Source organism: Carassius auratus, unplaced genomic scaffold (assembly GCF_003368295.1).
Source record: "Carassius auratus strain Wakin unplaced genomic scaffold, ASM336829v1 scaf_tig00215261, whole genome shotgun sequence".
NCBI lineage: Eukaryota > Metazoa > Chordata > Actinopteri > Cypriniformes > Cyprinidae > Carassius > Carassius auratus.
The window spans coordinates 282,453-426,631 of record NW_020528011.1 but is presented as its reverse complement, the minus strand read 5'-3'; the positions used below and the strand labels follow the sequence as shown (position 1 = coordinate 426,631).

Below are 144,179 nucleotides of genomic sequence, written 5' to 3'. Positions count from 1 at the left end.
GAAAGTCCTATCCTAGCCCAAGAATTTCCAATCCGTGCTCAGATTAAGTGAAGTGACATTCAGTGACATTCAGCCAAGTATGGTGACCCATACTCAGAATTTGTGCTCTGCATTTAACCCATCCGAAATGCACACACACAGAGCAGTGAACACACACACACACACACACACACACACACACCCACACTGTGAGCACACACCCGGAGCAGTGGGCAGCCATTTATGCTGCGGCGCCCGGGGAGCAGTTGGGGGTTCGATGCCTTGCTCAAGGACACCTAAGTCGTGGTATTGAAGGTGGAGAGAGAGCCGTTCATGCACTACCCCCACCCACAATTCCGTCCGTCCCGAGACTAGAACTCACAACCCTTCGATTGGAAGTCCAACCCTCTAACCATTAGGCCACGACTCCCCCACGATTAGGCCACGATTTTGTAAACCGTACCCTCGGTTTTTGAATCTTTACCCACGAATTCATAATCTGCACGCACACTTTCGCAATCCGTTCCCATGGATTTGTAAACTGTAGCCGACTCACGGATTCATGCAGCAAGCTCCTACGTGTTAACATACAGTTTTAATGAATATTATTATATGGAATGGTTCTACAGCAAAGTGTCTTAAGTGATTCTCTGTATGTTTTTCTCATACAGGTGAAACATTGTTGAAAACATGCACCTGTCTCTACTGTGGAGTCACCGGCTTTCAGTCAGCTCCTTAGCATGAGAACATAGATTTCATTTTTTAACTCCTTCCAATATATATATATATATATATGTGTGTGTGTGTGTGTGTGTATTTATGCATGTATGTTTCTCGAAACTGATTCTGAATAATTCAGATTGCTTTAATTTATTTATTTCAAAATGTTTTGTGTTATGTTGTCCATTGTTGATAGTTTTCATACTTAAGCTGTGAAAGGAACATTTTTAAGGGCTCAACACAACGTCTTTTATGATGCAGAAGCCACTTTAGTTTTTGATTCTGAATGTATTATTCAGATGTTTTGTAATTTATTTCAGAAATCCTTGTGATATACAATATTCAGTTAGTGTTGGTCTGACTTCATCAAAATAGTGTTTAAAAATGACTTTCTGTTTTACTTTGTGTTTGTATAGACCATAACGCATAAAAATGAAGTTCTTTAAAAGAAAGTTCTTTTAAAAAAGTAACTAAAAAGTAACTTTTAACAGTAATGCACTACTTTTTGGTGTAAGTAATCAACAAAGTAATTGAGTTAGTTTTTGAATGAAGTAACTAGTAACTATTTGTTAGTAACTAGCACAACACTGGTCCTCACAGACTCTTCTGTCTTCATCTCTCCTCGTGATCTCCTGATCCTCTGCATGTGTGTGTCTTACACATATTATTAACCTTTTATCTTACCTTTTGGCCATATAAATTGTTACACATAATGCAATATTGTAACAAATAATGCAAAATAAATAACATTTTAACTAAAGTTAATTAATTAAAATTGAATTAAAATAATTACATTTAATATGAAATGATATTATTATTTAAAATAATTATTTTATTTTATTCTTTTGACTTTATATAATAATTACATCATAATGTTAAAAATAGAATTATATAACTGGAATATATACAAAATATATAATACATCTACGCAGTAAAATGCTTTGTACTAATATCAGCTTTATTTTTTTCCCTGATATTTTTGCTTTATTGTCATATAATGCGAAAGTAGACTTTAAATAATTTTGATTTTGGAGTGATTTTGTGAGATTCTTGTCTCGGATTTTTGTCTGCTGAAAAAAAAGCTTAAATCAAACGATGATGAAGACAAGCACTTTGAAACATTTAGTCTCGTGACCTTTCATGACCCTCAACACCCATCCAGATGCAGGAGATAAACAAGAACAGATTTATGCAAATACAAGCGATAGAAAATATTATTTCTCATTTTTAAGCAATTATTTAACATACAATATATATCTATGCAGTGAAACTCTATGCACTAAAATATATATTGTTTTTGATAGTTTTTCAAATGTAAACAAAACAATTGTTATATTTAATTCGATTTAATTATTTAATTTAAATATTATTTTTACTACAATAATGTACTTAGTACCTATATTTAATAATAACACAATAAAGTTAAAAATAGAATTTTATTACTATAATATACAATAAATCCTTGCAGGGAAATTCTATCTACTATATCATTTTGTATGATAGTTTTCCTTATTTATCATTAAAAATATATAAAAATTGTGAGTGAAATATGATCTAGATCTAGTGAGATTCATCCACATAAAATAATACAGTAATTACATAATAATGTTAAAAGTAAAATGTTATCACTAGAATATAGAATATATAAAACCTTAATATCAAATATATATATATATATAGTCAGATATTTCTGTTATTATCATAAAAAGTGATGCAAGTAATGCATCTATTTTTACTCTTATTTTATTTTTTGGAGTGAAATATGATCTATTGTGAGCCATTTCAGGCATTACTCTGTCTTCTGTATGCTAATATCAAATTAAAATAACATGCATATTTATAAAGCATCTCTTTTTTATATATAATAATAAACATCTTGCAGATTATTCAAGGCTCTTGCAAACATATACGTTCACTGTGAGCTGATTACTATGTAGAAATAGTACACTGTCCATATTTCAGGTGTCTAGAGTTATTCTAGAAAAACCTGTGGTTAGTGATTTGATTAGTCAAATTGTCCCTGTTGTGAAATGTAGGTTAAAGAGTCTGTTTCTATATGATTCAGACCTGCATTCGCAGACGTGTTTAATACAATAATGACTCTATAATCAACAGTAAAGGGTTTAAACGCTTTCAGAGCAGAAAATAAGCCAAATAAGATAAGACATAACAAAAATGCATGAAAATCTATTTATTTCACTCTGCCAGTTTAAATGCATAAAGTCTGTTTTTTTTCTCAAAAAGTAATAATTATCAAATATATCTGGCACCATCCTCAGAGATTAATATTGAGTGTTGAAGAATAATTTCATTTGTTCAATAAAAAAGTTTTAAAAAGTGTGTGTGTGTTGCACTGATTAAGAGATTTTATCCGCTAATTGTTTTTATTTTAAATTTATATTTAAAAGATATATACTGTATATATATATATATATATTTGATATAAAAATCTAGAATTCCAAATGCTTTTAAAAAAAAAACAAGAATAATGTTAAGCAGAAAAGATGGAGAATTGTTTTTGAACCTTTGAAATTTATCAGAAAGGATATTGTTTTAGCCTTAAATATATATATATATTTATATATATTTTACTTGTGGGACTCCGGAGGCAGCTGACAGGTACCGGCAGGCCAAGCGGACTGCAGCCCGGGTAGTCGTGGAGGCAAAAACTCGGGCCTGGGAGGAGTTCGGTGAGGCCATGGAGAAAGACTATCGGTTGGCCTCGAAGAGATTCTGGCAAACTGTTCGACGCCTCAGGAGGGGGAAGCAGTGCCCTACCAACACTGTTTACAGTAGAGATGGGCACCTGTTGACCTCAACTGGGGATATCGTCGGACGGTGGAAGGAATACTTCGAGGATCTCCTCAATCCCACCGACTTGTCTTCCGTTGAGGAAGCAGTGGCTGGGGACTCGGAGGAGCACTCGTCCATCACCCGGGCTGAAGTCATCGAGGTAGTTAAAAAGCTCCTCGGTGGCAAGGCACCGGGGGTGGATGAGATCCGCCCCGAGTACCTCAAGTCTCTGGATGTTGTGGGGCTGTCTTGGCTGACACGCCTCTGCAACATCGCATGGCGGTTGGGGACAGTACCTCTGGACTGGCAGACCGGGGTGGTGGTCCCTCTTTTCAAGAAGGGGGACCGGAGAGTGTGTTCCAACTATAGGGGGATCACACTTCTCAGCCTCCCTGGGAAAGTCTATGCCAAGGTACTGGAGAGGAGAATTCGGCCGATAGTGGAACCTCGGATTCAGGAGGAACAGTGTGGTTTTCGTCCCGGTCGTGGAACACTGGACCAGCTCTATACCCTTTCCAGGGTGCTGGAGGGTTCATGGGAGTTTGCCCAACCAGTCCACATGTGTTTTGTGGACTTGGAGAAGGCATTCGACCGTGTTCCTCGCAGCATCCTGTGGAGGGTGCTCCGGGAGTATGGGGTCGGCGGCTCCCTACTTAGGGCTGTTCGGTCGCTGTACGACCGGAGCAAGAGCTTGGTTCGCATTGCCGGCAGTAAGTCAAACCTGTTCCCGGTGCATGTTGGACTCCGGCAGGGCTGCCCTTTGTCACCGGTTCTGTTCATAATTTTTATGGACAGAATTTCTAGGCGCAGCCAAGGGCCGGAGAGTGTCCGGTTTGGGGACCATACGATTTCGTCGCTGCTTTTTGCGGATGATGTTGTCGTGTTGGCCTCCTCAGACCAGGACCTTCAGCGTGCACTGGGACGGTTTGCAGCCGAGTGTGAATCGGCTGGGATGAGAATCAGCACCTCCAAGTCCGAGGCCATGGTTCTCAGTCGGAAAAGGGTGGATTGCCCACTTCAGGTTGGTGGAGAGTTCCTGCCTCAAGTGGAGGAGTTCAGGTATCTTGGGGTCTTGTTCACGAGTGAGGGAAGGATGGAACGTGAGATTGACAGACGGATCGGTGCAGCTTCTGCAGTAATGCGGTCGCTGTACCGGTCTGTCGTGGTGAAGAAGGAGCTGAGCTGTAAGGCAAAGCTCTCGATTTACCGGTCAATCTACGTTCCTACTCTCACCTATGGTCATGAGCTGTGGGTCATGACCGAAAGGACAAGATCCCGGATACAGGCGGCCGAAATGAGCTTTCTCCGTAGGGTGGCTGGGCGCTCCCTTAGAGATAGGGTGAGAAGCTCGGTCACTCGGGAGGAGCTCAGAGTAGAGCCGTTGCTCCTCCACATCGAGAGGAGCCAGCTGAGGTGGCTCGGGCATCTATTTCGGATGCCTCCTGGACGCCTTCCCAGGGAGGTGTTCCAGGCACGTCTCACCGGGAGGAGGCCCCGGGGAAGACCTAGGACACGCTGGAGGGACTATGTCTCCCAGCTGGCCTGGGAACACCTCAGGGTCCACCCGGAAGAGCTGGAAGAAGTGGCTAGGGAGAGGGAAGTCTGGGCGTCTTTGCTTAGACTGTTGCCCCCGCGACCCGGCCCCGGATAAGCGGCAGATGATGGATGGATGGATGAATGGATGGATGGATATATATTTTAGGCTAAAACAATAATTTATAAAATATATTTTTATTATATTTTATTTTTATATGTTCTGTTTTAAGTTTAAATTAAAAGTTGTAATATTTTTTAGGTGTTATTTTTGTCATTTTCAACAGTTAAATTTTTTTTATCTATATAGTTTTTAGTTTAGTTAATTTAGCTTAATTTATTTAACTATTTCAAGTAATGAAAATGTTTTTGTATGGTTTTAGTTTTAGTTAATGATAATATATTTAAAAAAAAAATTGTAAAAAATATATAATAATTACACACTGATAGTAACCTGATAAATAACCTGGATACATATTTATACAAATTCACAATACGCCTGAGATATATATGTGCCACCTCTACTCAATCTTTTAATGACAGATTAAGCAGACCCATTTTTACAAAAATATATACTCTTTATATATACAGTTGAGGTTAAAAGTTTACATCCCCTCTTCAGAATCTGCAAAATGTTCATTATTTTACAAAAATAAGAAAGATCATACAAAACAAATGTTATTCTTTATTCAGTACTGACCTGTATAATATATTTTACTTAGGGTTAGTGCACAGAAAAATCCTTCAGCTATCACAAATTCTTTGGTTTTTCAGCATTTCTTTGTATTTGAACCCTTTCCAGCTATGATTGTATGATTAGGAGATCTATCGTTTCACTCTGAGTACAACTAGGGATGCACGATATTGGATTTTGGCCGATATTCGATATGCCGATATTTTCAAATAATTTTGGCCGATGCCGATACCGATATATATACAAATTTTTCGCCTGATATATTTAAACTTTAATTTTACTGAAGAGAAATCCATGTATCTCTTCTGTACTGATTCTACCATAAATGTATTATTTTACAAATGTAGACAGACATTCACATCTGAAAAACAGGTCAATTATTTCACTTGGACAATATCGGTTTGGCTCATCGGTAGAAATGTTCATATCAGCCGATACCGATGATGGACATTTTAAGCTTTTATCGGCCGATACCGATGTTGTGCCGATATTATCATGCATCCCTAAGTACAACTGATGGACTCATATACAACTATTACAGAAGGTTCAAACGCTCACTGATGCTACAGAAGATAAAACCATGCATTAAAAGTATCAGGGTAAATTTAACTTAGTTTGTCTTCTGGGAAGCATGCAGTGATCTTATATATCGTTTGAAGGGAAGCACAAAATAAAAAAAAAAAAAGAAAATATTTAGGCAAAATAAGAAAAATGTAAAGATCTCCATTTTGTTCAAAAGTTTTCACGCCCTGGTTCTTAATGCATGGTTTCTCCTTCCGGATCATCAGAGAGTGTTTGAACCTCATGAAACAGTTGTATGTGAATCCCTCAGTTGTCCTCACAGTTAAAATATGCATCTTAAAATCATACAGTCATTTTTGGAAAGAGTTCAAATACACGAAAATGCTGGAAAACCAAATAATCAAAGGGAGCTGAAGGGTTTTTCTGAAGAACAGCAGACAGTTTATCTGTTCAGGATAGACAAGGGACTCATAAACAACCATCACAAAATAAAAAACCACAGCTGAGGATCATTCAGCTAACAACACTGTTAAGAAGCACGGGGGCCTTTTGAACGGGGCCATTATTATAAACCCAACTATTTATTTCTATTTTGAATTGTGTGTAAACAGTGTTTTATGGGAAACCTCTTAATCAGGTCAGTACTAAATAAACAATAACATGCATTTTGCATGATCCCTCTTATTCTGGTAACATAATCAACATTTCGCATATTCACACATTTTTGACCTCAACTTTCCATTGATTTTAGAATGCATCAAATAAACTAACTTGTAAACGTGAAGCCTGTTTCCATTGCACGAGAGCATGAGGCTCTTACCTGTGGATCTGTGTTTGATTTCCCTTCAGTTCAGCTCGTTCACATCATCTCTCAGCAGACCCTGATCAGCACAGAAACACAGAATATGAGCGAGGACATGATGGTGTGGAGATGGTGAAGAAACTCTTCCTGCGGCACGTCGTGACATGAGAGTATTCATGACCTACATCTCAACATGCCAGGATGGATCAGAAGCCAGCGCCCACAAGCAACAAAAGCACGAAGGCTTGTTTATCCATGAAAACCTGACTTTAGGGGTGTGCAGATATTCATGCAACTATTGCATACCATTTATTAAGCCAAAATGCGTGTCAATACTCCACATTAAATGGGTCAGGTTAAACATTATTGACTCAGTGTTATTTACCAAGTCATATCCTTTAGGACAAAGTTCAGAAGTAAAATATGAACTTTTTGCTGAGTTGTGTCTGAACAGCCAAGCTCCAGATTTTTGAATGTTTTCCGTGTATAACATGTTCTTGGTAATGCAGTCTTATTTCCCAGTTTTTGACACTTAACGATGTGCACGCTTTGAGATATAATGTCTCTGATGGAGACCCCTGATAAACTCAAGCACACAAACACATGCAGATGTTGTATGTGTCACATTATCTGCAGAAACGCCCTGCATCTAATTCATCTGCAGATTCATTTACACTCACCAAACTGGTTAAGGGTTTCATGACCAGGGTTTGTAACTGTAAGCCATCCAAACAACACACCGAACACAAGAACAAGAAAACACGGTTATTTTCTATTAAAACAGAAAACATCAACCCAACAGTGGGATCTCTGTGATGTTCTTTTATTGTATTTCTTATAATTTCCCATTAAACGGGTATGGTATTTTGTAATAAGATGACGTGTTATTTTAGTATAAATTAGGGATTATTATAGTTTTTATTCAGATATTTAATGCATTTTAATTTTTTATATTTTGTTTGTAATTTTATGTAAAGTTTTAATATTTATTATTGCATGCTTTTTTTATTGTATTATTATGTTTTAATGTTTTATATTTTTTTTCAAATTTTATTTCAGTTTTAGTTATTTTAGGATTTTTTTTTTATATTATTATTTTTTTTTTTATATATATATATATTTTTTATTAACTATAATATTCTTGTTGCTGTCACTTGACTAGTTGAATTTACAACATTTGCAAAATCTTTCAGGCGTAATATTTATAAATTTACCTAATTTTGAGAAATAAAAAAGTGAATGGAATAAAGAAAGAAAAAACGAGAAATGAGAAAACTCTTTATTCTTTGATTTTTAGATGCAATTGCAGAATGTAAAATTACAAATTTGAACTACTAGAAAACACCTTGATATGAGATGCATGCTTCCAGAGAGATGATAATCTATGTCTGTGCATAAATTACATCCAATTTAAGTTAAAGAAAGCTTTAGAAATCACCTTAAACATTTCTCCTCTTCATCAAGTTCATGGAAAATCCATGTCCAGGAATGTCACGATCTGTTTAGACAAGCAGAAGATCAGCCTTTACACGACTCCTGCACTGCTATGCATTAGTTCAGTGCAGCCTGGTCAACACACTGGATGTTTTACTGTTGAGTTTTCCCTTCTAATTTTTATCATTCTTCATTATTTTCATTATGGCAATTAATTTCTTGTCTTACATAAACAAAATAGAGTTGAACAATCTTAATTTAACTCACTAAATTATAATCAGGACAGCAAAAGCTACTCCTGGTAAATAGAATGAACTAAAAATAAAATGTAAAATGTATTTATCATTATTGTTATTTTAAATAATATAAACGTTAGCAGAAAGTACAAATAAAAAAGTCTAATTTTATTTTAATTTAAGCACTACAATAAGTAAATATAAAACTGAAATAATACAAATAATAATAATTCATAATAGTAATAGTAATAATAATAACACAACAAAATTGCTAAAACTTTAACAATATTTTTCTTTATAAAATAAAGCTGAAAAATAGAATAAAAATATGTTTTTAAAAAGACTAATGAAAGTTATTAAAAACAACAAAATTACAAAAAGATGATCAAAATTTGACTATAAAATAACTAAAAATGGAATAAAAAATGACTAAAATTCTATATTTTAAAGAATAATAAATGTTATAAACACAACAAAATTACATTACAAAATAACGAAAAATCTGTATTTAAAAAAAAAATAATGAAAGTTATAGAAACATAACAAGAAGACCAAATCTTGAACAAAATGTTACTTCATGTATTAAAAAAAATTAAAAACAGAAACTGACAAAGACATTAAAAAAATGACAAAACCGCAACACCAACAACAAAATAACTATAACTTTAAATGAAAACAGAAAGTACGAAAATGAAAACAAATTCAAAATATAACGGTATATCAATGAAACTAAAAGAGCACTGTAGAAATGCAACTAAAACATCACTGTTTTTCTCCATTACGGTATTGTGAATTGTGAGCTTTACTGGCATGAAAATCTAGTCAGGACAACTCTTGACGGTCTTAAACATGTTTCATGTCCTTTAAGTCCTTTAAAGTCATCTATAGCATGATCTTTTGTGGTGAAACATGACCCAGACGAGTTTCATGTCTGACCCTGGCAGCAGAACGAGAAACTGAAGCACTTTTACACTCGGGCCCCAGAGAACCGGAAAGATGAGGACAAAGGCGCTCACCTCTGTCTAAAACCACATGTTCTCCAAGAGCTCGCCTCCACAATTCTTCACCTTTCCTCTCTTTAGTCCCCAAAACAAACACCAGCACCCTTCAGAACCAGAAGCTTCTCTTAGAAAAGCAAGAGTGAGACGATAAAGACAGAAAGAGAGGATTTCGGTCCTACCTGAGGATCGCAGCAGCGCTCATGAAGGTCTCTCTCACACACACACACACACACACACACACACACACACTCGAACATGTAGATCTGCGTGCTGCTGCATGTTCTGAAGGTTTGGGAGCGTCTCTATCCACGCTGACTCACTCACATTACAGACTTCTAGTGTGCTGCAGGGCGTTAAAGTGGCCAGAGATAAATACTTCCATAAACCAGATCTCCATCAGACGCCTGCTGTGCTGGGGGTCCTTCACCTGATTTGGTGTTTCTGGCCAAAAATGGCATGTAAATCTCTCTTTATGTGACATTATCACTAAATCTTGGATATGAAAACATTATTTAATGCTATGACATTGGAAGCCTAGTTTCTTAAATCACACATGGTATGTATAACAACTAACCCATTTCTTTTTTTTTTTTCATTTTGTCAAAATAGTTTTTTTCAGTTATCACAAATTTTGCATTTCTTGTTGGAACTGGTTAATCGTAGTCTTCATTGAATTAAGCCCATGCACCTCAGTTTGTGAGTGAACAGATCATTATTTATGGATAATTTTGACAGTATTCACTCAAAAACTGATATAAATGAAGACCCATGATTAGACAGTTCCAAAAAAATAAAAACAAAAAATGACCAGCCTTTTAGAAATTACTTGTAAGTCTCCCATTATGTGATATTATCACCAAATCTTGGATTCAGTGTTTTTGAAAAATGAAAATATTAGTTAATTCTATGAAATTGGAATCTTTACTCACACATGGAATAACAACTAACCCAAAAAATTTAGTAATTTTTATTTTTTTTATTTCATGCAATCTTCTTGTCCAGTTGTTTTCTTTCAATTGTTGCATTTTTTTTAGAACTGGATTTTTTTTAGAACGCACCTCAGTTTTTGAGTAAACAAAGCATTATTTATGAACAATTTTGACGATATGTTATTAGACTTAATGATATCAATAAGAACTTCAATATCAAACATTCAAGATTAATAAATATTTTATTTTTTGTTTGTTTCCTTCACCTTGTTATGCTTTGTGGTGTTCCGGGTCAAAAATGACCCGCCTACAAAAACTTGTTTGTAAATCTCGTTATATAATATTGTTCCCATATTTTGGATTAAATCTTTTTGTCAACTTGTATTTTTTCATTTAGCACTGATTTTGTTTTTCTTTGGGGAACTGGTTAATCATAGGCTTCACTGAACTGAGCCGATGCACCTCAGATTATGAGTGAAAAAAAATCATTTTGAACGTTTTGGCAATATTCACTCCAGTCTTTGAAAAAATGCTTGTAAATCTCTTATTATATTATGACCAAATGTTCCATTTAATCTTTTTGAAAAATGCAAGAGCTATTTTCTTTTTACATTAGATTAAATTGTACTGACTGTGCTAATGCATACAACAACTTCTAGCCAAAGAAAACAGTTCATTTTTCTACTTATTTGGGATTTCATATAATGTGGGGTTCATATAAGAGATGATGTACAGTCACATGGTTGTTCGAATGGACAAGTAGCTAACAATCAGTTAAAGATATTATACAAATATTTACACAACTAACAAAGTTTTCCAGAGAAGCGTATGATAAGAACAGAATATTAACTGTAAATGAGTCTTGCATGTACAAAATTACAGTTAATGATTTAAAACAGCGTGTGAAAAGAACCCTGACATGAAACCATAGTCAGAAAAAATATATTATTTAATACAAAAGTGTATTGAAACTATTTGTTCCCGACTGTCATATTTGATCCATCATGCTTTTATGACTTAGATAATCTAATTAGTGAAAATACACAGAAAATTACAGCTATTTTTTTTTTTTTGGTGATTTTATTTTGCATTTTTATTTATTTATTTATTTTGCATTTTTTTATCAAGCATTTTGATGCTTGTAATGTAATTCAATGAGAGCTTTATATCCGTAGAGAAGATACTTCCATCAAACAATTTAAATATCACTCGTCATCTCCAAAAATGTGTCTTAAGATGAGATTTAAATGATCCAAACATATAATGCAATGCAATCCGATGATGATGGAGAGATAAACGTGAAACCAAACATGAGATCAAAGCACTTTCCAACATCGGTATCCAAACTAAACGGCTGTTGCCAATTTATAAACTTAGATTTTTACTGTTTAAACCTCAATAAATGGACGGACAGGAGAGTGTTGGGTTTATTTCACGGACTCCAGACCCCTGAAACAACTTCCAGAACAACAAAAGAGGAAGAAGAACAGCAGCGTGGAACATTTGTGGAGCGCTGAAGAATGTGTGCCACGCCTCAGACGTGTGGAAGATCTGCAGAGACACGCTCCAGACCAACACATATGAGTCAGACGTCTCCTACAACTCTTCTTCTTTTGTTTTGAGAAACATTCATGTTTAGAATATTTTGACCCGGGTTTGAATGAAGTCCAGTTGGGTACTTTTAGTAAAAGATTTATATTAGTGTCAAAAGCTTTTGTAAAGTACATTTCCATACTCACACACTTCAGCCACTCAATCCTGTTCATGAACAATAGAATATTTCAATTGATGAAAGATTGCTGCACGAAAACAGTGATCTTTTCAATTATTATTATTTATTTTCTTTATCTGAAACTGGAAAATGAAATCGTTTTCTTCAAAACTGTCCAGGTTAGTCATTACGTTTCTTTTGTTAGAAGTAAATATGTAGGCTAGATTTCACAAATTTGGGCTGTTTTTTTTTTTTTGTTTTTTTTTTTGAGAAATCGTAAAATCAAAGAAATGTAATTAAATTGCATTAAATCCAATGAGGTAACACTGGCTGTTTTCATATTATTCTAAGTTTTGTATTTGCATTATTATTTATTTTTGGTGTAACTCGTGTATAGTTCGAAATTTCAAAGAATTTCAGAAATGTTCTATTAATATAAAAGCTTAGGTTTTATATAACGGGTTAATATTCAAAGCTTGAACATAAAAAAAGAATTCACATTCGCCCAATAATAATAATAATAATAATAAAAATAATAATAACGAGAGGCTGCTGATTAGATACAACATGGTTTTCACTGACAAATATTTGAAAGTTATGACTGTTTTGTAAAATAACAATGTTTAGGTGCAAATGGTTTCATGCATAGGTTAGAAAAAATAGTTTCAGATTCTGAATGCGATATGAAGGTTAACAAAACACTGATGAAATGTCTTCCCAATAAGTCTATTTTTATAGAATTAAAGCAAATCAAACTGTATTCACTCGTGGAGCACATCCCACATTATCACTGGTTTGAGAGCAGCGGGGTGGATTTTATTCCATGCAAACATCATCTCAAAAACTGTGTGTGATCAATCACATGACATTACAGCTCAGGTGACACAGTACAAACACACACTGCAGAAACACTACAGAGTCTACAGAGTCTGAGAGCTGCTCGTCACAATCTTTGGTGCAGTTTTTTGTTGGTGCTGTTTAAGATTATTTTAAACTCACTTTATTGTAAATGCATTAAAAACGTAACACTTTATAGTAAGTTTCCTTTTGTTAACTACAAAAGCTAACAATGAAATTTACTAATCCATTATTAAAATAAATAATTGAGCCTGGATATAATATTTAAAAGACATGCACTAACAATGAACGGTTGTATTTTATAGCACATGATCCTCACTGCTATTTTTAGATTAAATTCATGTAAATTAACAAGCTGTTGTTGTGAAGTGCAATCATGAAAAGAGAGTGTGAATTAATTTAATAATTATTAATTATTAATAATATAACTAAATGTCATTTATGTAATGCCTTCACCATATCTGGTAATAAAACTTTTAACACAGAATCAGTTGAAGTCTTCATTCAGCAAAAGCAATCTACTTTTATCTTTGAAATGAAAATATACAAATTACTGTATGTTTTGATATAGCCATTTGTTATTAAACTACAAAACATTTTAATTGTTATAAGTTTGTAGAAAATAAGAAAAACATTGTTAAAGTACTGCAAGGTTGTGGATTTCAAAACTTGACCAGTAGAATTTGAGTCAAAATGATTTTCAAGAGCACCACAACGCAGTATATGATTAAAGACAAAAATAAAGTGTATAAATACATTTTTACATTTATTTTAATTATATAGTGCATTTTATCTACAAAATAGATATTAAAATGTTAAAATATTTTTGGGCAAATAAATAAAAAACAGAGATTAAGAATGTTTATATTCAAGTTCATGTGTGCATTTAAAACTTTCAGCTTTTACTTTTGTTATTAAAAACATTTTTTGAATGATTGAGCAACCTTTTTGAAAATCTTGTATGTTTCAGTGACAACGTACTAATATTTTCACGCGAAACAGGAAACTCATGAATATTCACGTATGCTCTGCCCAGCGTCACCGAAAATCTCAGAAACCGAATATTTCACAACACCGGTGACTCCACAGTAGAGACAGGTGCATGTTTTCAACAATGTTTCACCTGTATGAGAAAAACATACAGAGAATCACTTAAGACACTTTGCTGTAGACCCATTCCATATAATAATATTCATTAAAACTGTATGTTAACACGTAGGAGCTTGCTGCATGAATCAGTGAGTAGGCTACAGTTTACAAATCCATGGGAACGGATTGCAAAAGTGTGCGCGCAGATTATGAATTCGTGGGTACAGATTCAAAAACCGAGGGTACGGATTACAAAATCTGAGCACGGATTGGAAATTCTTGGGCTAGGATAGGACTTTCGAACCAGAAAGACACAACTTACATTTGACTAAAAGGTTTTTGTCTTTATGCTCAACTAAAGTGAAATAATGAGCATATTTCCACTTTGAGAAACTCGTGTTGCTCTCGCCTTGACTCGCCATGACTGCCGCACACACTTGAATACAGGGAGACACGCCCACAGTGCGTCTTCGTGTTTACAGTGGTTGGCATCCACCAATCCTACAATGCGTCGCTGCTGCAAACAGGTTAGGCTGCACTTCAGTCAAAATTAATTAACTTTTAAAAAAGTAACGGACAATGCACCATATGGTAACGGAGTTAATTTATTTAAAAAAGTAATGCGTTACAGTATTAGTTACTGTCAGTGTTATTAATAACAGGGTTCTTTACTGTTCTATAATGACAAGAAGGAACCCTTTTGGCACAAATGTTCTTTAGGCTATTATTCATTCATATATTACATTATTCTGCAACATGTTGTATTTGTAATTAAATTATTGTTTGTAGTAACTTAATATCACATTTTAATCATGCTGATTTTTGGAGAAAAACTGAAATGGCACTCTTCGTGTGATATTGATTAACTACATAAAATAATATAAATATATACATTTTCTAACCCCCATATCTTGAATTTTGTGATCATTCACATGCATTCATAAATGCATTTGAATACAGCGAATAATGCAGTGAAAGAACGCACTCAAACTGTGCACGCGCCACACGCACTAGTATGACTTCATCATGTAACTTTACATTAGCCTAGATGCCTGCACTTTTTAGGCAAGATTTGTTTAGTTTTTGAATATACTTGATACTGTTAAAAAGCACATCATTAAAACAAAAAATACGAGTTCACATATCACACCAAAACACACGTGGAAAACATAATTAGAACTAGCTACTAAATTAGTTTAAAATGCCTATCCATATACATCTATGATTCGCCAACCCCAAACTGATTCAAATGATTCGCGATCCCGCTCCGAACTCCCATACTGACTCAAATGATTCGCGATCCCCGAACCGACTCAAATGATTCGCGGACCCGCTACGAAGTCTCGAACGGATTCAAATGATTCGCGATCCCGCTACGAACTCCCAAACTGACTCAAATGATTCGCGATCCCCGAACCGACTCAAATGATTCGCGGACCCGCTACGAACTCTCGAACGGATTCAAATGATTCGCGATCCCGCTCCGAACTCCCATACTGACTCAAATGATTCGCGATCCCCGAACCGACTCAAATGATTCGCGGACCCGCTACGAAGTCTCGAACGGATTCAAATGATTCGCGATCCCGCTACGAACTCCCAAACTGACTCAAATGATTCGCGATCCCCGAACCGACTCAAATGATTCGCGGACCCGCTACGAACTCTCGAACGCATTCAAATGATTCGCGATCCCGCTCCGAACTCCCATTCTGACTCAAATGATTCGCGATCCCCGAACCGACTCAAATGATTCGCGGACCCGCTACGAACTCTCGAACGGATTCAAATGATTCGCGATCCCGCTCCGAACTCCCAAACTGACACCAAATAACACGCCAGCGCTACTATTGGCTTAGTTCTCCACTGGTTTTCTCTGAGGTGGTGGGATCACATCAGATTGTGATTAATCTTGCAGATCATGACTTATATCTACTCTTCCTCTCCCTGAAGTTTGGTAATATAAAGATTCCTCCTTTGAACTCCCACCTCTTCTGTGGGTTTTATTGTTACTGTTGTATTTTATAGCACATGATCGTCACTGCTATTTTTAGATTTAATTCATGTTAATTAACAAGATGTTGTTGTGAAGTGCAATCATGAAAAGAGAGTGTGAATTAATTTAATAATAAATAATTACTAATAATTACTGCTTTAAGGGTGATTCTTGCAATTAATTGTCAAATAGCTGAATGTGTTGAATTAGGATGATTAGTATTTAGATTTTCAGGTTTCCAGAGCAACATTAAATAAATAATGGGGATTCAAAGAGGTCAAATAATTTATAATAATTAAATAAAAATAAGTGGAATAACAACTTAGATTCCATGACACCATCTAGTGGAAGGTTTTATTATGTTTATTTGAATTAAGTTTAAGTTATTTTGTAAATAATATTTGACTATTTTCTTAATAGAAGGAAATGTATTTTAAATTATGTTTACTATTTTACTTATGCATTAAGCAGCTTTTTTTAATCAAAAACTGTTGTTATTGTATAGTGTCACACTTTATTACACGCAACATCCTCTCATTAGTCATTAATAACTATCATCTATTAGATGACTATAACTTTAATGAGATTAAATTGAGATTTGCTTCATTTCTATTATTAATAAAAAAAAACACCCAAGATTATGTTGCGAAAATTGTTTATTAAATGTGTATAAAAAGCAATGTAAAACATTAATTTTATATCCAACCATTCATATGCACTGCTGCTGTTATTATTTTACACATGACAATATCTTCATAAGCTGTTCCTCACAATACTGATGAGCTCAGACAAAACCAGCTCTGAAGACTTTAGTCCTGGATTCAAAATCATGTGGAAGAAGTATTTCTATAAAGACTCGACGGGAACGCTGGAAAAACAAGACCATCACTAGATCAAATACTTCACCTGCATACATGATAAACTCACAACAATGACACATCTCACCCCCAAAATCACCTGATATTTTGAGATGCAAAAGATATATTTATAATATCTATTACTGTTGTTTTCATTTTAAAACTATTCATAATATAATATATTCATTCATATATCACATTATTCTGCAACATTTTGTATTTATAATTAAATTATTGTTTGTAACTTAATATCACATTTTAATCATGCTGATTTTTGGAGAAAAACTGAAATGACACTCTTCGTGTGATATTGATTAACTACATAAAATGATATAAATATATACATTTTCTAACCCCCATATCTTGAATTCTGTGATCATTCACATGCATTCATAAATGCATTTGAATACACTGAATAATGCAGTGAAAGAACGCACTCAAACTGCACACGCGCCACACGCACTAGTATGACTTCATCATGTAACTTTACATTAGCCTAGATGCCTGCACTTTTTAGGCACGATTTGTTTAGTTTTTTAATATACTTGATACTGTTAAAAGGCACATCATTAAAACAAAAAATACGACTTCACATATCACACCTAAACACGGGCTGAAAACATAATTAGAACTAGCTACTAAATTAGTTTAAAATGCCTATCCTTATACATCTATGATTCGCGAACCCCAAACTGATTCAAATGATCCGCGGACCCGCTATGAACTCCCGAACGGATTCAAATGATTCGCGATCCCGCTCCGAACTCCCATACTGACTCAAATGATTCGCGATCCCCGAACCGACTCAAATGATTCGCGGACCCGCTACGAACTCTCGAACGGATTCAAATGATTCGCGATCCCGCTCCGAACTCCCGAAATCTTAAAAGTAGACACTGCATTTAATGTGCATTATGTAAGGGAAGAAACGGGGGATGCATGCACAAAGTAAAACAGAAAGTCATTTTTATTTCTGAAATAAATAACAAAACATCTGAATAATACATTCAGAATCAAAAACTAAAGTGGCTTCTGCATCATAAAAGACGTTGTGTTGAGCCCTTAAAAATGTTCCTTTCACAGCTTAAGTATGAAAACTATCAACAATGGACAACATAACAAAAAACATTTTGAAATAAATAAATGAAAGTAATCTGAATTATTCAGAATCAATTTCGAGAAACATACATATACATATGTATGTATATATAAATGCAGTTAAAAAATGAAATCTATGTTCTCATGCTAAGGAGCTGACTGAAAGCCGGCGACTCCACAGTAGAGACAGGTGCATGTTTTCAACAATGTTTCACCTGTATGAGAAAAACATACAGAGAATCACTAAAGACACTTTGCTGTTGACCCATTCCACATAATAATATTCATTAAAACTGTATGTTAACACGTAGGAGCTTGCTGCATGAATCCGTGAGTAGGCTACAGTTTACAAATCCATGGGAACGGATTGCGAAAGTGTGCGCGCAGATTATGAATTCGTGGGTAAAGATTCAAAAACCGAGGGTACGGATTACAAAATCTGAGCGCACGGATTGGAAATTCTTGGGCTAGGATAGGACTTTCGAACCAGAAAGACACAACTTACATTTGACTGAAAGCTTTTTGTCTTTATGCTCAACTAAAGTGAAATAATGAGCATATTTCCACTTTGAGAAACTCGTGTTGCTCTCGCCTTGACTCGCCATGACTGCCGCACACACTTGAATAAACGGAGACACGCCCACAGTGCGTCTTCGTGTTTACAGTGGTTGGCATCCACCAATCCTACAATGCGTCGCTGCTGCAAACAGGTTAGGCTGCACTTCAGTCAAAATTAATTAACTTTTAAAAAAGTAACGGACAATGCACCATATGGTAACGGAGTTAATTTATTTAAAAAAGTAATGCGTTACAGTATTAGTTACTGTCAAAGGTAATCGCGTTACTAATAACAGAGTTCTTTACTGTTCTATAATGACAAGAAGGAACCCTTTTGGCACAAATGTTCTTTAGGCTATTATTAATTCATATATTACATTATTCTGCAACATTTTGTATTTGTAATTAAATTATTGTTTGTAACTTAATATCACATTTTAATCATGCTGATTTTTGAAGAAAAACTGAAATGGCACTCTTCGTGTGATGTTGATTAACTACATAAAATGATATAAATATATACATTTTCTAACCACCATATCTTGAATTTTGTGATCATTCACATGCATTCATAAATGCATTTGAATACACTGAATAATGCAGTGAAAGAACGCACTCAAACTGTGCACGCGCCACACGCACTAGTATGACTTCATCATGTAACTTTACATTAGCCTAGATGCCTGCACTTTTTAGGCACGATTTGTTTAGTTTTTGAATATACTTGATACTGTTAAAAGACACATAATTAAAACAAAAAATACGAGTTCACATATCACACCTAAACACGGGCTGAAAACATAATTAGAACTAGCCACTAAATTAGTTTAAAATGCCTATCCATATACATCTATGATTCGCGAACCCCAAACTGATTCAAATGATTCGCGATCCCGCTCCGAACAAATAACACGCCAGCGCTACTATTGGCTTAGTTCTCCACTGGTTTTCTCTGAGGTGGTGGGATCACATCAGATTGTGATTAATCTTGCAGATCATGACTTATATCTACTCTTCCTCTCCCTGCAGTTTGGTAATATAAAGATTCCTCCTTTGAACTCCCACCTCTTCTGTGGGTTTTATTGTTACTGTTGTATTTTATAGCACATGATCCTCACTGCTATTTTTAGATTTAATTCATGTTAATTAACAAGCTGTTGTTGTGAAGTGCAATCATGAAAAGAGAGTGTGAATTAATTTAATAATAAATAATAAATAATTATTAATAATTACTGCTTTAAGGGTGATTCTTGCAATTAATTGTCAAATAGCTGAATGTGTTGAATTAGGATGATTAGTATTTAGATTTTCAGGTTTCCAGAGCAACATTAAATAAATAATGGGGATTCAAAGAGGTCAAATAATTTATAATAATTAAATAAAAATAAGAGGAATAACAACTTAGATTCCATGACACCATCTAGTGGAAGGTTTTATTATGTTTATTTGAATTAAGTTTAAGTTATTTTGTAAATAATATTTGACTATTTTCTTAATAGAATGAAATGTATTTTAAATCATGTTTACTATTTTAATTATGCATTAAGCAGCTTTTTTATCAAAAACTGTTGTTATTGTGTAGTGTCACACTTTATTACACGCAACATCCTCTCATTAGTCATTAATAACTATCATCTATTAGATGACTGTAACTTTAATGAGATTAAATTGAGATTTTCTTCATTTCTATTATTAATTAAAAAAACACCCAAGATTATGTTGCGAAAATTGTTTATTAAATGTGTATAAAAAGCAATGTAAAACATTAATTTTATATCCAACCATTCATATGCACTGCTGCTGTTATTATTTTACACATGACAATATCTTCATAAGCTGTTCCTCACAATACTGATGAGCTCAGACAAAACCAGCTCTGAAGACTTTAGTCCTGGATTCAAAATCATGTGGAAGAAGTCTTTCCAGAAAGACTCGACGGGAACGCTGGAAAAACAAGACCATCACTAGATCAAACACTTCACCTGCATACATGATAAACTTACAACAATGACACATCACACCCCCAAAATCACCTGATATTTTGAGATGCAAAAGATATATTTATAATATCTATTACTGTTGTTTTTATTTTAAAACTATTCATAATATATTCATTCATATATCACATTATTCTGCAACATTTTGTATTTGGAATTAAACTATTGTTTGTAACTAAATATCACATTTTAATCATGCTGATTTTTGGAGAAAAACTGAAACGACACTCTTCGTGTGATATTGATTAACTACATAAAATGATATAAATATATAAATTTCCTAACCCCCATATCTTGAATTTTGTGATCATTCACATGCATTCATAAATGCATTTGAATACACCGAATAATGCAGTGAAAGAACGCACTCAAACTGCGCACGCGCCACACGCACTAGTATGACTTCATCATGTAACTTTACATTAGCCTAGATGCCTGCACTTTTTAGGCAAGATTTGTTTAGTTTATGAATATACTTGATACTGTTAAAAGGCACATCATTAAAACAAAAAATACGAGTTCACATATCACACCTAAACACGGGCTGAAAACATAATTAGAACTAGCTACTAAATTATTTTAAAATGCCTATCCTTATACATCTATGATTCGCGAACCCCAAACTGATTCAAATGATCCGCGGACCCGCTACGAACTCTCGAACGGATTCAAATGATTCGCGATCCCGCTCCGAACTCCCATACTGACTCAAATGATTCGCGATCCCCGAACCGACTCAAATGATTCGCGGACCCGCTACGAAGTCTCGAACGGATTCAAATGATTCGCGATCCCGCTACGAACTCCCAAACTGACTCAAATGATTCGCGATCCCCGAACCGACTCAAATGATTCGCGGACCCGCTACGAACTCTCGAACGCATTCAAATGATTCGCGATCCCGCTCCGAACTCCCAAACTGACACCAAATAACACGCCAGCGCTACTATTGGCTTAGTTCTCCACTGGTCTTCTCTGAGGTGGTGGGATCACATCAGATTGTGATTAATCTTGCAGATCATGACTTATATCTACTCTTCCTCTCCCTGAAGTTTGGTAATATAAAGATTCCTCCTTTGAACTCCCACCTCTTCTGTGGGTTTTATTGCTACTGTTGTATTTTATAGCACATGATCCTCACTGCTATTTTTAGATTTAATTCATGTTAAAGATGTTGAAATTAGAACTAGCTACTAAATTAGTTTAAAATGCCTATCCTTATACATCTATGATTCGCGAACCCCAAACTGATTCAAATGATCCGTGGACCCGCAACGAACTCCCATACTGACTCAAATGATTCGCGATCCCCAAACTGACTCAAATGATTCGCGGACCCGCTACGAACTCTGGAACGTATTCAAATGATTCGCGATCCCGCTCCGAACTCCCGAAACCTTAAAAGTAGACACTGCATTTAATGTGCATTATGTAAGGGAAGAAACGGGGGATGCATGCACAAAGTAAAACAGAAAGTCATTTTTATTTCTGAAGTGACTGAAGTGCAGGTTAGGCTGCACTTCAGTCAAAATTAATTAACTTTTAAAAAAGTAACGGACAATGCACCATATGGTAACGGAGTTAATTTATTTAAAAAAGTAATGCGTTACAGTATTAGTTACTGTCAAAGGTAATCGCGTTACTAATAACAGGGTTCTTTACTGTTCTATAATGACAAGAAGGAACCCTTTTGGCACAAATGTTCTTTAGGCTATTATTAATTCATATATTACATTATTCTGCAACATTTTGTATTTGTAATTAAATTATTGTTTGTAACTTAATATCACATTTTAATCATGCTGATTTTTGAAGAAAAACTGAAATGGCACTCTTCGTGTGATATTGATTAACTACATAAAATGATATAAATATATACATTTTCTAACCACCATATCTTGAATTTTGTGATCATTCACATGCATTCATAAATGCATTTGAATACACTGAATAATGCAGTGAAAGAACGCACTCAAACTGCACACGCGCCACACGCACTAGTATGACTTCATCATGTAACTTTACATTAGCCTAGATGCCTGCACTTTTTAGGCACGATTTGTTTAGTTTTTGAATATACTTGATACTGTTAAAAGACACATAATTAAAACAAAAAATACGAGTTCACATATCACACCTAAACACGGGCTGAAAACATAATTAGAACTAGCTACTAAATTAGTTTAAAATGCCTATCCTTATACAGCGATGATTCGCGAACCCCAAACTGATTCAAATGATCCGTGGACCCGCTACGAAGTCTCAAACGGATTCAAATGATTCGCGATCCCGCTCCGAACTCCCATACTGACTCAAATGATTCGCGGACCCGCTACGAACTCTCGAACGGATTCAAATGATTCGCGATCCCGCTCCGAACTCCCATTCTGACTCAAATGATTCGCGATCCCCGAACCGACTCAAATGATTCGCGGACCCGCTACGAACTCTCGAACGGATTCAAATGATTCGCGATCCTGCTCCGAACTCCCGAAATCTTAAAAGTAGACACTGCATTTAATGTGCATTATGTAAGGGAAGAAACGGGGGATGCATGCACAAAGTAAAACAGAAAGTCATTTTTATTTCTGAAATAAATAACAAAACATCTGAATAATACATTCAGAATCAAAAACTAAAGTGGCTTCTGCATCATAAAAGACGTTGTGTTGAGCCCTTAAAAATGTTCCTTTCACAGCTTAAGTAAAACTATCAACCAATGGACAACATAACAAAAAACATTTTGAAATAAATAAATGAAAGCAATCTGAATTATTCAGAATCAATTTCGAGAAACATACATATACATATGTATGTATATATAAATGCAGTTAAAAAATGAAATCTATGTTCTCATGCTAAGGAGCTGACTGAAAGCCGGCGACTCCACAGTAGAGACAGGTGCATGTTTTCAACAATGTTTCACCTGTATGAGAAAAACATACAGAGAATCACTTAAGACACTTTGCTGTAGAACCATTCCATATAATAATATTCATTAAAACTGTATGTTAACACGTAGGATCTTGCTGCATGAATCAGTGAGTAGGCTACAGTTTACAAATCCATGGGAACGGATTGCGAAAGTGTGCGCGCAGATTATGAATTCGTGGGTAAAGATTCAAAAACCGAGGGTACGGATTACAAAATCTGAGCGCACGGATTGGAAATTCTTGGGCTAGGATAGGACTTTCGAACCAGAAAGACACAGCTTACGTGTGACTAAAAGGTTTTTGTCTTTATGCTCAACTAAAGTGAAATAATGAGCATATTTCCACTTTGAGAAACTCGTGTTGCTCTCGCCTTGACTCGCCATGACTGCCGCACACACTTGAATAAACGGAGACACGCCCACAGTGCGTCTTCGTGTTTACAGTGGTTGGCATCCACCAATCCTACAATGCGTCGCTGCTGCAAACAGGTAAGGCTGCACTTCAGTCAAAATTAATTCACTTTTAAAAAAGTAACGGACAATGCACCATATGGTAACGGAGTTAATTTATTTAAAAAAGTAATGCTGTAATTGAGGTTTCAAATTGTTAAACTGATTCAGGTGGATTCGAACCCCTGCAGACAGTCGGTCAGAACTGTTTAAATATCTTCTAACTTGAAGAAATCACCCCAGACTTTGAATCTCATTAAGCAGTTTACTGATGGTAAAGTTGTGGTTCTGGAACAGAATATAAAATAAATATACATGAATAATTATTAAAATAACATTTACAAACAATTACACAATAGCAATCCTTTTAAATATAAAATTGAATCACAAATTAAAGCAGTGGAAAATGCCTGTGCATTTAACTAGAGCAGTCGTTCTATGACAGCCCACAAGGTGGCGCTATTACTGCACTAGACGTGACTGAGGCACACATTTAGTGTATTGTAAACGGCAAGACATTAGTCTCGAAATAACTCGATAAAACATTAACATATCTCACAGTAAATACTTGACATTACTTGCATCAGATATAATGAACATGAAAGCAAGCTTAATGGTGACAAATCAACTATATATATATTGTTATAAACACATATACACATGGCGCAGTAGCGCTAGATGAATCTCACTCGCGGGATCAAACAATCGGCTGATTTAAATAAAGAACAATAAGATACACTTACTTTATATGCACGCACAACTATATTGCATCAGTAAGTTTGAGAAATTGCAGACGAATGAGAGATTAAATGGATTGCTCTTGGAAAGAGTTCGCGTTCTGCATGTCTGCTCAGCGCACCTGCTCAACTTCCTCATCGCACGTGATACACATGATGGTGACGTTGCATATGTCCATTGGTCACAGGAAGAAGCCTTTTGAACAGCCGCCCCCGAATTCAATGATTGAATTTGTACATCTCGACAAAGGAACTTATTCATCATGTGGATCACTCTTCATCAGATAGGGCTGGTAGCTTGACGAGGCGAGCAACAGGTCGAGTATACATTCTTTTCTCAACTTGCACAGTGGCTGACCTGACTCTGTCATCTGCTCCTGGGTGCACTTCTGTGATTTTCCCCACTGGCCACAACGCTCGAGGGAGCTGAGAGTCTACAATCATCACTATATCACCAATTTGTAGATTTCTCTTTTCTGACTTCCATTTCTGTCGAACTTGGAGACTGGGCAGATAGTATTTAATAAAATGCCTCCAGAAATGGTCGGCCAACAGTTGGCTGTGTCTCCAGCGGCGTCGACTTAGCACTCCAGAGTCTTGGTACACCACTTGGGGCAAGGAGGCATCTCTGCGTCCAATAATGAAGCAGTTGGGGGTGATTGGGTCAATGTCAGAGATGTCAGATGATGTGTAGCCGAGAGGTTTTGAGTTGAGGATCCCCTCAATTTCAGTTAACACTGTTCTCAAAACTTCTTCTGTGACAGTCTGCGCACCCAAGGTCACTTTCAGAGCAGCTTTAATTGAACGTATCTCCCTTTCCCAGCATCCACCAAAGTGGGGAGCTCCTGGTGGATTGAAGACAAACTTGATTTGCTGGGAAGCAAGGTGGACTTGTAGCTCCTCATGCAAAGCAGCAAAGGACTCATTCAGCTCTCTTTCTCCACCTTTGAAGTTAGTGCCTTGATCACTTAACAACTCGTTAGGCTTCCCACGTCGAGCGATGAAGCGTCTCAGGGCCATTAAGAAGGAGTCTGAATCTATGCTCATCAACAGATCTATATGCACAGCCCTGGTTGTAAGGCACTTAAATAATATGCCCCACCTCTTCTCATTTCGGCGTCCAATCTTAATTATGTAGGGTCCGAAACAGTCCATGCCAGTTGAGAAGAAGGCAGGCTTAAAGAGCTGTTGTCTTACAAGTGGTAAATCAGCCATTCGAGGAACTTCTGGCTGTCCCTTCCATTTTCGACACTCTCCACATTGATGTTGGTGTCGGCGTACCGCTTCGCGGCCTCGCAATACCCAGTAAGTCCTCCTTAACTCTGCGAACACTCGTTCTGGCCCAGGGTGGTGCAGCTTCTTATCATAATCCTTGATAATGAGTTTGGTCACAGGATGTTGAGGAGCAAGGACGATGGGATGAACAGAATCCAATTCTGCCTCACTGCAGCGTCTTAGGCGTCCTCCTACACGTATAAGACCACTGGTGGGGTCAAACTCAGGAGAGAGAGAAGCCAACCTGCTCGTACCAGATACTGGTTTCCCAGACTTCAGTTGGACCATCTCGGTAGGGAAGGACTCGGTCTGCATTTGACGAAGCACTGTTTGTTCTACTTCTCTCAGTTTGTCAGCGCATGTAATGCTTGCCGCCCCGTGAAGCTGCTGACTGCATGCCTTTATGAACTCCGCCAGTGTGTCATACTGCTGTGGATTTGGCAAAGGTACAACTGTAGTCGATCCACAAAATACAGACTGCCTTAACTCACTACTCTGTTCTTCAACAGGCGAGAAAGGTAGCTTGGGCCAATTTGCTGGTGGCAGTTTGAGAAATGAAGGACCTTGATTCCACTGGCTTCCTTTTACTAGGTCACACAGGCGTTTACCTCTTGTGATGCTGTCCGCAGGATTATCTTCGGATCGTATGTAACGCCAAGTTGCAGATGCTGTGAGTTCTTGTATTTCCGCCACCCGAGTTCCCACGAACACCTTGTAACGACAAGAACTTGACAACAGCCAGGTAAGTACTGTCATAGAATCTGACCAGAGTGTTACGGAACCAATGGGGATAGTGAGTTCTGTGATAAGGACATTGGAGAGCTGGGCACCACTCAGAGCTGCGCATAGTTCGAGGCGAGGTATAGACTGCTGCTTTCGGGGGGCAACCCTTGATCTGGCTGCTAGAAATGCAACTTCAACTTGGCCTTCGGCATTTTCTGTCCGCAAATAGGCCACGGATCCATAGGCCTGCTCCGATGCATCACAGAATATGTGTATATCACGTCTGCTAGTTGGCAGATCCAAGTCTGGACTGGAATAGCATCTTGGTAGTGAGATCTTTTTCAGATCTCTCAGTTCTTTCTCCCATGAACTCCATAAGCGGAGCAGATCTTCAGGCAGTTCTGGGTCATCCCAGTCACGCTTTTTATCCCATAGGCGCTGCACCAGCATCTTCGCTCGAGTGGTGTATGGAATAATATAGCCGAGGGGATCGTATTGGCTGGCCAGGACTCGATATATGCTGCGCATTGTTACTTTAGTACTGTTCACTATCCTGTGCTTGTAATGCAAAGTGTCTGACTGACAATGCCAGAGCAGTCCAAGGGTAGATTCATGAGTATCTTGCAGTCCCTGACTAAGCCAGAGCTCACAGCTGTTCGATCTTGTATCGGAGGGAAGGTGAGAAACCACTGCCGGGCAATTACTGGCCCACTGTCGCAATTCAAAGCCTCCTTCATTTAGTAAGGCATAGAGTCGATCGACAAGATCTTTGGCGGCATCTTTGGAGGGGAGGCTGTGGAGACAATTGTCAACATAGAACGACTTTTCAATGACTTCTCTCACCTCTTCTCCTGGTTGAGTGTGGTCCAGCACATGCTTTTGCAGGGCGAACGTGGCACAACAGGGACTACAAGTAGTCCCAAAGGGAAGCACTTGCCACTGGTACACATCTGGTGCTTGTTCTAAGGTCATGTCTCTCCACAGGAACCGTAGTAAAGGTTTGTCATCAGGGAGCAGCCTCACCTGATGAAACATCCCCCGGATATCACTGCTTAAGGCTGTGGAATGCTCACGAAAACGTAGTAGCACTGCTAACAGGCTGGGACTTAAGGTGGGACCTGGAAGAAGCAGCTTGTTCAAATTCTGGCCCTCATATTGAAATGAGCAGTTGTAAACAACTCTATTCTTGCCGTTGTGAGTGACCATATGGTGAGGGATGTACCATGATTCGTGTGATCTCTCAGCCTCGCATGGTTGCAGTTTCTCTACATAGCTAGCATTCTTGAGTCTCTCAATCTCAGTTTTATAAGCACAGGCCTGATCAGGGTTTTTCATCAACTTCCGCTCAATGCTTCTTAACTGCGGCACAACAGCTTCCTTTGGCATGTGCAGAGTGGGCATGTGTTGTATGCGAAGGAGCGGGGTAGCATAACGCATGACACCATCCACATTAACTCTCACTGTTTTCTCTTGCAAGAGTCTGATGGCCTCTTGATCAAGTTTTGACCTCGTCACTACTTTCTCACTGCGGTACGGAATTACATCCATCTGCCATAGCTTTTCCACTTGGGCAAACAGATCAGCATTGGGGGAGATGGCAGTAAAGAGGCATTGGTGAGTGTTGAGTCTTTGTCTGATCTCGTGTGTAGGGCCTTGTAGAGTCCAGCCTAGCCTAGTTCGAACTGCAGCAGGTCCACCTGGAGGGCCTAGGTGAACAGGCTCAATTGGGGTGACAAGGTGTGGACAATCGGAGCCAATTAGTAGTACAGGCTGTACTCGATCTATTTGTTGCAAAGGCAGTCCAACTAAGTGTTTGTACTTCTTCTGGAGGGATGTAACATTGTGAGTTTGCTCAGCTAGACCAAGCCTTTCGGCCGTAAAGGCACCTTGAATGTGGAATTTCTTGTGTCGGTTAGTGACAGGAGATACAGTAAATGAGACTGCCGCCCCGTGAAGAACCTGTTGGTCCTGTCTCACCGTCCGCAGTATTAGGTCTTCAGGCTGCCCTTTCAAATTTAACTGCTGTGCTGCTGTGTGGAGCAGTATGGTCCTCTCCGACCCATCGTCTAACACGGCATATGCCTCAATAGATTTGTCCCCATTGGTAATGATAACTTTGCTCACCTTTAAGAGAACCTTGCGGCTGTAAACTGGGCGATCCACATACAAGACATCTTTGGTGGTGTTAACCAGACAGGAGTTTTCTTTAGTGTCCATTTCAGATTCGTTAGCAACAATCCGTTCATTTACATCATGCAGGATAAGGAGGTGTTTCCTATGGCATGTCTTACAGGGGGATTTCAGGTTGCATTTTGAAGCGTGATGACTCCGTCCACAGCACCAGCATCGATTGTTTTTACGGATCCAAGATTCCTTCTGTTCCTTTGTGAGCTCCTTGAAATTGTCACACCCATTCAAGAAATGATTGTTATTGTCACAGTAAGGACAATATGCATGCAGTCTTCCTTTGAATCTGGCAGATTTAATCTTCACATCTGGAGTCGGTAATTGGAATTCACCCCCAGTCATGGATTTCTCCGTGCCCAGCAAAATGGAGGTTGGTTTCCTTGAAGCTCTTGGGTCACGGCGGTCCTGCCTTTTCTTAATGATGGGTTCTGGTGGAAGACCTGTAATCCTGGAGCCATCATCTTGTACTTGGAGCTCGTACTCCAACCAGTTAGAAAAATCAAGGAGAGTTGGTATGGCTACCCTCAATGGGTGGATGTATCTTTTGAAGCTAGTTCTCAGCTCATGAGGTAGTTTACTTTGAAGTCGTGACACATGTGAACCACAGTCCAACTCAACCGTTCCTTCTGCTCCCAGTTGTTCCAGCATGCTCACTAGAGAACGCACACGAAGGGCAAACAGCTTAAAAGCTTTCACGTCTCCTGTTCTAATGTTTGAGCCATCCATTACTTCAGCAATGTTCTGCAGGACCAGTTTGTGTGGTTGTCCATACATCTTAATGAGAGCTTGCATAGTGTCTGTATAAGGGTGTGTTGAATTGCAATAGGAATCTGCCACTAGTAGTGCCTCCTCTAATTGTAAATGATCTGTAAGTATCTGATACTTGAAGCGTTCGGTGGCGTCGGCAGGGAGGAGGTTCTCTAATGCCATGCGCAATCTTGAAAACTCTCTTGGATCTGGTGTTGTGAATGAGGGTATAGAAGGCTTAGGTCCTCTGTATGTTCTCTCCTGGAAGCATGGTGCTGCAGATTTGGGAATGTCCTCAGAGCGTCGTGCAGGATAGGACTCTTTGACATCCAAGGACGAATAATAGGGGTCTCTTAAGACCTTCTTATCAGCCTGGATAGGTTCAGCATATGGATAAGCCTGAGCATGAGGAGGAGTATTCACTCTCTGAGCAGGGGTACGATACCTTGGCATAGCTTCAGGCTGATTATCAGGTATGGATGAAATGTCACAGTCCCTCACCTGATCTGTTAGCTGCCTGATCTGGGCAGAGGGGTTCTCGTGGAAGTCTCTGCTTTTTGTGATGGGTACTGGCTGGCTATGACATGTTTCTGGCTCATGGAATTGAGGAGGTGGTATGGGAGACATTAATTTGTGTGGGTTGGCCACAGTAGTGGCTAACTGCTGTATTTCTCGTTTCATGAAGGCATTCTCTGCTTTAAGACCTTGCAATGCACTTAAAATCTCTGGCAGTTGTTGAATGCAGCTGCGAAGATCATCATTCTCCTTCTGCAGGTCCTCCCAGGCAGACTGTCGAGCCTGAGGATGCAGTCCTTCCTTCTCTCTCTGCAAGTCTCCTCTTATATCTTGCCATTCATCCAGTAGCACCAGATCACTGAGGGGTGGACGCTGACTTATAGGTGTAGAGACACCGGACTCACACTCTGAAGACAGCGGGGGATCGACAGCCTTAGCTTCATCATCGCTGGAACATGCAGATTGCTGGGATCTCCTCTCAGATCCAGGCCTTTGTACTTGGAAGTCTGCTAGATATGCAGGTGGCTTTACATGTCGTCTGGGGCGGACCACTGGAGGCCCTGTCTGGGATGTCATTCTCTGCAGTAATTCGAGCTCCGGCTCGAAGGACCACTTGTAATTGAGGTTTCAAATTGTTAAACTGATTCAGGTGGATTCGAACCCCTGCAGACAGTCGGTCAGAACTGTTTAAATATCTTCTAACTTGAAGAAATCACCCCAGACTTTGAATCTCATTAAGCAGTTTACTGATGGTAAAGTTGTGGTTCTGGAACAGAATATAAAATAAATATACATGAATAATTATTAAAATAACATTTACAAACAATTACACAATAGCAATCCTTTTAAATATAAAATTGAATCACAAATTAAAGCAGTGGAAAATGCCTGTGCATTTAACTAGAGCAGTCGTTCTATGACAGCCCACAAGGTGGCGCTATTACTGCACTAGACGTGACTGAGGCACACATTTAGTGTATTGTAAACGGCAAGACATTAGTCTCGAAATAACTCGATAAAACATTAACATATCTCACAGTAAATACTTGACATTACTTGCATCAGATATAATGAACATGAAAGCAAGCTTAATGGTGACAAATCAACTATATATATATTGTTATAAACACATATACACATGGCGCAGTAGCGCTAGATGAATCTCACTCGCGGGATCAAACAATCGGCTGATTTAAATAAAGAACAATAAGATACACTTACTTTATATGCACGCACAACTATATTGCATCAGTAAGTTTGAGAAATTGCAGACGAATGAGAGATTAAATGGATTGCTCTTGGAAAGAGTTCGCGTTCTGCATGTCTGCTCAGCGCACCTGCTCAACTTCCTCATCGCACGTGATACACATGATGGTGACGTTGCATATGTCCATTGGTCACAGGAAGAAGCCTTTTGAACAAATGCGTTACAGTAATAGTTACTGTCAAAGGTAATCGCGTTACTATTAACAGGGTTCTTTACTGTTCTATAATGACAAGAAGGAACCCTTTTGGCACAAATGTTCTTTAGGCTATTATTCATTCATATATTACATTATTCTGCAACATTTTGTATTTGTAATTAAATTATTGTTTGTAACTTAATATCACATTTTAATCATGCTGATTTTTGAAGAAAAACTGAAATGGCACTCTTCGTGTGATATTGATTAACTACATAAAATGATATAAATATATACATTTTCTAACCACCATATCTTGAATTTTGTGATCATTCACATGCATTCATAAATGCATTTGAATACACTGAATAATGCAGTGAAAGAACGCACTCAAACTGTGCACGCGCCACACGCACTAGTATGACTTCATCATGTAACTTTACATTAGCCTAGATGCATGCACTTTTTAGGCACGATTTGTTTAGTTTTTGAATATACTTGATACTGTTAAAAGACACATCATTAAAACAAAAAATACGAGTTCACATATCACACCTAAACACGGGCTGAAAACATAATTAGAACTAGCTACTAAATTAGTTTAAAATGCCTATCCATATACATCTATGATTCGCGAACCCCAAACTGATTCAAATGATCCGCGGACCCGCTACGAACTCCCAAACTGACACCAAATAATACGCCAGCGCTACTATTGGCTTAGTTCTCCACTGGTTTTCTCTGAGGTGGTGGGATCACATCAGATTGTGATTAATCTTGCAGATCATGACTTATATCTACTCTTCCTCTCCCTGCAGTTTGGTAATATAAAGATTCCTCCTTTGAACTCCCACCTCTTCTGTGGGTTTTATTGTTACTGTTGTATTTTATAGCACATGATCCTCACTGCTATTTTTAGATTTAATTCATGTTAATTAACAAGATGTTGTTGTGAAGTGCAATCATGAAAAGAGAGTGTGAATTAATTTAATAATAAATAATAAATAATTATTAATAATTACTGCTTTAAGGGTGATTCTTGCAATTAATTTTCAAATAGCTGAATGTGTTGAATTAGGATGATTAGTATTTAGATTTTCAGGTTTCCAGAGCAACATTAAATAAATAATGGGGATTCAAAGAGGTCAAATAATTTATAATAATTAAATAAAAATAAGTGGAATAACAACTTAGATTCCATGACACCATCTAGTGGAAGGTTTTATTATGTTTATTTGAATTAAGTTTAAGTTATTTTGTAAATAATATTTGACTATTTTCTTAATAGAATGAAATGTATTTTAAATCATGTTTACTATTTTAATTATGCATTAAGCAGCTATTTTATCAAAAACTGTTGTTATTGTGTAGTGTCACACTTTATTACACGCAACATCCTCTCATTAGTCATTAATAACTATCATCTATTAGATGACTGTAACTTTAATGAGATTAAATTGAGATTTTCTTCATTTCTATTATTAATTAAAAAAACACCCAAGATTATGTTGCGAAAATTGTTTATTAAATGTGTATAAAAAGCAATGTAAAACATTAATTTTATATCCAACCATTCATATGCACTGCTGCTGTTATTTTTTTACACATGACAATATCTTCATAAGCTGTTCCTCACAATACTGATGAGCTCAGACAAAACCAGCTCTGAAGACTTTAGTCCTGGATTCAAAATCATGTGGAAGAAGTCTTTCCAGAAAGACTCGATGGGAACGCTGGAAAAACAAGACCATCACTAGATCAAACACTTCACCTGCATACATGATAAACTCACAACAACGACACATCTCACTCCCAAAATCATCTGATATTTTGAGAAGCAAAAGATATATTTATAATATCTATTACTGTTGTTTTTATTTTAAAACTATTCATAATATATTCATTCATATATCACATTATTCTGCAACATTTTGTATTTGTAATTAAACTATTGTTTGTAACTAAATATCACATTTTAATCATGCTGATTTTTGGAGAAAAACTGAAACGACACTCTTCGTGTGATATTGATTAACTACATAAAATGATATAAATATATACATTTTCTAACCCCCATATCTTGAATTTTGTGATCATTCACATGCATTCATAAATGCATTTGAATACACCGAATAATGCAGTGAAAGAACGCACTCAAACTGCGCACGCGCCACACGCACTAGTATGACTTCATCATGTAACTTTACATTAGCCTAGATGCCTGCACTTTTTAGGCAAGATTTGTTTAGTTTATGAATATACTTGATACTGTTAAAAGGCACATCATTAAAACAAAAAATACGAGTTCACATATCACACCTAAACACGGGCTGAAAACATAATTAGAACTAGCTACTAAATTATTTTAAAATGCCTATCCTTATACATCTATGATTCGCGAACCCCAAACTGATTCAAATGATTCGCGGACCCGCTACGAACTCTCGAACGGATTCAAATGATTCGCGATCCCGCTCCGAACTCCCATACTGACTCAAATGATTCGCGATCCCCGAACCGACTCAAATGATTCGCGGACCCGCTACGAAGTCTCGAACGGATTCAAATGATTCGCGATCCCGCTACGAACTCCCATTCTGACTCAAATGATTCGCGATCCCCGAACCGACTCAAATGATTCGCGGACCCGCTACGAAGTCTCGAACGGATTCAAATGATTCGCGATCCCGCTACGAACTCCTATTCTGACTCAAATGATTCGCGATCCCCGAACCGACTCAAATGATTCGCGGACCCGCTACGAACTCTCGAACGGATTCAAATGATTCGCGATCCCGCTCCGAACTCCCATTCTGACTCAAATGATTCGCGATCCCCGAACCGACTCAAATGATTCGCGGACCCGCTACGAACTCTCGAACGGATTCAAATGATTCGCGATCCCGCTCCGAACTCCCAAAATCTTAAAAGTAGACACTGCATTTAATGTGCATTATGTAAGGGAAGAAACAGGGGATGCATGCACAAAGTAAAACAGAAAGTCATTTTTATTTCTGAAATAAATAACAAAACATCTGAATAATACATTCAGAATCAAAAACTAAAGTGGCTTCTGCATCATAAAAGACGTTGTGTTGAGCCCTTAAAAATGTTCCTTTCACAGCTTAAGTATGAAAACTATCAACAATGGACAACATAACACAAAACATTTTGAAATAAATAAATGAAAGCAATCTGAATTATTCATAATCAATTTCGAGAAACATACATATACATATGTATGTATATATAAATGCAGTTAAAAAATGAAATCTATGTTCTCATGCTAAGGAGCTGACTGAAAGCCGGCGACTCCACAGTAGAGACAGGTGCATGTTTTTAACAATGTTTCACCTGTATGAGAAAAACATACAGAGAATCACTTAAGACACTTTGCTGTAGAACCATTCCATATAATAATATTCATTAAAACGGTATGTTAACACGTAGGAGCTTGCTGCATGAATCAGTGAGTAGGCTACAGTTTACAAATCCATGGGAACGGATTGCGAAAGTGTGTGCGCAGATTATGAATTCGTGGGTAAAGATTCAAAAACCGAGGGTACGGTTTACAAAATCTGAGCACGGATTGGAAATTCTTGGGCTAGGATAGGACTTTCGAACCAGAAAGACACAGCTTACGTGTGACTAAAAGGTTTTTGTCTTTATGCTCAACTAAAGTGAAATAATGAGCATATTTCCATTTTGAGAAACTCGTGTTTCTCTCGCCTTGACTCGCCATGACTGCCGCACACACTTGAATACAGGGAGACACGCCCACAGTGCGTCTTCGTGTTTACAGTGGTTGGCATCCACCAATCCTACAATGCGTCGCTGCTGCAAACAGGTTAGGCTGCACTTCAGTCAAAATTAATTAACTTTTAAAAAAGTAACGGACAATGCACCATATGGTAACGGAGTTAATTTATTTAAAAAAGTAATGCGTTACAGTATTAGTTACTGTCAAAGGTAATCGCGTTACTAATAACAGGGTTCTTTACTGTTCTATAATGACAAGAAGGAACCTTTTGGCACAAATGTTCTTTAGGCTATTATTCATTCATATATTACATTATTCTGCAACATTTTGTATTTGTAATTAAATTATTGTTTGTAACTTAATATCACATTTTAATCATGCTGATTTTTGAAGAAAAACTGAAATGGCACTCTTGGTGTGATATTGATTAACTACATAAAATGATATAAATATATACATTTTCTAACCACCATATCTTGAATTTTGTGATCATTCACATGCATTCATAAATGCATTTGAATACACTGAATAATGCAGTGAAAGAACGCACTCAAACTGTGCACGCGCCACACGCACTAGTATGACTTCATCATGTAACTTTACATTAGCCTAGATGCCTGCACTTTTTAGGCACGATTTGTTTAGTTTTTGAATATACTTGATACTGTTAAAAGACACATCATTAAAACAAAAAATACGAGTTCACATATCACACCTAAACACGGGCTGAAAACATAATTAGAACTAGCTACTGAATTAGTTTAAAATGCCTATCCTTATACATCTATGATTCGCGAACCCCAAACTGATTCAAATGATCCGCGGACCCGCTACGAACTCTCGAACGGATTCAAATGATTCGCGATCCCGCTCCGAACTCCCATACTGACTCAAATGATTCGCGATCCCCGAACCGACTCAAATGATTCGCGGACCCGCTACGAAGTCTCGAACGGATTCAAATGATTCGCGATCCCGCTACGAACTCCCAAACTGACTCAAATGATTCGCGATCCCCGAACCGACTCAAATGATTCGCGGACCCGCTACGAACTCTCGAACGGATTCAAATGATTCGCGATCCCGCTCCGAACTCCCATACTGACTCAAATGATTCGCGATCCCCGAACCGACTCAAATGATTCGCGGACCCGCTACGAACTCTCGAACGGATTCAAATGATTCGCGATCCCGCTCCGAACTCCCAAACTGACACCAAATAACACGCCAGCGCTACTATTGGCTTAGTTCTCCACTGGTTTTCTCTGAGGTGGTGGGATCACATCAGATTGTGATTAATCTTGCAGATCATGACTTATATCTACTCTTCCTCTCCCTGAAGTTTGGTAATATAAAGATTCCTCCTTTGAACTCCCACCTCTTCTGTGGGTTTTATTGTTACTGTTGTATTTTATAGCACATGATCCTCACTGCTATTTTTAGATTTAATTCATGTTAATTAACAAGATGTTGTTGTGAAGTGCAATCATGAAAAGAGAGTGTGAATTAATTTAATAATAAATAATAAATAATTACTAATAATTACTGCTTTAAGGGTGATTCTTGCAATTAATTGTCAAATAGCTGAATGTGTTGAATTAGGATGATTAGTATTTAGATTTTCAGGTTTCCAGAGCAACATTAAATAAATAATGGGGATTCAAAGAGGTCAAATAATTTATAATAATTAAATAAAAATAAGTGGAATAACAACTTAGATTCCATGACACCATCTAGTGGAAGGTTTTATTATGTTTATTTGAATTAAGTTTAAGTTATTTTGTAAATAATATTTGACTATTTTCTTAATAGAATGAAAAGTATTTTAAATCATGTTTACTATTTAAATTATGCATTAAGCAGCTTTTTTATCAAAAACTGTTGTTATTGTATAGTGTCACACTTTATTACACGCAACATCCTCTCATTAGTCATTAATAACTATCATCTATTAGATGACTGTAACTTTAATGAGATTAAATTGAGATTTTCTTCATTTCTATTATTAATTAAAAAAACACCCAAGAATATGTTGCGAAAATTGTTTATTAAATGTGTATAAAAAGCAATGTAAAACATTAATTTTATATCCAACCATTCATATGCACTGCTGCTGTTATTATTTTACACATGACAATATCTTCATAAGCTGTTCCTCACAATACTGATGAGCTCAGACAAAACCAGCTCTGAAGACTTTAGTCCTGGATTCAAAATCATGTGGAAGAAGTCTTTCCATAAAGACTCGACGGGAGCGCTGGAAAAACAAGACCATCACTAGATCAAACACTTCACCTGCATACATGATAAACTTACAACAATGACACATCACACCCCCAAAATCACCTGATATTTTGAGATGCAAAAGATATATTTATAATATCTATTACTGTTGTTTTTATTTTAAAACTATTCATAATATATTCATTCATATATCACATTATTCTGCAACATTTTGTATTTGTAATTAAACTATTGTTTGTAACTTAATATCACATTTTAATCATGCTGATTTTTGGAGAAAAACTGAAATGACACTCTTCGTGTGATATTGATTAACTACATAAAATGATATAAATATATACATTTTCTAACCCCCATATCTTGAATTCTGTGATCATTCACATGCATTCATGAATGCATTTGAATACACCGAATAATGCAGTGAAAGAACGCACTCAAACTGCACACGCGCCACACGCACTAGTATGACTTCATCATGTAACTTTACATTAGCCTAGATGTCTGCACTTTTTAGGCAAGATTTGTTTAGTTTATGAATATACTTGATACTGTTAAAAGGCACATCATTAAAACAAAAAATACGAGTTCACATATCACACCTAAACACATGCTGAAAACATAATTAGAACTAGCTACTAAATTATTTTAAAATGCCTATCCTTATACATCTATGATTCGCGAACCCCAAACTGATTCAAATGATCCGCGGACCCGCTACGAACTCTCGAACGGATTCAAATGATTCGCGATCCCGCTCCGAACTCCCATTCTGACTCAAATGATTCGCGATCCCCGAACCGACTCAAATGATTCGCGGACCCGCTACGAACTCTCGAACGGATTCAAATGATTCGCGATCCTGCTCCGAACTCCCGAAATCTTAAAAGTAGACACTGCATTTAATGTGCATTATGTAAGGGAAGAAACGGGGGATGCATGCACAAAGTAAAACAGAAAGTCATTTTTATTTCTGAAATAAATAACAAAACATCTGAATAATACATTCAGAATCAAAAACTAAAGTGGCTTCTGCATCATAAAAGACGTTGTGTTGAGCCCTTAAAAATGTTCCTTTCACAGCTTAAGTAAAACTATCAACCAATGGACAACATAACAAAAAACATTTTGAAATAAATAAATGAAAGCAATCTGAATTATTCAGAATCAATTTCGAGAAACATACATATACATATGTATGTATATATAAATGCAGTTAAAAAATGAAATCTATGTTCTCATGCTAAGGAGCTGACTGAAAGCCGGCGACTCCACAGTAGAGACAGGTGCATGTTTTCAACAATGTTTCACCTGTATGAGAAAAACATACAGAGAATCACTTAAGACACTTTGCTGTAGAACCATTCCATATAATAATATTCATTAAAACTGTATGTTAACACGTAGGAGCTTGCTGCATGAATCAGTGAGTAGGCTACAGTTTACAAATCCATGGGAACGGATTGCGAAAGTGTGCGCGCAGATTATGAATTCGTGGGTAAAGATTCAAAAACCGAGTGTACGGATTACAAAATCTGAGCGCACGGATTGTAAATTCTTGGGCTAGGATAGGACTTTCGAACCAGAAAGACACAGCTTACGTGTGACTAAAAGGTTTTTGTCTTTATGCTCAACTAAAGTGAAATAATGAGCATATTTCCACTTTGAGAAACTCGTGTTGCTCTCGCCTTGACTCGCCATGACTGCCGCACACACTTGAATAAACGGAGACACGCCCACAGTGCGTCTTCGTGTTTACAGTGGTTGGCATCCACCAATCCTACAATGCGTCGCTGCTGCAAACAGGTTAGGCTGCACTTCAGTCAAAATTAATTCACTTTTAAAAAAGTAACGGACAATGCACCATATGGTAACGGAGTTAATTTATTTAAAAAAGTAATGCGTTACAGTAATAGTTACTGTCAAAGGTAATCGCGTTACTATTAACAGGGTTCTTTACTGTTCTATAATGACAAGAAGGAACCCTTTTGGCACAAATGTTCTTTAGGCTATTATTCATTCATATATTACATTATTCTGCAACATTTTGTATTTGTAATTAAATTATTGTTTGTAACTTAATATCACATTTTAATCATGCTGATTTTTGAAGAAAAACTGAAATGGCACTCTTCGTGTGATATTGATTAACTACATAAAATGATATAAATATATACATTTTCTAACCCCCATATCTTGATAAATGCATTTGAATACACTGAATAATGCAGTGAAAGAACGCACTCAAACTGCGCACGCGCCACACGCACTAGTATGACTTCATCATGTAACTTTACATTAGCCTAGATGCATGCACTTTTTAGGCACGATTTGTTTAGTTTTTGAATATACTTGATACTGTTAAAAGACACATCATTAAAACAAAAAATACGAGTTCACATATCACACCTAAACACGGGCTGAAAACATAATTAGAACTAGCTACTAAATTAGTTTAAAATGCCTATACTTATACATCTATGATTCGCGAACCCAAAACTGATTCAAATGATCCGCGGACCCGCTACGAACTCTCGAACGGATTCAAATGATTCGCGATCCCGCTCCGAACTCCCATACTGACTCAAATGATTCGCGATCCCCGAACCGACTCAAATGATTCGCGGACCCGCTACGAAGTCTCGAACGGATTCAAATGATTCGCGATCCCGCTACGAACTCCCAAACTGACTCAAATGATTCGCGATCCCCGAACCGACTCAAATGATTCGCGGACCCGCTACGAACTCTCGAACGGATTCAAATGATTCGCGATCCCGCTCCGAACTCCCATTCTGACTCAAATGATTCGCAGTCCCCGAACCGACTCAAATGATTCGCGGACCCGCTACGAACTCTCGAACGGATTCAAATGATTCGCGATCCCGCTCCGAACTCCCAAACTGACACCAAATAACACGCCAGCGCTACTATTGGCTTAGTTCTCCACTGGTTTTCTCTGAGGTGGTGGGATCACATCAGATTGTGATTAATCTTGCAGATCATGACTTATATCTACTCTTCCTCTCCCTGAAGTTTGGTAATATAAAGATTCCTCCTTTGAACTCCCACCTCTTCTGTGGGTTTTATTGTTACTGTTGTATTTTATAGCACATGATCCTCACTGCTATTTTTAGATTTAATTCATGTTAATTAACAAGATGTTGTTGTGAAGTGCAATCATGAAAAGAGAGTGTGAATTAATTTAATAATAAATAATAAATAATTACTAATAATTACTGCTTTAAGGGTGATTCTTGCAATTAATTGTCAAATAGCTGAATGTGTTGAATTAGGATGATTAGTATTTAGATTTTCAGGTTTCCAGAGCAACATTAAATAAATAATGGGGATTCAAAGAGGTCAAATAATTTATAATAATTAAATAAAAATAAGTGGAATAACAACTTAGATTCCATGACACCATCTAGTGGAAGGTTTTATTATGTTTATTTGAATTAAGTTTAAGTTATTTTGTAAATAATATTTGACTATTTTCTTAATAGAATGAAATGTATTTTAAATCATGTTTACTATTTTAATTATGCATTAAGCAGCTTTTTTATCAAAAACTGTTGTTATTGTGTAGTGTCACACTTTATTACACGCAACATCCTCTCATTAGTCATTAATAACTATCATCTATTAGATGACTGTAACTTTAATGAGATTAAATTGAGATTTTCTTCATTTCTATTATTAATTAAAAAAACACCCAAGATTATGTTGCGAAAATTGTTTATTAAATGTGTATAAAAAGCAATGTAAAACATTAATTTTATATCCAACCATTCATATGCACTGCTGCTGTTATTATTTTACACATGACAATATCTTCATAAGCTGTTCCTCACAATACTGATGAGCTCAGACAAAACCAGCTCTGAAGACTTTAGTCCTGGATTCAAAATCATGTGGAAGAAGTCTTTCCAGAAAGACTCGATGGGAACGCTGGAAAAACAAGACCATCACTAGATCAAACACTTCACCTGCATACATGATAAACTCACAACAACGACACATCTCACTCCCAAAATCATCTGATATTTTGAGAAGCAAAAGATATATTTATAATATCTATTACTGTTGTTTTTATTTTAAAACTATTCATAATATATTCATTCATATATCACATTATTCTGCAACATTTTGTATTTGTAATTAAACTATTGTTTGTAACTAAATATCACATTTTAATCATGCTGATTTTTGGAGAAAAACTGAAACGACACTCTTCGTGTGATATTGATTAACTACATAAAATGATATAAATATATACATTTTCTAACCCCCATATCTTGAATTTTGTGATCATTCACATGCATTCATAAATGCATTTGAATACACCGAATAATGCAGTGAAAGAACGCACTCAAACTGCGCACGCGCCACACGCACTAGTATGACTTCATCATGTAACTTTACATTAGCCTAGATGCCTGCACTTTTTAGGCAAGATTTGTTTAGTTTATGAATATACTTGATACTGTTAAAAGGCACATCATTAAAACAAAAAATACGAGTTCACATATCACACCTAAACACGGGCTGAAAACATAATTAGAACTAGCTACTAAATTATTTTAAAATGCCTATCCTTATACATCTATGATTCGCGAACCCCAAACTGATTCAAATGATTCGCGGACCCGCTACGAACTCTCGAACGGATTCAAATGATTCGCGATCCCGCTCCGAACTCCCATACTGACTCAAATGATTCGCGATCCCCGAACCGACTCAAATGATTCGCGGACCCGCTACGAAGTCTCGAACGGATTCAAATGATTCGCGATCCCGCTACGAACTCCCATTCTGACTCAAATGATTCGCGATCCCCGAACCGACTCAAATGATTCGCGGACCCGCTACGAAGTCTCGAACGGATTCAAATGATTCGCGATCCCGCTACGAACTCCTATTCTGACTCAAATGATTCGCGATCCCCGAACCGACTCAAATGATTCGCGGACCCGCTACGAACTCTCGAACGGATTCAAATGATTCGCGATCCCGCTCCGAACTCCCATTCTGACTCAAATGATTCGCGATCCCCGAACCGACTCAAATGATTCGCGGACCCGCTACGAACTCTCGAACGGATTCAAATGATTCGCGATCCCGCTCCGAACTCCCGAAATCTTAAAAGTAGACACTGCATTTAATGTGCATTATGTAAGGGAAGAAACGGGGGATGCATGCACAAAGTAAAACAGAAAGTCATTTTTATTTCTGAAATAAATAACAAAACATCTGAATAATACATTCAGAATCAAAAACTAAAGTGGCTTCTGCATCATAAAAGACGTTGTGTTGAGCCCTTAAAAATGTTCCTTTTACAGCTTAAGTATGAAAACTATCAACAATGGACAACATAACACAAAACATTTTGAAATAAATAAATGAAAGCAATCTGAATTATTCATAATCAATTTCGAGAAACATACATATACATATGTATGTATATATAAATGCAGTTAAAAAATGAAATCTATGTTCTCATGCTAAGGAGCTGACTGAAAGCCGGCGACTCCACAGTAGAGACAGGTGCATGTTTTTAACAATGTTTCACCTGTATGAGAAAAACATACAGAGAATCACTTAAGGCACTTTGCTGTAGAACCATTCCATATAATAATATTCATTAAAACGGTATGTTAACACGTAGGAGCTTGCTGCATGAATCAGTGAGTAGGCTACAGTTTACAAATCCATGGGAACGGATTGCGAAAGTGTGCGCGCAGATTATGAATTCGTGGGTAAAGATTCAAAAACCGAGGGTACGGTTTACAAAATCTGAGCACGGATTGGAAATTCTTGGGCTAGGATAGGACTTTCGAACCAGAAAGACACAGCTTACGTGTGACTAAAAGGTTTTTGTCTTTATGCTCAACTAAAGTGAAATAATGAGCATATTTCCATTTTGAGAAACTCGTGTTTCTCTCGCCTTGACTCGCCATGACTGCCGCACACACTTGAATACACGGAGACACGCCCACAGTGCGTCTTCGTGTTTACAATGGTTGGCATCCACCAATCCTACAATGCGTCGCTGCTGCAAACAGGTTAGGCTGCACTTCAGTCAAAATTAATTAACTTTTAAAAAAGTAACGGACAATGCACCATATGGTAACGGAGTTAATTTATTTAAAAAAGTAATGCGTTACAGTATTAGTTACTGTCAAAGGTAATCGCGTTACTAATAACAGGGTTCTTTACTGTTCTATAATGACAAGAAGGAACCTTTTGGCACAAATGTTCTTTAGGCTATTATTCATTCATATATTACATTATTCTGCAACATTTTGTATTTGTAATTAAATTATTGTTTGTAACTTAATATCACATTTTAATCATGCTGATTTTTGAAGAAAAACTGAAATGGCACTCTTCGTGTGATATTGATTAACTACATAAAATGATATAAATATATACATTTTCTAACCACCATATCTTGAATTTTGTGATCATTCACATGCATTCATAAATGCATTTGAATACACTGAATAATGCAGTGAAAGAACGCACTCAAACTGTGCACGCGCCACACGCACTAGTATGACTTCATCATGTAACTTTACATTAGCCTAGATGCCTGCACTTTTTAGGCACGATTTGTTTAGTTTTTGAATATACTTGATACTGTTAAAAGACACATCATTAAAACAAAAAATACGAGTTCACATATCACACCTAAACACGGGCTGAAAACATAATTAGAACTAGCTACTGAATTAGTTTAAAATGCCTATCCTTATACATCTATGATTCGCGAACCCCAAACTGATTCAAATGATCCGCGGACCCGCTACGAACTCTCGAACGGATTCAAATGATTCGCGATCCCGCTCCGAACTCCCATACTGACTCAAATGATTCGCGATCCCCGAACCGACTCAAATGATTCGCGGACCCGCTACGAAGTCTCGAACGGATTCAAATGATTCGCGATCCCGCTACGAACTCCCAAACTGACTCAAATGATTCGCGATCCCCGAACCGACTCAAATGATTCGCGGACCCGCTACGAACTCTCGAACGCATTCAAATGATTCGCGATCCCGCTCCGAACTCCCATTCTGACTCAAATGATTCGCGATCCCCGAACCGACTCAAATGATTCGCGGACCCGCTACGAACTCTCGAACGGATTCAAATGATTCGCGATCCCGCTCCGAACTCCCAAACTGACACCAAATAACACGCCAGCGCTACTATTGGCTTAGTTCTCCACTGGTTTTCTCTGAGGTGGTGGGATCACATCAGATTGTGATTAATCTTGCAGATCATGACTTATATCTACTCTTCCTCTCCCTGAAGTTTGGTAATATAAAGATTCCTCCTTTGAACTCCCACCTCTTCTGTGGGTTTTATTGTTACTGTTGTATTTTATAGCACATGATCCTCACTGCTATTTTTAGATTTAATTCATGTTAATTAACAAGATGTTGTTGTGAAGTGCAATCATGAAAAGAGAGTGTGAATTAATTTAATAATAAATAATAAATAATTACTAATAATTACTGCTTTAAGGGTGATTCTTGCAATTAATTGTCAAATAGCTGAATGTGTTGAATTAGGATGATTAGTATTTAGATTTTCAGGTTTCCAGAGCAACATTAAATAAATAATGGGGATTCAAAGAGGTCAAATAATTTATAATAATTAAATAAAAATAAGTGGAATAACAACTTAGATTCCATGACACCATCTAGTGGAAGGTTTTATTATGTTTATTTGAATTAAGTTTAAGTTATTTTGTAAATAATATTTGACTATTTTCTTAATAGAATGAAAAGTATTTTAAATCATGTTTACTATTTAAATTATGCATTAAGCAGCTTTTTTATCAAAAACTGTTGTTATTGTATAGTGTCACACTTTATTACACGCAACATCCTCTCATTAGTCATTAATAACTATCATCTATTAGATGACTGTAACTTTAATGAGATTAAATTGAGATTTTCTTCATTTCTATTATTAATTAAAAAAACACCCAAGATTATGTTGCGAAAATTGTTTATTAAATGTGTATAAAAAGCAATGTAAAACATTAATTTTATATCCAACCATTCATATGCACTGCTGCTGTTATTATTTTACACATGACAATATCTTCATAAGCTGTTCCTCACAATACTGATGAGCTCAGACAAAACCAGCTCTGAAGACTTTAGTCCTGGATTCAAAATCATGTGGAAGAAGTCTTTCCATAAAGACTCGACGGGAGCGCTGGAAAAACAAGACCATCACTAGATCAAACACTTCACCTGCATACATGATAAACTTACAACAATGACACATCACACCCCCAAAATCACCTGATATTTTGAGATGCAAAAGATATATTTATAATATCTATTACTGTTGTTTTTATTTTAAAACTATTCATAATATATTCATTCATATATCACATTATTCTGCAACATTTTGTATTTGTAATTAAACTATTGTTTGTAACTTAATATCACATTTTAATCATGCTGATTTTTGGAGAAAAACTGAAATGACACTCTTCGTGTGATATTGATTAACTACATAAAATGATATAAATATATACATTTTCTAACCCCCATATCTTGAATTCTGTGATCATTCACATGCATTCATGAATGCATTTGAATACACCGAATAATGCAGTGAAAGAACGCACTCAAACTGCACACGCGCCACACGCACTAGTATGACTTCATCATGTAACTTTACATTAGCCTAGATGTCTGCACTTTTTAGGCAAGATTTGTTTAGTTTATGAATATACTTGATACTGTTAAAAGGCACATCATTAAAACAAAAAATACGAGTTCACATATCACACCTAAACACGGGCTGAAAACATAATTAGAACTAGCTACTAAATTATTTTAAAATGCCTATCCTTATACATCTATGATTCGCGAACCCCAAACTGATTCAAATGATCCGCGGACCCGCTACGAACTCTCGAACGGATTCAAATGATTCGCGATCCCGCTCCGAACTCCCATACTGACTCAAATGATTCGCGATCCCCGAACCGACTCAAATGATTCGCGGACCCGCTACGAACTCTCGAACGGATTCAAATGATTCGCGATCCCGCTCCGAACTCCCATTCTGACTCAAATGATTCGCGATCCCCGAACCGACTCAAATGATTCGCGGACCCGCTACGAACTCTCGAACGGATTCAAATGATTCGCGATCCTGCTCCGAACTCCCGAAATCTTAAAAGTAGACACTGCATTTAATGTGCATTATGTAAGGGAAGAAACGGGGGATGCATGCACAAAGTAAAACAGAAAGTCATTTTTATTTCTGAAATAAATAACAAAACATCTGAATAATACATTCAGAATCAAAAACTAAAGTGGCTTCTGCATCATAAAAGACGTTGTGTTGAGCCCTTAAAAATGTTCCTTTCACAGCTTAAGTAAAACTATCAACCAATGGACAACATAACAAAAAACATTTTGAAATAAATAAATGAAAGCAATCTGAATTATTCAGAATCAATTTCGAGAAACATACATATACATATGTATGTATATATAAATGCAGTTAAAAAATGAAATCTATGTTCTCATGCTAAGGAGCTGACTGAAAGCCGGCGACTCCACAGTAGAGACAGGTGCATGTTTTCAACAATGTTTCACCTGTATGAGAAAAACATACAGAGAATCACTTAAGACACTTTGCTGTAGAACCATTCCATATAATAATATTCATTAAAACTGTATGTTAACACGTAGGAGCTTGCTGCATGAATCAGTGAGTAAGCTACAGTTTACAAATCCATGGGAACGGATTGCGAAAGTGTGCGCGCAGATTATGAATTAGTGGGTAAAGATTCAAAAACCGAGTGTACGGATTACAAAATCTGAGCGCACGGATTGTAAATTCTTGGGCTAGGATAGGACTTTCGAACCAGAAAGACACAGCTTACGTGTGACTAAAAGGTTTTTGTCTTTATGCTCAACTAAAGTGAAATAATGAGCATATTTCCACTTTGAGAAACTCGTGTTGCTCTCGCCTTGACTCGCCATGACTGCCGCACACACTTGAATAAACGGAGACACACCCACAGTGCGTCTTCGTGTTTACAGTGGTTGGCATCCACCAATCCTACAATGCGTCGCTGCTGCAAACAGGTTAGGCTGCACTTCAGTCAAAATTAATTCACTTTTAAAAAAGTAACGGACAATGCACCATATGGTAACGGAGTTAATTTATTTAAAAAAGTAATGCGTTACAGTAATAGTTACTGTCAAAGGTAATCGCGTTACTATTAACAGGGTTCTTTACTGTTCTATAATGACAAGAAGGAACCCTTTTGGCACAAATGTTCTTTAGGCTATTATTCATTCATATATTACATTATTCTGCAACATTTTGTATTTGTAATTAAATTATTGTTTGTAACTTAATATCACATTTTAATCATGCTGATTTTTGAAGAAAACTGAAATGGCACTCTTCGTGTGATATTGATTAACTACATAAAATGATATAAATATATACATTTTCTAACCCCCATATCTTGATAAATGCATTTGAATACACTGAATAATGCAGTGAAAGAACGCACTCAAACTGCGCACGCGCCACACGCACTAGTATGACTTCATCATGTAACTTTACATTAGCCAAGATGCCTGCACTTTTTAGGCACGATTTGTTTAGTTTTTGAATATACTTGATACTGTTAAAAGACACATCATTAAAACAAAAAATACGAGTTCACATATCACACCTAAACACGGGCTGAAAACATAATTAGAACTAGCTACTAAATTAGTTTAAAATGCCTATCCTTATACATCTATGATTCGCGAACCCAAAACTGATTCAAATGATCCGCGGACCCGCTACGAACTCTCGAACGGATTCAAATGATTCGCGATCCCGCTCCGAACTCCCATACTGACTCAAATGATTCGCGATCCCCGAACCGACTCAAATGATTCGCGGACCCGCTACGAAGTCTCGAACGGATTCAAATGATTCGCGATCCCGCTACGAACTCCCAAACTGACTCAAATGATTCGCGATCCCCGAACCGACTCAAATGATTCGCGGACCCGCTACGAACTCTCGAACGGATTCAAATGATTCGCGATCCCGCTCCGAACTCCCATTCTGACTCAAATGATTCGCAGTCCCCGAACCGACTCAAATGATTCGCGGACCCGCTACGAACTCTCGAACGGATTCAAATGATTCGCGATCCCGCTCCGAACTCCCAAACTGACACCAAATAACACGCCAGCGCTACTATTGGCTTAGTTCTCCACTGGTTTTCTCTGAGGTGGTGGGATCACATCAGATTGTGATTAATCTTGCAGATCATGACTTATATCTACTCTTCCTCTCCCTGAAGTTTGGTAATATAAAGATTCCTCCTTTGAACTCCCACCTCTTCTGTGGGTTTTATTGTTACTGTTGTATTTTATAGCACATGATCCTCACTGCTATTTTTAGATTTAATTCATGTTAATTAACAAGATGTTGTTGTGAAGTGCAATCATGAAAAGAGAGTGTGAATTAATTTAATAATAAATAATAAATAATTACTAATAATTACTGCTTTAAGGGTGATTCTTGCAATTAATTGTCAAATAGCTGAATGTGTTGAATTAGGATGATTAGTATTTAGATTTTCAGGTTTCCAGAGCAACATTAAATAAATAATGGGGATTCAAAGAGGTCAAATAATTTATAATAATTAAATAAAAATAAGTGGAATAACAACTTAGATTCCATGACACCATCTAGTGGAAGGTTTTATTATGTTTATTTGAATTAAGTTTCAGTTATTTTGTAAATAATATTTGACTATTTTCTTAATAGAATGAAATGTATTTTAAATCATGTTTACTATTTAAATTATGCATTGAGCAGCTTTTTTTATCAAAAACTGTTGTTATTGTATAGTGTCACACTTTATTACACGCAACATCCTCTCATTAGTCATTATTAACTATCATCTATTAGATGACTGTAACTTTAATGAGATTAAATTGAAATTTTCTTCATTTCTATTATTAATTAAAAAAACACCCAAGATTATGTTGCGAAAATTGTTTATTAAATGTGTATAAAAAGCAATGTAAAACATTAATTTTATATCCAACCATTCATATGCACTGCTGCTGTTATTATTTTACACATGACAATATCTCCATAAGCTGTTCCTCACAATACTGATGAGCTCAGACAAAACCAGCTCTGAAGACTTTAGTCCTGGATTCAAAATCATGTGGAAGAAGTCTTTCTATAAAGACTCGACGGGAACGCTGGAAAAACAAGACCATCACTAGATCAAATACTTCACCTGCATACATGATAAACTCACAACAATGACACATCACACCCCCAAAATCACCTGATATTTTGAGATGCAAAAGATATATTTATAATATCTATTACTGTTGTTTTTATTTTAAAACTTTTCATAATATATTCATTCATATATCACATTATTCTGCAACATTTTGTATTTGTAATTAAATTATTGTTTGTAACTTAATATCACATTTTAATCATGCTGATTTTTGGAGAAAAACTGAAATGACACTCTTCGTGTGATATTGATTAACTACATAAAATGATATAAATATATACATTTTCTAACCCCCATATCTTGAATTCTGTGATCATTCACATGCATTCATAAATGCATTTGAATACACTGAATAATGCAGTGAAAGAACGCACTCAAACTGCCCACGCGCCACACGCACTAGTATGACTTCATCATGTAACTTTACATTAGCCTAGAGGCGTGCACTTTTTAGGCAAGATTTGTTTAGTTTTTGAATATACTTGATACTGTTAAAAGGCACATCATTAAAACAAAAAATAGGAGTTCATATATCACACCTAAACACGGGCTGAAAACATAATTAGAACTAGCTACTAAATTCGTTTAAAATGCCTATCCTTATACAGCGATGATTCGCGAACCCCAAACTGATTCAAATGATCCGTGGACCCGCTACAAACTCTCGAACGGATTCAAATGATTCGCGATCCCTCTCCGAACTCCCATACTGACTCAAATGATTCGCGATCCCCGAACCGACTCAAATGATTCGCGGACCCGCTACGAAGTCTCGAACGGATTCAAATGATTCGCGATCCCGCTACGAACTCCCATTCTGACTCAAATGATTCGCGATCCCCGAACCGACTCAAATGATTCGCGGACCCGCTACGAACTCTCAAACGTATTCAAATGATTCGCGATCCCGCTCCGAACTCCCATTCTGACTCAAATGATTCGCGATCCCCGAACCGACTCAAATGATTTGCGGACCCGCTACGAACTCTCGAACGGATTCAAATGATTCACGATCCCGCTCCGAACTCCCATTCTGACTCAAATGATTCGCGATCCCCGAACCGACTCAAATGATTCGCGGACCCGCTACGAACTCTCGAACGGATTCAAATGATTCGCGATCCCGCTCCGAACTCCCATTCTGACTCAAATGATTTGCGATCCCCGAACCGACTCAAATGATTCGCGGACCCGCTACGAACTCTCGAACGGATTCAAATGATTCGCGATCCCGCTCCGAACTCCCGAAACCTTAAAAGTAGACACTGCATTTAATGTGCATTATGTAAGGGAAGAAACGGGGGATGCATGCACAAAGTAAAACAGAAAGTCATTTTTATTTCTGAAATAAATAACAAAACATCTGAATAATACATTCAGAATCAAAAACTAAAGTGGCTTCTGCATCATAAAAGACGTTGTGTTGAGCCCTTAAAAATGTTCCTTTCACAGCTTAAGTATGAAAACTATCAACAATGGACAACATAACACAAAAATTTTTGAAATAAATAAATGAAAGCAATCTGAATTATTCAGAATCAATTTCCAGAAACATACATATACATATGTATGTATATATAAATGCAGTTAAAAAATGAAATCTATGTTCTCATGCTAAGGAGCTGACTGAAAGCCGGCGACTCCACAGTAGAGACAGGTGCATGTTTTCAACAATGTTTCACCTGTATGAGAAAAACATACAGAGAATCACTTAAGACACTTTGCTGTAGACCCATTCCATATAATAATATTCATTAAAACGGTATGTTAACACGTAGGAGCTTGCTGCATGAATCAGTGAGTAGGCTACAGTTTACAAATCCATGGGAACGGATTGCGAAAGTGTGCGCGCAGATTATGAATTCGTGGGTAAAGATTCAAAAACCGAGGGTACGGTTTACCAAATCTGAGCGCACGGATTGGAAATTCTTGGGCTAGGATAGGACTTTCGAACCAGAAAGACACAGCTTACGTGTGACTAAAAGGTTTTTGTCTTTATGCTCAACTAAAGTGAAATAATGAGCATATTTCCACTTTGAGAAACTCGTGTTGCTCTCGCCTTGACTCGCCATGACTGCCGCACACACTTGAATAAACGGAGACACGCCCACAGTGCGTCTTCGTGTTTACAGTGGTTGGCATCCACCAATCCTACAATGCGTCGCTGCTGCAAACAGGTTAGGCTGCACTTCAGTCAAAATTAATTCACTTTTAAAAAAGTAACGGACAATGCACCATATGGTAACGGAGTTAATTTATTTAAAAAAGTAATGCGTTACAGTAATAGTTACTGTCAAAGGTAATCGCGTTACTATTAACAGGGTTCTTTACTGTTCTATAATGACAAGAAGGAACCCTTTTGGCACAAATGTTCTTTAGGCTATTATTCATTCATATATTACATTATTCTGCAACATTTTGTATTTGTAATTAAATTATTGTTTGTAACTTAATATCACATTTTAATCATGCTGATTTTTGAAGAAAAACTGAAATGGCACTCTTCGTGTGATATTGATTAACTACATAAAATGATATAAATATATACATTTTCTAACGCCCATATCTTGATAAATGCATTTGAATACACTGAATAATGCAGTGAAAGAACGCACTCAAACTGCGCACGCGCCACACGCACTAGTATGACTTCATCATGTAACTTTACATTAGCCTAGATGCCTGCACTTTTTAGGCACGATTTGTTTAGTTTTTGAATATACTTGATACTGTTAAAAGACACATCATTAAAACAAAAAATACGAGTTCACATATCACACCTAAACACGGGCTGAAAACATAATTAGAACTAGCTACTAAATTAGTTTAAAATGCCTATCCTTATACATCTATGATTCGCGAACCCAAAACTGATTCAAATGATCCGCGGACCCGCTACGAACTCTCCAACGGATTCAAATGATTCGCGATCCCGCTCCGAACTCCCATACTGACTCAAATGATTCGCGATCCCCGAACCGACTCAAATGATTCGCGGACCCGCTACGAAGTCTCGAACGGATTCAAATGATTCGCGATCCCGCTACGAACTCCCATTCTGACTCAAATGATTCGCGATCCCCGAACCGACTCAAATGATTCGCGGACCCGCTACGAACTCTCGAACGGATTCAAATGATTCGCGATCCCGCTCCGAACTCCCAAACTGACACCAAATAACACGCCAGCGCTACTATTGGCTTAGTTCTCCACTGGTTTTCTCTGAGGTGGTGGGATCACATCAGATTGTGATTAATCTTGCAGATCATGACTTATATCTACTCTTCCTCTCCCTGAAGTTTGGTAATATAAAGATTCCTCCTTTGAACTCCCACCTCTTCTGTGGGTTTTATTGTTACTGTTGTATTTTATAGCACATGATCCTCACTGCTATTTTTAGATTTAATTCATGTTAATTAACAAGATGTTGTTGTGAAGTGCAATCATGAAAAGAGAGTGTGAATTAATTTAATAATAAATAATAAATAATTACTAATAATTACTGCTTTAAGGGTGATTCTTGCAATTAATTGTCAAATAGCTGAATGTGTTGAATTAGGATGATTAGTATTTAGATTTTCAGGTTTCCAGAGCAACATTAAATAAATAATGGGGATTCAAAGAGGTCAAATAATTTATAATAATTAAATAAAAATAAGTGGAATAACAACTTAGATTCCATGACACCATCTAGTGGAAGGTTTTATTATGTTTATTTGAATTAAGTTTCAGTTATTTTGTAAATAATATTTGACTATTTTCTTAATAGAATGAAATGTATTTTAAATCATGTTTACTATTTAAATTATGCATTGAGCAGCTTTTTTTATCAAAAACTGTTGTTATTGTATAGTGTCACACTTTATTACACGCAACATCCTCTCATTAGTCATTAATAACTATCATCTATTAGATGACTGTAACTTTAATGAGATTAAATTGAAATTTTCTTCATTTCTATTATTAATTAAAAAAACACCCAAGATTATGTTGCGAAAATTGTTTATTAAATGTGTATAAAAAGCAATGTAAAACATTAATTTTATATCCAACCATTCATATGCACTGCTGCTGTTATTATTTTACACATGACAATATCTCCATAAGCTGTTCCTCACAATACTGATGAGCTCAGACAAAACCAGCTCTGAAGACTTTAGTCCTGGATTCAAAATCATGTGGAAGAAGTCTTTCTATAAAGACTCGACGGGAACGCTGGAAAAACAAGACCATCACTAGATCAAATACTTCACCTGCATACATGATAAACTCACAACAATGACACATCACACCCCCAAAATCACCTGATATTTTGAGATGCAAAAGATATATTTATAATATCTATTACTGTTGTTTTTATTTTAAAACTTTTCATAATATATTCATTCATATATCACATTATTCTGCAACATTTTGTATTTGTAATTAAATTATTGTTTGTAACTTAATATCACATTTTAATCATGCTGATTTTTGGAGAAAAACTGAAATGACACTCTTCGTGTGATATTGATTAACTACATAAAATGATATAAATATATACATTTTCTAACCCCCATATCTTGAATTCTGTGATCATTCACATGCATTCATAAATGCATTTGAATACACTGAATAATGCAGTGAAAGAACGCACTCAAACTGCCCACGCGCCACACGCACTAGTATGACTTCATCATGTAACTTTACATTAGCCTAGAGGCGTGCACTTTTTAGGCAAGATTTGTTTAGTTTTTGAATATACTTGATACTGTTAAAAGGCACATCATTAAAACAAAAAATAGGAGTTCATATATCACACCTAAACACGGGCTGAAAACATAATTAGAACTAGCTACTAAATTCGTTTAAAATGCCTATCCTTATACAGCGATGATTCGCGAACCCCAAACTGATTCAAATGATCCGTGGACCCGCTACAAACTCTCGAACGGATTCAAATGATTCGCGATCCCTCTCCGAACTCCCATACTGACTCAAATGATTCGCGATCCCCGAACCGACTCAAATGATTCGCGGACCCGCTACGAAGTCTCGAACGGATTCAAATGATTCGCGATCCCGCTACGAACTCCCATTCTGACTCAAATGATTCGCGATCCCCGAACCGACTCAAATGATTCGCGGACCCGCTACGAACTCTCAAACGTATTCAAATGATTCGCGATCCCGCTCCGAACTCCCATTCTGACTCAAATGATTCGCGATCCCCGAACCGACTCAAATGATTTGCGGACCCGCTACGAACTCTCGAACGGATTCAAATGATTCACGATCCCGCTCCGAACTCCCATTCTGACTCAAATGATTCGCGATCCCCGAACCGACTCAAATGATTCGCGGACCCGCTACGAACTCTCGAACGGATTCAAATGATTCGCGATCCCGCTCCGAACTCCCATTCTGACTCAAATGATTTGCGATCCCCGAACCGACTCAAATGATTCGCGGACCCGCTACGAACTCTCGAACGGATTCAAATGATTCGCGATCCCGCTCCGAACTCCCGAAACCTTAAAAGTAGACACTGCATTTAATGTGCATTATGTAAGGGAAGAAACGGGGGATGCATGCACAAAGTAAAACAGAAAGTCATTTTTATTTCTGAAATAAATAACAAAACATCTGAATAATACATTCAGAATCAAAAACTAAAGTGGCTTCTGCATCATAAAAGACGTTGTGTTGAGCCCTTAAAAATGTTCCTTTCACAGCTTAAGTATGAAAACTATCAACAATGGACAACATAACACAAAAATTTTTGAAATAAATAAATGAAAGCAATCTGAATTATTCAGAATCAATTTCCAGAAACATACATATACATATGTATGTATATATAAATGCAGTTAAAAAATGAAATCTATGTTCTCATGCTAAGGAGCTGACTGAAAGCCGGCGACTCCACAGTAGAGACAGGTGCATGTTTTCAACAATGTTTCACCTGTATGAGAAAAACATACAGAGAATCACTTAAGACACTTTGCTGTAGACCCATTCCATATAATAATATTCATTAAAACTGTATGTTAACACGTAGGAGCTTGCTGCATGAATCAGTGAGTAGGCTACAGTTTACAAATCCATGGGAACGGATTGCGAAAGTGTGCGCGCAGATTATGAATTCGTGGGTAAAGATTCAAAAACCGAGGGTACGGTTTACCAAATCTGAGCGCACGGATTGGAAATTCTTGGGCTAGGATAGGACTTTCGAACCAGAAAGACACAGCTTACGTGTGACTAAAAGGTTTTTGTCTTTATGCTCAACTAAAGTGAAATAATGAGCATATTTCCACTTTGAGAAACTCGTGTTGCTCTCGCCTTGACTCGCCATGACTGCCGCACACACTTGAATAAACGGAGACACGCCCACAGTGCGTCTTCGTGTTTACAGTGGTTGGCATCCACCAATCCTACAATGCGTCGCTGCTGCAAACAGGTTAGGCTGCACTTCAGTCAAAATTAATTCACTTTTAAAAAAGTAACGGACAATGCACCATATGGTAACGGAGTTAATTTATTTAAAAAAGTAATGCGTTACAGTAATAGTTACTGTCAAAGGTAATCGCGTTACTATTAACAGGGTTCTTTACTGTTCTATAATGACAAGAAGGAACCCTTTTGGCACAAATGTTCTTTAGGCTATTATTCATTCATATATTACATTATTCTGCAACATTTTGTATTTGTAATTAAATTATTGTTTGTAACTTAATATCACATTTTAATCATGCTGATTTTTGAAGAAAAACTGAAATGGCACTCTTCGTGTGATATTGATTAACTACATAAAATGATATAAATATATACATTTTCTAACGCCCATATCTTGATAAATGCATTTGAATACACTGAATAATGCAGTGAAAGAACGCACTCAAACTGCGCACGCGCCACACGCACTAGTATGACTTCATCATGTAACTTTACATTAGCCTAGATGCCTGCACTTTTTAGGCACGATTTGTTTAGTTTTTGAATATACTTGATACTGTTAAAAGACACATCATTAAAACAAAAAATACGAGTTCACATATCACACCTAAACACGGGCTGAAAACATAATTAGAACTAGCTACTAAATTAGTTTAAAATGCCTATCCTTATACATCTATGATTCGCGAACCCAAAACTGATTCAAATGATCCGCGGACCCGCTACGAACTCTCCAACGGATTCAAATGATTCGCGATCCCGCTCCGAACTCCCATACTGACTCAAATGATTCGCGATCCCCGAACCGACTCAAATGATTCGCGGACCCGCTACGAAGTCTCGAACGGATTCAAATGATTCGCGATCCCGCTACGAACTCCCATTCTGACTCAAATGATTCGCGATCCCCGAACCGACTCAAATGATTCGCGGACCCGCTACGAACTCTCGAACGGATTCAAATGATTCGCGATCCCGCTCCGAACTCCCAAACTGACACCAAATAACACGCCAGCGCTACTATTGGCTTAGTTCTCCACTGGTTTTCTCTGAGGTGGTGGGATCACATCAGATTGTGATTAATCTTGCAGATCATGACTTATATCTACTCTTCCTCTCCCTGCAGTTTGGTAATATAAAGATTCCTCCTTTGAACTCCCACCTCTTCTGTGGGTTTTATTGTTACTGTTGTATTTTATAGCACATGACCCTCACTGCTATTTTTAGATTTAATTCATGTTAATTAACAAGATGTTGTTGTGAAGTGCAATCATGAAAAGAGAGTGTGAATTAATTTAATAATAAATAATAAATAATTATTAATAATTACTGCTTTAAGGGTGATTCTTGCAATTAATTGTCAAATAGCTGAATGTGTTGAATTAGGATGATTAGTATTTAGATTTTCAGGTTTCCAGAGCAACATTAAATAAATAATGGGGATTCAAAGAGGTCAAATAATTTATAATAATTAAATAAAAATAAGTGGAATAACAACTTAGATTCCATGACACCATCTAGTGGAAGGTTTTATTATGTTTATTTGAATTAAGTTTCAGTTATTTTGTAAATAATATTTGACTATTTTCTTAATAGAATGAAATGTATTTTAAATCATGTTTACTATTTAAATTATGCATTGAGCAGCTTTTTTTATCAAAAACTGTTGTTATTGTATAGTGTCACACTTTATTACACGCAACATCCTCTCATTAGTCATTAATAACTATCATCTATTAGATGACTGTAACTTTAATGAGATTAAATTGAAATTTTCTTCATTTCTATTATTAATTAAAAAAACACCCAAGATTATGTTGCGAAAATTGTTTATTAAATGTGTATAAAAAGCAATGTAAAACATTAATTTTATATCCAACCATTCATATGCACTGCTGCTGTTATTATTTTACACATGACAATATCTCCATAAGCTGTTCCTCACAATACTGATGAGCTCAGACAAAACCAGCTCTGAAGACTTTAGTCCTGGATTCAAAATCATGTGGAAGAAGTCTTTCTATAAAGACTCGACGGGAACGCTGGAAAAACAAGACCATCACTAGATCAAATACTTCACCTGCATACATGATAAACTCACAACAATGACACATCACACCCCCAAAATCACCTGATATTTTGAGATGCAAAAGATATATTTATAATATCTATTACTGTTGTTTTTATTTTAAAACTTTTCATAATATATTCATTCATATATCACATTATTCTGCAACATTTTGTATTTGTAATTAAATTATTGTTTGTAACTTAATATCACATTTTAATCATGCTGATTTTTGGAGAAAAACTGAAATGACACTCTTCGTGTGATATTGATTAACTACATAAAATGATATAAATATATACATTTTCTAACCCCCATATCTTGAATTCTGTGATCATTCACATGCATTCATAAATGCATTTGAATACACTGAATAATGCAGTGAAAGAACGCACTCAAACTGCCCACGCGCCACACGCACTAGTATGACTTCATCATGTAACTTTACATTAGCCTAGAGGCGTGCACTTTTTAGGCAAGATTTGTTTAGTTTTTGAATATACTTGATACTGTTAAAAGGCACATCATTAAAACAAAAAATAGGAGTTCATATATCACACCTAAACACGGGCTGAAAACATAATTAGAACTAGCTACTAAATTCGTTTAAAATGCCTATCCTTATACAGCGATGATTCGCGAACCCCAAACTGATTCAAATGATCCGTGGACCCGCTACAAACTCTCGAACGGATTCAAATGATTCGCGATCCCTCTCCGAACTCCCATACTGACTCAAATGATTCGCGATCCCCGAACCGACTCAAATGATTCGCGGACCGGCTACGAAGTCTCGAACGGATTCAAATGATTCGCGATCCCGCTACGAACTCCCATTCTGACTCAAATGATTCGCGATCCCCGAACCGACTCAAATGATTCGCGGACCCGCTACGAACTCTCAAACGTATTCAAATGATTCGCGATCCCGCTCCGAACTCCCATTCTGACTCAAATGATTCGCGATCCCCGAACCGACTCAAATGATTTGCGGACCCGCTACGAACTCTCGAACGGATTCAAATGATTCACGATCCCGCTCCGAACTCCCATTCTGACTCAAATGATTCGCGATCCCCGAACCGACTCAAATGATTCGCGGACCCGCTACGAACTCTCGAACGGATTCAAATGATTCGCGATCCCGCTCCGAACTCCCATTCTGACTCAAATGATTTGCGATCCCCGAACCGACTCAAATGATTCGCGGACCCGCTACGAACTCTCGAACGGATTCAAATGATTCGCGATCCCGCTCCGAACTCCCGAAACCTTAAAAGTAGACACTGCATTTAATGTGCATTATGTAAGGGAAGAAACGGGGGATGCATGCACAAAGTAAAACAGAAAGTCATTTTTATTTCTGAAATAAATAACAAAACATCTGAATAATACATTCAGAATCAAAAACTAAAGTGGCTTCTGCATCATAAAAGACGTTGTGTTGAGCCCTTAAAAATGTTCCTTTCACAGCTTAAGTATGAAAACTATCAACAATGGACAACATAACACAAAAATTTTTGAAATAAATAAATGAAAGCAATCTGAATTATTCAGAATCAATTTCCAGAAACATACATATACATATGTATGTATATATAAATGCAGTTAAAAAATGAAATCTATGTTCTCATGCTAAGGAGCTGACTGAAAGCCGGCGACTCCACAGTAGAGACAGGTGCATGTTTTTAACAATGTTTCACCTGTATGAGAAAAACATACAGAGAATCACTTAAGACACTTTGCTGTAGAACCATTCCATATAATAATATTCATTAAAACTGTATGTTAACACGTAGGAGCTTGCTGCATGAATCAGTGAGTAGGCTACAGTTTACAAATCCATGGGAACGGATTGCGAAAGTGTGCGCGCAGATTATGAATTCGTGGGTAAAGATTCAAAAACCGAGGGTACGGTTTACCAAATCTGAGCGCACGGATTGGAAATTCTTGGGCTAGGATAGGACTTTCGAACCAGAAAGACACAGCTTACGTGTGACTAAAAGGTTTTTGTCTTTATGCTCAACTAAAGTGAAATAATGAGCATATTTCCACTTTGAGAAACTCGTGTTGCTCTCGCCTTGACTCGCCATGACTGCCGCACACACTTGAATAAACGGAGACACGCCCACAGTGCGTCTTCGTGTTTACAATGGTTGGCATCCACCAATCCTACAATGCGTCGCTGCTGCAAACAGGTTAGGCTGCACTTCAGTCAAAATTAATTCACTTTTAAAAAAGTAACGGACAATGCACCATATGGTAACGGAGTTAATTTATTTAAAAAAGTAATGCGTTACAGTAATAGTTACTGTCAAAGGTAATCGCGTTACTATTAACAGGGTTCTTTACTGTTCTATAATGACAAGAAGGAACCCTTTTGGCACAAATGTTCTTTAGGCTATTATTCATTCATATATTACATTATTCTGCAACATTTTGTATTTGTAATTAAATTATTGTTTGTAACTTAATATCACATTTTAATCATGCTGATTTTTGAAGAAAAACTGAAATGGCACTCTTCGTGTGATATTGATTAACTACATAAAATGATATAAATATATACATTTTCTAACGCCCATATCTTGATAAATGCATTTGAATACACTGAATAATGCAGTGAAAGAACGCACTCAAACTGCGCACGCGCCACACGCACTAGTATGACTTCATCATGTAACTTTACATTAGCCTAGATGCCTGCACTTTTTAGGCACGATTTGTTTAGTTTTTGAATATACTTGATACTGTTAAAAGACACATCATTAAAACAAAAAATACGAGTTCACATATCACACCTAAACACGGGCTGAAAACATAATTAGAACTAGCTACTAAATTAGTTTAAAATGCCTATCCTTATACATCTATGATTCGCGAACCCAAAACTGATTCAAATGATCCGCGGACCCGCTACGAACTCTCCAACGGATTCAAATGATTCGCGATCCCGCTCCGAACTCCCATACTGACTCAAATGATTCGCGATCCCCGAACCGACTCAAATGATTCGCGGACCCGCTACGAAGTCTCGAACGGATTCAAATGATTCGCGATCCCGCTACGAACTCCCATTCTGACTCAAATGATTCGCGATCCCCGAACCGACTCAAATGATTCGCGGACCCGCTACGAACTCTCGAACGGATTCAAATGATTCGCGATCCCGCTCCGAACTCCCAAACTGACACCAAATAACACGCCAGCGCTACTATTGGCTTAGTTCTCCACTGGTTTTCTCTGAGGTGGTGGGATCACATCAGATTGTGATTAATCTTGCAGATCATGACTTATATCTACTCTTCCTCTCCCTGCAGTTTGGTAATATAAAGATTCCTCCTTTGAACTCCCACCTCTTCTGTGGGTTTTATTGTTACTGTTGTATTTTATAGCACATGACCCTCACTGCTATTTTTAGATTTAATTCATGTTAATTAACAAGATGTTGTTGTGAAGTGCAATCATGAAAAGAGAGTGTGAATTAATTTAATAATAAATAATAAATAATTATTAATAATTACTGCTTTAAGGGTGATTCTTGCAATTAATTGTCAAATAGCTGAATGTGTTGAATTAGGATGATTAGTATTTAGATTTTCAGGTTTCCAGAGCAACATTAAATAAATAATGGGGATTCAAAGAGGTCAAATAATTTATAATAATTAAATAAAAATAAGTGGAATAACAACTTAGATTCCATGACACCATCTAGTGGAAGGTTTTATTATGTTTATTTGAATTAAGTTTAAGTTATTTTGTAAATAATATTTGACTATTTTCTTAATAGAATGAAATGTATTTTAAATCATGTTTACTATTTAAATTATGCATTAAGCAGCTTTTTTTATCAAAAACTGTTGTTATTGTATAGTGTCACACTTTATTACACGCAACATCCTCTCATTAGTCATTAATAACTATCATCTATTAGATGACTGTAACTTTAATGAGATTAAATTGAAATTTTCTTCATTTCTATTATTAATTAAAAAAACACCCAAGATTATGTTGCGAAAATTGTTTATTAAATGTGTATAAAAAGCAATGTAAAACATAAATTTTATATCCAACCATTCATATGCACTGCTGCTGTTATTATTTTACACATGACAATATCTCCATAAGCTGTTCCTCACAATACTGATGAGCTCAGACAAAACCAGCTCTGAAGACTTTAGTCCTGGATTCAAAATCATGTGGAAGAAGTCTTTCTATAAAGACTCGACGGGAACGCTGGAAAAACAAGACCATCACTAGATCAAACACTTCACCTGCATACATGATAAACTTACAACAATGACACATCACACCCCCAAAATCACCTGATATTTTGAGATGCAAAAGATATATTTATAATATCTATTACTGTTGTTTTTATTTTAAAACTATTCATAATATATTCATTCATATATCACATTATTCTGCAACATTTTGTATTTGTAATTAAATTATTGTTTGTAACTTAATATCACATTTTAATCATGCTGATTTTTGGAGAAAAACTGAAATGACACTCTTCGTGTGATATTGATTAACTACATAAAATGATATAAATATATACATTTTCTAACCCCCATATCTTGATAAATGCATTTGAATACACTGAATAATGCAGTGAAAGAACGCACTCAAACTGCGCACACGCCACACGCACTAGTATGACTTCATCATGTAACTTTACATTAGCCTAGATGCCTGCACTTTTTAGGCACGATTTGTTTAGTTTTTGAATATACTTGATACTGTTAAAAGACACATCATTAAAACAAAAAATACGAGTTCACATATCACACCTAAACACGGGCTGAAAACATAATTAGAACTAGCTACTAAATTAGTTTAAAATGCCTATCCTTATACATCTATGATTCGCGAACCCAAAACTGATTCAAATGATCCGCGGACCCGCTACGAACTCTCGAACGGATTCAAATGATTCGCGATCCCGCTCCGAACTCCCATACTGACTCAAATGATTCGCGATCCCCGAACCGACTCAAATGATTCGCGGACCCGCTACGAAGTCTCGAACGGATTCAAATGATTCGCGATCCCGCTACGAACTCCCAAACTGACTCAAATGATTCGCGATCCCCGAACCGACTCAAATGATTCGCGGACCCGCTACGAACTCTCGAACGGATTCAAATGATTCGCGATCCCGCTCCGAACTCCCATTCTGACTCAAATGATTCGCGATCCCCGAACCGACTCAAATGATTCGCGGACCCGCTACGAACTCTCGAACGGATTCAAATGATTCGCGATCCCGCTCCGAACTCCCAAACTGACACCAAATAACACGCCAGCGCTACTATTGGCTTAGTTCTCCACTGGTTTTCTCTGAGGTGGTGGGATCACATCAGATTGTGATTAATCTTGCAGATCATGACTTATATCTACTCTTCCTCTCCCTGAAGTTTGGTAATATAAAGATTCCTCCTTTGAACTCCCACCTCTTCTGTGGGTTTTATTGTTACTGTTGTATTTTATAGCACATGATCCTCACTGCTATTTTTAGATTTAATTCATGTTAATTAACAAGATGTTGTTGTGAAGTGCAATCATGAAAAGAGAGTGTGAATTAATTTAATAATAAATAATAAATAATTACTAATAATTACTGCTTTAAGGGTGATTCTTGCAATTAATTGTCAAATAGCTGAATGTGTTGAATTAGGATGATTAGTATTTAGATTTTCAGGTTTCCAGAGCAACATTAAATAAATAATGGGGATTCAAAGAGGTCAAATAATTTATAATAATTAAATAAAAATAAGTGGAATAACAACTTAGATTCCATGACACCATCTAGTGGAAGGTTTTATTATGTTTATTTGAATTAAGTTTAAGTTATTTTGTAAATAATATTTGACTATTTTCTTAATAGAATGAAATGTATTTTAAATCATGTTTACTATTTAAATTATGCATTAAGCAGCTTTTTTATCAAAAACTGTTGTTATTGTATAGTGTCACACTTTATTACACGCAACATCCTCTCATTAGTCATTAATAACTATCATCTATTAGATGACTGTAACTTTAATGAGATTAAATTGAAATTTTCTTCATTTCTATTATTAATTAAAAAAACACCCAAGATTATGTTGCGAAAATTGTTTATTAAATGTGTATAAAAAGCAATGTAAAACATTAATTTTATATCCAACCATTCATATGCACTGCTGCTGTTATTATTTTACACATGACAATATCTCCATAAGCTGTTCCTCACAATACTGATGAGCTCAGACAAAACCAGCTCTGAAGACTTTAGTCCTGGATTCAAAATCATGTGGAAGAAGTCTTTCTATAAAGACTCGACGGGAACGCTGGAAAAACAAGACCATCACTAGATCAAATACTTCACCTGCATACATGATAAACTCACAACAATGACACATCACACCCCCAAAATCACCTGATATTTTGAGATGCAAAAGATATATTTATAATATCTATTACTGTTGTTTTTATTTTAAAACTATTCATAATATATTCATTCATATATCACATTATTCTGCAACATTTTGTATTTGTAATTAAATTATTGTTTGTAACTTAATATCACATTTTAATCATGCTGATTTTTGGAGAAAAACTGAAATGACACTCTTCGTGTGATATTGATTAACTACATAAAATGATATAAATATATACATTTTCTAACCCCCATATCTTGAATTCTGTGATCATTCACATGCATTCATAAATGCATTTGAATACAATGAATAATGCAGTGAAAGAACGCACTCAAACTGCCCACGCGCCACACGCACTAGTATGACTTCATCATGTAACTTTACATTAGCCTAGAGGCGTGCACTTTTTAGGCAAGATTTGTTTAGTTTTTGAATATACTTGATACTGTTAAAAGGCACATCATTAAAACAAAAAAATAGGAGTTCATATATCACACCTAAACAAGGGCTGAAAACATAATTAGAACTAGCTACTAAATTAGTTTAAAATGCCTATCCTTATACAGCGATGATTCGCGAACCCCAAACTGATTCAAATGATCCGTGGACCCGCTACGAACTCTCCAACGGATTCAAATGATTCGCGATCCCTCTCCGAACTCCCATACTGACTCAAATGATTCGCGATCCCCGAACCGACTCAAATGATTCGCGGACCCGCTACGAAGTCTCGAACGGATTCAAATGATTCGCGATCCCGCTACGAACTCCCATTCTGACTCAAATGATTCGCGATCCCCGAACCGACTCAAATGATTCGCGGACCCGCTACGAACTCTCAAACGGATTCAAATGATTCGAGATCCCTCTACGAACTCCCATTCTGACTCAAATGATTCGCGATCCCCGAACCGACTCAAATGATTCGCGGACCCGCTACGAACTCTCGAACGGATTCAAATGATTCACGATCCCGCTCCGAACTCCCATTCTGACTCAAATGATTCGCGATCCCCGAACCGACTCAAATGATTCGCGGACCCGCTACGAACTCTCGAACGGATTCAAATGATTCGCGATCCCGCTCCGAACTCCCATTCTGACTCAAATGATTCGCGATCCCCGAACCGACTCAAATGATTCGCGGACCCGCTACGAACTCTCGAACGGATTCAAATGATTCGCGATCCCGCTCCGAACTCCCATTCTGACTCAAATGATTCGCGATCCCCGAACCGACTCAAATGATTCGCGGACCCGCTACGAACTCTCGAACGGATTCAAATGATTTGCGATCCCGCTCCGAACTCCCGAAACCTTAAAAGTAGACACTGCATTTAATGTGCATTATGTAAGGGAAGAAACGGGGGATGCATGCACAAAGTAAAACAGAAAGTCATTTTTATTTCTGAAATAAATAACAAAACATCTGAATAATACATTCAGAATCAAAAACTAAAGTGGCTTCTGCATCATAAAAGACGTTGTGTTGAGCCCTTAAAAATGTTCCTTTCACAGCTTAAGTATGAAAACTATCAACAATGGACAACATAACACAAAAATTTTTGAAATAAATAAATGAAAGCAATCTGAATTATTCAGAATCAATTTCCAGAAACATACATATACATATGTATGTATATATAAATGCAGTTAAAAAATGAAATCTATGTTCTCATGCTAAGGAGCTGACTGAAAGCCGGCGACTCCACAGTAGAGACAGGTGCATGTTTTCAACAATGTTTCACCTGTATGAGAAAAACATACAGAGAATCACTTAAGACACTTTGCTGTAGACCCATTCCATATAATAATATTCATTAAAACTGTATGTTAACACGTAGGAGCTTGCTGCATGAATCAGTGAGTAGGCTACAGTTTACAAATCCATGGGAACGGATTGCGAAAGTGTGCGCGCAGATTATGAATTCGTGGGTAAAGATTCAAAAACCGAGGGTACGGTTTACCAAATCTGAGCGCACGGATTGGAAATTCTTGGGCTAGGATAGGACTTTCGAACCAGAAAGACACAGCTTACGTGTGACTAAAAGGTTTTTGTCTTTATGCTCAACTAAAGTGAAATAATGAGCATATTTCCACATTGAGAAACTCGTGTTGCTCTCGCCTTGACTCGCCATGACTGCCGCACACACTTGAATAAACGGAGACACGCCCACAGTGCGTCTTCGTGTTTACAGTGGTTGGCATCCACCAATCCTACAATGCGTCGCTGCTGCAAACAGGTTAGGCTGCACTTCAGTCAAAATTAATTAACTTTTAAAAAAGTAACGGACAATGCACCATATGGTAACGGAGTTAATTTATTTAAAAAAGTAATGCGTTACAGTATTAGTTACTGTCAAAGGTAATCGCGTTAATAATAACAGGGTTCTTTACTGTTCTATAATGACAAGAAGGAACCCTTTTGGCACAAATGTTCTTTAGGCTATTATTCATTCATATATTACATTATTCTGCAACATTTTGTATTTGTAATTAAATTATTGTTTGTAACTTAATATCACATTTTAATCATGCTGATTTTTGAAGAAAAACTGAAATGGCACTCTTCGTGTGATATTGATTAACTACATAAAATGATATAAATATATACATTTTCTAACCCCCATATCTTGATAAATGCATTTGAATACACTGAATAATGCAGTGAAAGAACGCACTCAAACTGCGCACACGCCACACGCACTAGTATGACTTCATCATGTAACTTTACATTAGCCTAGATGCCTGCACTTTTTAGGCACGATTTGTTTAGTTTTTGAATATACTTGATACTGTTAAAAGACACATCATTAAAACAAAAAATACGAGTTCACATATCACACCTAAACACGGGCTGAAAACATAATTAGAACTAGCTACTAAATTAGTTTAAAATGCCTATCCTTATACATCTATGATTCGCGAACCCAAAACTGATTCAAATGATCTGCGGACCCGCTCCGAACTCCCATACTGACTCAAATGATTCGCGATCCCCGAACCGACTCAAATGATTCGCGGACCCGCTACGAACTCTCGAACGGATTCAAATGATTCGCGATCCCGCTACGAACTCCCAAACTGACTCAAATGATTCGCGATCCCCGAACCGACTCAAATGATTCGCGGACCCGCTACGAACTCTCGAACGGATTCAAATGATTCGCGATCCCGCTCCGAACTCCCATTCTGACTCAAATGATTCGCGATCCCCGAACCGACTCAAATGATTCGCGGACCCGCTACGAACTCTCGAACGGATTCAAATGATTCGCGATCCCGCTCCGAACTCCCAAACTGACACCAAATAACACGCCAGCGCTACTATTGGCTTAGTTCTCCACTGGTTTTCTCTGAGGTGGTGGGATCACATCAGATTGTGATTAATCTTGCAGATCATGACTTATATCTACTCTTCCTCTCCCTGAAGTTTGGTAATATAAAGATTCCTCCTTTGAACTCCCACCTCTTCTGTGGGTTTTATTGTTACTGTTGTATTTTATAGCACATGATCCTCACTGCTATTTTTAGATTTAATTCATGTTAATTAACAAGATGTTGTTGTGAAGTGCAATCATGAAAAGAGAGTGTGAATTAATTTAATAATAAATAATAAATAATTACTAATAATTACTGCTTTAAGGGTGATTCTTGCAATTAATTGTCAAATAGCTGAATGTGTTGAATTAGGATGATTAGTATTTAGATTTTCAGGTTTCCAGAGCAACATTAAATAAATAATGGGGATTCAAAGAGGTCAAATAATTTATAATAATTAAATAAAAATAAGTGGAATAACAACTTAGATTCCATGACACCATCTAGTGGAAGGTTTTATTATGTTTATTTGAATTAAGTTTCAGTTATTTTGTAAATAATATTTGACTATTTTCTTAATAGAATGAAATGTATTTTAAATCATGTTTACTATTTAAATTATGCATTAAGCAGCTTTTTTATCAAAAACTGTTGTTATTGTATAGTGTCACACTTTATTACACGCAACATCCTCTCATTAGTCATTAATAACTATCATCTATTAGATGACTGTAACTTTAATGAGATTAAATTGAAATTTTCTTCATTTCTATTATTAATTAAAAAAACACCCAAGATTATGTTGCGAAAATTGTTTATTAAATGTGTATAAAAAGCAATGTAAAACATTAATTTTATATCCAACCATTCATATGCACTGCTGCTGTTATTATTTTACACATGACAATATCTCCATAAGCTGTTCCTCACAATACTGATGAGCTCAGACAAAACCAGCTCTGAAGACTTTAGTCCTGGATTCAAAATCATGTGGAAGAAGTCTTTCTATAAAGACTCGACGGGAACGCTGGAAAAACAAGACCATCACTAGATCAAATACTTCACCTGCATACATGATAAACTCACAACAATGACACATCACACCCCCAAAATCACCTGATATTTTGAGATGCAAAAGATATATTTATAATGTCTATTACTGTTGTTTTTATTTTAAAACTATTCATAATATATTCATTCATATATCACATTATTCTGCAACATTTTGTATTTGTAATTAAATTATTGTTTGTAACTTAATATCACATTTTAATCATGCTGATTTTTGGAGAAAAACTGAAATGACACTCTTCGTGTGATATTGATTAACTACATAAAATGATATAAATATATACATTTTCTAACCCCCATATCTTGAATTCTGTGATCATTCACATGCATTCATAAATGCATTTGAATACACTGAATAATGCAGTGAAAGAACGCACTCAAACTGCCCACGCGCCACACGCACTAGTATGACTTCATCATGTAACTTTACATTTGCCTAGAGGCGTGCACTTTTTAGGCAAGATTTGTTTAGTTTTTGAATATACTTGATACTGTTAAAAGGCACATCATTAAAACAAAAAAATAGGAGTTCATATATCACACCTAAACACGGGCTGAAAACATAATTAGAACTAGCTACTAAATTAGTTTAAAATGCCTATCCTTATACAGCGATGATTCGCGAACCCCAAACTGATTCAAATGATCCGTGGACCCGCTACGAACTCTCCAACGGATTCAAATGATTCGCGATCCCCGAACCGACTCAAATGATTCGCGGACCCGCTACGAAGTCTCGAACGGATTCAAATCAAGGGGCAAGGAACTCGACCGGAAGTTGAAGTCGGGTGGGGGCTGCCATCTTTTAGCAGAACTTCACTTGCGTTAGCATTCCCATTGACTCCCATTCATTTTGGCGTCACTTTGACAGCGAATAACTTTACATCTGAGGCGTTTAAAGACTCTGTTTGTCCATTATTTATTTCTAAAGATACACGACAATATATAAAGGGCTCCATTACCTTCTATGTTACATTATGGCCCCATATAAACAGTTTTTGTAAAAAATAGGCTAATGATTGCGTCATAACCACTCGGCTCTCTGTCGCATTACCGTACAGACAGGAGGAGACGCTCGCAGGCAATTAACTTAATATGGCGTACTGGCGTTACATTTTAAAATACTATACAAAATAATTAATCAGAATACTTACTCCTGCTCACTCACGACAAAGAACTCCCCGCTCAAGCTCGCCGTCTCTGCAAGATTAACGATGGCAGTTTGCACGCACAGCCACTTAGAAGATTTACATCTGCCAGACAGGTTGCTGACGTCGTCAAGTTTCGTTTGAGTCTGCGCGTCAGAAACGGAAGTGCTAAAAAACGCTAAAACTGGGCTTCATTCGTCTCAATTGAGTTCCAATGGGGTCGCTGTGTCCATTTCTTTTACTGTCTATGATTCAAATGATTCCCGATCCCGCTACGAACTCCCAAACTGACTCAAATGATTCGCGATCCCCGAACCGACTCAAATGATTCGCGGACCCGCTACGAACTCTCGAACGGATTCAAATGATTCGCGATCCCGCTCCGAACTCCCATTCTGACTCAAATGATTCGCGATCCCCGAACCGACTCAAATGATTCGCGGACCCGCTACGAACTCTCGAACGGATTCAAATGATTCGCGATCCCGCTCCGAACTCCCAAACTGACACCAAATAACACGCCAGCGCTACTATTGGCTTAGTTCTCCACTGGTTTTCTCTGAGGTGGTGGGATCACATCAGATTGTGATTAATCTTGCAGATCATGACTTATATCTACTCTTCCTCTCCCTGAAGTTTGGTAATATAAAGATTCCTCCTTTGAACTCCCACCTCTTCTGTGGGTTTTATTGTTACTGTTGTATTTTATAGCACATGATCCTCACTGATATTTTTAGATTTAATTCATGTTAATTAACAAGATGTTGTTGTGAAGTGCAATCATGAAAAGAGAGTGTGAATTAATTTAATAATAAATAATAAATAATTACTAATAATTACTGCTTTAAGGGTGATTCTTGCAATTAATTGTCAAATAGCTGAATGTGTTGAATTAGGATGATTAGTATTTAGATTTTCAGGTTTCCAGAGCAACATTAAATAAATAATGGGGATTCAAAGAGGTCAAATAATTTATAAATTTTATGTCCAACCATTCATATGCACTGCTGCTGTTATTATTTTACACATGACAATATCTCCATAAGCTGTTCCTCACAATACTGATGAGCTCAGACAAAACCAGCTCTGAAGACTTTAGTCCTGGATTCAAAATCATGTGGAAGAAGTATTTCTATAAAGACTCGACGGGAACGCTGGAAAAACAAGACCATCACTAGATCAAATACTTCACCTGCATACATGATAAACTCACAACAACGACACATCTCACTCCCAAAATCATCTGATATTTTGAGATGCAAAAGATATATTTATAATATCTATTACTGTTGTTTTTATTTTAAAACTATTCATAATATATTCATTCATATATCACATTATTCTGCAACATTTTGTATTTGTAATTAAATTATTGTTTGTAACTAAATATCACATTTTAATCATGCTGATTTTTGGAGAAAAACTGAAATGACACTCTTCGTGTGATATTGATTAACTACATAAAATGATATAAATATATACATTTTCTAACCCCCATATCTTGAATTTTGTGATCATTCACATGCATTCATAAATGCATTTGAATACACTGAATAATGCAGTGAAAGAACGCACTCAAACTGCGCACGCGCCACACGCACTAGTATGACTTCATCATGTAACTTTACATTAGCCTAGATGCCTGCACTTTTTAGGACGATTTGTTTAGTTTTTGAATATACTTGATACTGTTAAAAGACACATCATTAAAACAAAAAATACGAGTTCACATATCACACCTAAACACACGTGGAAAACATATTTAGAACTAGCTACTAAATTAGTTAAACATGCCTATCCTTATACAGCTATGATTCGCCAACCCCAAACTGACTCAAATGATTCGCGACCTCGCCACGAACTCTCGAACGGATTCAAATGATTTGCGATCCCCAAACTGACTCAAATGATTCGCGACCTCGCTACGAACTCTCGAACGGATTCAAATGATTCGCGAGCCCGCTCCGAACTCCCATACTGACTCAAATGATTCGCGATCCCCAAACTGACTCAAATGATTCGCGACCTCGCCACGAACTCTCGAACGGATTCAAATGATTCGCGATCCCGCTCCGAACTCCCATACTGACTCAAATGATTCGCGATCCCCAAACTGACTCAAATGATTCGCGACCTCGCCACGAACTCTCGAACTGACTCAAATGATTCGCGTTCCCCGAACTGACTCAAATGATTCGCGAACCGATCTTTCTAACGGATTTAAATGATTCCTCTTTTGAACTCTTTTTATTGTTGAATTTGGGCTCCTGGGGTCTCAAAAAAGAAACATTTTCAATCTCCAAGGTGAAGGTAATGACAACATACATGGAGAAATAAACCACTATTTCAAAATGTGTGTTTTCTGCATGAGTGTGTGTAATGTGCACTATAGAACAAAATGTCAATCATCATCAAATTTTTTACATTATTTGACTCATCAATTGAATAAAATAGAAAATCTTGAGGAAAGCAGCGGGGAATTAATCTTTACTAGTCAGGTTTTGTCTTCAGAACTAAACCACTCTATTCCCAGAGAAAGACAGAACTGAAAACCTAAATAAAATGTGTTTCTTGAGCTGAAATTGATTCAGAGGATTTTCTATTATATATATATATACAGTATTGTTCAAAATAATAGCAGTACAATGTGACTAACCAGAATAATCAAGGTTTTTAGTATATTTTTTATTGCTACGTGGCAAACAAGTTACCAGTAGGTTCAGTAGATTGTCAGAAAACAAATGAGACCCAGCATTCATGATATGCACGCTCTTAAGGCTGTGCAATTGGGCAATTAGTTGAAAGGGGTGTGTTCAAAAAAATAGCAGTGTCTACCTTTGACTGTACAAACTCAAAACTATTTTGTACAAACATTTTTTTTTTCTGGGATTTAGCAATCCTGTGAATCACTAAACTAATATTTAGTTGTATGACCACAGTTTTTTAAAACTGCTTGACATCTGTGTGGCATGGAGTCAACCAACTTGTGGCACCTCTCAGCTGTTATTCCACTCCATGATTCTTTAACAACATTCCACAATTCATTCACATTTCTTGGTTTTGCTTCAGAAACAGCATTTTTGATATCACCCCACAAGTTCTCAATTGGATTAAGGTCTGGAGATTGGGCTGGCCACTCCATAACATTAATTTTGTTGGTTTGGAACCAAGACTTTGCCCGTTTACTAGTGTGTTTTGGGTCATTGTCTTGTTGAAACAACCATTTCAAGGGCATGTCCTCTTCAGCATAGGGCAACATGACCTCTTCAAGTATTTTAACATATGCAAACTGATCCATGATCCCTGGTATGCGATAAATAGGCCCAACACCATAGTAGGAGAAACATGCCCATATCATGATGCTTGCACCTCCATGCGTCACTGTCTTCACTGTGTACTGTGGCTTGAATTCAGAGTTTGGGGGTCGTCTCACAAACTGCCTGTGGCCCTTGGGCCCAAAAAGAACAATTTTACTCTCATCAGTCCACAAAATGTTCCTCCATTTCTCTTTAGGCCAGTTGATGTGTTCTTTGGCAAATTGTAACCTCTTCTGCACATGCCTTTTTTTTAACAGAGGGACTTTGCGGGGGATTCTTGAAAATAGATTAGCTTCACACAGACGTCTTCTAACTGTCACAGTACTTACAGGTAACTCCAGACTGTCTTTGATCATCCTGGAGGTGATCATTGGCTGAGCCTTTGCCATTCTGGTTATTCTTCTATCCATTTTGATGGTTGTCTTCCGTTTTCTTCCACGTCTCTCTGGTTTTGCTCTCCATTTTAAGGCATTGGAGATCATTTTAGCTGAACAGCCTATCATTTTTTGCACCTCTTTATAGGTTTTCCCCTCTCTAATCAACTTTTTAATCAAAGTACGCTGTTCTTCTGAACAATGTCTTGAACGACCCATTTTCCTCAGCTTTCAAATGCATGTTCAACAAGTGTTGGCTTCATCCTTAAATAGGGGCCACCTGATTCACACCTGTTTCTTCACAAAATTGATGACCTCAGTGATTGAATGCCACACTGCTATTTTTTTGAACACACCCCTTTCAACTAATTCAACTAATTGCCCAATTGCACAGCCTTAAGAGCGTGCATATCATGAATGCTGGGTCTTGTTTGTTTTCTGACAATCTACTGAACCTACTGGTAACTTGTTTGCCACGTAGCAATAAAAAATATACTAAAAACCTTGATTATTCTGGTTAGTCACATTGTACTGCTATTATTTTGAACAATACTGTATATATATATGGTATATATTATGCTTAAGGAGCTCATTAATTAAACACAATGTGGAACTCATGTCCACAAATTTTTTGTGTTGTGTCATTAGTTGTGACTTAATTTGATTAATAATTATTACACAAATAGTATTTTAAAATTACATTTCAAATCTTTTTATTTTACTCTTTAATTTATTCTTCATTTTTGTCTATTCTGTATTATTCCACCCTTTATATTATTATATATGTTTGAGTGTGTGTGTGCGCGTGTGAGAGAGTGCATTTTAGTGCACACTACCAGTGAAGTTTTTGAACAGTAAGATTTGTAATGTTTGTAAAGAATTCTCTTCTGCTCACCGAAGCAGCATTTGTCTGATCCAAAGTACAGCAAAAGCAGTGACACTATGAAATATCATTTTACTATTTAAAAGTTTTATATTTGAACATGTATCTTGTACAGCTGTATTTTCAGCATCATTCCTCCAGTCTTCAGTGTCACATGATCTTCAGAAATTTTTCAGTTTTTTTTGATGAATAGAAAGATCAAAAGAATAGTATTTATCTGAAATAGTTTCTGTACTTTGGATTTTTCTATGCTTACATTGATTTCTGCAGGTTTGGGCCTCATTACTCCGTTACCAACTCTCACATTACTAAATCTGATTGGTTTTAAAATAGAGGATCTGAAGACCATTATTACAAATCTTCCTGATCGTAACAACCCAGATTCATACTTCAAAACTTGCATTGTCTTGATGTTAATTAGACACACAGTATTATATAACCGTGATCTATTGCACACATCAAACAGAAGTAAATCAACCACTCAGACGTGTAGGATCTCAATCTCTTTATTATGAAACCAAGTCAAAATAAAAAAGGTCTTCATGTTTAATGTTTCTCTCTGAGGAGCAGAGATGAGGATCAGGTCTTCCAAACGAATGTCAATCTGTCTGCGAACACAACTAAAGCTCCAGAAGCACTAAACCAACTCGGCTCATTAAAAACTCACTCGCACTTAGAAGGAAAAGAGCTGGTGCCAAAAACAGAGAAAACAGAGCGTGTGACTGGAGACGGGACAAATGTTGAAGCTGAAGGAGCAGAAGAAACGGCTGGTGCAGTCCGTTATGTTGGAGGCGGTGGGTAGTACTGGTTATACTGACCGTACTGACCATACTGACCCCAGGAGTTCTGACCCCACGAGTTATACTGCTGGAACACACAACACACACACGGGTCAATGCTATGAAAATCAGATGTATGCATCATCTGAAGCTGAATAAATCATCTCTTCATTGATGTTAGGAAGAGAATATTTGTCTGAGATACAACTATTAGAAAATCTGGAATCTGAGGGAGCATAAAAATCTAAATATTGAGAAAATCATCTTTAAAGTTATTCAGATGAAGTTCTTAGCAATGCATATTACTAATCAAACATTAAGTTTTGATATATTTACGGTAGGACTACATGTAAACCTGGTGTGTTTTGACTGTATTAGCACAGAATGTAGTGATTTAGTGGTTTTTAGAGCACGCTTCAAGTGTGAAGTGTTCATCAGAACAGCGTGTGAATGGAACGTTTAACCTGAAAGGCTTTAAAGCACATGCAAATAATGCACTAGTTTAACTGTACATGCGGTCGGAGGCAGGACTGACCTGGTACCAGTTGTTGTAGTTGTATCCAGCGTGATTGGCCTGCATGTCCTGCATCATCTGACCCGAGGCTGCTGATTGGTCGTCTGTCCGCTGTCTCTTTGAGTCCGGCTCCTCTGAGCTACAGACCAGACATTTCAGATTCAATGATTCGCATCGCTCTAGACGGCATTTGCATTTTAAATAATCTAGTATAAAGGCAACAGATCCAGTCATAAACTAAACAACGTAAAAATTATCAATGTTGTACTTGTGTTACATGTCAACAACTGCGTCTTGATTTAAAGAGGTTTAGATATTTGTACTGGAACACAAGGCATGAAAACTGAGGAACACTTCCTGCATTGAGGAACGTAAGGCTTTAAGAGCTTTGTGTAATGATGAAGTAAAGAGCTGAGAGCAGTGTAATAATCTCAGACTGTGGTCAGTTTAGTGAAGTCTCAGTGGATGTGGGTCACTCACCCGTTCTCTGCTTTCCTCTTCAGTGACTCCTGCTCCGCCTCGAGTCTCTGATGATGTTCATACGCCGACACCAGCCTGAAACACAGGGTTTTCACAATATGACACTTTGACCATATGCCTGTGATAACAGTTAAGAGAAGACTGATCCAACCACACGTTGGGTGCGCGACTGGACGTTATGAGAAGAAAAGCGCGCTGGTCTCTCTCAGAGTTTGGAGACTCACACGTTGATGTCGCTGCCGAAGTCCTCCAGGAAGTCGAGCTTGCGCTGGGAGAAGACGACGCGCTGCTCCAGGGACATGCTGCTGGTCAGCGCCCGGTCGAAGCAGGCCAGGATCTCCGTCTCGTTCTGCTGCACGTCGCCGCTCAACTCCAGCTCCAGCAGGTTCAGGTACAGCTTCGGGTTCGTCTGCAGGCGCAAAAACAGCACGAATAAATAAAACATTAAAAACTGAAGCATCAAATGACAAGCGCTAGAGCTCAAATCATCTCTGGGAATCAGTTTAAATAGTTAATTACAAACTAACTCTTCACTTCACATGAAAACTGGAATGTAACGACATTAAAATCTCACGATACAATAATATTAATAACCGCTAGCTGTTAGCAACTCATTCTGCAGTAGAAAATAAAGCCAAAGCAAAATGATAAAAATCAAAACATGTTTATTTAATGATACCTAACAAATAAATGATATATAATTGAATACTTAATTCATTTTTTGATCATATATAAATATCTGAAATGTTCTTATAATTGAAAGTAGATGTTGAATTAGAGTAAGTGAACCCGCACCTCATCCTTCTCGACGGCGTCCAGCAGCACTTTCTTGGCCTTCCCGATGCTCTTCTGCACTTTGAGCAGCTGTCGGGCCAGTTTCACAGCGTAGAAGGACGCCTCGCTGCTGTTCTTCCCGTTGGAGATGGCATCCGTCAGCAGGGCTTCTGCTTCCTCCATGTGTCCGTGCCGGCGCTCCAGACTCACCCTCCTCATCCTCACCGTCGCCAGACCAGGAACAGCCTCCTCCATCTCCCTCAGGATCCGCCGCGCCTCCTCCACGCCGCCTGAAACACATCAACACACATCAGACGGATAATACACTTCTTTACTGTGACCAGTTGGACGGCACGTCTCATATTTCACCTTGCTGCTCCTCAAACGCGGCCCAGAGCAGGTGCACGGTGGGTTTCTTGGGCAGGTGGATGGTGCAGGCCTTCTTGAAGATGTGTCGGACGCCTTCCACGCTGTAGCTCTCCAGATACTTGGCGTACTTCACAAAACAAGAGAGAGACAGAGAGAGAAAGAGAGAGAGAGAGGGAAGAGAGCACATAAAGATTGAGCTTTCGCTTCACATCCCCGCAACTGCTGAATTTCCATTGACAAGATGGTTTTGAGAATTTCTGTTTTAAACCCATCAGCACCTTCATGGAACCAATAAGATAAGTTTCTGTAAGGTAGAAGGAGACGGAGAGGTGCAACGTAGTTGGCAAATGCTGCGGTCAAATCTTGTGTGGCAAGCAGGCCATCCCCTAATATAACAGATACAGTCAAATATCAACGTTACACACAAAGAGTGCAGCAAGAGTTACTGTGGAAGTGATGAGGGAGGTCAAAGGTTGGAGAGAGGGAGCGAGCGCGAGCGGCTGCAGCGTGTAACTACCTTGATCCAGAACTCCTCGTAGAGAGCGCAGGCGATCAGACAGCGCTCGAACAGAACCACCACACGCTCCGGCGTCCCGTTCTCCAGCTCGAAGTCCAGGTACTCCCTCCAGTTGTTCAGCTGCGTCTTCTCCAAGGCCTTGACGTGGAAGTACGGACGCTTGATCTGCGGAGCAAGACCGGCGTTCGTTAGCAAAGCACAAGAACTGAGTTTCGATAAGACGCATGCATTTCAATTCTGCTTAACGATTCACAAAGTGATTTAAGATGACTATAAAGGAGACACTCACCCCTTCCTCGAAGGCCCAGCGCTTGCTGACTTCGTGCTCGTTGTGGTTGAACACTTCCTGGCGGGTCTCGATCACCTTATGCCTCATGTTCTCGATCTCCGTCACTCTCTGGAGAGCAGAACACAGCGTCCTGAGCATCGCATCGCAGGAGCAAACACTTTATCTCGTCTGATGTCCAGCTACGCAAAAGGTCTACGTCACCATGAGTTTGACAGAAACAGTACGGTTTGCACACCCAGTGAATCAGCTCTGGCCGGTGATGGGACGGTGGCATGCCGTCACGAGCCCGTCCCACTTTAAGCCCAAGTCCCTGATTGGATGCCAACCTCAGGTGTTCATTGGCTGCTAACGGAAAGACACCTCTTCAAACCTGCACACGTGTCCAGGATCAGACGCCGTACCCTACCTCTGCCATGTTTTGAAGCCCGCGGATGACAGACGGCGTTCTTACCTTGGCTGGATCCGGAAGGTCGTCTGTTCCCGGAGGAAGCTCTTCTCCCGGAGCGTCGTCTCCGTTGGGCTTGTTAGCGTTAGCCAGCTCCACCCGCAGCTGCACGAACTCCTCCTCAGACAGGAAGTGCTTGGGGTTGTTGCTCTGGACGTGCTCTTTGAACCTGAACAGAGAGAGCGACGGTGTTTAATCAGTGGGAAGCCTGAAGGCGTACCGGAGCAGATATCTGAAGCGACGCTCACTTCTGGAAGTGCTGGGAGTACAGCTGCGTGGGAATACACAGGATGCGGTCGTACACGGCCGTGACGTTGGCCAGCTTCCCCTGCTCCGTCTCCCAAGCGATGTACGCCTCCCACAGACGGTCGGAGCGGAAATCTGTGCCGCAGGCCAGAACGGCGTGCTCATAGGACCTGAAAGAACACAGGCAAGACATGCAATCCAAGTATTTGTTATTTAAATAACAAATTGAGGACTTCTAGGACATGCATAAATACAATTAAAACCATAGGTACATGCAAAAAAAAAACAAAAACATTACAAATACAACTGAAAACACTCAAAATAAACATGCGTCAAAGACGAAAAAAGACTAAACAATATAATGCACTAACAGATGAACACATGATTGCTTCTGATGAGCCTGCGGAGATAGTTTGAGTAAAAAAAAAAATCTTTGGATAACTTTTACATAAAAACAGACCTAAATAAGCCAGGACTCTTATTTTGAATCATGGGGAAGATTAAATAAGCATCTCACAGATATCTAACAATGTCATAAATCATCAACAGTTGATCATAAGTAACCTTTCGGCATTAATGCACAGCATTCATCGATTGTAACCCGAATCGTGTAGAAAGTGTGGCACTCGTGATTAATCTAATCATCGTATTTTTGAGGTTAGTAAAAGCCTCACTCACGCTCTGATGCGATTCTCCGCCTCTCCGTCGCTAGTGTCTTGGTTCTCTCGCAGGAAAGTGATATAATGCAGCCACAGGTCCACGCTGAGAGGAATAGCCTGCAGACCTCGACGGTACACCTGTGAGGAAAACAGATGCACATCCATTCATCTCGGTGTGCTTTAAACAAGGTTAAACGGGGAGTAGAAAACTTTAAAGTTGCCACCTTTTAACGGCCTCATGATAACAAAAACAGATTATTCTCACGCCGTTCGTCCTCACCTCATCGGCCATGTGTATGTAGCCGTGTTTCCTCTCAATATCTGCATACTTCTTCCAGTAGCCGTAACAGTAGGGGTAGTGCAGGAAAAAGGCATCAAACGCCTTCCTCGAAGCCTCCAGGTGGTTCTGAAACGAAACAAACGCCCATAAACCAATAGCTATGATTCCATCCACTTATTTTAATGTACAATATATATAAAGAAAACACTGGATGGAAATGCCAAGATGTGCATAAGTTCTATAAATGTGCACAAAAACACATTACACACTCACCTCCTGCTCAACATACTGCAGAAGGTAGACCCAGCCGTTGAAGTCTTCAGGATTATCCTCCACAACTTTAAAGAGCCGCTCGTAATCTGCAGGAAGCGCAGGTTCTTGTGTGACGGCTGGATCTGCGTCTGCCGCCGGTTCCACCGCTTCTGTGGTTTCTTTGGGAGCGTCTTCCAGCTCCATGTTGGAAGGGCTCTCGGAGTCACCGTCTGCGGCCGGCTTCACCTCGTCCTGCTGTCCGTTTGTGTCCGTCTGCTGCCCGAGGCTCTCCGCTCCGGCGTCTGGAGGACCGGACGTGTGGTCGATGTTCTCCGCTGCAGACTTCAGATGCTCCATGGAGTACAGCTGGTATTGTTCTAAAGCAGACGGCTGCTGGATCGGAGCCTGTGGAGGAGCCGTCCAGCCGGTCACGGTCGGGTCAGTGCCCTCCATAGCAGGAGCGTCCCCGTTATCAGGGGCATTCGTGTCCAACATCCCGGTCATGGGCTCACCTGAAACACACACACACGTAAGTCTGAAGATACCACGACTGCTCTCTTCTAAACCAATCAGGGTCATACACATATTCCAAACTCAAATTCCCAAAACGCTTTGTAGATTTTCAAACCACATTTAACATTAATGGTTCATAGAGAATTATTTTCAGCATTGTATTTGGTATATAGTACAGTCATCAAAAAAAGTAATTGATTATCTCCAAGTGACTAACATACAGAGCCTCTTAAAAGCCCCTTTTACATGCATACAATATACTTTTTTTTGTTGCATGCTTGCACATTAGTTAATAGTTTAATACAACCTACTTTGTGCATCACTGCCATCTTACTATGAATTAAACAAAATAATAATCGAATTTATTCGGTCAAAATCCCATGTTGTAAAAGACTGGGGAACACTTACGTTTCTCACATTTAATGCCACGACATTCGGCTCTGATTTAATATCGTAATTTGGCTATTTTACATTAAATAGAAAGCTGTGATATAACAGACTCCACAGAAAACGCCAACTAGTTCACAGTATTACGCCTAATTTGCATATGTTTTTAAGCTTTGCACTGCTGAAGAACGTTTCGGTAAATTCTAAGAAACTCCGTGTAAACGACTTAGAAATGCTTTAAAGAAGCCCACGGAAAACATTAATGAACGGAGAAGTTCAGAAGCACTTATTTACAGTAACAGTGAAATGTTAGCAACGTTATTGCGTTTCCTGGTTAAACGACACACGATGATTCGTCGAAGGTAGTTCACGAGCGAACGCGAGTAACAATCAAAACACGCTTTAGAACTCGTCCCGAGACATTTCAAAGGAGAATAACCTGCACAAGGTGTTATTAAACTATGAATATGCTCTGGTTTGGCCTGGTGTGTCCACACGCTAGCTAAACGGCTAGCACACCGACGCCGCTCGTTTACCTCAGAGTTTTCTAGAAACTCACGCACGAGAATCGCGGGAAATCTACGGCGGGAAGGAAACTTACCAGAGTCTTCCATGAAACTGGGTTTAAACGGCGGATATTTTCACAACTTCTTGGAAGTTTTATTCGGTTGATAACATGTGGTCAAACGGCCGCGCTAAAACGCATTCAACACCCGTTGCGTCTCGCGACGAGAGAAGGACACGTAGTACGCATGCGCACCGCGCCAGGAAACTAACACGCTAGTGACGTCACGCCCTGGTTACCGATAGGGAGCGGTACCACTGATCTATAATATAGAAATAGATATAATATAAATAATATAATATACATAAAATCATAACTGGAAAAATTTTATATTAGAAATAAATAACGTCAACGTAAAGCTATATATATATCAGAATTCAGAGGAATGAAATCTGAATGGTGAGAAAAAAAGCCAGTTTATAGGCCTATCTTTTTTTCTCTCAAAACTGTGAGAGAGAAAAAATTGAGGTATATATATATATATGAAGGCTTCCATAATAATAGGCTTCAGTAATAATATTCCCATGTAAACTAATTGTTGAATCATTTAAATTCAAACTGTTAAATAACTAGACCCTAAAACTATCCAAAGCCTTTCTGTACTTTATTTAGCTCTTTTCGGTCTGTTAAGTTTGTTTGTTATGTTTCTAAAGGAGTGTTTGTGTTGGTAACCTAGTTACAGAAAAGCTAAATGAACAAGGGCTTTAATTTTGTATTACTTAAATCACACAAGTTTATTTGCTTAATTATTAAACAAAATATATTAAAAACATGCACATTTGAAACTAATAAAGCTAGGTGAATTTAATAATAAAACCTGATGTTGGTGTATTTTTCAAGAGGTTAATTGAAAATGTAGGCCTATTTTTGATTCTGGGTTTTATGCAAAATGCCTTTTCGAGTTCAGAGTTCACATAAGCTAATATAAAGGAACAAAAATATCTGCATTATTATTTATGTGAATTATTTATATTAAGATAAAACAAACATTAACCACTTCAGTAGCATATTGAGTTGTTTTTATTACACTTGTAAGTCAGTTATTCTGGGGGGATGCAAATATGCATGTATTTATAGGTCTGTCTGGTGTTTTATTTAAATGAGGCATTTTTTGAACTCGATGTGACGTCATGAGTCCCGCCCCGTCGACGTCACATGATGCCACCGAGACGCAAAAACTCCCTGGAGGTGGGCAAACGTTAAAAACGCTCCAGAACACCGCAAAAGTAATATCTGAACGATATTTTAAACAAAACGGTCTCTAAAAACTTCCACAATTATATTTTCCCTAGTCTCAATGGCGTCCATTTCATTCAGATCAGGCTAGACTCGTTGTTACGACGCCTACTATGACGAAGGACCCTACGCCCATCTTATGAATATTGATGAGCTCATGGGTCCGTTGCTGGAATCATCAAAAAAATAATAAATAAATAAAATTGCCGTTGTTTTTACTACATATATCGGGTTTATTCACTGATCTATCAGTGGGTTTATTTGACAACAAGTTAAAAAACAAGCTAGAGAAGAGTAGAAATGCAAATAAAAATAAATGTATATGTAAGTGCTGTAATAAGTGTTAAAAATAGAGTAAGTGCACATAGCAATGTGTTGTTATAATAAATAAAAACAAAACAAGTAGATAGAATAGAAAAAGAAAGGACCCTTTCCCAAGACTGCTGCATCATCAGCATTATAAATCCCCCCAAAAAAGTTTTAACACTGTACACTATACTTGTTATTGTTATTTATTTATTTTTATTTATTTCGGAAAGTCATGATAAATCCATTGCAGAGTAATTTCTTTTGCTATTAGAGCAAATGGGAATGCAAAAATTATATATATATATATATATATATATATATATATATATATATATATATATATAGATAGATATATATGAAAAATGTTATTATTATCATCATCATTGTTATTTATCTTACTTAAAGCGAATTTTTTTAATACATGAAAATATTAGCGTAGTAATACTCCTAATGAATCAAAAGCTAGACTGTTGAATATTAACTACTCTATTGCTGACGCAGCTGCCGTCTGTCCAATGGCAAGCAAATGTGTCATGAATATTAATGAGCAGGCCTTCGCCGTAGTAGGACGCGAGCGCTCGAATGCCAAATGGCGCAGTGCGCCTGAGCAAGAAAGAGAGGAAGTGGCGGCTGAAGCAGCTCCGCACCTTTTCCGGTAACACCGACAGCAGCACGACCGGGACCGAGAGAGCGACTGGAGAGGACCAGAAGGGAGCGAGCCGGGGCGCGCGAGAGGGGGCTGTTACATGAGGTAAACCGTTAGCGCTTGTGCACGCGGACGCGCGCTTAGTCCGAGCAGCACGCGAAGCGAAACTACAAGAATAAAGTTGTGTTTGACACCCCTCCCTTTTCTCATCCGCTTTCTCTCGTGTTTCAGGGACGGAAGAGGGGAAACTCAGGATGAATGACTGACGTCTGGAGGGTTTTAGTGACCGAACGAACGATCAGAAGCGCGTCTGAAGGGAATGAGCGCGAAAACAAGACGAGAAGGAAGTCTGAGGAACCCAGTAAGGCCTGTCACGGATCTAAACCTGTGTCGTTTTAGATCGAGTTTACCTGGTTTCTGAGGAAAGAACGAGGAACAAGTACGCTGTACGAGTGTTGCAAAACCTACCAAAAACTTGCTTTCCTCTTCCTGCAACAAACTTAATATATGCACCGCAAAGAAGATGGGGAAGATGCTTTCGAAGATCTTTGGGAACAAGGAGATGAGGATATTGATGCTTGGACTTGACGCGGCGGGGAAGACCACGATCCTTTACAAGCTGAAGCTGGGACAGTCGGTCACCACCATCCCAACAGTGGGCTTCAACGTAGAGACCGTCACGTACAAGAACGTCAAGTTCAACGTGTGGGATGTGGGCGGTCAGGATAAGATCCGGCCGCTGTGGCGACACTATTACACCGGCACCCAAGGCTTGATCTTCGTGGTGGACTGTGCGGATCGCGACCGCATCGACGAGGCTCGACAGGAGCTGCATCGCATCATCAACGACCGAGAGATGCGCGACGCCATCATCTTGATCTTCGCCAACAAGCAAGACCTCCCGGATGCCATGAAGCCGCACGAGATCCAGGAGAAGCTGGGTTTGACTCGGATCAGAGATCGCAACTGGTACGTCCAGCCCTCCTGCGCCTCGACGGGCGACGGACTCTACGAAGGGCTCACGTGGCTCACGTCCAACTACAAATCCTAACGCGCGGGCGAAGACGCGCCCAACTAGAAGCAATTAACCAATAACTCTGGCTTCTGTCAGTAAACCTCGGTTTCGTTCTCCATCTTTGATTTCGTTGAAATGTAACCCGACTTTTCTTTCGTACGCCCGTTCTGTAGTCCCCCCTTTGCGTTGTAATGTCCATAAAGTGTTACTTTCAAAAGCCATGGGTTGGTTTTCACAGGAAAAATAAAAAGGGTTTTTGTGTCTGAAGATCTGGTTTGTCTGTCCAAAAATGGCAGCTTGTTTGTTTACCTTCTGTGCCATCATCACGTTTAACGAATGTATCCGGAAATAAACTCACCAGTCCGAGCAAAAACGTTTCCTTGAAGAAACTGTCCCCGAAGGAGCTTTCGATTGAATATCCACACACTGTTCTTGGCCTTTTCTGGAGGTGCTCCACTAAAGACGTTGAGAAGCCAGGAACGAAGAATGAAAACCGCATCATCTTTCGTGTTTCCGATCTAATCCAGCCGTCGGAACCCGGTTCTATCACGGTTCTGACTCTCCTCAAACCGCACAAATCACACCAAGCCTCTTTCTCGCTTACTAAATTAATGCTTTGTTCTATTATTTTGACATTTGTTATGCTGAAGAAATAATAAAATCTATATATATATATCCAGTACTATGTGAGCGCATCTTCTTGACGCGGAGGAATGTGCTTTCTGCGGGTCTTTTTCACAAATTAAGGCATGAAAGGGTCTAAAATCGATAAAGGCATGACGTCTTGCATGAACTGCAAAAAAATGTATTTTTGTCTTTTTTCCAGCACACGCATCCTTAAATCTGGAGATGCAGAAGATAGTGAGAAACTGAACAAAGTGAAGTGAGTTTATGATTAAAACAAGGACAAATATCAGTCATTCTGATGAACATTAGGTCGAGTTCTATCATAAACTCGCTTCACTGTGATACACTTCTCATTGAAAAGTTTAATGCACTCTTAAAGATGCTTAAAGGGTTCCAGAAGGAACCATTCAGTCGAAGAACCATCTCTTTCTTACCTTTCAACAATCTGAAGAACCTTCAAAGCAGCTTTCGTGAAGCAGAAAGGTTCTTTAGACAAACAGGTTCTTCTATGACATCGTGAAGCACTTTTATTTTTAAGAGTGTGTCTTGATTTATGAATCTTTAGACGTATGCAGCCGAAAGCATGACAAAATACTGGTGAAAGATGTGAATTTGTAATGCATATCTAATAAAAACATTCCGCTCAGGTGACATTATTTGCATATAATTAATTACATTTCTCCTACTGTAGTAAAAAATAAATACAGTGTAACAAATGTTCCCAAGATGTATAAATACTTGTATTTATTTGCTTGCAGTTTTTGTGTAGAAACTATTTTTGCACAGAAATTGCTGGTAAAGTTCGCATATCATTAAAAAATAGATTAAAAAAAAAACCTGTACAGTGCATAGCAATGTTTAGAATAGGTTTATTTTCCATATGCATCACCTCATATGCAGTGAATCGTGAGCTGGATGTCTGGCAGATTTTGAGGATTTGTCAGGAGATTACAGGCAAACGAAGCATTGATCATGTTGTGATAAATGTGTCTCAACTGGTGTTTAAGATATGCTCAGAACTGACGAGACCGAGACCACAGACTGTTCTGTTTATCATCTGTTTATCTCCTGTATGTTCAGTGAGTTTAACCTGCACACACACACACACACACACACACACAGGTTTGCTGATTTTACACTACATGTCCAGCCATGTCATGCATTTATAAATAACAATTGGTTTAGAAACATTGAAGAATCAGCAACAGGTAAATTAGATTTTTATTTTGCATGTGTTGTATATTATGCATGCACTATAACATTTTAGAAAAACACCATAACGGTTGGTTCTTTCAAGGTGAATGTTTGAGCATCTGCTTGTTTCTGAGAGTCTTCTGACGCTGTGGAATCTGGGGCTGGATGCTGGGCTCTGTTTAATGGTTTTTGTGCCACAGTTTTTAATCTGGTTCAGCCGCGTCGTGTAAACACAGAGATCCCGGGTTCAAATCATTGCATCAGTGTCTGATCAATGGATGCTCTGCAGTGAATGGGTGCCGTCAGAATGAGAGTCTGATGAAAACATCACAGTAATCCACATCTATCATCTGTCTATCTATCTAGGGACCCTCAGTAGTGGACGAGCGGGTCGCTCTACAGCACAGGAAGTGTTTCTTCTGTTTCCGCAGCGATCAAACAATCAGACAGGAAGTCGTCCTGAGCTGTACTTCCTTCCTGCTGATGGAATGCTGCAAACATGCTATAGACTTATTATTCTGCACAAACCGAACAAGAATAAGACGCTGTTTGATGACCTTTGCTCCAAATGTTCTCCTGAGTCTCCAAATGGAGTCATTTGAGCAAACACGTACCTTCCCATCATGCACTGGGACTTTAAAACACATATGACAAAAAGATGAGCATTGCTTTAATTTCCTGACTTGGTTTCTCTTGCGTCTGTGAGTCAAACACGTGACTGTTGACTGTTCATGTGTTTATGCCTGAAGCCATGAAGAAAGGATGTTCAGTTCACATAAACATAATGCCTTCACACGCTCATAACCCGTCCATCACAGCAAACACACTTCAGTACTCTCGTGATGAATATAAACCAGCTCTTCCATTCGGACACACGTTCACCTGTCAGTGTTTATTCACATGCATGAATAATGATTTAGAGGTATTAAACACTCACAGTCAGGATGTTATCTTTCTAAGGAAATATGAATCAGTGACTATAAACACAGCTACCAGCAAAAACATCAGCAGCCAAAAGAACTCAAACATTTATTAATTCTTAATCTATTTCAGTAAGTTAAGTTCTCATGCTTTGACTAAGCATACAAAATAAAGTGATGTATATGTAATTATAAGCACGAGGTCCTCTGGGTTTTTCCCACAGCCTCAGTTCTGTAACTAATCATATTCAGTTATTAATACTTAAAATGTAATTAGAACCACTTGATGTTTTATATTAATGATAAGACTGGATTAAAAGTGTGGTAACTAAAAAAATATTATTCCTTGAAATTAAATTAACATAAACTGAAAAAATATATATAATAATTATATATATATATATATATATATATATATATATATATATATATATATATATATATATATATATATATATATAAACAAAAACTAAAATATAAAATACGTCTATAAAATATAAAAATAAAAACTGATTTAAAATATTAATAAAAACTCTTTAATATACTAAAATAACACTAGTGGTAACTTCATTAAAACTAGGAAAAAACAAGTTAATTTGAGTTTATTTTTTAGATTAAAAAAAGCATATTATTTACAGTAGCATGTGACACTTTATTCTTGAAAATAAAACCACGCAGAATATTTTTTGTGTGTTTTATACAAAGCAAGTGAACCAAGTTTACATGATTAAAACACTCAAATTAAATTTTATTTTATGAAATGAAAAAAAGGTTTTAGAATATTTCTTCTTTAACTTGAATTTTTACTACATTAGTAGCCTATTAGTAGCATTTTTTCTTTTTCTGTGATCCAATCCCATATACTCAAATATTTCATTAGATCACTTCCATCACTTCTAAAGCTATGTTTAGCGTCTGCTCTATGATCCATATTCAATTATGTTCGACTTCAGCATCAGTTTTACACTATTTTACACTGACGTAATGCTCAAAGGCAATCCGGGACACGTGACTGAGCGCAACGCAAAGGAGGGGGAGCGTGGCATACACAGATTCGTGAATAAAACATTAACTTCACTTTAATCCTTCAAGACATTCAGATTAAAACGGAAGTCGGACATATGTCACAAAATCAATATTCTACAGTCATCTTGGACGCGGAAAGAAAGTCGAATGAAAGAGGTGTTATTGCGCGTGTCCCCCGCCGCGCTGATGGTACGGTCCACTCCGCCGCGAGCCCCTCTTTGATCCGCCGCCGCTCGCTCAGTTCTAGAGCAGATGAACTGATTCGGTCCGGATTTTCACGGTTTACGAGTCACGGAAGAGCCATGCGCTCGCGGCAGCCGCTGTGCGGAGATTAACGCGCGTTTCCCGTCTAAACCAGCGCTCGGTGTGTGTTTGAGAGGCTTGCGCGGATTCCAGGCTCGATCCGCGGACCGGAGTAACGGAGCGCCGGTCCCATGTTGCAACCGAACAGACACGACCACGACCGCTCCAAAGATCCGGTGAAATACGGAGAACTGGTGATTCTCGGGTGAGTGGTTCGCGTTTACTACGGATTCACGACCACCGAGTCCTGAATGAATGAATTAATCGGCATCTGATTTGACCTAGAATGCCGATTATCGGTTTAAAGCACATTTTCATCACATTTACATTAAACACTAGGCTATAAATGATTTGTTTATTGTTATTAACATCAGTAGCATCTCCATTAGTCATCGTGGTGGTGGTTAACCAGTGCATTAGTGTCCAGGAAGGAGGCCAGTGGGAGTGAACCAGTCAATAAAGTTATTAACTAGTACTAGTAGTCCACCGATATTTAAATTAAAATATAGTTAATGATAGAAAACAAGACGTTTACTGCATTGAATGCTGTTTTTATCCACTATTTCTAAAAATTGCACTAACATTTAATTAACACTATTCAGCAATAATGAAAACCAAACATGAATTTAAAAATAAAAAGCGCATGCACAGAACATCTAAGCTTTATTATGGCACATTTACATTATTAATATTATAATGTTAAATAAGGTTATTAACTAGAACTTGTAGTCAACCGATATATATATATATATAAATGAAAATATATTTAATGATAGAAAACAAGACGTGTAGGATATTGAAAGGTTTTTTACGCTGTATTTATTAAAAAGGCTTAACGATATTCAACGATAATGAATACCAAACATGTCCAATAATTGTAAATGCATAAAATCTTATCTTTAGCATGGCATATTTACATAACATTTACATTATTACTATTATTATGTCAAATAATATGGCCAGTATTTATATGAAAACATTTTAATGATAGAAAATGAACGCTTATTTTACACAATAATTGTTAAATTGCATTTACATATCCTAACATTTTCTTAATTTTTGTATTTAAAAAAAGAACAAAAATAAATTGGATTCAGTGTATTTATACTTACAGTTTCTATGTAATTATTTGTTAAATTTACAAGCAATTTCTGATTAAAAATGTCACATTCAATCAATATAGTAAAGATGAAGTAGCTTACATTTTACAAGAAAACACCATTTCACGTTTATCTACTATCGTATTTTATTCAGTGTGTTACATGCGGTTTCTTTGTAATTTGTAATTAACCGGCAATTTCTGATGTTTTTTGTAAAATGTCGTAAAATGTCATGTTTAATTAATAAAGTTAATCAAGAAAAAATAAAAATTAAATTGAATGCATTTGAAAATACTTGTATCACTGAATGCTTTCAATGAACCTGACAAAAATATAATAACAATAATAAAAAGAAAATATAAAATTACACTATATAACATTTTTTTGTTGATGTTGTAAATAAAAGAAGTACATTTTACTTTTCTTTCTACTTTTTACATTTCACATTTACTTCAATGTGACAAATCGTCAAATTTGATAACAATATCAGAGCAAAAATCATGTCTCTTTCAAATGTAGATTCTGGAAGATAAGCAGATAATCCCAGATTGGTTGCACTAATGCATTTCGGAGATGCTTTTATCCGAAGCACAAAATGAATTAATCAAAAATATTCATAGTTCAGTCTCACAAATAAAGGATCTTGATTTATTTGTTCCACGGCTCATTTTGGAACTTTTCACTGAAAGCAGGAACCAAAAAGGGCATTGCTGTGAAAATCCCTTTTAAGAGTGAAGAACAATGTCAGCTTTGTTAGAAAGCTGGATCAGGAAATGTTGTATTTGGGTTGATGAATCAGCCAATCAGGAGCCGGTGTCGGCTGAGCGATGGCCATATATCCCACATTCACCACTCCTTCTGATATAATGTGAGTGTGTTATTAAGCGGAGCGCAGGAAATGAGAGCGTGAAATGTTTCCACCCACATGTGTCTGTGTCATATCAGGAAGTGCTTCTGCAGCGGCAGGAACTGCACACGCTCAAATCATGTGCCATCAACATGCTACTAAACATGTAATTACAACGAGATCTGCATTCTCCTGCTCTAAAACCAGAGCTGAGCGAGGAACGCTTCATACGGCTGCCTGCATGATGGATGTAGTTGTTCTTATGCTCTGCTTTTGTATTAATATGAATGAATAATGCCACTTGAGAGCAGTTTGCAGTGAAACAGTCTTTAAAATATCATTAGTTGTTTTTGCTACAGCATGCATCTGTATTCAGTGCTGGAGTGAAATATTTATTTATTTTTTCAAACCGATTATGAGCTCTAAAGATTTTCAGAATGTTTACAACTGTTGTCTTTAAACCTTCTACAAATGTTAAACCTTTAAATAAAACGTGAAGTTTACCACTGAATCCGTCTGAAAAAAAAGTGACTGATTTATAGTCGATATATAATTATTTTCAAAGTTTTCAATGTACTCTCATGATAAAAGAACGTCATTATTGTTTATTTAATTCTAACAAAATACGTTTTTGTTAAAAACTATCGTTTAGTTTTTATTTCCTTTGTGTTGTTTAAAACAAAAGGAAATATATCGGTGTCTGCAAAAGTAAGTTGAAAAATACCGATATTAAAAAATATCGGTATATCGGCACAATCAAATATCATCCATCCCTTATTTGCATCGTGGCTCAAAATGAACACATTCATTGGTGCATCTCAAAAGAAACACACTGTCAGCTCAGAAGGGCACTATATAGAGGAAGAAGAGGTGTTTTAATATTTTATTGTGTGTGTGTGTGTGTGCAGTGCTGAAGTGGCACTCTGACCGCTGTGTGTTGTTTGCAGCACTCGCTCCTCTGGATGCTCTGGCTGGTTTAACAGCAGAAATGGTGTGATATAAAATGCACTAAAGCTCTGGGTTTCTGTAAACAAGCGTCAGTGCAAGCGCAGCTGTGAGCGCTTGTGAACAAAAGCGTCTTTCTCCGGCGCGCCGTCTCCTGGACTTATTATGGACGTCACATGCATGCGATTTCCTCTCGATATCCTCAGATCTCTGGAGTTTCCAGCGCTTCTAGTTTTAATCTGGCTCCTCGGCGTCTGAGGGTTTGGTCTGGGTTCGTTCTGCACTTGTCTCACAATCTGGAGTGAATGTCTGCTGATTTATTATAGAGTGAATCTGTTCATGACGACTCTTTATTCAATCATAATTGAGCAATCTGCCATTCACTTGTCCTCTATAGATCATGAAAAGAGATGCTGCTGTTCTCTGTGCCATCAATGTGGCAAAACCATAAAACATCATAATAGAAGTTTAAATGACTGGGATTTAGTAAAAAACACAAAAGGCAATAATACCGCAAAATACTTTTTTTTTGTTGCACCATGAATGTTGAAAATATAAATGAAAAACTATATATAAATATGTAAAATATAAATAATGCATGCTCATGTACATAAAATACAATAAAATATTTTTTGTTTGCACCATGAAGAATGAAAATAAAAATATAAATGAAAAAATATATATAAATACGTAAAATATAAAATATGCATGCTCATGTACATAAAATAAAGCAAAATAAGTTTTTGTTTGGTTGCACCATGAATAATGACAATAAAAATACAAATGGAAAAATATATGTGTAAATGTGCTAAATATAAAAATATAGCAAAATTATTATTGGTGGCACCATACAATTATGTTTAAATATAAATAAAATATGTAAATATATGTAAAATGTAAAATATAGATGCACATGTACATATAATACAGTAAATTCAATCTTGTTTTCTTGCACTTGTTTTCATGAAGAACTAAGAGATATTTGATAGACATTGTGAGATATGAAGTTTGGCGACTTACTATAAATTCACTGAATAAATCTAGAACAGTGGAATGTTAATATTATTAATATACTATTGTAGTTTTTAACTTTGAATTCAAGTATTACCTTTACATTTTAAGTTTGCATTTTAATTTTATATTTTTATTTGTGCTGTCAAACAATGAATTGCATCCATAAAATACTAATTTTGTTCACATAATATAAATATGTTTATTATGTATCTATAAATAGACACACATGCATGTATATTTATATTCATATAAGAAAAAATTCTATCATATAAAAATACATTTTATATATAAATGTAAAAATATTTTTCTTAAATATATACATGCATGTGTTTGTATTTATATATACGGTACACGTCAACAAAATAAATTTTTCATAAAAGCATAACCTTTCAGCTTTATTTCAGTTAACAAATATGTTATTTTTGTAGAATTCTTTAGTTTTTCTTGGTAAACACAAACCTGTGCAAACCATCTCAGTCGATCAGAATCAGAATTATTATTATTTTTAAAATAATATTAGTGTATCTTTAGTTCAAATGCGATTAACACAGGTTCAGATTTGATAAATGAATCAATCGTGTGATATTTTGATTTGAGTCCACATTAAAAAAGGGAAAATAATCAAGTGGGAGGAAACACCTTTCATTTGTGAAGCAGTTCATTTACTGATCATTAAATTAGGGCTGCACAATTAATCTAATTTCTAATCACAATTACAATTACAGATGTTCTGTTGAACCATTTTTCAAAGGTATCAGATATCTATATTGTGCTGTATGTTTACTCATTCTATGCTATAACGCTGTACAGTGTGGTTCTCCAGTGTTTAGCGTCTGTGCTGCTGTTTTCAGGTATAATGGCTCTCTTCCCGGAGGAGACCGCGGTCGCAAGAGGAGCCGCTTCGCTCTTTACAGAAGAGCCAAAGCCAACGGCGTCAAGCCCAGCGCCGTCCACATCCTCAGCAACCCACACGACAGCAAGGTGCATGCTTCCTTCATGCTTTAGTGCATTGCACGCGGTGCATTGTGGGAAAGTGACGCTGCGTCTGACCTCTCGTTGCAGGCGGTGAACAGCAGGGGGCAGCACAGCATCTCCTTCACCCTCTCCAGGAACCAGACCGTGGTGGTGGAGTACTGCCATGATAACGACACCGACATGTTCCAGGTCCAATAAAAGTTTTCATATAAAATAATCACTTCGGTTGGAGTTCCCCAGGGATGTGTTCTATCACCGCTATTGTTTATATCATATCCAAATTCTTGTGTGAGTTAACAATCATATTGTAAAGTATGACGATGATACTGCTTTCGTGAGCCTCGGAGGAAGAACATGGGCCCGGTTTAGATTTATTTTTAAATTGGTGTAAATTCTAATTGTCTCTTAAATGGACACAATGGGAGTTTTTATTTATTTTTTTAACGTGCGGAAATTTCGGACGAAAATGTTGGACCCAGTGTGCAATGACCTTAACAATTCCTACAGATTAAAACATTGTTTTAGTAAACATTAAGTTAAAAAAATTGTTTTAGTTAATGATAATATTTCCCATGAAAATAAAATGTTAATTAGTTTCAGATTCAGGGCGAGATTTGACATCGAAAACGTCTTTGCTAATTGAAATAAAGCTGAAATAAAATAAAATACAAAATATTATATGGAAAAAAATAAAAACAATAAAAATAAATTGTTGCAAAAACTATAAAATTATATACATCAAATATGTCTATAAATAATAATGTATAATAATTCTGGAAAAAAATACTACTGAGAACATGATTTTTAACATTGCATTTAACAAATATTTTTATATTTAACAAACAATTGTGAATATTTTAATTAAATGGTATTTTATTAGTTTGTAAAGTTTATAATTGTTTTAGTTTTTAAAATTATTTATTATTATTATTGATGCTGCATGCTGCCACATAATGGATTGTTAATGTTTCTGTATATGCTTTATACACTAAATGTTTTTTACAAGGCATTGTTAGGTGCCAGTGTTTCCTGTCATAAAGATAAAAGACTCTCTTTCAAAAACAGTACCACAGCTATCAAACTATTTCTTGTTATTATGAAATCTGTATTTAACCTCAGAACGATCTCAAAGTAAAAAGAGCTGCTAACGTCTCATTTTATGGTGGCTGTGCTTCAAAATTAAATGATTATAATCTTAATTCAAGCGATGAAGGGTTTTGACAGTAATCAGTGTTGAGTACTTTAAGGTCAACTCTGCCTGCTTTACATGTTTGAAACAAAAAAGAATAATAGTTTAAATCAAATGAAATTTAGAGAAGTAATCAAATGTTTAAACAGAGGGACTGCTTAGGGTTACACTGACTCACGGGTCAAACTGAGCAGTCCCGAGTATAAAGATGAGATGTGATTGATCCTCTGCAGATCGGTCGCTCCACCGAGAGCCCAATAGACTTCGTGGTGACGGACACACCGGGAGCGTCCCAGGAGAGCGAAGACTCGTCCTCTGCGCCCAGCACCATCTCACGCTTCGCCTGCAGGATCGTCTGCGACCGAAACCCTCCCTACACGGCCCGCATCTACGCCGCCGGCTTCGACTCCTCCAAGAACATCTTCCTCGGGGTCAGCATCACAGCAGGGATAGCCCTCATAGTCTAATCTTGCTTTCATTTGTTAAACCTGTTCTGTTTTGACACTCAATTCCAAGCGGAAAGCATTGGGGGAATCACTTCATGCACTTTCCTAACCCATGCATCTGTCACGCAGGAGAAAGCAACGAAGTGGAAGAATCCGGACGGTCACATGGACGGACTGACCACCAACGGCGTCCTGGTGATGCATCCTGTGGGTTTCCCAGAAGAGCCCAAGCAGGGTCTGTGGAGAGAGATCTCTGTGTGTGGAGACGTGTACGCTCTCCGAGAGACCCGGTCCGGACCCATCCGAGGACAGCTGGTAAACACCAGAACAGATCCAGCCTCACACTGCAGACAACTCTCATCTTGTTCTAGGATAACATTCCTAACATTCAAATCAAGATGCAAAATAAATTACATTTTAAATTATAGTAAGATAGAAACATGTTATTTGAAATTGAAATAATATTTAACAATTATTTCTAACAAGAAACTTCTATAAAAACGTACAAGTAATACTCTTCTCCGCTCTACAAACACACAACAACCATAAGCTTTTACAGAGCGAGTGTGTGTTGAGTAACGTGTTTGGAAGCACAGATGTTGTAATGCAGTGTAATGATGTGTTGAGCTAATAACACTCACAATCACTGCTGCACTTCATTACTCTGAGAGCCACACAAACACTTCCGCTCTCCTAATGTGCAGAGAGAGCTTTCTGAAGGATGCAGATCTGTGAAAGCCTCATTCAGATCGGATCTATTCTGATGATTAGTTCCTGTTTATATCCACCGTTTGAGCTGAGAAATAAGTTGTTTAAATGAACGCTGCATGATTATTATGGGAGAAAATGTAACTATGTAACAGAATGTAACTTTTTCTGATAAACATGAATTAATATTAACATTTAAAAGTTTACAACGTTCATTTAAAAGTTATTTAATTAATAGAACAATAAAAAAAACTTTAAGCATTGATGTAAATAATCAGAACAAATATAAATATATATAAAATATTTTATAATATCTTATTTAGATACTTTTATGTATTATGTTTTTTGTTTCTACCTTTTTTTGTATTTAACAATTTTCTATCTATTTTCTATTTTTATTGTTTTATTTATTATTTTAATAATTTTCTATTTATTTTATTTATTGTGTTATTTATAATTATTTGTATTGTATTTTAGTCTCTGATAGTGTAGTTATTTAGTGACTTTTTTTTCTTATTATTATTGTATTTTTTATTATGATTTCATACCAATACTGATGTAAATAATCAGAAAGATTTGGACAAATTGTGCAGCCCTTTAAATATTCAGTTTTATAGTTCTTTTGTATTTTTGTTTTTGTATTTAGTTATTTATTTATGTTTATTAATTTATTGTTGTATTATTTATTATGTTTTTATAGCAATATTGATGTAATTTATTTTATTATTTATTATTATATTGTTTATTATTTTTTGTTTTTAATAATGTTCTATTTATGTATCATAGTTTTATTTATTATTATTTTTATTTTATTTTCATGTTTGTTATTGTATTATTTCCAGTGATGTGATCTGCTGTAAGTGACCAGCAGGTGTGAGCTGATGTTGTGCTGATGTTGTTCTAATGTTGTTCTAATGTTGTTCTAATGTTGTGCTGATGTTGTGCTGATGTTGTTCTAATGTTGTGTTGATGTTGTGCTGATGTTGTGCTGATGGCTGTGTGTTGCAGGCTCAGGGTGAGAGCAGTGCTCTTCAGGACGGGTCTCTGGTGGATCTGTGCGGGGCGACGCTGCTCTGGCGGACGGCTGACGGTCTGCTGAAGGCCCCGACCCTGCGGCACCTGGATGCTCTGCGTCTGGAGCTGAACGCGGCGCGGCCGCAGTGTCCCGTGGGTCTGAGCACGCTGGCCTTCCCCAGTCTCCCGCGGAGCCACAGTCTGGAGGAGCGCCAGCCCTGGGCCTATCTCTCCTGCGGACACGTGCACGGCCGACACGACTGGGGCCAGCGACCCGAGGGTCACCGCGAGCGCAGCGAGGGCCCCGGGGGCCGCCGTGAGTGTCCGCTCTGCCGGAGTCTGGGGCCGTACGTCCCGCTGTGGCTGGGGGCAGAGCCGGGCTTCTACACGGACGCCGGGGCCCCGACTCATGCCTTCGTTCCCTGCGGTCACGTGTGCTCGGAGAACACGGCTCGGTACTGGGCCGTCACGCCGCTGCCTCACGGGACACACGCCTTCAGACCCACCTGCCCCTTCTGCTCGGCCCCGCTGGCCGCCGGCCCCGGGGTCACACGCCTCATCTTCCAGGGCCCCATCGATTGATGAGGGGGCCGAACGAGGGCCGAAAGGAGTCTCACGAGGGGCTGTGTTAGAAACATGCTGCTTTCGAGTCAAATCAGTGTTGTTTATATAATGTACTGAATAAATTCCTCCATGCGCGTCAAAAAAGGTTATAAATAATATGCTGCTTTTAAGTCACATCATTTACCATATTTTTTGGATTATAAATCGTATAAACCTAAGTAAGTCACATATATTTAGAGCCAAAAACCAAAATAAAACATTACCGTCTCCAGCCACCAGAGGGCGCTCTATGTGTTCAGTGTAGACTACAGGAGAACTGAGCAGCATAGAGCGCCCTCTGGCGGCTGGAGACGGTAATGTTTTCTCGGTTCATGTCAAATTAATTTTGATAAATAAATCACACCTGACTATAAGTCGCAGCCAAACTATGAAAAAAAGTGTGACTTATAGTCTGGAAAATACGGTATATGTTTAAGTGCCAGCTTAATGAGTTAAAGTAATGTCGATGAATAACGAACTTAGCTGATGTGATCGTTTAGCCAGAAATAATCATTCTGTCATCATTTACTCGTGTAACTCAAACTCACATGAAGAAATATTTCAATGTTTGAAACCAAACTGTAATAGTATTATAGTTTTACAGTTAAAATCTCAAATAATTATTTTTAGTATATTCATTTTCTGAAATATTATTTTTTACATTTACAGTGGAATATTACAGGAGTTCTATTGTATTTTTTAGTTATTTAAAATACACATTTTTTTTAAAGTATCATTATTATTATAATTACTTTTATATGTTGAAGAAATATATTTTTTACACCTTTTTATTAATAGTTGTAGTTTATAGCCTCTTTTTCTTATAATATAAAATAACATCTAGCTTGCATTTTAACTGTTCGTTAACACTTTTATTAATCAAGGATGCATTAAATTGCTCAAAAGTGTCACTAAAAACGTTTATAATGTTATAAAAGATTTATATTTTAAATAAATGCTGTTCTTTTGAACTTTCTATTCATCTGTGAATCCTAAAAAATAAAATGTATCATAATTTACACAAAAATATTAACAGCTTTCAGCACTGATAATAATCAGAAATGTTTCTCGAGCAGTAAATGATCATATTATTCTGATTTCTGAAGATCATGTGACACTGAAGACTGGAGGAATGATGCTGGAAATACAGCGGAGCATCACAGAAATACATTACACTTTAACACAGATTCACACAGAAAACAGATGTTTACATTAGAATAATATTTCACTATTTTTACTGTAGTTTTGATCAAATAAATGCAGCACTGGTGAGCAGAAGAGACATAAAATCAAACCGAATCATAAGTGTGCTACAAAGCGTCCAGTGTTTATCAGGAATGAATGCATTTGGCCGACAAATGCTATTGCAGTTTGCGACAGCATTAGTTTGTAACACAGCCCCGAGCTCGTCTGAAGTGAAGTAGATTGGAGATTCCTGACTGCTTTCGCTCCTCTGTGGCCTGCAGCGCTCTCTCAGTACATCACAACCCTTGCGTTCAGCAATAAACCCTGGAGGATGAGGAGGAAGCGGTTCCAGCCGTGTGCTCCTCTTCCTTTAGCTCGTCCTGGCCGTGTGTTTAGTTCTGTTCCTCTTCTTCTTCTTCTTCTTCTTCTTCTTCTTCTTCTTGTTTTAGCATTAATGACAGTTGTAGCTGCAGTGTATGCCGTAGTGGTTTGAAATGGTCAAGATGTCATATTTTTCTACATGACTGTGTTACTAAACTTTTGACTTGAGGTCAGATTGTTTTATATACAAGTGTTTCACATATAGCAGTATATAGATTATATATAGCTCTATATCTATATATATATATATGAATATATATTATTTTCTGTACATGATATGATTTGAGTCCAGGAGAGCTTGACCACAAGCACTGCACAAAATCATTCTCTCACAGTCGTTTTATTTTGTTTTCTAGAAGTTCTTAAATCAAGATGAATTTACCGGACAAGTAAAATGATTCAAGATAGTCTTATTTCCTGTAAAATACTGAAACAGTGTTCATTTTTGCTTAAAACAAACCAAATATCTGCAAATTAAGTTTTGAATTAAGATGTTCTTCTTACACCACTAGCAGATATTTTTGTTTGTTTTAAGCAACAACGAACAAAGTTTTGATATTCTTGATATCTTAAATCATTTTACGTGCATCTTCATTTAAGAATATTTCTACTAGAAAACAAGGTATAAATATCTAGCATGAGTTTGTGCAGTGAGCGCTGGATCCGTGTGATGAATGTCTCCGATCTCTCTGGTGCTAACGATGATTTCAAACGCTGATTTTAATTGCGATTGTTTTGCGCTGAACTTCACTGCACTCCTGGAAAACCTCTGATTGTTTTGCTTCTGAAAGGTTAGCGCTTTATAATGACTTTCATCATGAAACAACACGTCATGATGCGCTTATACGTTCAGAAACTGTCTAATGATCCGTTATGCAAATTAGCGCGCTGTAGAAACATTGTTGCAGTTAGCTGTCACAACTTTTAAAGGAATGTTTCACCACAAAATGAAAATGTGTTCCCCATAGACTAGGATGAGTTTGTTTCCTCATCAGAAATGTAGCATTGCATCAGTGTCTCATCAATGGATGCACTAAAGTGAATGGGTGCCGTCAGAATGAGAGTCTGATAAAAACATCCCAATAATCCACAGCACTCCAGTCCATCAGTGAACATCTGGAGAAGACAATAATGCATTTGTAATACACTCTCATTCTGACGGCACCCATTCACTGCAGAGCATCCATTGATGAGACACTGATGCAGTGCTGCATTTCTGATGAGGAAACAAACTCATCCTGATCTCAGATGGTGAATTTTCAGCACATTTACATTTTTGGGTGAAGTAGCTTTAATTAAAAGTGCAGTGTTGAAATGTTTATTGATGAAGGTTAGATATAAAGCGTTAGCGGACAGGAATATGGCTATATTGTTCCACGTTTGCCTGCACACCTCGCACTGTGCATCTCTGAGCATTATAAGCTAAGCACTTGACAAAGCTTCGTATCGCAGGGTTTAGAGACAGAATAGCTCTACTTTACCTCACAAGCTGTAGAAGAGACCTCAGTTTATGACCGTGTATTTTAACAGGCTGATCAAGCGACTATAAGCCGTCTGGATTACTTTTCGCTCGTTCTAAATAGTCGCTTTTCCTTGACATCGTGAGATTGCTGTTTGAAACAAGGCTTCGTTGCAGGAGCAAGTTTCTTGCATTCTCAAATCTCTGCAACAGATCACCTAAAAATGAACTAAAAACATAAAGGACCATTTGTGATGCAGCTCTTTTACATGCACAGACACTAATCCATATGCACTCTATTTATAATGATATAAAGTCACTATGCACTGAATCTCCGCCACAGATCATATTCATGTTAAAAATGCTGCATTGGTGCATTGCACCAGGTATAACGTCATTAACACTAAAATGCCACTGATTTTAATTGTCAGCGCATAGAAAAGAGCTGCGTGAAGGTTGCGTTCATACAATTCATAATAATGAGATTTAAGACAAATTATCATTTAAAAAAATCCCATTTTATTATGGCTTGGACAAAACGCTGCACATTTCTTTTTGAAACTGAAATATGTCAAATAACAAAACAAAATTGAAGTTAAAAATAAATAAATATGTCCATATATATGTGCTCTTTCCCTTTAAAATGAGAGGCAGCCACTGTATTTTACAAACAGAAGCTGGATGCGTGCAGCATGAGCAGTGTTTAATCTAGATTAGACTATGATTCTGACATCTGAAGCAAAAACAGAGCAGTCTGAGTTTGGTGTTGTCAAGCTATGTTATATGAAACATCTAAAGGAAAGGAAACAGAAACACAAGTTCAGTCTCTGCCAGCAGGGGGCGCTTACAGAACAGCAGCGAGAGCGTTTCCTTGATTATCATCGGTTCTGAACACTACAAATACATTATACAGAGGCTAAAAGACAAGAAAACACCATCTAAGCTTTTCGAAAGATCTCCTCAGAGATGCATTCAGAGAAACCGCTTTGAATCGATGCACGGTGCGTCGTTACATAACAGTGATGTTTTCATCTTTGGGTGATCTGTTGCTTTCCTCTGGAATCGCTGCTTCCCTCAAACTACAGAGGAGGATCTGAAAAGTTCATCAAGGCTGTCCTAAGACCAGACCGCATTTAGGTTTCAGGACAACCTTGAGGAAAGGTCTCGCTCCTCTTCAAACGTTGACTACTGTAGTTCTCTGAGAAACGGATCCGCGGCGTTCTGTAGCAGAAAATCCCTCTCTGTGTCTCTGCGTCTTCCAAACGAGCTCGTGTGAATGCTGTTCCACTCATTCTCAGCTCAGGTTTACACTAGTCCAAGTTTACACGCGTGGCTAGCAGGGTTAGGATTGTTGTGTTGAGTGAAGCGCAGACGGGATCGGTCGTGTTCGCTCGCAGGACTTCTGTGTGATGTAGTCCCACACTGGATGGCGTGAAAACCTGTCGGATCGTTGTCGTTTATGTTCCTTTGGAATGAGATGTGAAGATGCTGCACCTTGTGTTTGACCCACTGAATAAAACCTCGATCTCAGACTAGAGTCCTGACCTTTGACCTTTGACCTTACCACTGCCACAATGCACTTAAACCTGTACAAGGCTGCTTTCTCACAGCGGACCGATCCGAACTGATGCTTAAACTCAAGGTGCACTGACGATCACTAATCATGACACGAATAAAAGAGATCTTTGCATACAGACAGACTGTTTTGCTCTCGTTTTTTACAGTTATCTTCAGATATATTTACACTGCAAAAAAAAAAAAAAAACATTGCATGAATGCATTAATCTGTATTTTTGTCTTGTTTTCCAGAAAGAAAAACCATTCTCAACATCTGTCAATCGAGAGGCGTTTACTGGAGATGCAGAATGAAGACATTAGGCTTTGTTTACTGAGAAACGGAACTAAATGAAATTCAAATTAAAGCCCGTTGGCAGATATTTGTTTTTGTTTTCATTGTAAACTCACTACATTTTGATCAGTTTTACATAAAATGAGACTTTTTCTGTCATTTGGCTTCTCCAGTCAATGCATCTTGATTTGAAGATGTTGAGATATTTGTGCTGGAATACAAGACAAAAAATACTGAGAAGAAGAACAGCACTTTTTTTATTTATTTTTTTATTTTTGTAGCATGATCAACGTAAAGGAAATGTAATTTTCATAATATATTCCATGCATTTTTTGTTTTTTTTGCTAAATGAATGAAAAAGAAATGGAGATCTATTGGAAGTGGGGTTTTTTTAAGCTTTAAAGCATTGGTTATAGCATTGATTAGACTGATAAATGATGCTGTATGTGTGATCTGAAGTAGAAGAGTTCAGCACTAGAGGGCGCTGTCGCTTTAATCATCATCACGTGACTCCCTTCAGACGGAGCGCGCGCTTCAGAAGACTAATACATATTCTGCATAACATAGAATTCAAAATTCTATTCCATAAAATACGTATTTTAATATTAATTCTATATTAATTTTCACACTACCCTAACAACATTTTCTTCCAAAAGCAACCCATGCAACAAATGTAGCTATTTTTTTTAAATGTATTTGGCAACTTTTAGCAGTTTTTGATAAGTGACACTCATTTATCATCTAAATTAGACAAAAAGAAGAAACCAAAGATGCCTGGTATTAATCACATCACGTCAATTAAGGTAGCTGCTATTTGCAATTGTTCAATTTAATAATAATAATAATTTAGTAATGAATAATTGTTCATTTATGATACATTTTGTTAGTAGCTTGTACTTGCGACTGTTGATCTGGTAACAAGAACAATTTTTTAGAAAAATTATAGATAAAGTGCTAGTAATTTTCCAGGACATTGTGTTTTATAACTACTCATACGCTGCTAAATGTGTTTTACTAGTTTACTAGCCAAAAAACTAATAATTTCCTTAAAAGTGTAATAGTAAAAAAAAAAAAAAAAAATCCAAAAATGCAATGTATTTGATAAAACGGTTATTTACATTATAAAATTATATTATGCAGTTTTAGAAAACATGAAGAAATTGTGAATAAATGATTAGTAAAGATCTGTGAATGAGCTAAATTCAGATCTTTTGGGACACTTTTTCCCATCGAGATGACTGCTCATGAAGACACTAACGATCACGTTATGTTCATATTTAAGAATATGTTTCCTGTTTATTGATCAGGCTCAGTGCATAGGAAACAAACATGAGCTCAGATCAGTGAAGCCTGCGAAAGCTGAAAGAAACCTGTCACAGGAAAAGGCAGCACTGCAAAAGCAGATATCTGACTGTATTTATTTGAGTGTATTTACAGTAGTGTGCTGTGATTCTTCACATGTTCCTGTACTCTTACTGTAAAGAGATTCACACCAGAAGAAGCCTGCACTGAAGGAAACACACACATCACGTGAAACGAGTTCATATACGTCAGAGTCAAACAACATCAGAACAATCATATTTACAGTCAAACATCTGTATACTGTATGTACAACAGATCCACGTTATGTTGCGTGAGTGCTTTCACTCAGAGGATTCATTTTAATATGTTACGATCTCATATTTTCTAAATGAAATGTGATATGCCTGATGATGTTTAGTTTTATAGATATTGTCCTAAAGCAGCATTTCTTGCTGAAATCGTGAAGAGTTGTGGGTCTTGAGTTCACAGACGAGCTGTGATGAATGAAAGCACTATTATTATATCTGCTGTTATTAATGTTAGATATCAGATGTTTCTGAATGGATGATGGCATCTTACAGCAGAGACTTCAACACACCACAACTTGAAAAATAGAATGAAATCAACACATTTGTACAAGTGGAATAATTGACTTTTTTTTGTTTTGAGTTAATAAAATTAATATTCACACAAGATGCTTTATTGAAGACTGGTTATTATAGTTAACTAAAAATGTAACAAAAAGTAAAACTATGACAAAACATTAAAAAAAATGTTACTTTTGAAATAAGTTTGAAAAATGTAACATTTTTGGTTTCATAAAAAAAAAAATCAGCTAGTTGTCATGAAAAAATAAATCTCATTTGAATTTAGTTACTTGACGTATAAAAATAAAATACAATAAAAACAACAACAAAATGATTAACTAAAATAAAAATGAAAAAAAAAATGAATAAAGCTTACTTAGCATCTCAATGCTACTAAAATACCACTCTTAAATGTTCACGTTCTCAGTTTGTCAGAAGTGTGTGGATGCAGGTGAAGACGAGCGCGTGATCGGACGGTTTTCTGCTGTGTTTGTGTGAGATCTGACTCCAGATCCTCAGAACTCATCTTCTGAACTGTCGGCCAGCAGCATGGTGTTGTCTGGTCCACTGCGCACTTCTCTGGGAGGCTGAACACCAACAACATCCAACAAAAATCACAAGATTATCAGAGAATGCATGAAAGATGAATCTACTGAAGCTTTGAGGAGCTCATCTAGGAGATCATCAGTGTCACAGACGGATATTTGGAGAAATACACAACAATACACTGTATGAGTCACAATTATACATTTCTCTTTTATGCCAGAAATCATTAGGATATTAAGTAAAGATCATGTTCATGAAGATACTTCCTACTGTAAATATATCAAAACTTAATGTTTGATTAGTAATATGCATTGCTCAGGACTTCATTTGAACAACTTTAAAGATGATTTTCTCAATATTTAGATGTTTTTGCTCCCTCAGATTCCAGATTTTCTAATAGTTGTATCTCAGACAGATATTGTCCTCCTCACACACCACACATCACTGAGAGATCATTTATTCAGCTTCAGATGATGTCTCTCAGTTCATGCGCTCTTGATGGGTTTGTGGTTGTAGTGTTTGAGGATCATGGTTTGACGTACCTTCCTCCTCTGGTGTTTGAAGCTGTTCCTCCGTCGATGGATCGCTCTGATGCTGTACAGAGCTCCGACCAGAAGAAGAGCTCCAGCGATCCCGATCCCCACCGGAGCCAACATCCCTGACACATACCCAGCCTACAGACACCAGCGAGCGCTTTAGGGCTCTGAAAGAGTCTCTTCCGATCACTTTTACTTCATCACAAATGCAGTACAAATTGTGGAAGAGTTTAGTAATCTAAATCATCTGTGTTCTGTGTGAATCTGTGTTAAAGTGTAATGTATTTCTGTGATGCTCCGCTGTATTTTCAGCATCATTCCTCCAGTCTTCAGTGTCACTGAAATGTTTCTTGAGCAGTAAATCATCATATTCTCATGATTTCTGAAGATCATGTGACACTGAAGACTGGAGGAATGATGCTGAAAATACAGCGGAGCATCACAGAAATACATTACACTTTAACACAGATTCACACAGATATTTCATAATATTTCACAGTTTTACTGTATTTTTGATGAGCCTTGGAGAGAACATAAGAGACTTCTCCAGTGTTGTGAACCGAAAGCATTAATAATAAAAAAGAAAGAGTTGTACCTTCTCTCTGATGAGCTCGACCCAGCTCCGCACTGTAAACAACAGACAGACAACAAGCGGTTAATGAATGCTGAAGACAGCTGAGCTGTTGGAGAGCGTTAGATCTCTCACCCAAGCCCTGGTTCTGCTGCACCCAGACGGGAGGAGGAGGGATCAGGCCATACGGAGCACTTCTGTGGGGGGCCACGGTGCTCTCTGTCAGGTCCTCTTCACTCTCCTCCTCCTCAGAGTCCATCTCCTCGTCCTCTTCATCTTCATCAGGCTCCTCTGTAAGACACCACACACTCTTCAAAATAAAGCAGCTTCATGATGCCATAGAAGAAGCTGTTTGTTAAGTCTCCTAATATTTCAACTTTAATCTCATAATATTTTGACTAATCTCGTAAAATTTTGACTTCAATCTCGTAATATTTTAACTTTATTCTCGTAATATTTCACCTTCAATCTCGTAAAATTAAAACTTTATTCTCGTAATATTTAAACTTTAATCTCGTAATATTTCAACTTTAATCTAGTAATATTTCAATTTAAATCTCGTAATATTTCAACTTTAATCTAGTAATATTTCAACTTTAATCTAGTAATATTTCTACTTCAATCTCATAATATTTCAACTCTAATCTCGTAATATTTCAACTTTAATCTAGTAATATTTCTACTTTATTCTCGTAATATTTCGATTCTAATCTCGTAATATTTCAACTTTAATCTCATAATATTTCAACTTTAATCTAGTAATATTTCTACTTCAATCTCGTAATATTTCAACTTTAATCTCGTAATATTTCAACTTTAATCTAGTAATATTTCTACTTTATTCTCGTAATATTTCGATTCTAATCTCGTAATATTTCAACTTTAATCTCATAATATTTCAACTTTAATCTAGTAATATTTCTACTTTATTCTCGTAATATTTCAACTCTAATCTCGTAATATTTCAACTTTAATCTAGTAATATTTCTACTTTATTCTCTTAATATTTTGACTAATCTCGTAAAATTTTGACTTCAATCTCGTAATATTTAAACTTTAATCTCGTAATATTTCAACTTTATTCTCGTAATATTTCACCTTCAATCTCGTAAAATTAAAACTTTATTCTCGTAATATTTAAACTTTAATCTCGTAATATTTCAACTTTAATCTAGTAATATTTCAATTTAAATCTCGTAATATTTCAACTTTAATCTAGTAATATTTCAACTTTAATCTAGTAATATTTCTACTTCAATCTCATAATATTTCAACTCTAATCTCGTAATATTTCAACTTTAATCTAGTAATATTTCTACTTTATTCTCGTAATATTTCGATTCTAATCTCGTAATATTTCAACTTTAATCTCATAATATTTCAACTTTAATCTAGTAATATTTCTACTTCAATCTCGTAATATTTCAACTTTAATCTCGTAATATTTCAACTTTATTCTCTTAATATTTCGACTCTAATCTCGTAATATTTCAACTTTAATCTCATAATATTTCAACTTTAATCTAGTAATATTTCTACTTTATTCTCGTAATATTTCTACTTTAATCTAGTAATATTTCTACTTTATTCTCGTAATATTTCGATTCTAATCTCGTAATATTTCAACTTTAATCTCATAATATTTCAACTTTAATCTAGTAATATTTCTACTTTATTTTCATAATATTTCGACTCTAATCTCATAATATTTCAACTTTAATCTAGTAATATTTCTACTTTATTTTCGTAATATTTCAACTTTACTCTCGTAATATTTCAACTTTAATCTAGTAATATTTCTACTTTATTCTCGTAATATTTCGACTCTAATGTCGTAATATTTCAACTTCAATCTCGTAATATTTCAATTTTTATCTCGTAATATTTAAACTTCAAACTCTTAATATTTCAACTGTATTCTTGAAATATTTCAACTTTATTCTCGTAATCTTAGATTTTTTTTATGTGGCACTAAAACGCAGTCGTAAAAATGAGATCTCTAATATGTCAGAAAATAAATAAATAAGAATTTTGAAACTGACTTCATCCAGTGTTTAGATTTTTGTGATAGAAATGAATGCAAATTTGTGCATATTTCATTAAATATTGCATCATTTGCATATTTAAACCAAACATTTTAGAAAAAATAAATGTTTGCAATTATCAATGTGATCAATCAACTAGATAAGTAAGAATATTATTTTACCTTATTCACCTGCAGTGTCTGCTTTTACAAACCTTTAATTCTGGGATCTTTTGGGATGTCTGTCTTCAGTTTTGACGCTAAGTGAACGACCTCAGAGTCCAGCAGAGCCTGATGGGTAACGATGCTCTGTGTGATGTCATCACCTGCTGGACCAATCAGAACGCTTGTATAACTGCACAGCTTTTAAATGCTACATTTCGCCAAATCTGATGAATAAACAAACTCATCCTGATCTCAGATGAACTGGGAGTGAACACATTTACATTTTTATTGAACTATTCCTATAATTAGTGAAGAATCATAAACTTTAGTGTGTCACAGAGCTCCTTTTCTGCAATAATCCAAAACATCAAACTAGTGGAGACTGTTATATATTCTCACGTGGTGTCGTCCCATAATCCTCCTCTGCCAGATGGGACTCTGTGATTGGCTCTCTCGCTCCAGACGTCTCCAGCGTTCCTGAGACACGGACATCAGAGGAAGTGCGATCCGTATCCATGGACACCATCCACTCCAGCTCTGCGTCTCCCACGGTTACAGCCGCTGGCGTCATGGCGACAGACAGTTCAGATGATGCTCTGGCCGGCATGACGTCCTCAGACGGCTCAAAGATCAGAGGAAGGTCTTCGGAGGACATGGTGGCCTCGGTGACGACGTCTTGAGACGAGACGCTCACTTCCTCTGGAGAAGGAAGCACAACAGGAAATACACTGATTTACAGGAAATACAGTCAAAATAACAGATTCTCAGAAAACGTCTGCTGTCTTACTATAGGTCTCATTTATATTTTCAATCACATTTTATTTTAATTTTGTTGTTGTTGATTTTATATCATTATTTGTAACATTTAGTGATTTTTATTAGTTTTTTCTTTAAACGTCTATATAGCTTTATTTTAGCTTGAGTTATTTTAGTACATCAAGTTAAATTAAACAAAAATTAATATTGCATTCTATAAAATAATTGTAAGTGAAAGTTTTTTAATTATTTAGTTTTAAATTAAATAATGCTTAAATATTTTATTTTATTTCAGTTGAAGTTTACTTTATTACCAGTAACAGTTAAATAACTGAGTTATTTCATGTGTATTTTTCTCAATTTTATTATAGTTTTTAATATGTCTATATAGTTTTATTCATGATTTATTTATATATGTTATTACATCAAGTTAAACTTAATAAAAAATAATAAATATTGTCTAACTGATATTATATATATATATATATATATATATATATATATATATATATATATATATATATATATATATATATATATATATATTATATTTAATGTTTATTTTATTCCCAGTAATAGATTTTGTTTTCAGTAATTTTGATGTGTTTTTTTATTATTTCTTTGGTAATATGTCTGTATTTTTATTATTATAAATTTTTAGTTTAATTTGACAACTAGCTGAAATAAAAGGAAGTAAAATTTAATTTTCTCTGTCATTTCAATGACTACTGATGCATTGATGCTTGATAAACACTGCATCAGTTTCATCAACGTCACGAAACATCGGCTGAACTGATATTTGAGCGGCTCTGAGGAAGCAGTGTGGACTTCCTGTTGACTCTGTGGAGAAACACCATCAGCACATGAACAAACTGTTAGTGAATAAAGCGCCTCTTTTAGCCGTCAGCTCCACTTTCCTCCAGCAGCTCAAAATAGAAAGTGATTCTGCTGCCGGCGGCGTCCGCTGGGGCTCGAAGTGGAGCATTCAGTGAGATTTACTCAGTCATGACTCTCTAGAGCTGCTTTACAGCAACACAGTAACACTCTGACTTTCCTGTTCATTACTGCAAAACACATAGAATACATACATTTCAATAAAACAAAAATGGCCCTTAAAATCTTATAACGCAGTAAATGCATCTTGATTCAAGAACGTTTAGATACTTATACTAGAAAACAGCCCAAGTCTATGAAGTCAGAAGATGATGGTAGTGCTCACCTGCTCTCAGACGGTCAGCTTCTGTCCAGGTGTCTGTGGCGTCCAGCAGACTGGAGCTGAAGCTGGGTCCAGATCCAGCAGAAGAAGGAGTCTGTATCTCCTCCTCAGAAGAGCTGATCTGAAGCAGATCTCCAGCAGACTCCGTATCTTCTCCATGTCCCAGCTTCTCCGAGGTGCTGACCACACAGATCACCATCAGCAGGAGACTCGGGAAAGCTGCAGCGATGAACATTGTGGATCCGTCACATGAAGTCCAGAAGACTCGAGCTAAACGAGAGCAGACCCCGAACACCAATACACACTTCCTGGAGAAGAGGAAACCCCAGATCAAGATTCGGAAATATACACTGCACAAAAATATGATTCTTTTGCCCGAGTCTGATGAAGAAACAGTCATCGAGCAAACATTCATTTTGGGGTGAACTGTTTCTTTAAGAGCTGCTCTAGATGTAGCATTTTCAGATCATTTATCAGAATTAAAATATTCTGCTAAAAAATACTACTTTTATATAAAGAATAGGATTTACAAAGGAACAGAGATAACATTATCATCAAACACTGCTTCTTTATATTTCATTGCACGCTTAAAATGAAAAGTATTGGCTAAAAACAACAACAACAAGATTAATATATCTAGAACTGATATCTATATTGATGATGATGATGATTGTGTGCTGCTCGTTTCTTCATCCAGTCTGCATCACTCTTTCAGTTCTGCAGCAGTAACTTGACACACACACACACACACACACACACACACACACACTGCCAGGGTCTAAAAATAGCACAGAGACAATGCGCCCTGCTTTATCATGCAGTTATTGATTCATCATTATTGCTCTGTTCGCATGCTATAAAAGAATCATTACTGCAGGCGTGTTTATAGAGTGCATGCATGTTCTCTGGCAATGCACGCGTGATTTCTGGACTGTCGTCCCTCCGCATCACTGTCTGTCAGAAAATGCTGCGTAATTGCTGAATGTCCGCGCGCTCTCGACTCACACGCGTTAATGCATGCAGATGCTCAGCTTGAGTGTGAAGTGATCAAACACGAGCTCGTGCTCACCTGCTGTGTGTGACCATGGAGTCAGCCTCATGTCCAGCTCTGCACAGCTCCTGTCCTTCAGAGCATTAAAGCGCTCGCGCTGCTCGAGTCTGCGTCAGACCACTGCCTACACACTATTATAACACACACCATTACTCTAATTACGATTAGGATTCATAACAATAACGACTATTAATAGTAGAACTAAGAATAATAATAAAGTAATAGTTGTTTTTGTTCTTCTTATAATTATTGTTATTATTCATTATTATTATAATTGTATTTTTTTAAACATTCTAAAGTGCTTTTTAAATAGCAAAACTATTCAAAACCAGACTTTGGTTTCAAATGATTCATTATTAATCATTTTTATTATTATTATTATATTTTGAAGTACTTGAGAACAATTTTACCTGAAACCAAATTTAGTTTTCGAATATATATATAATTATTATTATCGTTGTAATTATTATTATTATCGTTATTATTATTTGTAAAATTTTAGGTGCTTATTTATTGATAAAACTCTTTAAAAGTTGTTTAACTAAAAACTAATATTTGGTTTCATATTATTAATAACTGTTGTAATTATTATTATTATTATTGAGTATGATTATTGTAATTTGTTTATTTTTGATCATTCTAAATTACTTGTTTCGTGGCAACACTGTTTTAAAAAATATTTTACGCTTAAATTATTATTATTATTAGAAGTATTTCTGAAGCACCTGTGCTTGTTAATGAAATAAACAAATAATAACAATAAAATAAAAAACAACATGAAAATAAGAAATAAATAAATAAATAAAATGAAATGGAATTAATTAAACGAGGATGTCTAAATACATTTGCTAGAGTTTTAGTGTCATATTATTCAGGCGCCTTTGGCTCCTAAAAAGAAGAACTGACCTCAGATCAGCGGAGCCGCCATTAATCCACACACCATAATTTACACAGACACAAACACAGCAGTATGATTATATAAACGCGTAGAAAATGTTTGTTTGTTCGATATGTTGGATTAATTCAATATTATTTACCGTCGCCGAATCGATTGTGAGTCAGGCACAGCGGGAGGCAGCCATTGAAGGACCCCGCCCCTCTCTGTGTTTACACTCTAATAATAATCATTCTGTTTTCTGATTCTTTTATTTCTTTCTATCGATAAACATGCCCTTGTTCGAAGGCTTGGACAGCGGAGGAGAGAAGACAGCGGCCTACACGAAGTGAGTGAGCTGAAAGAGAAATAAAGTCGTGATATAAAACATGTTTTAGTCAAATTACAATTTATAAGAGCTGATTTATGCTCATCATTACATTAATGACACTAAAATATATATATTTTATTACGTGTTCTTAGCATGTTGTTATTTGGACATTTAACTTGCTAATAACACACTTGTAGATTTGTTTATAAATAGCGGAGTCATATTGTACGCTATAAATAAATATACTTTATAAAAATGTATATGAAAATTGTATGTATACTCACACACACTCATACATACACACACACACACACACACACACATACATATATATAAGAAGGCTTGTATTGACATATTGCTAAGTGCTTCAGTGTATGACCTAAAATGTCATGCGATGACTGTAAATTTGTAATAATATTTTTAGTTTTTATAAAATATCCTAATACTGGTATGTGTTTGTGCTCTGGTCTCTTGTGTAGATGTGGTTCTGCCGGCGAAACGGGGCGAGATTCATCATTCCCAGAGAAATCAAACACGCTGGATCTCCGGAGGTCAGTCTGAGGACTCCTATAGAATTATCTCTGTTTCTAAAACTAATAATGAATTATTAAACTGACCCTGGAGCCAGTCATAAGGGTCAATTTTGTGAAATTGAGATGTATGCATCATCTGAAGCTGAATAAATGATCACTCATTGATGTGTGGTTTGTTCGGAGGACAATATCTGTCTGAGATACAACTATTAGAAAATCTGGAATCTGAGGGAGCAAAAACATCTAAATATTGAGAAAATCATCTTTAAAGTTGTTCAGATGAAGTTCTTAGCAATGCATATTACTAATCAAACATTACGTTTTGATGTATTTACGGTAGGAGATTTACTAAATATCTTCATGAACATGATCTTTACTTAATATCCTGATGATTTTTGGCAGAAAAGAGAAATGTATAATTGTGACTCATACAGTGTATTGTTGTCTATTTCTCCAAATATACGTCTGTGACACTGATGACTGCTTCTGTGCTGCAGGACACTGATAGAGTTAAAACATTAATCTGAAGCTCTCTTGAATGCGTGTGTCTCATGCGTTTCGAGTCGTCCAGCACAACATCAACACTGAGGAGTCTACAGCATCCTGAAGGAGTTCGTTCACCTGCTCTACTTCCGGTAACAGACACACTTCTCTGTGAGCGGTTTGTGTTTGCTCTCAGCAGCTGAACTCGTGATGTTCTTCTTCCCTTCAGGCATCTGCTGGTGAATCCTCGAGACCGGCGCGTGGTGATCGTTGAGTCCATCCTCTGTCCTTCACACGTCAGAGAGACGCTCTCCAGAGTCTTCTTTTAGAAATGATTATGCAGCTTGACCCCTTCGGCGAGCTGCAGCTTATTTGTTAGTGTTAGTGCTGCATTTTGGTTCATAATAAATTATCTTCATAAATCTGATGCAAAGTAGTTTTTTTTTTACAGAAAAATCTAAAAGTGTATCTGAACTGAAGGATTTTAAGGTTTTAAACTGGCTTTACCATCAAGAAAAGACCATCCGTACTTCTCACCATCAAATGGCAGCAGGTGCATAAATACACTTACGTTGTTTTTGTTTACTTCATGTAGTTCTGAGAGCTGAGGTGCATATTTTGATTTTCTCAGATGCATCAAGGTAATTGTGCAAAGGTCTCTCTCACACTCTCTCTCTCTCTCTCACTCTCTCACACACACACAAACACACACACACACAGTATAATTTGCTGTTATATTCCATATAACTCCATATACAAGCCAGAAACTAAGCTTTTTTTTTTTTTTGCACAGGCCTATCTAAAAGGTTAATGGTCCCACCTAGTGATCAACTGTAAAAATTACAAATTGAACCTCTTCCCAAACATCAAGAATGCATGAAATCAATCAAAAAATGTAATTATGATGGAAGTCAATGGGGCAAAAACAGCCATGAACAATGAGGGAGAACAATTTTAAGTCTAATGCAGCACAAAACTAACAATGCATCAAAGCCAATGTTGTTACTAATCTTTGACATGCCCAAGACTGTGATAAAAGGTAATAAACACAATCACTTTTTATATTGAAAACAAGTCTTTTTTTTTCTCCCAAATCAGTGACATAATTTATGAACTTGGTAATTAAAGAGTTAAAATCTTGCATTTTTTTTTTTTTTTTACATTTGGTAGTTTTGATCAGGACTGAGCCTGATTAATAGATTTTTGAAAAAAATATTTATCTGATATATTTTTACAGCAGTTTAATATAGTGGACGTTTTCATCAATGAACATAATGAAAGTCGTGAATTTTCCCACAGTCTATTGTCGAGTTTTTGAAAATATTTAAAGCATTTTCCCAAAAAATGTGTCAAAATAATATATGTCACCAAAAATCATTCCATCTGCTTAAACATAGAGAAAGTTGTGGCCAAAATAAGACTCAACTTTACCCCTTACTGGACGAAAACGTCCCCAACACTGCAGTTTAAGGGTTAAAAGAGTGCTAAGGGAATTATACAAATTAAAATATGAATTAATTAAATTAATGTACAGTACCTCTGAAGGTTCTGACTGTATTCAGAAAAGATTAGATGGCATTTTGTTTTCACCTTCGCTCCATGTAATACCTAATAAAGTAATGTTTTTCACGAGAAACAGCTGTAATTCTGCTGCTCTAGAAGTGCCCCCTGCTGTCAGAGAGGGGATTTGTGCATTTGTGTGCCAAATTGTGTGTAATTTATGAACGGTTGATTAAAAACAACAAGCTTATGTGGATTCTACACATGTAAACAATTTGTATAAGATATCTAAAATTTTATGGAGCAGTTGAAACACATATAATAATTGAATCCATTATCATTTTGACCAAACCTATATATATATATATATGAAGGCTGGAATATGAGATTTACCTTTTTTTTTTATATATTTTCAAAGTTTTATTTGAACATTTTGTACATGTTATCAGATAAACTGTTGTCAGTCATGACTCCTTGCAGCTCAGCTCCTTCTTAACCACGACAGACAGGTACATTGACCTCATCACTTCAGAAGGTGCACCTATCTGCCCGTCAATCTCCCGCTCCATCTTTCCCTCACTTGTGAACAAGACCCCAAGATACTTGAACTCCTCCACTTAAGGCAGGAGATCTCCACCAATCTGAAAGGGACATGCCACCCCTTTCTGGCTGAGAACCATGGCCTTGGACTTTGAGGTGCTGATTCTCATGCCAGCCGCTTCACACTCTGCTGCAAACCATCCTAGCACACACTGGAGGTCCTGGCTCGATGAAGCTAACATGACAACATCATCTGCAAAAGTAGAGACTAAATAATGTGGTCCCCAAACCGGACACCCTCCGGCCCCTGGCTGCGCCTCCAATTTCCGTGTCCAGAGATCAGACCGCTGCCCGATCCACACTGCACCAGCCCCTTACGATTCCCTGGTCCTCGTTTTTTTTTTTTTTGTGTAGTTTAGGGCAAAAGGTTACTTTTTATTATTATTTAAATGTATGCTTGATGGAAGGCATCTTGACCATAATGTCAAAAAATTACATAATATTTCATATCTACTTAACAACAAGTTTGAAGTGCTGAATATGCTGAAAAGCTTTGTTTATTTATGAGGTTTGTGAAAAAAGAAATGTTCCAAAATTGGTGTTTGAAGCTGGGGTCTTCTATCGTACTAGTCCATTAAGTGTCAACTGATTTAGTCATGTTAACTCAGATTGCTATTTTCTTTTTCTTTCTTTTTGCAGTCATGTTTTACTAAAGAAAGTTTGATCGTGAGGAATAAAAGGCTTTCAGGGTTTCTCTTTAACAGTGTATTTTCAAGTGGTTTCAATAAACTTGCCTGACATAGTTCTATAGATTCTATGGAATTGTTTCCCCCAAGGAATCAAAAAGGTAAATTTGGAGAAAAAAAAGTCAGCAACGTTGAGATATTAGTGAACTGTGAGATAGATCAGTCGTGACATAAATAGTCAAAATAATTATTTTTTTCTTCTGTGGTGGAAATAAGCTTCCATATACTTAAAATCATTTACTGCTTAAAATATTATTTTCCTTATATTTGTAAGAGCACATTTGTCTAGTGGTAAGGACAACGGCACCAAAGAAGAACATCTACTTTGGACTTGAACCATTCTTATTTATTGTCAATATGACATTGGAATCAAAAAACACCATGTTAACAGAATTTGAGAACCAATTACAATCAGATTAGTAAGACATTTTGAATTAAGATTTATGCATTTATGTTCAAAATGGGGAAAATAAGAATTATATCTTGAGATCCAAGGAGAATCATCCAGCTGCATAATCTCCCATTTCTGCAAGTCATGAGAACCATGAGTGTTAATGAAGTGGCAGGGACTATCGTTAATTAGCTGAAATCTGTAGAATACAAAAAGACCAAAGCGCAGTATCTCCACTTTGTGTTTAGTTGTTGAACAATGGCTGGAGGTTGGTGTTTGGTTCAGATTTTGGTGGTTTGTGCTCTCTGTCATGCTGTTCCACAATGGAGTAAATCGCTTCAGGATGTTCAGTCTCTGATGACCCAGCAGTTTCAGCTTCAGAAGCCAGTTCAACAACCACTTGACCCGAATTTGACCAGAACAAGATTAATTCGGAAAACCGCATGTCAATGCAAAGTGACCGTTAAAGGCAGTTCATTTGAATTCAGTGATCTCAGTTCAGTTTCAATGGTATCTGTCCAATCAATTCAACGATATCACTGTAAATCAAGTGTCCCCAATGAAGCAAGCCAGAGGAGACCGTGGTGAGGAACCAAAACTCCATCGGTGACCGAATGGAGAGAAACCAGGCTCCGTCTGGGTGCCAGTTCTCCTCTGACCAGGCGGAACCAGCAGTTCAATTTCAGGCTACAGCAAAGTCTGATTGTGCGCAAGGAATCCTCCGTTTCCTGTGGTCTTGACCCGGTGGTTGTCTGACATGAGGTCTTTACAGGGGATCTGTATCTGGGGCTCTAGTTGTCCTGGTCTCCGCTGTCTTTCAGGGATGTAGAGGTCCTTTCTAGGTGCTGATCCACCATCTGGTCTGGATACGTACTGGATCCGGGCGACTGCAGTGACCCTCTGATCTGGACACAGACTGGATCTGGTGGCTACGGTGACCTCGGAATAAGAGAGAAACAGACAAATATTAGCGTAGATGCCATTCTTCTAATGATGTAGCAAGTACATCAGGTGTTATAGGAAGTGTTCCCGGTTCAGGTTTACCTAATTAATGCAGCCTAAAAATCATTTAATGGATTTGGATATTAGAATCATATTAGTGTGTTGTGTATGCCAGGTTAAAGAGATGGGTCTTTAATCTAGATTTAAACTGCAAGAGTGTGTCTGTCTCCCGAACAATGTTAGGTGGGTTATTCCAGATTTATGCGCTAAATAGGAAAAGGATCTGCCGCCCACAGTTAATTTTGATATTCTAGGTATTATCAAATTGCCTGAGTTTTGAGAACTCAGAACGTGGAGAATTATAATGTAACAAGAGCTTGTTCAAATACTGAGGTGCTAAACCATTCAGGGCTTTAAAAGTAATAAGCAAGAATTTAAAATCTGTATGATGTTTAATAGGGAGCCAGTGCAGTGTTGACAGGACCGGGCTAATATGGTCATACTTCCTGGTTCTAGTAAGAACTCTAGCTACTGAATTTTGGATAACTGGAGTTGGTTTACTAAGCTTGCAGAACAACCACCCAATAAAGCATTACAATGATCTAACCTTGGGGTCATAAACGCATGGATTAACATTTCTACATTTGACATTGAGAGCATAGGCCGTAATTTATATTTCTGAGATGGAAAAAAATCAGTTTTACAAGTGATAGTAACCTGGCTTTCTAAAGAAAGATTATCAAATAGCACACCTAGGTTCCTAACTGATGACAAAGAATTGACAGAGCAGCCATCAAGTCTTAGACCGTGTTCTAGGTTATACATGCAGAGTTTTTAGGTCCTGTAATTAGCAGAATTTAGCAGTTAGAAATAACTCGACATCCAGTTTTTTATATCGACTATGCATTCCATTAGTTTTTCAAATTGGTGTGTTTAACCGGGCCGCGAAGAAATATAGAGCTGAGTATCATCAGCATAACAGTGAAAGCTAACAACGTGTTTCCTGATGATATCTCCCAAGGGTAACATGTAAAGCGTGAAGAGTAACAGCCCTAGTACTGAGCCTTGAGGTACTCCATACTGCACTTATGATCAATATGATACCTCTTTATTCACTACTATGAAGGTTGTTCCGTTTCTTCTTCCCATATAGGCGCTATATTTGGAGCATTGCAGGACATTTTAGGGAGTCGTTCAGTTTCCAGACATTACTACAACCAGACAGGCTGCATCCCAGACTGGTGTTGTCTCGGTACCCCTCTACCGGATTCAGTCTATGAGGCGGGAATGACGCCTCCATCTCTTATGAAGAGGGCCTTCTCCACTGAGAAATGAACTGGACACTTCAAATTGTAGAAAATCTCTTTAAATGCACTAAATGGTTATCCAGCATAACACGTGGCAGTACTTGTGTAGTTTAGGTCCAAAGGTTACTTTTTATTATTATTTAAATGTATGCTTGATGGAAGGCATCTTGACCATAATGTCAAAAAATTACATAATATTTCATATCTACTTAACAACAAGTTTGAAGTGCTGAATATGCTGAAAAGCTTTGTTTATTTATGAGGTTTGTGAAAAAATAAACGTTCCAAAATTGGTGTTTGCAGCTGGGGTCTTCTATCGTACTAGTCCATTAAGTGTCAACTGATTTAGTCATGTTAACTCAGATTGCTATTTTCTTTTTCTTTCTTTTTGCAGTCATGTTTTACTAAAGAAAGTTTGATCGTGAGGAATAAAAGGCTTTCAGGGTTTCTCTTTAACAGTGTATTTTCAAGTGGTTTCAATAAACTTGCCTGACATAGTTCTATAGATTCTATGGAATTGTTTCCCCCAAGGAATCAAAAAGGTAAATTTGGAGAAAAAAAAGTCAGCAACGTTGAGATATTAGTGAACTGTGAGATAGATCAGTCGTGACATAAATAGTCAAAATAATTATTTTTTCTTCTGTGGTGGAAATAAGCTTCCATATACTTAAAATCATTGACTGCTTAAAATAGTATTTTCCTTATATTTGTAAGAGCACATTTGTCTAGTGGTAAGGACAATGGCACCAAAGAAGAACATCTACTTTGGACTTGAACCATTCTTATTTATTGTCAATATGACATTGGAATCAAAAAACACCATGTTAACAGAATTTGAGAACCAATTACAATCAGATTAGTAAGACATTTTGAATTAAGATTTATGCATTTATGTTCAAAATGGGGAAAATAAGAATTATATCTTGAGATCCAATGAGAATCATCCAGCTGCATAATCTCCCATTTCTGCAAGTCATGAGAACCATGAGTGTTAATGAAGTGGGAGGGACTATCGTTAATTAGCTGAAATCTGTAGAATACAAAAAGACCAAAGTGCAGTATCTCCACTTTGTGTTTAGTTGTTGAACAATGGCTGGAAGTTGGTGTTTGCTTCAGATTTTGGTGGTTTGTGCTCTCTGTCATGCTGTTCCACAATGGAGTAAATCGCTTCAGGATGTTCAGTCTCTGATGACCCAGCAGTTTCAGCTTCAGAAGCCAGTTCAACAACCAACTAACCAGTGGCTTCCTCCACAAAATATGCTTCCGAAGCCAGTTCAACAACTGACTAAACCGCAGTATCCGGTTCGGAAGCCAGTTCAGCAACCAGCTGACCAGCAGTTTCAGCTTCAGAAGCCAGTTCAACAACCAACTAACCAGTGGCTTCCTCCACAAAATATGCTTCCGAAGCCAGTTCAACAACTGACTAAACCGCAGTCTCCACTTCAGAAGCCGGTTCAACAACCTAAACCACAGTTTCCGCATCAGAAGCCAGTAGTGCAGGCAGATCCCCTTGATAAATGTGCTGTAGCTGATTCCGAGCAGATCCAATGTGGTCTACCTGGGATCAGTGGTGCCGAGTGTGAAGCTATTAACTGCTGCTTTAAAGCACAGCAGTGTTTCTATGGGAGGGCAGGTAAGTGTTCTCAATCTTCTGTTCGTGTTAAACCGATTCTCTGCATTAACCTGCTCTTGTACCTTGTTCTAGTGACTGTCCAGTGTATTAGAGATGGTCAGTTTGTGGTAGTGGTGTCTAGAGATGTTACTCTGCCTCGACTGAGTCTGGATTCGGTTCATCTACTGGGTGGAAATGACCAACCTTGCGCTCCTGTGGGGTCCACACCTTCCTTTGCTATATACCAGTTCCCTGTGACCGCATGTGGCACGAGCGTGATGGTGAGCAGCTGCTACTGGTTTTATTCTGCATTGCTTATGATTGACTGGATGCTGACACCGTACCTATTCACAGGAGGACGGCGGATATGTGGTGTATGAAAACAGAATGACCTCATCGTATGAAGTGGGGATTGGACCATATGGTTCCATCACAAGGGACAGTCATTTTGAGTAGGTGATCTATGACTTTGTGTGAACCTTAATCCCTGATAAATGTTACAAGCTCGCTGTGTTGTCCAGGTTTCTCTTCCAGTGTAGATACTCTGAAACTTCTGTGGAAGCTCTGGTTGTGGAGGTCAACTCTGTTCCTCCACCTCCACCAGTAGCTGCTCCTGGACCTCTCCGGGTGGAGCTCAGACTGGCCAACGGCCAATGTGTCACCAAAGGCTGTGCTGAAGGTAAGGTCTTGTTCTGTGTCTGCCTAAAGCCTTTCGAATTTGAATCTGGTTCAACCGCAGTGTTCCTCAGGGGATGAGGCCTACACGTCCTACTACAGTGACGCTGATTATCCCATCACAAAAGTCCTGCGAGAGCCTGTGTATGTTGAGGTGCACATTATGGAGAGGACTGACCCCAACATTGTCCTGATGCTGGGACGCTGTTGGACTACTTCAACCCCCAGTCCACTCAGTCTCCCCCAGTGGGACCTTCTGATCGATGGGTGAGCTTACAGCCAATCTTGATCCAGTTAGTCTGCTGGGAGACCCTTTCTAACCTTCTCTTTTGTCTTCAGATGCCCTTACCAGGATGACCGTTATCTGACCACACTGGTTCCAGTGACCGGATCTTCTGGTCTTCAGTTCCCAACCCACTACAAGCGCTTCGTTGTGAAGATGTTCACATTTGTAGATCCAGCCTCACTGGCTGCTCTGCAGGAAACCGTATGCCCCCTGTTACTTGAACATTTGTGTTTTTACTACTTGTGGATTCTGTGACTTGAGCCTCTTTCTTCCTTGTCAGATCTTCATCCACTGCAGTACAGAGGTGTGCCATCCATCATCTGGCTCTTGTGAGCAAAGCTGCACCAGGAAACGTGAGTTCTTGCTTTCTCTTGACCAGAGAAACTGAGCATTTAAGCGCGTTCTCACTTCTAACATCTCTATTTCAGGAAGAGACACTCCTATCAAGGCTGTCTCTGGGGAGCAGACTGTGGTTTCTAGTGGAGAAGTTACTCTGGTCATGTAAATCTAGTTTTTAATAAACTTTGCAGAACCCCAAGGTATCTTTTGTCTATTGGTATCTTTGCAGAATCTGATATAACATGCCCCCCCCCCTTTTTTTTTTTTTTTTATTCCACACTATTAAACCAAGGTTCCACAGCCTTTTTATAAGGTCATGCATTCGGAGTCCTGTATCCATCCTGCAGTTGTTAACCTGGGGCAGCACAAGGTCCCCCTTTTTTAATGGTTAATCTTTAACTTTGACTTGGTGAACAGGCTGTTTAAGCCATCCAAGTGTGCATACACCTTGTGGGGGAGCAATTGGTGGTTTGGTGTCTTAAGTGCACATAAGCTGTGGGTACTGAGATGAATGCCCCCAATTCCTGCTGGTACTGAGACTTGAATCTGTTAGCTTTGGGTTACAAGTCTGACTCTAACAATTCAGGCTAAGACTCGACCACCACAATTAGTGAGTCCTATTCCGTGCATTTGTCAGTCATGCTAGTACCATCTGCTTAAATGGGGAAATATTTAGTTGCAAGCTGGGCAGTTGTGGCCTAACGGTTGGACCTGTAACCTGAAGGTTGCAGGTTTAATCCTCAAAACCAGTAGGCAATCTAGGTTAGGGATTGAATGAACTGTGCTCTCTTCCACTTTTAATAGTCAAGTCACCTCTATATAGCGCTTTAAACAAAGATTGTCAAAGCAACTGAAGATTAATTCGGAAAAATGCATGTCAATGCAAAGTGACAGTTAAAGGCAGTTCATTGAATTCAGTGATCTCAGTTCAGTTTCAATGGTATCTGTCCAATCAATTCAATGATATCACTGTAAATAAAGTGTCCCCAATGAAGCAAGCCAGAGAAGACCGCAGCAAGGAACCAAAACCCCATCGGTGACCGAATGGAGAGAAACCGGGCTCCGTCTAGGGGGGGGGGGGCGTTCACCTCTGACCAGGCGAAACCATCAGTTCAATTTCAGGCTACAGCAAAGTCCGATTGTGTGCAAGGAATCATCCGTTTCCTGTGGTCTTGTCCTGGTGGTCCTCTGAGACAAGGTCTTTACAGTTTCTAAAGAAAGAATATCAAATAGCACACCTAGGTTCCTAATTGATGACAAATAATTGACAGAGCTATGGAAGTAAAATAATGACATTTGCCTTTGAAACAAAAAAGCGTGCTGAATAGCACTAACTGAAAAAATAATGCATTGTATTAACAGTACTTGCATTTTAATGCCTTGTATTTCCAGGGCTTGAATTTTTAGGTCCTTAAATTTAATATAGTTGTTTAAGCTGTGAATATTTCAATTCAAAATATTTCACACACCTTATAATCAAATTTCATCAAATTAATCAAATTTCTGTCCATTTTATTTAACTTTCCAAATTCCCTTCCACAAATTCATTGGTTAAAATTCGGCAGATAATTCGCCCTTTCACATCCGGGAGCTGCAGGAATATCAGTAGAGCACAGAGGCATAATCTTCATCTGCTGTCAGTCGCTCACCAGCAGGTGGCGCAACTGGCTGCTGTATAAGACTAAAGCAACAGGTGGATTAAGTAGCCCAATACTTTTACAAAAACTGATCTGCATAAATGGAGCAGACGCTAAACAGAAGTTTTGATTATCGGGGCAGGAAAAGCTGATTGTGTGAATGTTTATTTCAACATCTTTGCCGTTACTATAGACTGTATAAAGGCTGTTACCCGTAACCTACAAGTAAGCAGCATTCTCTACCACAAAGGAGATTATAATGTTGTTTTACCCAACGCTGAAGCACAGAACTAACATTTACATAAGGAAGACATATATTGCTTTCGGTTGTTTAGTTTCCGTAACTTTGTGTCATGGCTTGTGTGTCGCTGTGCTGTAATACCGGGGATCCCCTCACGTCACACTCCAGGATTCCCCAATGACGAGTAACGCTCCTCAATTAATTAATACTGTGATATAAGACCTCAGATCTCAGAATACAATTTTTTGATGATTATGCAAACTATATAGACAGTTAAGCAGATGTAAAATATGAACGAACACTCAAGGTTTCACACGGTTTCCCTCTGAAATCTGTTAAAGAAAAGAAAACACATTAACATGGCTCAGCGCACTGACGCAGTGAGAGCGATTAAAAGACTAAACTCCCAACTTACTGATGAAGCAAACTATATACAGACAGATGAGGATATTAAAGCAAGTCACAGAATAAGAAAAACTGTGTGTTAAACTTTAACGTTAAAAACTTAATGTCTTTTAGCGATTTAACGTCAGCGATATCTTTATCTATCCATCCATCTTCTTGCACTTACCCGGGGCCGGGTCGCGCGGGCAGCAGTCTAAGCAGAGACGCCCAGACTTCCCTCTCTCTAGACACTTCCTCCAGCTCTTCCGGGGGGGATACAGAGGCGTTCCCAGGCTAGCCGAGAGACATAGTCCCTCCAGCGTGTCCTCGGTCTTCCCCGGGGACTCCTCCCTGTGGGACGTTCCTGGAACACCTCCCCAGGAAGGCATCCAAGAGGCATCTGGAACAGATGCCCGAGCCACTTCAGCTGGCTCCTCGCGAAGTGCTCTACTCTGAGCTCTTCTCAAGTGGCCGAGCTCCTCACCCTATCTCTAAGGGAGCACCCGGCCACCCTACAGAGAAAGTTCATTTCGGCTGCCTGTATCCGGGATCTTGTCTTTTCGGTCATGACCCACAACTCATGACCATAGGTGAGAGTAGGAACATAGATCGACTGGTAAATCAAGAGCTTTGCCTTGCAGCTCAGCTCCTTCTTAACCACGACAGACAGGTACATTGACCGCATCACTTCAGAAGGTGCACCTATCTGCCCGTCAATCTCCCACTCCATCCTTCCCTCACTTGTGAACAAGACCCCAAGATACTTGAACTCCTCCACTTAAGGCAGGAGATCTCCACCAATCTGAAAGGGACATGCCACCCCTTTCTGGCTGAGAACCATGGCCTTGGACTTTGAGGTGCTGATTCTCATCCCAGCCGCTTCACACTCTGCTGCAAACCATCTTAGCACACACTGGAGGTCCTGGCTCGATAAAGCTAACATGACAACATCATCTGCAAAAGTAGAGACTAAATAATGTGGTCCCCAAACCGGACACCCTCCGGCCCCTGGCTGCGCCTACAAATCCGGTCTATAAAAATAATTAACAGGACAGGTGATAAAGAGCAGCTCTGCCGGAGTCCAATATGTAACAAGATACATACAGGGACCGGACAGCCCTTAACAGAGGGCCCCGGACCCCATACTCCAGGAGCACCCCCCACAGGAGGCTGCACGTGACACGGTCAAATGTGTTCTCCAGATCCACAAAACACATGTGGGTTGGTTGGGCGAACTCCCATGGAGGCCCTGAAGGACTCCTCCTTAGTCTTGATGGCATCCCTTACTTCTGTCCAGCTTCCTCCCCTGCCATCGGATCCAACTCACCACCAGGTGGTGATCAGTTGACAGCTCCACCCTTCTCTTTACCTGAGTGTCCAAGACATACAGCCGGAGGTCAGACAAAACCACCATAAAGTTGATCATCGACCTCAGGCCTTTTTCATTCACCCAGTCCAGCCTCTCTCAAGGGATGTGGTTCCAGAACCCAAACTGTGCGTTGAGGTTAGCTTGACTATCTCCAGTCAGTTTTTGTCAACCTCCCGCACAAGTTTGGGCTCCTTCCCCACTAGCGAGGTGACATTCCACGTCCCTAAGCCCAATTTCCGTGTCCAGAGATCAGACCGCTGCCCGATCCACACTGCACCAGCCCCTTACGATTCCTCCCACGATGTGACAGTCCTCGTTTTTTTTTAATTCATAAAGAGCTTTTATCTATCTTAATTGCTAAATATTTGAAAACATTTCGGTTTATTTTTATTTATTTATCAGTTTTAAAAGCAATATCTGGCAACATTGCTAACATCTCTCTGGCAACATTTGATCATTTTCCAAACATTATGGAAATGTTATTTTTGAATGTTCTCTGAACATTGTGAAACAAGTAGTAATCTTTAAAAAGATTCTATGAACAATATTGTTTATGTGCCAACGTTTTGAGATATAAGCTCCCATTTCTGCAAGTCATGAGAACCATGAGTGTTAACGAAGTGGGAGGGACTATCGTTAATTAGCTGAAATCTGTAGAATACAAAAAGACCAAAGCGCAGTATCTCCACTTTGTGTTTAGCTGTTGAACAATGGCTGGAGGTTGGTGTTTGGTTCAGATTTTGGTGGTTTGTGCTCTCTGTCATGCTGTTCCACAATGGAGTAAATCGCTTCAGGATGTTCAGTCTCTGATGACCCAGCAGTTTCAGCTTCAGAAGCCAGTTCAACAACCAACTAACCAGTGGCTTCCTCCACAAAATATGCTTCCGAAGCCAGTTCAACAACTGACTAAACCGCAGTATCCGGTTCGGAAGCCAGTTCAGCAACCAGCTGACCAGCAGTTTCAGCTTCAGAAGCCAGTTCAACAACCAACTAACCAGTGGCTTCCTCCACAAAATATGCTTCCGAAGCCAATTCAACAACTGACTAAACCGCAGTATCCGGTTCAGAAGCCAGTTCAGCAACCTAAACCACAGTTTCCGCATCAGAAGCCAGTAGTGCAGGCAGATCCCCTTGATAAATGTGCTGTAGCTGATTCCGAGCAGATCCAATGTGGTCTACCTGGGATCAGTGGTGCTGAGTGTGAAGCTATTAACTGCTGCTTTAAAGCACAGCAGTGTTTCTATGGGAGGGCAGGTAAGCGTTCTCAATCTTCTGTTCGTGTTAAACTGATTCTCTGCATTAACCTGCTCTTGTACCTTGTTCTAGTGACTGTCCAGTGTATTAGAGATGGTCAGTTTGTGGTAGTGGTGTCTAGAGATGTTACTCTGCCTCGACTGAGTCTGGATTCTGTTCATCTACTGGGTGGAAACGACCAACCTTGCGCTCCTGTGGGGTCCACACCTTCCTTTGCTATATACCAGTTCCCTGTGACCGCATGTGGCACGAGCGTGATGGTGAGCAGCTGCTACTGGTTTTATTCTGCATTGCTAATGATGGACTGGATGCTGACACCGTACCTATTCACAGGAGGACGGCGGATATGTGGTGTATGAAAACAGAATGACCTCATCGTATGAAGTGGGGATTGGACCATATGGTTCCATCACAAGGGACAGTCATTTTGAGTAGGTGATCTATGACTTTGTGTGAACCTTAATCCCTGATAAATGTTACAAGCTCGCTGTGTGTTGTCCAGGTTTCTCTTCCAGTGTAGATACTCTGAAACTTCTGTGGAAGCTCTGGTTGTGGAAGTCAACTCTGTTCCTCCACCTCCACCAGTAGCTGCTCCTGGACCTCTCCGGGTGGAGCTCAGACTGGCCAATGGCCAATGTGTCACCAAAGGCTGTGCTGAAGGTAAGGTCTTGTTCTGTGTCTGCCTAAAGCCTTTCGAATTTGAATCTGGTTCAACCGCAGTGTTCCTCAGGGGATGAGGCCTACACGTCCTACTACAGTGACGCTGATTATCCCATCACAAAAGTCCTGCGAGAGCCTGTGTATGTTGAGGTGCACATTATGGAGAGGACTGACCCCAACATTGTCCTGATGCTGGGACGCTGTTGGACTACTTCAACCCCCAGTCCACTCAGTCTCCCCCAGTGGGACCTTCTGATCGATGGGTGAGCTTACAGCCGATCTTGATCCAGTTAGTCTGCTGGGAGACCCTTTCTAACCTTCTCTTTTGTCTTCAGATGCCCTTACCAGGATGACCGTTATCTGACCACACTGGTTCCAGTGACTGGATCTTCTGGTCTTCAGTACCCAACCCACTACAAGCGCTTCGTTGTGAAGATGTTCACATTTGTAGATCCAGCCTCACTGGCTGCTCTGCAGGAAACCGTATGCCCCCTGTTACTTGAACATTTGTGTTTTTACTACTTGTGGATTCGGTGACTTGAGCCTCTTTCTTCCCTGTCAGATCTTCATCCACTGCAGTACAGAGGTGTGCCATCCATCATCTGGCTCTTGTGAGCAAAGCTGCACCAGGAAACGTGAGTTCTTGCTTTCTCTTGACCAGAGAAACTGAGCATTTAAGTGCGTTCTCACTTCTAACATCTCTATTTCAGGAAGAGACACTCCTATCAAGGTTGTCTCTGGGGAGCAGACTGTGGTTTCTAGTGGAGAAGTTACTCTGGTCATGTAAATCTAGTTTTTAATAAACTTTGCAGAACCCCAAGGTGTCTTTTGTCTATTGGTATTTTTGCAGAAACCGGTATAACATGCCCAGGCCACCCCCCCTCTTTTTTTTTTTTTTCCACACTATTAAACCAAGGTTCCACAGCCTTTTTATAAGGTCATGCATTCGGAGTCCTTTATCCATCCTGCAGTTGTTAACCTGGGGCAGCACAAGGTCCCCCTCTTTTAATGGTTAATCGTTAACTTTGATTTGGTGAACAGGATGTTTAAGCCATCCAAGTGTGCATACACCTTGTGGGGGAGCAATTGGTGGTTTGGTGTCTTGCTTAAGGGCACATAAGCTGTGGGTACTGAGATGAATACCCCCAATTCCTGCTGGTACTGAAACTTGAATCCGTTAACTTTGGGTTACAAGTCTGACTCTAACAATTCAGGCTAAGACTCGACTACCACAATTTGCGGGTCATTCCGTGCATTTGTCAGTCATGCTAGTACCATCCGCTTAAATGGGGAAATATTTAGTTGCAAGCTGGGCAGTTGTGGCCTAATGGTTGGACCTGTAACCTGAAGGTTGCAGGTTTAATCCTCAAAACCAGTAGGGAATCTAGGTTAGGGATTGAATGAACTGCGCTCTCTTCCACTTATAATAGTCAAGTCACCTCTATATAGCGCTTTAAACAAAAAAGATTGTCAAAGCAACTGAACAAGATTAATTCGGAAAACCGCATGTCAATGCAAAGTGACAGTTAAAGGCAGTTCATTGAATTCAGTGATCTCAGTTCAGTTTCAATGGTAACTGTCCAATCAATTCAACGATATCACTGTAAATCAAGTGTCCCCAATGAAGCAAGCCAGAGGAGACCGTGGTGAGGAACCAGGCTCCGTCTTGGTGCCAGTTCTCCTCTGACCAGGCGGAACCAGCAGTTCAATTTCAGGCTACAGCAAAGTCTAATTGTGCGCAAGGAATCCTCCGTTTCCTGTGGTCTTGACCCGGTGGTTGTCTGACATGAGGTCTATACAGGGGATCTGTATCTGGGGCTCATCTAATTGTCCTGGTCTCCACTGTCTTTCAGGGCTGTAGAGGTCCCTTTTAAGTGCTGATCCACCATCTGGTCTAGATACGTACTGGATCCGGGTGACTGCAGTGACCCTCTGATCTGGATACAGACTGGATCTGGTGGCTACAGTGACCTCGGAATAAGAGAGAAACAGACTAATATTAGCTTAGATGCCATTCTTCTAATAATGTAGGAAGTACATCAGGTGTTATGGGAAGTGTTCCCGGTTCAGGTTTACCTAATTAATGCAGCCTAAAAATCCTTTAACGGATTTGGATATTAGAATCATATTAGTGTGTTGTGTAAGCCAGGTTAAAGAGATGGGTCTTTAATCTAGATTTAAACTGCAAGAGTGTGTCTGCCTCCCAAACAATGTTAGGTAGGTTATTCCAGATTTATGCGCTAAATAGGAAAAGGATCTGCCGCCCACAGTTAATTTTGATATTCTAGGTATTATCAAATTGCCTGAGTTTTGAGAACTCAGAACGTGGAGAATTATAATGTAACAAGAGCTTGTTCAAATACTGATGTGCTAAACCATTCAGGGCTTTAAAAGTAATAAGCAAAAATTTAAAATCTGTATGATGTTTAATAGGGAGCCAGTGCAGTGTTGATGGGACTGGGCTAATATGGTCATACTTCCTGGTTCTAGTAAGAACTCTAGCTACTGAATTTTGGATAACTGGAGTTGGTTTACTAAGCGTGCAGAACAACCACCCAATAAAGCATTACAATGATCTAACCTTGGGGTCATAAACGCATGGATTAACATTTCTGCATTTGACATTGAGAGCATAGGCCGTAATTTATATTTCTGAGATGGAAAAAAAATCAGTTTTACAAGTGATAGTAACCTGGCTTTCTAAAGAAAGATTATCAAATAGCACACCTAGGTTCCTAACTGATGACAAAGAATTGACAGAGCAGCCATCAAGTCTTAGACCGTGTTCTAGGTTATACATGCAGAGTTTTTAGGTCCTGTAATTAGCAGAATTTAGCAGTTAGAAATAATTCGACATCCAGTTTTTTATATCGACTATACATTCTGTTAGTTTTTCAAATTGTTATGTTTTGCCGGGCCGCGAAGAAATATAGAGCTGAGTATCATCAGCATAACAGTGAAAGCTAACAATGTGTTTCCTGATGATATCTCCCAAGGGTAACATGTAAAGCGTGAAGAGTAACAGCCCTAGTACTGAGCCTTGAGGTACTCCATACTGCACTTATGATCAATATGATACCTCTTTATTCACTACTATGAAGGTTGTTCTGTTTCTTCTTCCCATATAGGCGCTATATTTGGAGCATTGCAGTACATTTTAGGGAGTCGTTCAGTGTCCAGACATTACTACAACCAGACAGGCTGCATCCCAGACTGGTGTTGTCTCGGTACCCCTCTACCGGATTCAGTCTATGAGGCGGGAATGACGCCTCCATCTCTTATGAAGAGGACCTTCTCCACTGAGAAATGAACTGGACACTTCAAATTGTAGAAAATCTTTTTAAATGCACTAAATGGTTATCCAGCATAACACGTGGCAGTACTTGTGTAGTTTAGGTCCAAAGGTTACTTTTTATTATTATTTAAATGTATGCTTGACGGAAGGCATCTTGACCATAATGTCAAAAAATTACATAATATTTAATATCTACTTAACAAGTTTGAAGTGCTGAATTTACTGAAAAGCTTTGTGTATTTATTAGGTTTGTGAAAAAATAAACATTCCAAAATTGGTGTTTGCAGCTGGCATCTTCTATCGTACTAGTCCATTAAGTGTCAACTGATTTAGTCATGTTAACTCAGATTGCTCTTTTCTTTTTCTTTTTCTTTCTTTTTGCAGTCATGTTTTATTAAAGAAAGTTTGATCGTGAAGAATAAAAGGCATTCAGGGTTTCTCTTTATCCATGTATTTTCTAGTGGTTTCAATAAACTTGCCTGACATAGTTCTATAGATTCTATGGAATTGCTTCCCCCAAGGAATCAAAAAGAACATCTACTTTGGACTTGAACCATTATTATTTATTGTCAATATGACATTGGAATCAAAAAACACCATGTTAACAGAATTTGAGAACCAATTACAATCAGATTAGTAAGACATTTTGAATTAAGTTTTATGCATTTATGTTCAAAATGGGGAAAATAAGAATTATATCTTGAGATCCAATGAGAATCACCCAGCTGCATAATCTCCCATTTCTGCAAGTCATGAGAACCATGAGTGTTAATGAAGTGGGAGGGACTATCGTTAATTAGCTGAAATCTGTAGAATACAAAAAGACCAAAGCGCAGTATCTCCACTTTGTGTTTAGTTGTTGAACAATGGCTGGAAGTTGGTGTTTGCTTCAGATTTTGGTGGTTTGTGCTCTCTGTCATGCTGTTCCACAATGGAGTAAATCGCTTCAGGATGTTCAGTCTCTGATGACCCAGCAGTTTCAGCTTCAGAAGCCAGTTCAACAACCAACTAACCAGTGGCTTCCTCCACAAAATATGCTTCCGAAGCCAGTTCAACAACTGACTAAACCGCAGTATCCGGTTCAGAAGCCAGTTCAGCAACCAGCTGACCAGCAGTTTCAGCTTCAGAAGCCAGTTCAACAACCAACTAACCAGTGGCTTCCTCCACAAAATATGCTTCTGAAGCCAATTCAACAACTGACTAAACCGCAGTATCCGGTTCAGAAGCCAGTTCAGCAACCTAAACCACAGTCTCCACTTCAGAAGCCAGTAGTGCAGGCAGATCCCCTTGATAAATGTGCTGTAGCTGATTCCGAGCAGATCCAATGTGGTCTACCTGGGATCAGTGGTGCTGAGTGTGAAGCTATTAACTGCTGCTTTAAAGCACAGCAGTGTTTCTATGGGAGGGCAGGTAAGCATTCTCAATCTTCTGTTCGTGTTAAACCGATTCTCTGCATTAACCTGCTCTTGTACCTTGTTCTAGTGACTGTCCAGTGTATTAGAGATGGTCAGTTTGTGGTAGTGGTGTCTAGAGATGTTACTCTGCCTCGACTGAGTCTGGATTCGGTTCATCTACTGGGTGGGAACGACCAACCTTGCGCTCCTGTGGGGTCCACACCTTCCTTTGCTATATACCAGTTCCCTGTGACTGCATGTGGCACGAGCGTGATGGTGAGCAGCTGCTACTGGTTTTATTCTGCATTGCTTATGATGGACTGGATGCTGACACTGTACCTATTCACAGGAGGACGGCGGATATGTGGTGTATGAAAACAGAATGACCTCATCGTATGAAGTGGGGATTGGACCATATGGTTCCATCACAAGGGACAGTCATTTTGAGTAGGTGATCTATGACTTTGTGTGAACCTTAATCCCTGATAAATGTTACAAGCTCGCTGTGTGTTGTCCAGGTTTCTCTTCCAGTGTAGATACTCTGAAACTTCTGTGGAAGCTCTGGTTGTGGAGGTCAACTCTGTTCCTCCACCTCCACCAGTAGCTGCTCCTGGACCTCTCCGGGTGGAGCTCAGACTGGCCAACGGCCAATGTGTCACCAAAGGCTGTGCTGAAGGTAAGGTCTTGTTCTGTTTCTGCCTAAAGCCTTTCGAATTTGAATCTGGTTCAACCGCAGTGTTCCTCAGGGGATGAGGCCTACACGTCCTACTACAGTGACGCTGATTATCCCATCACAAAAGTCCTGCGAGATCCTGTGTATGTTGAGGTGCACATTATGGAGAGGACTGACCCCAACATTGTCCTGATGCTGGGACGCTGTTGGACTACTTCAACCCCCAGTCCACTCAGTCTCCCCCAGTGGGACCTTCTGATCGATGGGTGAGCTTACAGCCAATCTTGATCCAGTTAGTCTGCTGGGAGACCCTTTCTAACCTTCTCTTTTGTCTTCAGATGCCCTTACCAGGATGACCGTTATCTGACCACACTGGTCCCAGTGACCGGATCTTCTGGTCTTCAGTTCCCAACCCACTACAAGCGCTTCGTTGTGAAGATGTTCACATTTGTAGATCCAGCCTCACTGGCTGCTCTGCAGGAAACCGTATGCCCCCTGTTACTTGAACATTTGTGTTTTTACTACTTGTGGATTCTGTGACTTGAGCCTCTTTCTTCCTTGTCAGATCTTCATCCACTGCAGTACAGAGGTGTGCCATCCATCATCTGGCTCTTGTGAGCAAAGCTGCACCAGGAAACGTGAGTTCTTGCTTTCTCTTGACCAGAGAAACTGAGCATTTAAGTGCGTTCTCACTTCTAACATCTCTATTTCAGGAAGAGACACTCCTATCAAGGCAGTCTCTGGGGAGCAGACTGTGGTTTCTAGTGGAGAAGTTACTCTGGTCATGTAAATCTAGTTTTTAATAAACTTTGCAGAACCCCAAGGTATCTTGTCTATTGGTATTTTTGCAGAATCTGGTATAACATGCCCAGGCCACCCCCTCTTGTTTTTTTCCCCCACACTATTAAACCAAGGTTCCACAGCCTTTTTATAAGGTCATGCATTCGGAGTCCTTTATCCATCCTGCAGTTGTTAACCTGGGGCAGCACAAGGTCCCCCCTTTTTAATGGTTAATCGTTAACTTTGACTTGGTGAACAGGCTGTTTAAGCCATCCAAGTGTGCACATTGTGGGGGAGCAATTGGTTTCGTGTCTTAAGGGCACATAAGCTGTGGGTACTGAGATGAATACCCCCAATTCCTGCTGGTACTGAGACTTGAATCTGTTAGCTTTGGGTTACAAGTCTGACACTAACAATTCAGGCTTAGACTCGACTACCACAATTTGTGGGTCATTCCGTGCATTTGTCAGTCATGCTAGTACCATCCGCTTAAATGGGGAAATATTTAGTTGCAAGCTGGGCAGTTGTGGCCTAATGGTTGGACCTGTAACCTGAAGGTTGCAGGTTTAATCCTCAAAACCAGTAGGGAATCTAGGTTAGGGATTGAATGAACTGCGCTCTCTTCCACTTATAATAGTCAAGTCACCTCTATATAGCGCTTTAAGCAAAAAAGATTGTCAAAGCAACTGAAGATTAATTCGGAAAACTGCATGTTAATGCAAAGTGACAGTTAAAGGCAGTTCATTGAATTCAGTGATCTCAGTTTCAATGGTATCTGTCCAATCAATTCAATGATATCGCTGTAAATCAAGTGTCCCCAATGAAGCAAGCCAGAGGAGACCGTGGTGAGGAACCAAAACTCCATCGGTGACCGAATGGAGAGAAACCGGGCTCCGTCTGGGTGCCAGTTCTCCTCTGACCAGGCGGAACCAGCAGTTCAATTTCAGGCTACAGCAAAGTCTGTGCGCAAGGAATCCTCCGTTTCCTGTGGTCTTGTCCTGGTGGTCCTCTGAGACAAGGTCTTTACAGTTTCTAAAGAATATCAAATCGCATACCTAGGTTCCTAACTGATGGCAAAGAATTGACAGAGCTATTGAAGTAAAATAATGACATTTGCCTTTGAAACAAAAAAGCGTGCTGAATAGCACTAACTGAAAAAATAATGCATTGCATTAACAGAACTTGCATTTTAATGCCTTGTATTTCCAGGGCTTGCATTTTTAGGTCCTGAAATTTACCATAGTTGTTTAAGCTGTGAATATTTTAATTAAAAATATTTCACTCACCTTATCAGAATTAAAAAATCAGTAATATATTCACATTCCAGAATTCACTTCCAAAATATTCAATCGGTTTAAAAATACGATGTATAATATTCGACAGGCAAATTTCTGTCCATTTTATTTAACTTTCCAACTTTTTCCAAATTTACTCAAACTGACTAAATCTATATGGCCAAAAACTTATTTCTCTTTGTATGGACACTATACAAATATTGTTTAAGAAAAAAATAGTAAGTCAGTCTTGTATCTAGCAATGTACAACAACTGTTGGAACATGAAAAACCCTTTCCAGGGCTCTTTAATATGTAATAATTGTATACTGTAAATATATGAAGGGAGGTATTTGAAAAATCTCTCCTGTAGAAAATCAATATGAGAAATACAAGATTTAGAATTTGACAGTGTGTTATTTAAATGTTTTATTAAAACACATTGGACATTTGCATGCACGCGTTTTCCTGGATGCGTGGCGTGTCCGTTTTCAATTCGGCTCCCTTGTTAACAGGTTAGAGCATGCAGACTGTCTGCGTGAGACGCGCGGCAAATGCCTGCATGCTAGAAATAGAACCGACGCCTATTTTCCACGCGACACGCGCGCGTACGGTGTACATTTTAGGACATCCTCAGACCTCAGTCATCAAATGAAAAGGCGTCATGCCTCAGACTAAAAGGCTTCAGTCATCGGACAAAACGGCATCGCGTCTCTGACTGAAAAGCTTCAGGTCTCAGGAAAAACGACGTCAGGTGTCAGGTCTCATACAATTAACGTTAACGTCAGACGAAACAGACTCAGAAAAAAGTCATCAGACAAAACGGACTCGGACAAAGTGTCATCAGACGAAACGGACTCAGACAAAAAGTCATCAAACGAAAAGGACTCAGGTGGAGTATCGCGTTGCCCCGCCCCATGTGACGTCACACGCACGCCGTTCACAGGAAGTGATAATGGTTGATTGATGGCAAAAGGAGGTAAGCAGCGTCTGATATTTTATATTTTAACAGTTTTATTCAAATGTTACACTAATTAAGTTATATAGGGAAGAGAACATGCTTTTCGAGAGTCTTGTGTGCACGTTTAAAAAGTTAGTTAGCCATATTGCAACTAGCCAGCTTTTATTTTGGCCAAGTAGTAAAATTACCCTTACGAAAAAAACATGATTTTACTATATAAAAAAAAAACCCACACACACTCACAAAATTAAATCATGGTATCCACAGATTAACCATGGTTTTGCTACTCACCATAGTTTAACCATGGTGTTTGTGGTAAAACTGTGGGTATACAAATGGTACATTAATCATTACACTAAAAAAACATGTTACTACACTTTTACTATAATAAAACCATGGTCACTTTACGTCTTGGTAAAGCAAATTCTTTCAAGTTATTAGATTGAAATCTTGGTCTAATTATAACATACCTGTATGAGTCTAACACCAGTTGTTGAATTAAATGATTTTGTAAATACAATGGTTCTGTCTTATAATTAAATATATATTTGTTTGTTTCAGTCAATCAAGTTATCGCTGACATTTTCTGGGTAAGCGTGGCTATGCTGAGCAGGACGATTACCTGGATTCACTACCCATTTAGATTTCCAGGCAACAAATAAGCTCCTCCATGCCAGAGAATTACTGTTCGTTCAATCAAAACCTGCATGTCATCCTGGACTGTACAGAAATCTGCTGTGAAAGCCCTACATCACTGAAACTCCACTCTGAAGTTATAAGTGCACTACCACATCCAAAGGTCTGGTTGGGGTAGCTCTGTGTGGTGCAGTGGAGATGTGGTTATGACAGACAAGGGGTTCACTATTGAATATATGCTCTCCAGTGTTGGTGCTAGTTGGATCATTCCACCTTTCAAATGTGCCAAGCAGTTCAGCAAACAGGACTGTGAAAAAACACAGGACCACTGCACGCCTCAGACTTCTGGTGGAAAGAGTGATTCGAAGGGTCAAGGAAATACACATCTGGGATTCTGTTGTGCCACTCACCTTGTCAGGAAGAATTAATCAGATCTGGCATAATTGCTGTTTTATGGTTTATTATCAGAGACCAATGTTTCTTGAGCAGTGAATGTATATTATTACAAAAGCAGTGTTACAGTGTTAACATTTGATAGTAGTTTTTTATTTATTAAATTTTTTTACCTTTTCAGTTAGTTGCAATGCATACCTACCATCATTAAATGTGTTTTTCCCTTTTTTTATTGTAATGTAAAATGGCATATTTTGTATAATGAAATTATTTAAATAAAATGTCCCTGAAAATAATTTGACAGACACAATGAAATAGTTGACAATGAAAAGTATTTTTATAATAACTCATGAAAAAAAATCTTCTTTGTTATATCACACAATGTATCAAATGTAAATATACGCAAGCAGTAAAAGAATATGCATATCATATACATTACAGAAGATTTAATACAAAAAGTATTCACCTTGGTATGTACATTTATCTAATTAATAGCAAGTACATTATATTTATTGTTATAATTTGTGATGTATCTAATATGTTATCAAAGATCTACTACAAAATATGCTACATACTACTCAACTACATAAAGTATATATTTACTATGAATGTAAAAATAAATCTTAGGTTCATACTATAATATGAACAGAATCTGTCCATTCATACCACTGAAAGATACACATCCAGATAAACGTTATAACAGTACTTTCATTGATGTTATGAAGGCATCATCTCGCCAGATCATCTGTATTATGAAATCTGATTGTGTGTCAGTCACAAAGTCACACCAGTGTAGACCAGTCACTGCAGTCTGACCTTGTACCTGCCAGTAGTACTTATGGGTCTCTTTAAGTTTGGCTAGTCCTCTTTGAATTTTCATAAATGGAACCTGAGCAATGTTTTCAGCAGAGGTGCTTTTTACCTCCACTAGTCCAAACGAATGTTTCAGATGGATCATGCACTCGTCCGTCTGGACAAATTTAAAATTTACAGCCAAACTGAAAACCAAGCACAGGTAGTGGGGGGAAATTAAGATCAGGAACACCTGCAGCTATACGGGGACACTGGTATGAAAGTGGACTGCCAAGAGGTACAACTCTACTTTTGACATGCCCTCAAGTATGTGCGGCAGCAAAGGCTTGGGATTAATCTGACGTAGTTTTGCAACAGAAGCCAAGATATCTGGATCTGGAAGGGGACCTAAAGAAATGAACACAAATGATGAGTCATGAAGACATTAAGCTATAGCTGTGCGCACACACACACACACAAACAGAGTTGTGAATTACCTGTGTAAGCCTTTTAATTTGGTAGACTTGGTTCCTTTCTTCCCAACTGATTCTGGTTTCAGGACACAAAGTTCACTCACTGCCTCTGGATGAACTCCCTTAATATAAAATGAATACAGTAATAGTTAAAGATCGTTTACTGATCTTGGGTGGTTTTCATTTATATATTTGTTACTTAATCTGCACTCTTGTTCATTATTAGTATATGATGTTTAAATGTTTACATATACTTTCTTTGAGTTAATAGTTTTCTTACCAATGCAGAAAAAAGAAAAATACATGCCTGTGCTCTTGGACGATGCCATCTCTGTGGCTCACTTGATTTTATTCATCTTCTTTGATGTGTTTCACTGCAAGATAAAAGCATTAGATGCTGTTTTTTTCCATTTGTATAAGGATATTGTATAACATCAGTGAAGAAGTACATTATCGATTAAACTTAACGGTAACACTTCCTATGAAGCCCATATTTAAAACTAATTATAAGAGAATTCTTATGGCATTATAATGAATGCATAATGTATTAGAAAAAAAACTTTGTAATATGTCATATCATCTCATGAGTAATCATAACAACAGTTTTAATGTGTTATAATGTTTACTTATTTGTGGTTATAGCATTTAAGATTATGATTTATAATACGCAATGAATATAATGCATCCACTTAACTTACAATAGAATGTTTCCCTTAGATATAATACAAGTCTCATATCTTGGCATTGTTGTTTTGTTACTTTACTCAAAGCAGGCAAATACCACTATACATAATTACAACAATAATAATGAAAATAAAAATATTATTTTTCCTTAAACAACCAACATATCAAATATCTGATTAGATGAATGTGTAATATGGCACTTTTGATTTTAACAATATTTATTGTAATATCAATAAGATAGTAAGATACTATATATATTTTAAATAAATAATGTCACGATATAAGACTTATAAACCATTATAAAGTTAAATAAGTATAAGTTTTATACGTATAATTGTTATAATTATTTATGAGATGAAACAACAGTTTTTCTATATATAATGCATTGTGGTTTTATTATAGTAAAAGTGTAGTAACTTGTTTTTTTTTGTGTAATGATTAACGTACCATTTGTATAACCACAGTTTTACTACAAACACCATGGTTAAACTATGGTGAGTAGCAAAACCATGGTTAATCTGTTTTTGATAGTAAAATCATGTTTTTTTCGTAAGGGTAATTTTACTACTTGGCCAAAATAAAAGCTGGCTAGTTGCAATATGGCTAACTAACTTTTTAAACGTGCACACAAGACTCTTAAAAAGCATTTTCTCTTCCCTATATAACTTAATTAGTGTAACATTTGAATAAAATATAAAATATCAGACGCTGCTTACCTCCTTTTGCCATCAATCAACCATTACCACTTCCTGTGAACGGCGTGCGTGTGACGTCACATGGGGCGGGGCAACGCGATTCTCCACCTGAGTCCTTTTCGTTTGATGACTTTTTGTCTGAGTCCGTTTCGTCTGATGACACTTTGTCCGAGTCTGTTTCGTCTGATGCCTAACGTTAATTGTATGAGACCTGACACCTGACGTCGTTTTTCCTGAGACCTGAAGCTTTTCAGTCAGAGAGGCGATGCCGTTTTGTCCGATGACTGAAGCCTTTTAGTCTGAGGCATGACGCCTTTTCATTTGATGACTGAGGTCTGAGGATGTCCTAAAATGTACACCGTACAAGCGTTTCAAGGCAAAATATACTAGGAAAATATGTTTATATGTCATTTTGTACACAAATACATATTAATTCATGACATTTTGATATTTGAAAGTCTATAGGTTGGCATAAATTCAGATATAAATGTAATTTAAAAAATAAAATAAATTATTATAGATTTTCAAATATTGCACCTGTCAAACATACTCTATTTTGCCGTCAATACTGTTGATGGTGTCCTATCAGTATGTGTGTAAAAAATGTATGGGGCCTGTGTAAAAAAAAAAGGTTATATTGTTGTCATGAAGACAAGAGCCTGGTTTTTCGGCAGCCTCCCTCTATGTCACCTACAGCAGCAGCAGTGTGCTCTCTCCATGAAGACGCGTAAATTTCATCAAAGGATAAATGGATTTGCAGCTCTAAAAATCGCTTGCAGTAGCTCTGCTTCTAAATTTATTTGGTCACTTGGTCGCCTAATAAGGTTAAGGCCTCATCAGTATAATTAATGAATCTTTGTTGATTATAATAGATATAATTAATCCACTCTGCATTCTGAAAAGTTGAGATGTTTTTAACTCAATTTTTCAGTTAGTGCTATTCAGCATGCTTTTTTGTTTCAAAGACATATGTCATTATTTAACTTCAATACAGAGCAACCACCAAGTCTTAGACCGCATTCTAAGTTATACATTCTGAGTTTTTAGGTCCTTTAATTAACAGAATTTAGCAGGAAGAAATTAGTAAGCATTCCATTAGTTTTTCAAATTGTTATGTTTTGCCGGGCCGTGAAGAAATATAGAGCTGAGTATCATCAGCATAAAAGTGAAAGCTAACACCATGTTTCCTGATGATATCTCCCAAGAGTAACATATAAAGCGTGAAGAGTAGCGGCCCTAGTACTGAGCCTTGAGGTAATCCATACTGCAATTGTGATCGATATGATACATCTTCATTCACTGCTACGAACTGATGGCGGTCCTATAAGTACGATTTAAACCATGCTAATGCACTTCCACTGATGCCAACAAAGTGTTCAAGTCTATGCAAAAGAATGCTGTAGTCAATAGTGTCAAAAGCAGCATTAAGATCCAATACACCCAGTTGCTCCCCGGGCATAACATTTTGGGCTACACCGAAGGTGTTGGTGGAAAATATAACTCAAGAATAAAAACAAAAAAAGTAGTTTGCTGAAAAACTACCAGAGTTACAAAGTACTTTGTTTTATTTGTACCCAAAATGAGATGATGTGAGTATTATGGGGCAGGGTTAATCCTAATCCAAACACTCATGTACTGTAATGTCTGTTTCACAAGGGAGACCCAGGAAATCCCTTATGGACAAATGCATCTGATATCACTACAGCTGAATAACATGCAGATAGAGACGCTTTGACTGATGAAACATGGAAAAACATAAACACACAAATGCAATGATAATTGACATAGCTTGCATCACAGTAAAGAATTTCATCAAAAATATTTTCTGTCTCACTGTGGTAAGAAGCAGCAGTTTTCCCAGCATTCACCTTGTTCAATCTGTGTTTGTCGCCCTCATCGTAAGGTTCTGTCAGAGAACATGGTGATAATGGGCGGTATGTCCATGATGCCCGGGTTCCTGCACCGATTCCTGTTTGAATAAAAACATCACAATAATCCTCAGCAGTCCAGTCCATCTGGACACATCTGAAGAAGACAAAAGCTGAAGCGTTAAGATGTTTTTAACTTCAAGCTATTGCTTCTGGCTAACACATGAGTTCATAATCCCAGTTAAAGTTACCATAAAAAAGGTACCACTTGAAATGCATTGATACACTATTTTAAATGATATCTACAAAAAAGGTATGTGGCTTGGGTAAGGGCAAAAAAATCTCCATAAACGGTCTTGCATGTCCATTTACAAACCTAGGATTTGTCTCTAGAATTATTTGGAAGGGTCATGAATAGTAATGTTGAGCTTTGCTCTATTTGCCTGTTTCACAGCGCGGATCTCTTCTGTCCAGCGTGAATGATGGAGAGAACCCACTACAAGCACTTTGTGAAGATGTTCACATTTGTAGATCACTGGCTGCTCTGCAGGAAACCGTATTGCTCCCCACTTTACCGTTTTTTTCTTTTCTTCATCCACTGCAGTACAGAGATGTGCTATCCCTCCTCTGGCTCCTGTGAGCAAAGCTGCACCAGGAAACGTGAGTTCTTGCTGTAATATTTGATTTTACTTAATACGAGTAGTGGTTTGTCATGCTCCACCTCCCTTCACCCCCTTTAGGAAGAGATGTTGCTGTGAAGACCACAACTAGTTTGGTTTCTAGTGGAGAAGTGAGACTGATTCTAAACCATCTTTTTACAAACTAGTACTTTAAACCATGCTATTTTGTGCAGAGATGCCTAACCTGTTTTGCTCCTATGTTTATGCATGGTCATCTGACTCCCAGGTAGCTAAAAATCTACCTTCAATAGTTTGGTTTAACAACTCTTGGGCCTGGTTGTTTCTCAAAGGATTTTCTAGAGACCCTGAAGATTCAGTTTAAACTTTAGGAGATTTTCAAAACAATTTTGTTGAAGTATGTCATCGTACTCAAAGTTCTCCATGGTCCAGCAAGTTATGCTTCGCTGTAGAACATTCACTTTTTAAAACGCCTGATACTGTCACACCCTCAGCTCGTTCCCTTAGCCCCAGTCACCATTGCCAGTCACCATCCACTCAATCTCCCATGCACCGCTCACGTGAACCGTCACCTGAGTACTGATTACCTGCACCTGCACCAGCAATCACCACACCTTTAAATACTCACCTCACTCATTCACTCACCGGCTGGAATCAAGATTACATGGACGCTCTTTGTGGATCTTCTGCCTGCTTCTTGTGGACCGTATTGTGACTCTGTGGAGATTCAGATACAGCGATTAAGGGAAGTGACTCTTTGTTGTCAGGCCTAGCTTTGTACTTGAACTCACCTATTGATCAGTGCTTGAAGATTCACCGTCTGTGACCACACTTACCAGCTCTGTTGAAATCCTATGTTAATAAAGCTTCACGAAAGTACTTACCCGTCTTCTCCTCTCCTTGTGTGGATGTGACAGATACATCATCTGTTATTCAGTTTGCATATAAGAGCCACACAGAGTTTGTGTGCAGTAAGACTCTAAAAAAGACACATTCTGTGATATGTGGCCTTTTTACACTTAACTGATAATATTTTTTAAATCTATATCAAAAGTCCTGCTGTCTCTGCTCTAACGTTACACTAACATCTTTTTTAATGGTTGCATTTAATTGTATTCATCAAAAAGCATGTCTAATTAATTAAAATCATAACACTTATACATTTTCACAATAATTTATTAAAAGTTTAACAGAAATTACATGTTTAGGGCCCTTTGAAATGTTTTATTTTTTCCTCACCATATGTTTTATTGTTACCTAATTCTGTGTTTTAGCATGTCTAATTATTTAAATGCATAAAACAGCTTAATTTATTCATTTTTTTCTTAAAATAGAATGTTTTTTTTCCCCCATAGAAATTCTGTTGTGTATTTACATTTTTCTGGTTATCAAATGAAGACATAAAACATTCATTTAATTTTTCTTTTAATTATTGAAAATTAAGCAAACTTAATTTTTTGGTAAACAAAGGGGATTTTCAATTAAAAATAAAACATGGAAGAAATGTTGTGTGATTAAACATAAAAAATAAAAATAAAGTTTTTTTTTCTTTTTAGTAG

At 37.7% G+C, this 144,179-nt stretch overlaps 8 protein-coding genes and 1 long non-coding RNA gene across 19 annotated transcripts in view; 5 read left to right on the top strand and 4 right to left on the bottom strand.

The window, feature by feature from the left end:
* The window catches only part of pak6b (p21 protein (Cdc42/Rac)-activated kinase 6b), a 25,150-nt gene extending 15,172 nt beyond the window's left edge, over positions 1-9,978 (bottom strand). For 2 of the 5 annotated variants that reach the window (XM_026259769.1, XM_026259773.1), the window contains exons 1-3: positions 9,894-9,978; positions 8,482-8,541; positions 7,062-7,122 (exon numbers count right to left, since the gene is read on the bottom strand). The gene's annotated coding sequence lies outside the window, so the exon portion shown is untranslated. Of the gene's footprint in view, positions 1-7,061; positions 7,123-8,481; positions 8,542-9,729; positions 9,819-9,893 lie in introns of all 5 variants that reach the window. The other 3 variants (XM_026259772.1, XM_026259774.1, XM_026259775.1) reach the window with 3 other exon arrangements.
* A 14,264-nt stretch (positions 9,979-24,242) lies between these two features.
* Positions 24,243-31,788, bottom strand: LOC113094113 (uncharacterized). Of its 2 annotated transcripts, XR_003287986.1 has the most exons (3): positions 31,596-31,788; positions 24,933-31,140; positions 24,243-24,477 (listed from the first exon to the last, which is right to left on the bottom strand). XR_003287986.1 is itself a non-coding variant. In XM_026259782.1 (2 exons), exon 2 carries the CDS (start codon positions 30,948-30,950, stop codon positions 25,197-25,199), a length of 5,754 nt encoding a protein of 1,917 aa, XP_026115567.1. In that variant the 5' UTR covers positions 30,951-31,140; positions 31,596-31,788; the 3' UTR covers positions 24,484-25,196. The 2 variants fall into 2 exon arrangements, 1 of the variants encoding a protein (XP_026115567.1); XM_026259782.1 differs by lacking the exon at positions 24,243-24,477 and having other exon boundaries at positions 24,484-31,140.
* A 43,849-nt stretch (positions 31,789-75,637) lies between these two features.
* Positions 75,638-82,411, bottom strand: LOC113094098 (pre-mRNA-processing factor 39-like). Of its 2 annotated transcripts, none has more exons than XM_026259758.1 (14): positions 82,254-82,411; positions 80,774-81,264; positions 80,501-80,626; positions 80,240-80,358; positions 79,564-79,731; positions 79,322-79,484; positions 78,871-78,978; positions 78,582-78,746; positions 78,065-78,191; positions 77,717-77,985; positions 77,146-77,330; positions 76,922-76,996; positions 76,463-76,580; positions 75,638-76,015 (listed from the first exon to the last, which is right to left on the bottom strand). In XM_026259758.1, the coding sequence occupies exons 1-14, from the start codon at positions 82,264-82,266 to the stop codon at positions 75,929-75,931; spliced, it is 2,214 nt and encodes a 737-aa protein (XP_026115543.1). In that variant the 5' UTR covers positions 82,267-82,411; the 3' UTR covers positions 75,638-75,928. The 2 variants fall into 2 exon arrangements, with proteins under 2 accessions (XP_026115543.1, XP_026115545.1); XM_026259760.1 differs by having other exon boundaries at positions 75,638-76,012.
* Positions 82,412-84,318: 1,907 nt separating this feature from the next.
* On the top strand, positions 84,319-86,102 carry LOC113094099 (ADP-ribosylation factor 6-like). Its single transcript, XM_026259761.1, has 2 exons — positions 84,319-84,513; positions 84,640-86,102. Exon 2 carries the CDS (start codon positions 84,932-84,934, stop codon positions 85,457-85,459), a length of 528 nt encoding a protein of 175 aa, XP_026115546.1. The 5' UTR covers positions 84,319-84,513; positions 84,640-84,931; the 3' UTR covers positions 85,460-86,102.
* A 3,276-nt stretch (positions 86,103-89,378) lies between these two features.
* Positions 89,379-99,323, top strand: LOC113094121 (E3 ubiquitin-protein ligase pellino homolog 2). Its single transcript, XM_026259792.1, has 6 exons — positions 89,379-89,698; positions 94,251-94,380; positions 94,462-94,563; positions 95,797-95,994; positions 96,139-96,324; positions 97,726-99,323. The coding sequence occupies exons 1-6, from the start codon at positions 89,625-89,627 to the stop codon at positions 98,311-98,313; spliced, it is 1,278 nt and encodes a 425-aa protein (XP_026115577.1). The 5' UTR covers positions 89,379-89,624; the 3' UTR covers positions 98,314-99,323.
* Positions 99,324-105,330: 6,007 nt separating this feature from the next.
* armh4 (armadillo like helical domain containing 4) lies at positions 105,331-113,054 on the bottom strand. 3 transcript variants are annotated; one of them, XM_026259785.1, is made up of 9 exons: positions 112,999-113,054; positions 111,980-112,092; positions 110,914-111,218; positions 109,338-109,637; positions 108,989-109,099; positions 106,886-107,041; positions 106,775-106,806; positions 106,186-106,317; positions 105,331-105,684 (listed from the first exon to the last, which is right to left on the bottom strand). In XM_026259785.1, the coding sequence occupies exons 2-9, from the start codon at positions 111,994-111,996 to the stop codon at positions 105,613-105,615; spliced, it is 1,125 nt and encodes a 374-aa protein (XP_026115570.1). In that variant the 5' UTR covers positions 111,997-112,092; positions 112,999-113,054; the 3' UTR covers positions 105,331-105,612. The 3 variants fall into 3 exon arrangements, with proteins under 3 accessions (XP_026115570.1, XP_026115569.1, XP_026115571.1); XM_026259784.1 differs by having other exon boundaries at positions 105,332-105,684; positions 108,989-109,102; XM_026259786.1 differs by having other exon boundaries at positions 105,332-105,684; positions 108,989-109,102; positions 110,914-111,214.
* LOC113094115 (uncharacterized) lies at positions 113,049-114,609 on the top strand. Its single transcript, XR_003287987.1, has 4 exons — positions 113,049-113,184; positions 113,646-113,717; positions 114,197-114,334; positions 114,412-114,609. It is a non-coding gene; the product is annotated as an uncharacterized LOC113094115 (long non-coding RNA).
* Positions 114,610-117,607: 2,998 nt separating this feature from the next.
* On the top strand, positions 117,608-122,723 carry LOC113094129 (zona pellucida sperm-binding protein 4-like). Of its 2 annotated transcripts, XM_026259806.1 has the most exons (9): positions 117,608-117,728; positions 120,947-121,241; positions 121,314-121,501; positions 121,575-121,672; positions 121,742-121,899; positions 121,970-122,162; positions 122,235-122,382; positions 122,462-122,534; positions 122,610-122,723. In XM_026259806.1, exons 1-9 carry the CDS (start codon positions 117,618-117,620, stop codon positions 122,684-122,686), a joined length of 1,341 nt encoding a protein of 446 aa, XP_026115591.1. In that variant the 5' UTR covers positions 117,608-117,617; the 3' UTR covers positions 122,687-122,723. The 2 variants fall into 2 exon arrangements, with proteins under 2 accessions (XP_026115591.1, XP_026115589.1); XM_026259804.1 differs by lacking the exon at positions 117,608-117,728 and having other exon boundaries at positions 120,672-121,241.
* Positions 122,724-126,827: 4,104 nt separating this feature from the next.
* Positions 126,828-134,270, top strand: LOC113094109 (zona pellucida sperm-binding protein 4-like). 2 transcript variants are annotated; one of them, XM_026259779.1, is made up of 9 exons: positions 126,828-127,252; positions 132,441-132,770; positions 132,843-133,030; positions 133,104-133,201; positions 133,273-133,430; positions 133,501-133,693; positions 133,766-133,913; positions 133,993-134,065; positions 134,141-134,270. In XM_026259779.1, exons 1-9 carry the CDS (start codon positions 126,862-126,864, stop codon positions 134,215-134,217), a joined length of 1,656 nt encoding a protein of 551 aa, XP_026115564.1. In that variant the 5' UTR covers positions 126,828-126,861; the 3' UTR covers positions 134,218-134,270. The 2 variants fall into 2 exon arrangements, with proteins under 2 accessions (XP_026115564.1, XP_026115565.1); XM_026259780.1 differs by lacking the exons at positions 132,441-132,770; positions 132,843-133,030; positions 133,104-133,201; ... (3 more) ...; positions 133,993-134,065; positions 134,141-134,270 and adding exons at positions 127,478-127,665; positions 127,739-127,836; positions 127,908-128,065; ... (2 more) ...; positions 128,628-128,700; positions 128,776-128,885 and having other exon boundaries at positions 126,829-127,405.
* Positions 134,271-144,179: the final 9,909 nt, after the last annotated feature.

Bases quoted from the DNA above. Each gene is read 5' to 3' on its own strand.
- LOC113094113 (XM_026259782.1), bottom strand. From the start codon at position 30,950: ATGACATCCCAGACAGGGCCTCCAGTGGTCCGCCCCAGACGACATGTA.
- LOC113094098 (XM_026259758.1), bottom strand. The intron at 80,359-80,500 runs GTGAGGACGAAC...TTTTCCTCACAG, and splicing joins ACATACACATGGCCGATGAG to GTGTACCGTCGAGGTCTGCA. The intron at 79,732-80,239 runs GTGAGTGAGGCT...GTGTTCTTTCAG, and splicing joins GCGGAGAATCGCATCAGAGC to GTCCTATGAGCACGCCGTTC.
- LOC113094099 (XM_026259761.1), top strand. From the start codon at position 84,932: ATGGGGAAGATGCTTTCGAAGATCTTTGGGAACAAGGAGATGAGGATA.
- LOC113094121 (XM_026259792.1), top strand. From the start codon at position 89,625: ATGTTGCAACCGAACAGACACGACCACGACCGCTCCAAAGATCCGGTG. The intron at 94,381-94,461 runs GTGCATGCTTCC...CTCTCGTTGCAG, and splicing joins GCAACCCACACGACAGCAAG to GCGGTGAACAGCAGGGGGCA. The intron at 94,564-95,796 runs GTCCAATAAAAG...GATCCTCTGCAG, and splicing joins ACGACACCGACATGTTCCAG to ATCGGTCGCTCCACCGAGAG.
- armh4 (XM_026259784.1), bottom strand. The intron at 106,318-106,774 runs GTACAACTCTTT...TGGTGTCTGTAG, and splicing joins TCGAGCTCATCAGAGAGAAG to GCTGGGTATGTGTCAGGGAT. The intron at 105,685-106,185 runs GTACGTCAAACC...GTTGGTGTTCAG, and splicing joins TCAAACACCAGAGGAGGAAG to CCTCCCAGAGAAGTGCGCAG.
- LOC113094129 (XM_026259804.1), top strand. From the start codon at position 120,698: ATGGCTGGAAGTTGGTGTTTGCTTCAGATTTTGGTGGTTTGTGCTCTC. The intron at 121,673-121,741 runs GTAGGTGATCTA...TGTGTTGTCCAG, and splicing joins ACAAGGGACAGTCATTTTGA to GTTTCTCTTCCAGTGTAGAT. The intron at 122,163-122,234 runs GTGAGCTTACAG...TTTTGTCTTCAG, and splicing joins TGGGACCTTCTGATCGATGG to ATGCCCTTACCAGGATGACC.
- LOC113094109 (XM_026259779.1), top strand. From the start codon at position 126,862: ATGGCTGGAGGTTGGTGTTTGGTTCAGATTTTGGTGGTTTGTGCTCTC. The intron at 133,202-133,272 runs GTAGGTGATCTA...TGTGTTGTCCAG, and splicing joins ACAAGGGACAGTCATTTTGA to GTTTCTCTTCCAGTGTAGAT. The intron at 134,066-134,140 runs GTGAGTTCTTGC...TCTCTATTTCAG, and splicing joins GCAAAGCTGCACCAGGAAAC to GAAGAGACACTCCTATCAAG.